The 106,060-nt window shown below is 43.5% G+C and overlaps 2 protein-coding genes across 3 annotated transcripts; one reads left to right on the forward strand and one right to left on the reverse strand.

Moving 5' to 3' along the window:
• The first annotated feature begins 6,498 nt into the window (after positions 1–6,498).
• On the forward strand, positions 6,499–89,867 carry LOC139375250 (formin-like). Of its 2 annotated transcripts, XM_071116861.1 has the most exons (19): positions 6,499–6,588; positions 9,058–10,790; positions 25,416–25,579; positions 33,156–33,276; positions 36,993–37,054; positions 38,574–39,259; positions 43,385–43,526; positions 50,903–50,990; positions 56,746–56,807; positions 57,459–57,547; positions 58,506–58,635; positions 58,831–58,977; positions 59,079–59,138; positions 59,248–59,368; positions 69,861–69,953; positions 82,228–82,279; positions 85,654–85,803; positions 87,307–87,388; positions 87,539–89,867. In XM_071116861.1, exons 2-19 carry the CDS (start codon positions 9,182–9,184, stop codon positions 87,581–87,583), a joined length of 3,903 nt encoding a protein of 1,300 aa, XP_070972962.1. In that variant the 5' UTR covers positions 6,499–6,588; positions 9,058–9,181; the 3' UTR covers positions 87,584–89,867. The 2 variants fall into 2 exon arrangements, with proteins under 2 accessions (XP_070972962.1, XP_070972961.1); XM_071116860.1 differs by lacking the exons at positions 6,499–6,588; positions 9,058–10,790; positions 25,416–25,579 and adding an exon at positions 30,121–32,819.
• A 1,026-nt stretch (positions 89,868–90,893) lies between these two features.
• Positions 90,894–93,434, reverse strand: LOC139374281 (gremlin-1-like). Its single transcript, XM_071115312.1, has 2 exons — positions 93,272–93,434; positions 90,894–92,716 (listed from the first exon to the last, which is right to left on the reverse strand). The coding sequence occupies exon 2, from the start codon at positions 92,713–92,715 to the stop codon at positions 92,164–92,166; it is 552 nt and encodes a 183-aa protein (XP_070971413.1). The 5' UTR covers position 92,716; positions 93,272–93,434; the 3' UTR covers positions 90,894–92,163.
• Between the last annotated feature and the right edge of the window lie 12,626 nt (positions 93,435–106,060).

Consider the following 106,060-nt stretch of genomic DNA (forward strand, 5'->3'; position numbering starts at 1 on the left):
TTATGGATCGATTGCCTTGACATAGGGAAGACAGGGCCCTGGAAGCCTCCTCCCCAAAAACAGATCGATCAAAAACCCGTATCATCTCCTCCTTAAAGTCCTGATACTGGTTAGTACACTCAGCCCTTGCCTCCCAGATTGCCGTGCCCCACTCACGAGCCCGTCCAATAAGGAGAGATATGACGTAGGCGACACGAGCAGTGCTCCTGGAGTAAGTGTTGGGCTGGAGAGAAAACACAATATCACACTGGGTGAGGAACGAGCGGCATTCAGTGGGCTCCCCAGAGTAACACGGCGGGTTATTGATTCTGGGCTCCGGAGATTCGAAAGCCCTGGAAGTGGCCGGTGGATCGAGGCGGAGATGGTGAACCTGTTCTGTGAGGTTGGAGACTTGGGTGGCCAGGGTCTCAACGGCATGTCGAGCAGCAGACACTTCCTGCTCGTGTCTGCCTAGCATCGCTCCCTGGATCCCGACGGCTGAGTGGAGAGGATCCGAAGTCGCTGGGTCCATTCTTGGTCGGATTCTTCTGTTACGGTGCGTGAATGAGGACCCAAAAGCGAATTAACTTAAACAGAGCTTCTTTAATTACCAAACATAGGTAGGCTCAGACGGACCGGCAGATTCCGACAGGACAAGACAAGGTTACAGCAAAACATGACGACAGTCTGGTTCAGGCATGAAACACAACAAACAAGAATCCGACAAGGACAGGAACAAAAACAGAGAGAGATATAGGGGACTAATCAGAGGGAAAAGGGGAACAGGTGGGAGAAGGGGTGACGAGGTAGTCAAGAGGAGACAAGGAACAGCTGGGGGAAAGCGGGGGAGAAAAGGTAACCTAACAACGACCAGCAGAGGGAGACAGGGTGAAGGGAAAGGACAGAGACAAGACACAACATGACAGTACATGACACGTATAGCATCCAACGTCTTGAATGCATCAGTATGCTTTGACCCATTTAGTATGATATATTATGTTTGACTGCTTTAGTAGGATATGTTACGTTAGGTTACATTACATTAGGTTACCAAAGCAATAGCACTTGTATAATTTAACACAAATTACATGACGTACAGTATCCTATTTCTCGAATGCTTTGACCGAATTTAATTTGTGACACTCCATTTACCTAAATTTACTGGGCTCCCAAGTGGCGCAGCGGTCTAAGGTACTGCATCACAGTGCTTTTTTTTGACACCTTTATTTAACCAGGTAGGCCAGTTGAGAACAAGTTCTCATTTACAACTGCGACCTGGCCAAGCAAAGCAGTGCAACACAAACATCAACACAGAGTTACACAAACAAACGTACAGTCAATTACACAATATAAAGAAGTCTATATACAGTGTGTGAAAATAGCGTGAGGAGGTAAGGCAATAAATAGGCTATAGTGAGCGAAGTAATTACAATTTAGTAAATTAACACTGGAGTGATAGATGTGCAGATGATGATGTGCAAGTAGAAATACTGGTGCGTAAAAGAGCAGAAAAGTAAATAAAAACAATATGGGGATGAGGTAGGTAGATTGGATGGGCTATTTATAGAAGGGCTGTGTACAGCTACAGCGATCAGTTAGCTGCTCAGATAGCTGACGGTTAAAGTTAGTGAGGAAAATATAAGTCTCCAACTTCAGCGATTTTTGCAATTCGTTCCAGTCAATGGCAGTAGAGAACCGGAAGGAAAGGCGGCCAAAGAGGTGTTGTCGGGCAGCGATCGGTTGAAAAGCTTGCATTTAAGAGCAGTTGGAGTCCACGGAAAGAGTGTTGTATGGCATTGAAGCTCGTTTGGAGGTTAGTTAACACAGTGTCCAAAGAAGGGTCAGATGTATACAGAATGGTGTCATCTGTGTAGAGGTGGATCAGGGAATCATAGTAGTTGTATGTAGTTGGTGAACCAGGCGAGGCAGTCATTTGAGGAACCAAGGCTGTAGAGTCTGCCGATAAGAATACAGTGATTGACAGAGTCGAAAGCCTTGGCCAGGTCGATGAAGACGGCTGCACAGTACTTTCTTTTATCGATGGCGGTTATGATGTCGTTTAATACCTTGAGCATGGCTGAGGTGCCCCAATGTCCTGGCTCGGAAACAGGATTGCAAAGCGGAGAAGGTACGGTGGGTATCTAAATGGTCAGTGATCTGTTTATTAACTTGGCTTTCGAAGACTTTAGAAAGTTAGGGCAGGATGGATATAGGTCTGTAACAGTTTGGGTCTAGAGTGTCACCCCCTTTGAAGAGAGGGATGACCGCGGCAACTTTCCAATCTTTAGGGATCTTGGGCAATATGAGAGAGGTTGAACAGACTGGTAATAGGGGTTGCAACAATGGCGGCGGATAATTTTAGAAAGTGAGGGTCCAGATTGTCTAGCCCAGATGATTTGTACGGGTTCATGTTTTGCAGCTCTTTCAGAATATCTGCTATCTGGATTTGGGTGAAGGAGACGCTGGTGAGGCTTGGGCAAGTAGCTGCTATTGGCCGGGGTAGGGGTAGCCAGGAGGAAAGCATGGCCAGCCGTAGAGAAATTCTTGTTGAAATTCTTGATTATCGTGGATTTATCGGTGGTGACAGTGTTTCCTAGCCTCGGTGCAGTGGGCAGCTGGGAGGAGGTGCTCTTATTCTCTATGGACTTTACAGTGTCACAAATTATTTTGGAGTTAGAGCTACAGGATGCAAATTTCTGTTTGAAAAAGCTAGCCTTTGCTTTCCTGACTGACTGCGTGTATTGGTTCCTGACTTCCCTGAAAAGTTGCATATCACAGGGATTATTCGATGCTAGTGCAGTCCGCCACAGGATGTTTTTGTGCTGGTCGAGGGCAGTCAGGTCTGGAGTGAACCAAGGGCTATATCTGTTCTTAGTTCTACATTTTTTGAAAGGGGCATGCTTATTTAAGATGGAGGTGTCACGCTTGAGGCGTCACTACAGACACCCTGGTTCAAATCCAGGCTGTTTCACAACCGGCCGTGATTGGGAGTCCCATAGGGTGGCGCACAATTGGGCCAGCATTGTCTAGGTTTGGCCGGTGTAGGCCATCATTGTAAATAAGAATTTGTTCTTAACTGACTTGCCTAGTTAAATAAAGGTTAAATAAAATAAAATAAAAAATAAACTATGATATGTTACGTTACGATACGGTAGATTCCATTGCATTAAGCTACCAATGGAATAGCGGCCGTACAATATAATATGAATTGCAGGACGTACAGTATCCTACGTCTTCATTTCGGCCATAAAAATGCTTAGAACAAATTAAATAAAGCAATGCAGGACGTGTATACTAGTTACACGACAATCCAGAGTAATTTCTGCGTACAGTGAGAGAACAGAATCCATAGTTTGATACTACAATTGACACAAGTTACATACTGTGGCTCTGACCAAATAAGTCAATAGTTGTGTTTGGGTTTGATTTCAACAGGATGTATACAGTACCTCAGAGCAATCTCAACAGTGCATACTGACAAGAGTGAATAGGCCATTTGAAATTATTCAGGACACAAACCAAAGTAATAGACTAAGTTTACTGTATAAAAAAATGTAAGGGTTGTAGCATTAACAAAATACAGAAAGATAAGCAGGTTGATCACAGTTCTATTGCAGGTTCAATTCAACTTGCCTCCAGATTCAAATAAAACTAGATTAATGCCAGGGTCACATTTAATCTGAAAACGTATCAAATGTATACACATGTTTGGAATGGAGATAGTGGTAGTAAATGCACTAAAAGCCTATGCTCTCTTGAAATGGTTATAAAGAAACGTCCCTTTTTCAGGACCCTGTCTTTTGAAGATAATTAGTAAAAATCGAAATAACTTTACAGATCTTAATTGTAAAGGGTTTAAACACTGTTTCCCATGCTTGTTCAATGAACCATAAACAATTAATGAACATGTTCCCATGGAACGGTCGTTAAGACACTAACAGCTTGCAGACGGTAGGCAATTAAGGTCACAGTTATGAAAACTTAGGACACTAAAGAGGCATTTCTACTGACTCGGAAAAACACCAAAAGACAGATGTCCTGGGTCCCTGCTCATCTGCGTGAACGTGCCTTAGGCATGCTGCAAGGTGGCATGAGGACTGCATATGTGGCCAGGGCAATAAATTGCAATGTCTGTACTGTGAGACACCTAAGACAGAGCTACAGGGAGACAGGACGGACAGCTGATCGTCCTCTCAGTGGCAGACCACATGTAACAACACCTGCACAGGATCGGTACATCCGAACATCACACCTGCGGGACAGGTACAGGATGGCAACAACAACTGTCCGAGTTACACCAGGAATGCACAATCCCTGCATCAGCACTCAGACTGTCCGCAATAGGCTGAGAGAGGCTGGACTGATGGCTTGTAGGCTTGTTGTAAAGCGGATCCTCACCAGACATCACCGCAACAACGTCGCCTATAGGCACAAACCCACCGTCGATGGACCAGACAGGACTGACAAAAAATTGCTCTTCACTGACGAGTCGCAGTTTTGTCTCACCAGGGGTGATGGTCGGATTCGTGTTTATCGTCAAAGGAATGAGCGTTACACCGAGACCTGTACTCTGGAGCGGGATCGATTTGGAGGTGGAGGGTCCGTCATGGTCTGGGGCGGTGTCACAGCATCATCGGACTGAGCTTGTTGTCATTGCAGGTAATCTCAATGTGGTGCGTTACAGGGAAGACATCCTCCTCCCTCATGTGGTACCCTTCCTGCAGGCTCATCCTGACATGACCCTCCAGCATGACAATGCCACCAGCCATTCTGCTCATTCTGTGAGTGATTTCCTGCAAGACAGGAATGTCAGTGTTCTGCAATGGCCAACAAAGAGCCCGGATCGCAATCCCATTGAGCACGTCTGGGACCTGTTGGATCGGAGGGTGAGGGCTAGGGCCATTCCCCCCAGAAATGTCTGGGAACTTGCAGGTGCCTTGGTGGAAGAGTGGGGTAACATCTCACAGCAAGAACTGGCAAATCTGGTGCAGTCCATGAGGAGATGCACTGCAGTACTTAATGCAGCTGGTGGCCACACCAGATACTGACTTTTACTTTTGATTTTGACCCCCCCTTTGTTCAGGGACACATTATTCCATGTCTGTTAGTTACATGTCTGTGGAACTTGTTCAGTTTATGTCTCAGCTGTTGAATCTTGTTATGTTCATACAAATATTTACACATGTTACATTTGCTGAAAATAAACGCAGTCGACAGTGAGGACGTTTCTTTGGGCACTCACAGCTGCTGTACATACTCAAGACTGAAATGCTTCCCACCTCTTCCAGACATCTCAAACTATATCTGTCGATTAAGAATGTCTATATGAATGGCAGTGGCTAGTCTAACCACCACAGGTGTAATTTAGGATTGAAATATGCTCTGACCTGCAGGAACTACTAGCAACAAGAGTTTTCAAATTTGTGAGATATTTAAATGATCTTTGCTAGCATCGTCATTAAGTTACACATAGACTGACTACTCGTCCAAAAATAAGAAGGAAATGACGAAAGGTAGCTAGGCGTGGCCAAGTAACATAACATATGGGGTGACACGGATTTATGTTGAGAATAATACATTTAGTGACAGGCAGGTTTTAGTAAAAGGCGGCCACGCTCCGGGACTGCAGTGAATGTATATTTCATTCTAGTTATTCCACGTTGCTATGGTAAACACATCGTTGCCATGTAGCTACGGTAGCAGAGGTTAAATGATGACAAGATACAAAAAATGGTTTCATAAATAATGTATAAATAGGCAACAAGGACTTCAGCAAATAATGATTTTAGAAATAATTTAGAAATATGCAACAACCAAATGATTGTGGAGTCAACCTTCTGTGTAGCCTAGCTACATATTTTGGATCCAGCTTTATTCACCAGCACCTGTAAATAAATCCCACCATTTTGCACCTGAATTCTGCTTGATTTGAAGCTTCGCACCCGTCTGACAAGACAATAAGGTCCACTACCTTACCCACTCATTGAAGTAGCCTACAGGTAGGCCTACAGCAATACACTTGGTATATTATGTTGTATAAGGGAATTGTTGCTGGTTAGATCCCAGCCAGAGCCAAGTCTCCCAAAATTGATTATTATTTGCCATTTTGTCATATTGCTGTTTGAGTTGCCTACTTTATGTGTATCAGAAGATAAAGCTGATCTATGCAGGGTCGAGGGAGAGAATCAAGTAATAAGCCTACAGTTTATTAATATTATTCAATCCACTTTCAACTCATTCTTAAAGCCACAATGTGACTCTTTACTATTTCACATAATATGACTCCTCCCCATACACCTACATAGTGACAGTGCATTGATGTAAAGCCCTTCTTGTCCTCTACCAGGTCCTCTCTAAATTCGGATGGTCTATTTTGTGAGTTTCTTATCGTTACCTGAGAGCTGCAGCTGCTCTGACTCAGTGTGCTGGGGGGGAGGGGGGACGACTGTCCCGGTGCACCAATAGGAGATTGTCAAAAATACACTGAGCTCTCCAGTTAGCCCACACGCTTGTCTGTCATGAAGGATTAACGCTACCCTCCAAGAAGCAGCGGTGGACGCTGGCTGCAGTGAGGATATAGATACATTATTTGTCACGCAACAAAAATTGGTAAATCGCAGCTTATCGTCCTCAAACAGCTAAATCATTTATCTGCAGGAGGTGCGTTGGATGTATCCATGCTTTTGATTATTGAATTGGGACACTGGAATCCTTCCTTTTAGAGAACATTTAAAGGAGACGTGCAACTTAAAGGTGCACCGTTTTCCGATGGAATTTAATAACGTAAGACATAATGGAATAGTTTATTTTGACGATATATCATGTGCATAGTTTGTGAAACAGGAAACAGAATAGAGACGCATGCATTAAATGGCTTGCTGCTGCAAGGTGAAACCCTACAGAGGCAGGTATGTAAACAGTTAAACTCAGAGATGTACGTTACAGTACAGATACATTATTTAAAGGGGAAATTATATCTCTTTTATATGTGGTACTAACATATTTGTTTGCTTGTGACTTCATCTTCACTTTTTGGGACATTGTTGACACAGCTTGTAAAATGTTGATGGAATGCCTTTTAGGTGAGTTGTTGGTGCTTCAATAAAGATGATAGTTTGTTTTGCTGATGATGACGATGATGTGGATGAAGACTGCAACAATTGACTAGAACAGTGATGAAAAATGTTGTCTGTCTTTCTTGGTATCCATCAAATAGCATGCCATTTTTTGTTGGTCGGTTAGGATTACTTACATTTGAAAGGATGACCCCGCAAGATTAGTATTACATTTATATACAATACATCGTCAATAGATCCAATGTCCATTAGTGACATCTTTCAATGCTGTTAATTCACTTCGATACTGCCTGCTTTGCATGAGCCCACTGTGATTTGACCAGCAGCATAGTCGTGCATGTCCCACTCCCAATGCTACAGTATGTTCTGGTTTTAGGTACAGTACAATAAATATCAAAATGACCTGTGTTACACCAGATAAAGACAGTAATCCATTAATTTGCTGTAAGGGCATATGTAGGGTATACACTGAGTGTACAAAACATTAGGAACACATTCCTAATTTTGAGTTGTACCCCCCTTTGCCCTCACAATAGCCTCAATTCGTCAGGCATGAACTCTACAAGGTGTCAAAAGCGTTCCAAAGGGATGCTGGCCCATGTTGACTCCAATGCTTCCCACAGTTGTGTCAAGTTGGCTGGATGTCTTTTGGGTGATGGACCATTCTTGATGCACACTGGAAACTGTTGAGCGTGAAAAACCCAGCAGGGTTTCAGTTGTTGACACACTGAAACCCGTGCACCTGACACCTATTACCATACCCCTTTCAAAGGCACTTAAATATTTTGGCTTTCCCATTCATCCTCTGAATGGCAAACATACACAATCCATGTCTCAATTGTGTCAAGGCTTAAATATTCATCATTAGCATGTCTCTTCATGTCCCTTCATCTACACTGATTGGAGTGGATTTAACAAGTGACATCAATAAGGGATCATACTGCAGTTTTCACCTGCATTCACCTGGTCAGTCTCTATGTCTGGTAAAGAGCAGGTGTTCCTAATGTTTTGTACACTCAGTGTATATCTGATAAGGCAATTTATCTCCTAAACCACTGGTTCCCAACCTCTTACTGTACCACCAACTGAAATTTGCTCTGCCCGGAGTACCCCTGAAGTACCCGCTTGAGCATTTTACCAGTAAGCCTATGTTCTCATGAATCTTTTCAAGTATCCCCTCCAGGGGTCCTTTTTTAAAATGTATTTATTTTTATTTAACCTTTATGTATCTAGGCAAGTCAGTTAAGAACTAATTCTTATTTACAATGACGGCCTACCGGGGCAGAACAACATATTTTTACCTTGTCAGCTCGGGGATTCGATTCAGCAACCTTTCGGTTACTGGCCCAACGCTCTAACCACTAGGCTACCTGCCACCCCAAAAAAGTACCTAGTATCCCTGGTTGGGAACCACTGTCCTAAACCGCTCATCTGTGCAAATGCATAGCCTAAATGTAAGTGAAATACATCCCTATTCAATGTTATATTCAGAACTGCTGCAGTGGGGTGCATTAAATAATGAAACTAAGACCCATTACTCTCTATTGCCAAAGATCTTCTGTCTAAAACAGTCTGGCTGGTGTTGCTTATATGTCAAACGCGGAGACTTCTGTTGTGCTAAGCATTTCCACTGGTGCACCTGTTATTTTCAATAGAATAACAGACAAATAACAAAGCCTTAAAGGTTTTGTTATTTCTTTTTATGGTTTTGCTCTACCTTTATGTTGAATTCCCTCAGAACAGTATCAATGTTTACTCTGTAAACACTGGCCCTGAATGACTTTTAAAAAAAATACTTTGTATTGCTGGACCTTTTAATAGTAATATTAGGCTTCTTGCATTGGTGGTAGTTTAGAAAAAATCTGTCTAAAGATAAAATACAACTTTTCATTTTAAATGTAAAAAAAAAATAAACATTGATTGACAGCTGTTACATGCTTTATATTTTCTCAGGCAGATAAATGGCTGTTTGTCTCAATGAAAGCATATTTCTCTCTGACAGGAGTTCAATCAACCAGATGATGAACAGCTAGAGCTCTACAGACTCTTCCTCTGAAGTCCAACGCCAAACACACCAGCGTCTGGGGACAACAGTCCATTTTTATTAAAGTGCTTAAGCAATTAACATGGCGCCCATAATGGAGGGCAGGCATACAGTCCTGTGTCTCTACGAGCCCATCCGGGAACTGTGCAGTATCAGCCTTTATCAACCCAAGGGGAGGGCCCCAGGGTTTATGTACAAGAGCCACGCCCCTCTGTGGGCCCAGCCCTGTAATGACCAAGACCAGGGAGATGTAGATCCCATGGCAGCCAAAAGAAGAAGCCAGTCTTCTGAGTCCGCAGGCGAACTCCTCAACTGCTGCCAGGCAACAAATGAGGCTGTAGCTGAGCTCTGCTGGCTAGCCGCGGAGCACCACCAGTTGCTGGCTGATCTCCTATCTCTGTGTGGAGACTGCGCTGACAGAGTCAGGATGGGTAATCAGGATGGGAAGCTCCAGGATCACAGGGAGGGTTGTGGGAGCTTCTCAGGACAGGTCCTCAGCAGCAATGCTCAACATGCTCTCTCTATGTCTCTGGGGCACGATAGAGCCTCCTCACTGGGCAGGAAGCTGAAGAAGCTGGGGGGAAAGAAAGTAAACAGTGCAGAGGAGTTCCTGCACAGCAAGATGAAGAAGAAAGTAGGGATAGGGAGCACTGCAGTAGAGTCTTTATTTTTTCAGTCCTCGACTCAGACCCGGGATCAATCCAACCTCGTCCCAGTGGCGGAGGAGAAAATTATTCCTGGGACCCCAGCCTTTCTCCAATCTTCGGACACTCCAATGTCAGGCTCCTATGTCAGTGTGGCCAGCAACCCCATCCTCAGTATGGAGGAGCACTTCCATATCGCTAGAGAGGGCTGGGACTTCATGGAGGAAGACTCTCGTGCCTCTGAGTCAGACCTGGACTTCTGCAACAACATGTCTGAGTACGACAGTGAACTCTGCTTGGGCTACGAAGCTTCGTCCTGTAGTTTATTGGAAGACGTGCAGGATCATGTTCAACTAGAGCATATGATGAGCGGGAACAACATTCGTCCCATGAGGTCTGAGGACAAGTCAGCCCACCAGCTGTATGATGAGGTCAACAGGAGGGACACGGGGGTTAGGGTGGTTGCCAAGGGGCAGGAGATGGAGGGCACAGTGCAACATGTTGGCCATATTAGCCCAGACTGGTCCAAAGAGTTCTATCCAGAGACTGAATCAGATGTACCTCAGCCGGGGATGAGCAGCTGTCAGCAGGGGTATGGGGAGTGGAGGAGTCTAAACAGGGACATTAAAGATACGGGAGGTACCAAACCTTCAGAGGGGCTGCAGCTGCATCTCTCACTTCCTGTTGAGGCCTCCTCTATCAAATTCCACAGGAAAAGCCCCTCTTCACCCTCTCTGTGTGGGGTGTTCAACACCTCCTACCCTGCCACCAACAGTCTGCAGAGCATGTCCCCAGTGCTGTCCCCCCTATCGCACAAGCTCCCCAGCCCCAAACTCAACCACCGCATCCTGCTCCTCTCTGACGTTGACATTGGCCAGGGGACGGACAGTGACAGCCCCATGACTGGATCCGAAGAGAAGCCCAAAGTCACCACAGAGGTCATAGATAAGAATGGCAACAAGCGGACCATCACACGGCTGGACCTGAACCTCAGCAGACTACCAGGGACTTCCAAATGGAATTTAAATGGCCTATCTACGGCAACAGGTGAGTTAGTGTTATTAACAATCAAAAGCACTCTGTGCACCGCTTGCATTCTTTCCTGTAATGTCCCCCCGTCTTGACACTAAGGTTGACATCAATGCTTTTCACTCCTTTGTGGGACATGCCTCTCAGAATTTGTCCTTAATCAGGCATCAATACAACACTGGAATGCAATGGCTGTTATGTTAACTTAGCTGTAAGAGAGATGACATATTGATTGACGTTTAGAATATAGCACCTGAGCACTATAGCTACATTTTTTACCCAGTCCATTCAGCCTGGAGATGTTTTGGAAATGCTTGGTTACTGCAGTGTGGTAGCTGTCAAACAACAAACTATAGTTTTCCCCACTGATTGAAGCTATTTTCTCTCTGTAGTTCCCTCCTCTAGGTGAGAGACAGAGTAAAGCATGTCCCAGTGCTAGCTGATGCACAGTCATCATTTGCCAATCTGTTTAAATTAAAATGGTTTCTGATCATCCTGTTTTGGTTGTGACTGGCCTGATATGCTTGCTTTGCCCTTGGCATGTGACTCCGTATTAAAAGCTACCCAACATACAGAGAGAGAGAGAGCAGAGCCTGAGACTGATTTAATTTCTAACCCATGCTGATGAGACACTCTTAACGGTTTCAGCACCGGGCAGGGAAGGAGGGGCTGTGATGGGGTCCCAGATCAAAGGCTCTGGTTTGACATGCAGTTTAAACCCACTACCGCTCTCACGAAAACAATGTTAACTGAAGCATTGCCAATTTGTCCTCTCGGTGCTCTGCACCTCCTCCTAAACCACTGCCCACTGAGTTCACAGACTGCCAGGTGTCAAAGACAGCCTCAATAGGCACACGGGTTACAGAACAAAAGGATTAGGATTTTGGGATTTAGTTTAAGAAGCAGAAGTGCTGCAGAACTTCCCGAATGGCCTGACGGCCTCTTAATCTGAAATTAATAAACTGCAGTATCTCCATGGTTACATCGACAGCATAAATGTGATACAAAGTATAGCTCCCCTGTATCCTCTTTCTAAATGCATGTAGAAGTGTCACAAGCCTCGGTCATTGAAAAATGTAACATTGACTGTCAGCCATTGTACCCCAAATGCCTTGCCCCTACAGCAAAGAGTAACCTGCTTTTACGTTGTGTCGGCAGGTTGTCTGGTACCTCCCAACCTTTGATCAGTGTAAGAGTGCTGTAGCGTGGCTTAGTGTTTGGGTACATCCCATCAGTCCAAATTGGTAAAGGAAGATACAAAGGTCATGAAGCAAGTTTATTGTATCAATGTTTGCCTGGTGCTTCCATTAGACAGGTACCTGTAATTACATTGTAACTACATTGATGACGTCTACCCAGGGGTGAAAGTAAGGCAGTACGGTCCGGTACAGCGTCCCAGCAAAATAAATAGTTGGGTTACGCGTACCGGTAAAACAAGAAAACTGTACGCTGTTACACCATTATCTATCAATACTGCAGAGGCAAGACAAATGGAGTTGAAAACGAGTAGGATAGCAGCCTACGCTGCAAAATGCGATGTGGTAGCATGGCCGAAACCGACAGGAGCGCAGACAGCAGTGGACACATACATTCTGGCCTATTGACATTTGCCAAATGTCATTACACTTTTTGATGTTTGGTGTAACAGATGTATCCTTCCATTCACCACTGTTTGGAAGGTGGAAATATGTTGTGAGTGGATGAACATGCGCTGGTTTCCTAGTAAAGGAGCTGTTTGAAGTGATTGTTTGTGAATCAGATGAAAACATAATGACTGGTTGTGTTTATGCAACAATATAAGTTAATGCATTTTAAAAGTTAAATGACAAATCTTTATGAATTAATAGGGATTCTATACGTGGTTCTATGATTAGGCCCATACATTGTTTAGGTGCGTGCACAAATAGAAGGTTCCGTACCGGGAAGAAAGTAAATCTACGTTCACCACTGCATCTACTCACCAATGTAGCTGATACTCTCTCTCTTTTCAACAGCTATTGCCCACAGTTTGCTTTTTCACTGTCCACGTACTTTGTTTATAGACTGTGAATAATGAACCTTTCTTAGTCTGTGATTTTGGACCAGTAAGTAAACATTGTGACTCCTATCCGGTCAGGATTCCTCTACAATGCTGAGGAACTATAAGGGACACAGGCTTGACAGCCAATGTTCAGCCTAGTAAAGTCATGGCTGGAGGAAGGCTGGGTATGCAGGCGGATAGAGAGTGTTACTCATGTGGGAATAATCTGAATCAATTCTCATCGTGGTAATGTCCCCCCATCCACCCATTCATACACACACACCACATACACACCATTTCCTGCAGAGCCGGCTTAAGTCTTCTCCGCTTCCATTTTTCATTCATCTTCTGAACCTAGATCGCCAGGCTTCCCAGAATGCAAGACTACCGTGACTAGATTCAAACAGAAAATCATATTTTATTTTAAAGGTCAACATGGGCTTCTACCTTTAAATGATAAGAGAAATATGATTCAAAGCAGTATAATTATTTGCCCCTGTTAGCCTGTCTGTGGCACTGTGTGCTTTTCAGGCTGTTGTGGCTCATGATTAATCAATACGAGTTCTATAAATAACTATTCTTGGCCTGAGTGAACAGGATACAGTTTCATCTGCAGGCATATAACATGAATACTGGCCGTTATTGAATTGCATGAACAGTGTCTGTATGTATAGTATAGTGTCTGTATGTATAGTTAGTAACATGATATTTCTCCATGCTGCATATTGTCCCCTCTAAATCTCCCCTTTGATAGAAATCTGAAAACAGTCTCACTGTTCATTTGGAAGGACCTCAGTGGGTTCTGAGCCATCCTTTCTCCACGTTCAATAATTCATTACACTTGAAATGTTAACAAGGACAAATGGACAACAGAGGGGCTAGAATTTATTTATTTATTTATTTTTTATTTTACCTTTATTTAGCCAGGCAAGTCAGTTAAGAACAAATTCTTATTTTCAATGACGGCCTGGGAACAGTGGGTTAACTGCCTGTTCAGGGGCAGAACGACAGATTTGTACCTTGTCAGCTCGGGGGTTTGAACTCGCAACCTTCCGGTTACTAGTCCAACGCTCTAACCACTAGGCTACCCTGCCGCCCCCTACTATGTAGGTCAGAATAAAGGCTGCTCTTCATGGTTGGTCCTGCCAATAATATTCTCATTTAAATACGATCTCTTTCATCTCTGTTGTCTGTGTGAGGTTCAGCTATCAATGTTTAATTGGTCAAAGGAAGCTGTACGGGAGAGTGTATAAAATATATGTAACATTTAGAAACCTATTGTCCTCTGCAAGGCAGTTAACCCACTGTTCCCCGGGCGCCCGAAGACGTGGATGTCGATTAAGGCAGCCCTCCGCACCTCTCTGATTCAGAGGGTTAAATGCAGAAGACACATTTCAGTTGAATGAATTCAGTTGTACAACTGATTAGGTATCACCTTTCCCCTTCCCCTTCTATACTAACACAAATATAAACGCAACATACAACAATTTACAGTTCATATAAAGTTACAGTTCATATAAGGAAATCAGTCAATTTAAATGTATTAATTAGTCCCTAATCTATGGATTTCACATGACTGGGCAGGGGCCCAGCATTGGAGGGCTTGGGAGGGCATAGGCCCACCCACTTGTGAGCAAGGCCTACCCACTGGGGACCCAGGCCCAGCCAATCAGATTTAATTTTCCCCCACAAAGGGCTTTAATACAGGCAGAAATACTCCTCAGTTTCATCAGCTGTCCGGGTGGCTGGTCTCAGACAACCCGGCCATGAAGAAGCCAGATGTGGAGGTCCAGGGCTGGCGTGGTTGGACGTACTGCCAAATTCTCTAACGACGTTGGAGGCAGCTTATGGTAAAGAAATTAACATTAAATTATCTGGCAACAGCTCTGGTAGACATTCCTGCAGTCAGCATGCCAGTTGCACATTCCCCCAAAACTTGAGACATCTGTGGCATTGTGTTGTGTGACAAAACTGCATATTTTAGAGTGGCCTTTTATTGTCCCCAGCACAAGGTGCACCTTTGTAATGATCAGGTGGATGGATTATCTTGGCAAGGAGACATGCTCATTAACAGGGATGTAAACAAATTTGTTAACAGAGAAATACACTTTTGTGAGTAGGAACATTTCTTGGATAATTTATTTCACCTCATGAAACATGGGACCAACACTACATGTTGCGTTTATATTTTTGTTCAGTATAAATGCTCTGCGCCCGCTATGTTTTAGACCTAAAGTCTGTTTATGGATGTACAATAGGGAATATATAACAATCACGTTATATTAGAGATTTCTGCTCGGATTATCTATGCTATGTTCATTGTCATTGCAATTACTCTGCTCTAAGCAGGAGAGCAAATGTAAATCCCATTTTTAAATTACTTTCTTAAAGGATTTTCACTCCCTCCCACTGTCTATAGCAGTGCTGGTGCTAGACAGGAGATGAGTGATGATGAATCTGTGACCATCACATCATGCTACATTATAGCTCTCCCCTTCAGGGCACGAGAGAGAGAGAGAGAATCTCCATTCTCAGCTACTGTATGTCCACCCTGCCTCTGTAGACCAGGCCTCAGACAACCAACCAATGGCCCACAGAGAGCAGCGGGAGCAGGGTTAAACCATGCAGGACAGACAGGAAATGAAGATGTATAAAGCCTGCCTCCAGCACAGAGATGATGGTGTTTCAAGTTAACCGAGCACATGGGCAGTCTTTAAATTGGAATAATGAGTTTATAGATGTTTGTATAGTATGGTAGGAGAGGGCACTGGACACCACTTTGAGGGTTAGTTGCTGTGGGTGAGAGGGAGGGAGAGAGAGAAGAGTGCACTGTTGATAATGTATGGCTTCAGCCTGTTCGATGGAGTGCATTAAGAAGAGGGTTGTTCCTGCTCACCTTGAGATTGTTGAGTGGTGAATTGCGTATTATCTCCAGTCATCAATCACCACTGACACCTCCAGGCACTCCACAATCAGCCAGAAGTTGCCTTCTCAGCACCATGTGACCTAACTAACACAGGCCCTGTTCCATTAGTCCTGCGCTGTCCCTACCCCACCTAGCCCAGTGCTCTCTTTTTCAGATTCAGTGTTTAATAGTCACATGTAAAGGGTTGCAGGTGTGATTGCAGGGCTTCGAGCGCCAACATGCAGGACTAAGTGAAATAAAATAAGGAAAATGGTTAAAAAAAAAAAATGAAAAAATATAAAACTTGAAAAAAAATACAATATTCTTTCTCACTGTCTGTTTGACAGCTGCTCAGTTCACAATCTCTGATTTATACACAGTCACATCACAGCCCTGTCAATGAACACCTACAGGACCACAGCATTCCCTGTCTGTCTGCCTGCCTGCCTGCCTGGCCTTGACTGAAGGAGGTGTGTAAACAGGAGTTATTATAAGTCTTATAAGTCAGAGTAGCAACTAGTAAAGTAGCAGGAGAAGAACAGTAGCACTATCCAGTAGGAATGAGTTTGGCAAGATGATAATGTTGTCTTAGGTTCAGTCCACTCTATAGCCTGGGAAAGGGTGTTATCAGATCCTATGTCATCAATGAAAAAGAGAAGTGTGTTTCTGGCTCTGTGTTCAGTGAACTACAGGCATCGATTCAGCCTACCTTGGCTTCTGTTTAAGAGAAGTTGGAGATTAAATAACAATTAGAGCAGAGTTTTCCCCAGTGCCAGTGAACTTTGCTTCACCCAGCATAGTTAGTGTGCGTGTGCGTGCGTGTGTGTGTGTGTGTGTGTGTGTGTGTGTGTGTGTAATCAAGCAACTGCCAAGTGTTCTCAGAGCACACGCTAATACATGTATTACCTAATGCAGCAGAGTGCTTTCTAAATCAGATTCTAGTCAACACTTTATGAGTTTAACTTTCTATTATTATAGTGGAATGGAGGCTCACTCTCATTTAATTGTTTGAGTGTATTATTTTTCAGTGCACCCGTATTGTGTTTTTCGATATGTGTAATAAACAAAAGTTGAATAGATTGAAGTCTATAATATGTTTTGGCACACATATCATTTCAGAAGAAGACACGAGATCCCCTGATGACGGTGTTAATTAATTGTGCACCTTTGTATTTAGGGTGGTCTTTCTGCTCAGAGCCAGTCAGAGCTGCACTGCACTGACTGTGTTGACAGGGACAACAAAGCCTCTCTACCTATTCCTGTCCAGATGGTGGCAGCGTGGCCCTCTTAATGCCGTTTTAACACTGCTGCCTGTGTCCTCAGCTCAGAATATGCCGTGTAGTCACAGCTATAAATGTGGACAAACTAGCCTCAAAAGCTCAATTATCAGTAAATGTTTAATATAGGGATGAAAAGATGGAAGAGTGCTATTCTCTACTCAATACGTTTTAGTTACAAACGATTTGGTGGGATTCTGTTTGATTAGAGGAACAACTTGATGCGATTCGGTTCGATACGATTCGATTTGTTGCATTAACATATTCATTTTCCATTCTAACATCTGCTGCTGATGGAGGTCATCAGCTGGCCCTCTGACCTGGATTCTCTAAAATGACTTATACAGTTGAAGTCGGAAGTTTACATACGCCTTAGCCAAATACATTTAAACTCAGTTTTTCACAAAACCTGACATTTAATCCTAGTAAAAATTCCCTGTCTTAAGTCAGTTAGGATCACACCTTTATTTTAAGAATGTGAAATGTCAGAATAATAGTAGAGTGATTTATTTCAGTTTTATTTATTTCATCACATACCCTCTGGGTCAGAAGTTTACATACACTCAATTAGTATTTAGTAGCATCGACTTTAAATTGTTTAACTTGGGTCAATCGTGTCGGGTAGCCTTCCACAAGCTTCCCACAATATGTTGGGTGAATTTTGGCCCATTCCTCCAGACAGAGCTGGTGTAACTGAGTCAGGTGTGTAGGCCTCCTTGCTCGCACACATGTTTTCAGTTCTGCCAACACATTTTCTATAGGATTGAGGTCAGAGCTTTGTGATGGCCACTCCAACACCTTGACTGTGTTGTCCTTAAGCCATTTTGCCACAACTTTGGAAGTATGCTTGGGGTCATTGTCCATTTGGAAGACCCATTTGCGATCAAACTTTAACTTGATGTCTTGAGATGTTGCTTCATTATATCCACATAATTATCCTGCCTCATGATGCCATCTATTTTGTGAAGTGCACCAGTCCATCCTGCAGCAAAGCACCCCCACAACATGATGCTGCCACCCCTGTGTTTCACAATTGGGATGGTGTTCTTCGGCTTGCAAGCCTCCCCCTTTTTCATCCAAACATAACGATAGTCATTATGACTAAACAGTTCCATTTTTGTTTCATCAGACCAGAGGACATTTCTCCAAAAAGTACAATCTTTGTCCCCATGTGCAGTTGCTGTTTTGGAGCAGTGGCCTCTTCCTTGCTGAGTGGCCTTTCAGGTTATGTCAATATAGGACTCGTTTTACTGTGGATATAGATATTTTTGTACCCATTTCCTCCAGCATCTTCACAAGGTCCTTTGCAGTTGTTCTGGGATTGTTCTGGGATTGATTTGTACTTTTCGCACCAAAGTACGTTCACCTCCAGGAGACAGAATGCGTCTCCTTCCTGAGCGGTAGGACGGCTGCGTGGTCCCATGGTGTTTATACTTACGTACTTGTCATGGTCGTTGAAATGAGCGGACCAAGGCACAGCGTGCGTAGAGTTCCACATATTTTAATAAATCGAAACTCACCAAACAAAAACAAGCACAAACAAAACGTGACGTTCTGGGCTGCTCACAGGCAGCTACACAAAAACAAGATCCCACAACTGAAGGTGGAAAAAAGGCTGCCTAAGTATGATCCCCAATCAGAGACAACAATAGACAGCTGCCTCTGATTGGGAACCATACAAAGCCATAAAAAGAAATAGAAAAACTAGAATGCCCACCCAAATCACACCCTGACCTTACCAAATAGAGAAATAAAAAGTCTCTCTAAGGTCAGGGCGTGACAGTACTATTGTTTGTACAGATGAACGTGGTACCTTCAGGCGTTTGGAAACTGCTCCCAAGGATGAACCAGACTTGTGGAGGTCTACAATTTTTTTTCTGAGTTCTTGGCTGATTTCTTTAGATTTTTCCATGATGTCAAGCAAAGAGGCACTGGGTTTGAAGGTATGCCTTGAAATACATCCACAGGTACACCTCCAATTGACTCAAATTATGTCAATTAGCCTATCAGAAGCTTCTAAAGCAATGACATAATTTTCTGGAATTTTCCAAGCTGTTTAAAGGCACAGTCAACTTAGTGTATGTTAACTTCTGACCCCCTGGAATTGTGAGACTGTGAATTATAGAAATAATCTGTCTGTAAACAATTGTTCGAAAAATGTCTTGTGTCATGCACACAGTAGATGTCCTAACCGAGTTGCCAAAACTATAGTTTGTTAACAAGAAATTTGTGGAGTGGTTGACAAAATAGTTTTAATGACTCCAACCTAAGGGTATGTAAACTTCCAACTTCAACTGTAAGTCTATGGCTATTGGCTCAGCGCCTGATCTGCGCCATGAGGTAAACTGAGCCCCCCACTGAAATCACCATCACCCGCTAATTAATTTGTCATTTTTGCACATTAAAAATGTTAGAGATAGTAAAATGTCAATATTTATCTTACAAATGTGCGACGACGCAACAGTGGTATGCCTGATCCTCAAAAGATCCTCAAAAGGTTTTACAGCTGCACCATCGAGAGCACCCTGACAGGTTTATCCCGTCTGTCTCCTGAGGGGGAATAGGTTTTGTCGTGCCCTTTTCACGACTGTCTTTGTGTGCTTGGACCATGTTAGTTTGTTGGTGATGTGGACACCAAGGAACTTGAAGCTCTCAACCTGCTCCACTAGAGCCCCGTCTACCTCAGGCGAGCAAAACCTTGAGACTTCCTTAGATATCGTGCACCAGCTGTTGTTTACATATATGCATAGGCCCCAGCCCCGTGTCTTACCAGAGGCTGCTGTTCTATCCTGCCGATAGAGTGTATAACCCGCCAGCTGTATGTTCTTAATGTCGTCTTTCAGCCACGACTCGGTGAAACATAAGATATTAAAGTTTTTAATGTCCCGTTTGTTGGATATACGTGCTTTCAGTTCGTCCCATTTATTTTCCAGCATTTGAACGCTAGCTAGCAGGACAGAAGGCAAAGGCAGATTAGCCACTTGTCGCCTGATCCTCACAAGGCATCCTGATATTTTTCTGCAAAATCTCAGTTTCCTTCTCCAGCAAATGACGGGGATCAGGGCCTGGTTGGGTGTCTGTATTATATCCCTCCCATCCGTCTCATTGAAGATAAACTCTTTGTCTAATCTGAGGTGAATAATCACAGTCCAAATGTCCAGAAGTTATTTTCGGTCATAAGAGACATTATGTACAAAACAAGATAAGAACAACACGAAAAAACAAACAAAATAGCATTGTTGGTTAAGAGCCGATAAGAGGATCAGCACTCCCCTCCTACGCCATAATGTGCCAACTTTAAAGTTTGGTGGAGGAAGGGTAATGGTCTGCGGCTGTATTTCATGGCCCTTTAGTTCCAGTGAAGGGAAATTTTAAGGCTACAGCATACAATGACATTCTAGATGATTCTGTGCTTCAAACATTGTGGTAACACTTTGTGGAAGGCACTTTCCTGTTTCAGCATGACAATGCTCCCATGCACAAAGCGAGGTCCATACAGAAGTGGTTTGTTGAGATTGGTGTGGAAAAACTTGACTGGCCTGCACAGAGCCTGACCTCAACCCCATCGAACACCTTTGGAATGAATTGGAACGCCGATTGCGAGTCAGGCATAATCGCCCCCAACATCAGTGCCCGACTTTACTAATGCTCTTGTGGCTGAATGGAAGTAAGTCCGCGCAGCAATGTTCCAACATCTAGTGGAAAGCCTTCCCAGAAGAGTGGAGGCTGTTATAGCAGTTAAAGGGGTACCAACTTCATATTAATGCCCATGGTTTTGGAATGAGATGTTCGACGAGCAGGTGTCCACATACCTATGGTCATGTACTCTAGTTGTAAAATTACACCTCATTGTTTGTTCCTTTCGTGCCCTTTTTTTATGCAAATTGAGGTTTGCTTTTTAGTTAATACTGCTGGAAAGCCTACTAGCTTTATGAGCTTCATCTATTGTTTGATGTGTGACCCACATGTTATATGCTACAGTAAATAGCCACTGCCAATTTAGCCAACCACACCACATGTTTTTGCATCCCACTTTGACATTCATTTTGTTATATTGTTCCTGTTTTGCATAGCTTAATCACGTATGCATATTGCTATTGATTTGTTTAATAATTGTATATTTTTATATTACAATGTATTAATATTATAGCATTAGATAACCTAATTGTGCATTCATGTACTATCATTATTGCTTGTTATTATTTGCTATTTATTTGTCTCCCTGCAGACATACTACGTTACCTACCGGCTGGACAGTCCTAACCAAAGCTAATCAAGACAAGAATTAGACAAATTCCAACTGAACTGTCAACAATCTAACTCAACTGTACTGTGATTCAATCCATCTGAACAACCTTACATGTAATGTACTATCATCTAAATATAAAGTCTCAGGTCATAGACATTAGCATAATGGATGAGCTGTAGATTACATTGAGCCATGGGCTGAAGTTTTGTACAAGTGCTACCGGCAACATTAGTAGTCAATGTCTGTGTTTTGTTTCCATGAATGTGAAATAAAATGCGATATTTCTTTTAAAATGTATAATTAAAATGATACATTTATTTATTATATATATATTTTGTTAATTTCACCTTTAATTAACCAGGTAGGCTAGTTGAGGACAAACAAACAAACATACAGTGAATAATACAGTAGAAAAAGTCTATATACAGTATGTGCAAATGAAGTAAGATAAGGGAGGTAAAGGCAATAAATAGGCCATGAGGGTGAAGTAATTACAATATAGCAATTAAACACTGGAATGGTAGATGTGCAGAAGATGAATGTGCAAGTAGAGATACAGGGGTACAAAGGAGCAAGATAAATAAATAAATACAGTATGGGGAAGAGGTAGTTTGATGGGCTATGTACAGGTGCAGTGATCTGTGAGCTGCTCTGACAGTTGGTGCTTAAAGCTAGTGAAGGAGATATGAGTCTCCAGCTTCAGTGATTTTTGCAGTTCGTTCCAGTCATCGGCAGCAGCAAACTGGAAGGAAAGGCAGCCAAAGGAAGAATTGGCTTTGGGGATGACCAGTGAGATATACCTGCTGGAGCGCGTGCTACGGGTGGGTGCTGCTTTGGTGACCAGTGAGCTGAGATAAGGCAGTGCTTCAACTATCAGAGACTTGTAGATGACCTGGAGCCAGTGAAATACCTTACAAATCTTTAAACTGTCTTACTTTATCAATACACAAATGATTGTTGTTTTGTCTTGTGATAATTTGCAATGAAAATATAAAGCATTTGAGGCTTCAAAATCATGTCTTGAAAATGTTGTACTCAATAATTATTATCCTGAACAAACGTATTAATTTGTATTTTCACAGAAGTATATTTTCTCGTGTCCTTTATTCAAGCATACTTTATTCAAGCGTACATTTGAACTTTTGGAATGACCAATGAGGAGTTTATAAACACCATATAAGAGCCAGGAATATACAATAAGAGGAGGGACTCCCATTTACAGTATTAGGATTTGAAACACCATCATAGTGTTTAGGAGCTTTATAGAGTGGAAACAACACCAAAAGAGAAGGGATCTAATAGTGTGTGAGAGTTGAGCATCTTATGCAGCATAGATACAGTGCCTTGCAAAAGTAATTATTCCCCTTGGAGTTTTTCCTATTTTGTTGCATTACGACCTGTAATTTAAATGGATTTTTATTTGGATTTCCTGTAATGGACATACACAAAATAGTTCAAATTGGTGAAGTGAAATGAAAAAAATAACTTGTTTCAAAAAATGTACAAAGATTTAAAAAGGAAAAGTGGTGCGTGTATTCACCCCCTTTACTATGAAGCCCCTAAATAATATCTGGTGCAACCAATTACCTTCAGAAGTCACATCATTCGTTTTTAAAAAGTCCACCTGTGCGCAATCTAAGTGTCACATGATCTGTCACATGATCTCAGTATATATACACCTGTTCTGAAAGGCTCCAGAATCTGCAACACCACTAAGCAAAGGGCGCCATGAAGACCAAGGAGCTCTCCAAACAGGTCAGGGTCAAAGTTGTGGAGAAGTACAGATCAGGGTTGGGTTATAAAAAAATATCAGAACATCCCATGGAGCACCATTAAATCCATTATTAAAAAAATGGAAAGAATATAGCACCACAACAAACCTGCCAAGAGAGGGCCGCCCACCAAAACTCACGGACCAGGCAAGGAGGGCATTAATCAGAGAGGCAACAAAGAGACCAAAGATAACCCTGAAGGAGCTGCAAAGCTCCACAGCAGAGATTGGCTTATCTGTCCATAGGACCACTTAAAGCCGTACACTCTTCATAGCTGGGCTTTACGGAAGAGTGGCCAGAAAAAACTATTGCTTAAACAAAAAAATAAGAAACATGTTTGTTGTTCACCAAAAGGCATGTGGGAGACTCCCAAAACATATGGAAGAAGGTACTCTGGTCAAATGAGACAATGAGAAAATGCTATGTCTGGCGCAAACCCAACACCTCCTATCGTCCCAAGAACATCATCCCCACAGTGAAGCGTGGTGGTGGCAGCATCATGCTGTGGGGATGTTTTTCATCGGCAGGGACTGGGAAACTGGTCAGAATTGAAGGAATGATGGATGAAGCTAAATACAGGGACATTTTTGAGGGAAGCGTGTTTCAGTCTTTCAGAGATTTGAGACTGGAATGGAGGTTCACCTTCCAGCAAGACAATGACCATAAGCATACTGCTAAAGCAACACTTGAGTGGTTTAAGGAGAAACATTTAAATGTCTTGGAATGGCCTAGTCAAATCCCAGACCTCAATCCAATTGAGAATCTGCGGTATGACTTAAAGTTTGCTGTACACCAGCGGAACCCATCCAACTTGAAGGAGCTGGAGCAGTTTTGCCTTGAAGAATAGGCAAAAATCCCAGTGGCTAGATGTGCCAAGCTTATAGAGACATACCCCAAGAGACTTGCAGCTGTAATTGCTGCAAAAGGTGGCTCTACAAAGTATTGACTTTGGGGGGGTGAATAGTTATGCACGCTCAAGTTTTCGGGGTTTCTGTCTTATTTCTTGTTTGTTTCACAATAAAGCATATTTTGCATCTTCAAAGTGGTGGGCATGTTGTGTAAATCAAATGATACAACCCCCCCAAAATCCATTTTAATTGCAGGTTGTAAGGCAACAAAATAGGAAAAATGCCAATGGAGTTGAATACTTTCGCAAACCACTGTACCTCTCAGTTTAACCTTATTATTTATCTAAACAACAGGTTGAAGTGATAGCAGTGTGACCCTCGTGGGAAGGTGTTGTATTACAGCATGAGAAAACCCTGAATTGAGGTTGTTGAGCATCAGTGTGTTCATTGTGAGCTGTTTCTCTATCTCTCTTTCTCCCCCACCTCTCTGTCTTTATCGTACTTCAGCGCTTCTCAAATCAAATTCTATTCATCACATGCTTTGTAAACAACAGGTGTAGACTAAAAGTGAAATGTTCACTCCCAAGGCGAAGAATGCAGGAAGTATTTCCGCTGTGTGTGAGAGTACCACGTGTGCATATGTGGATGTGTCAATGTGGATGTGACAGTATTATTTTGTGAGATGCACTGTTGTGTTATGTTTTTGGGGAGCGCACTATACTAGCCTATCCATGACATTATTTGTGATCATAGGCTGGAGAGGTGATGGACTATGGATGAGGTTGTCTCTGAGCTATGAATCACAAAGTCCAAATGAATCTGAATCCATCCTTCCCTGTAGGCTGAAGGGAGTGGAGGTGTTTGAGGATTATCTGGGAATAGGAATAGGGTATGGATGAAAGACTCTACTCACATCAGCCCTGTTCTTGCAGCTCTGTTCCACCATAGTTTAGCCAGAACATAGTGATCTAGTCAGATTTAGTCAGGTTTAGTCTCTCTCTGAGTGGGCTAGATGTCGGCTGCTCTGCTCTCCAATCCCTGACAACAGAATAGATGTGTTACAGTGAGTGAAAACAAACATAAACACGCTGTTGGTCTGGTTTCTTTAGCCAATTGTTTTAGAGAAGAGCGTATTACCATTCCGTAGGTAATGTACTCTGTTACAGTGCTGCGATGGCCAATGCATTGACTCGTATACAGAAATCCATATTGGTTATAGTGGCATTTGTTTTAGAGGGCATTGTTCTTTATCAGATCAGAGGGCGGTTGGTGGTCCTCAGGCTGAAGCAAGTCTAGCTATGTGCAGTATATAAAACACATCTGTACCCTGCAGCAGAGATGTGCTTGCTCTGTGTCTTTGATTTTTAAAAGCTACGATGCCTGCTTTCTACCTCCACCCACTCGATCCATTCAGGATACATGCTGGCTCTGTTGCTCTGTAAAATCCCTCCCTAACAGAGTGTGTGTTTCAGTCTATCCTAATACACCTGTTATTACAATTCATAACAACTCTTTATTGTGTGTTTACATGTGCACATGTGTGTTTGTGTGTGTTTGTGTGTGTGTGTGTAGAGGAGGCCGATATCTGGATGCTGGGCGGTGATGATGCCATCTCCCAGACCCAGGACTCCCTGAACCGTGTCTCCCGTCCCAATCACCTGGACTTCCTCAGGATCACGCCCCCAGAGGATGACATCATCGGAGATACCCCCTACTACCCTCAACTGGAGTGCACGGTGAGAGCTGCTGCACCCACACATTTAGCTAACAGCAATATGTCATACTTAGGGTTATGCGACCTAACCAGGAAAGAACTGGCCAAGGTGTAACTAGGCCCTAGAGTTTTTCCTGGTCAGGTGGGTCACATGGTCAGGAACACCTCTGCCCCTAATTGATAGCATTAGTCATCCTCCATTACGTATCCGCTTTCAGGGCAGTATAGCATGACAGTGCTGTTCCCTCAGGGCTCCAGGCCAGCGAGTACTCCAGTCTACTGAAGCGCTAAACCACCTGATTTCCGCCAGTTGCGTTAACATTAAGAGATCTGGGATGTGGTGCTGTGGTCCTTGGTGGTTCAGAGCCCAGGACTGACTCTAGCTACTGTACTAACCCCTTAGGTGCAGTGTGTCTCTAGGTGTTTTCACTACTGAAGCCAATCATCCATCCAAACATCAGCCATTTGTTGCAGGGTAGTGTCAGATGATGTTGAAGTAATATAGCTACAGGTTCACCTGCTTCACCTAAAGCCTATTCTCATAGGAAGTTGATTCATTCAGGACTCTCCGTAATCATGGTAGCATCCACATTAATGTAGAAGTGTTTACAAACATATACTATTCTTATTTACAATAAAAGTGACTCCAAATTACACAATACATAATTTACCATTCATTTCTATTGGGTGCAAAATGATCTGAAACACAACAGAAACAAACAACAAATGCATCGAACAAGTTTGTAGAGTCACAAGATTGATGTAATCTTTGCGTGCTAGGAATATGGGACCAAATACTAAACTTTTGACTACTTTAATACACTTATACACTACTGTTCAAAAGTTTGGGGTCACTTAGAAATGTCCTTATTTTTGAAAGAAAAGCAACTTTTTGTCCATTAAAATAACATCAAATTGATCAGAAATACAGTGTAGACATTGTTCATGTTGTAAATGACTATTGTAGCTGGAAATGGCAGATTTTTTATGGAATATCTACATAGGCGTACAGAGGTCCATTATCAGCAACCATCATTCCTGTGTTCCAATGGCACGTTGTGTTGGCTAATCCAAGTTTATCATTTTAAATGGCTAATTGAGCATTAGAAAACCCTTTTGCAATTTTGTTTGCACAGCTGAAAACTGGCCTTCTTTAGACTAGTTAGCCTTTGCTGTAAAATGGCGGTGGAAGAAATGGCAGCAGTTTTACAGGCGCCCAACCAATTGTGCTATTATGTGTTTTTATTATTTTGTACATAATGTTTCTGCAACAGTATCTTACGGCAAAAAATAGCTTCTGTATATCAGGACAGTGATCACTCACCTCGGGTTAGACAAAGATTTTTTTCTACAACAAAGTCGACGCACAAGACATTCTCCAAACACCCCACAGGACCGACATCCCCGTTATTTGCAAGAGGAAGCGATGCAGGTACAGAGGACAAAGAGCCGGATGCCTGGTCAGGACCCGGAGAAGGCGACTGGGAAAGCTGCCGTTACCGTCAATACTACTCACCAACATGCAATCATTGGACAATAAATTAGACGAGGTACATTCACAAATATCCTACCAACGGGACATCAAAAACTGTAATATCCAATGTTTCACAGAATAGTGGCTGAATGACGACATGAATATTCAGCTAGATATATGCTGCACCAGCAAGATAGAAGAGCACACTCCGGTAAGACGAGGGTGGGGAGCTCTGTGCATATTTGTAAACAAATCTCTAGATTTTGCTCTCCTGAAGTAGAGTATATTGTGATAAATTGCAGGCCACACTACTTGCCTAGAGAGTTTTCAGCTATACTTTTCGTGGCTGTTTATTTACCACCACAGACAGATGCTGGCACTAAGACCGCACTCAGTCAGCTGTATAAGGAAATAAGCAAACAGGAAACCACTCACCCAGAGATGGCGCTCCTAGTGGCTGGAGACTTTAATGCAGGGAAACTTAAATCAGTTCTACCAAATTTCTATCAACATGTTAAACGTGCAACCAGAGGGAAAACAATTCTAGATCACCTGTACTCCACACACAAAGCTCTCCCTCACCCTCCATTTGGTAAATCCGACCACAACTCTGTCCTCCTGATTCCTGATTCCTGCTCACTCAGAGTGACCATTGGGTTCTTTGTCACCTCCCTGACCAAGGCCCTTCTCCCCTGATTGCTCAGTTTGGCCACGGCCAGCCTTAGGAAGAGTTTTGGTGGTTCCAAACTTCTTCCATTTTAAAATGATGGAGGCCACTGTGTTCTTGGGGACCTTCAATGCAGCATAAATGTTTTGGTACCCTTCACCAGACCTGTGCCTCGACACAATCCTGTCTCGGAGCTCTACGGACAATTCCTAAGACCTCATGGCTTGGTTTTCGCTCTGACATGCACTGTCAACTGTGGGACCTTATATAGACAGGTGTGTGCCTTTCCAAATCTTGTCCAATCAATAGAATTTGTTGTAGAAACATCTCAGGGATGATCAATGGAAACAAGATGCACTGGAGCTCAATTTCGAGTCTCATAGCAAAGGGTTTGAATACTTATGTAAATAAGGTATTTCTGTTTTTGTTTTTTTATACATTTGCAAGAATTTCTAAAACCTATTTTCGATTTGTCATTATGGGGTATTGTGTGTAGATTGATGAGGGGAAAAATTATTTAATCAATTTTAGAATAAGTGTAATGTTTTTGTTTTTTTTTTAAGTCAAGGGGTATGAGTGCTTTCCAAATGAACTGTAAATTGTAACAACTTAACAATTCCTGTGTCTCTCTGTCGAGATTCCATCATGCCATTTGACTAGATTTGAAGGGTAGATTATTGTGTGGTTTGGGTGTGGTTGTGTGTCAGTTAGAGTGACATAGCATAGTGTAATCAAAAGACACTCTCTTTGTTGTAGCATATCATAACAAAAGTAACCTGTCTCTTGTTCTACCTCTAGACTAGTGGTAGACTGTCTCAACATGAAGATACCCACATACTCATGTGTGGTGTGGCCTACACTGGCATTGTAGTCATGGCATCCATTGGGGTGACTTGATTTACAAGTCACTTGTTACTTGATTGATATACTGCTTTTCAACCATTGTACAGTAGTTGTGGTTAGGGCTGGGAATTGCCAGCGACCTCATGATGCGATATTTTCACAATACTTAGGTCCTGATACGATATGTATTATGATTCTCACGATTCTATATGTATTGTGATTCGATGCTGTCCTAAAAACAGTAGTTGTAGTCAGTGGGAGATTTAAAGAAGAGCCTCCTTACTGTCACTGTTACTCAGCTCCTCTCAGCCCTTCAAGACAGGGTAAGTCGTGCTGAGGCCTGGCTATGCGGCTAGCTGATGGATTTACACTTAGTAAATGAAACACCAATGCTATTGATTTGATGACATAATGGGCCTCGCTCCAGGCTTGACAGCCTGTGGATTTGTTTTAAACCCCAGAAGATCAGAAATAATGTTTTAAGTACAATAATAGTATTTTCTAATACATTATAAATATGATTATCTAATATATTATTCATGTTTACAGAGCTTTGTTATTAATGGCATGTTTTTGTCTTTGAACACAAACTGCATGTCTGGTTTGGTATGGGGCTCTAAATCACATTGACAACCATTGGTAATTCTTAATATTCCTATGTCTGAAGGAATGCATTGAGCAGTGAACATTGGCTGCTAAGGCCAACTATGGCCTTAGTAGGGCTTTGAGCACCCTCTGAAAGTTAAATGACCAAGCAGCCCTAATTTCACCAAGTACTTTTCAGGCCTCTGTGCTCTGTTTTGTGCTAAAATCTGTCAAGTGGTAGTGCACATGGTGTTCAAATAAAAGTTGCTTGGTGCTAGATAGATTGTTGAACCCATCGTGCCTCTTTGAAGCAGCAGGTTTTGTAGACTATACATATTGTAGTGTTGCTTGTCTGTGTACACTCAATATAAACTCACTGTACTAGAAAACTTGTGTGATGATATGTATGTTTGCAGTTTATGATTTAGTGTCAAGACGAATCTTATCTAACGATATTCACACTCTGAGATGAGGGAATCAATACCTATTTTCCTCTCACCAAACTGTAGCACTATTAGCCACTTGACGTTAGCGGAGCTACTGACGGCACAAGATTGCAGTGTTGGTCAGGGCTGGTCAGGGCTGGGCAGCAGCAGCAGACTGACTAATCACTACAGCTTAAGCCCTATGCTGTAATAGTACAGAGAGCAAAGAGCAGAGTAACACAGGGCTGGATCTCCCCTGCGGTCCACCTGACCATCAGGAGATTAGCTAGCTAACTAGCTAGCAGCCCCACTCTTACACTTCACTCAGAGAGCACAGCGCTAATCAACAGAGAGCTCCAGCTACCCATGGTTGCCATTTTGCGGAAGTAAGAAGCAGTAACCGGACACCTGTGCTGCCTGCTGCCACAGTTCCCTCCCAGTCAGGGCGGGGGGAGGCGGGGCCAGACCGGATAGACCAGTGTGCCGCATTCTTTTCCAACCTGGAGGCTTTTCTCAGGAACACAGAGATCTTCTGTACACATATACACACAGGAAGAGAGGGGAAAGAACCATGCCAGGAGGGAAACTCGGACAGTAGCTCTGACTCAGGTCTCTGTATCTACACATATAGTAGGAGAGGAGTATTGGAACCTTCCGGGCCAAATTCAAATAACTTGTTCCGTTGTTTTCCTGAGAAAGTGAGAATTTGTTTCTCCTGGATTCCCAGGGAGATTATTCCGGGACATGCTTCCTGCCTCTGAACAGTTTGACTTGACCGGGCACGTCATTGGAATTCTGCTCTACAAAACTGGAAGTTCTGGAACTCTGGAAAATGTAGAGTAGAGGCTGTTTGTGATTGAAGAAAGTTGTCTATTCACAGCATAGCAAGGCTTTGTGTTGCCAAACGGGATTACAGGATAGCAGGGGTTATAGCTAGAGCCCTCCTGGAGAGGGTAAGAAGAGCTAGGGGATTTGTCCTCACAAAGGCCTTTTGTTCATTGGAACCAGTAGAAGTGGACACAGTTTGGCAGGTTAGACAGCTGGAGGTGTAGAGATGATCCTTTTGTGACACTGAATGGACAGACTGTACTGGGATAGCCTTTCTACCTGGCTGGCTGACTACATTTTAGTCATTTAGTAGACACTATTATCCAGAGCGACTTACAGGAGAAATTAGGGTTAAATACCTTGCTCAAGGGGCAAATCAACAGATTTTTCACCAAGTCGGCTCAGGGAATCGAACCAACCTTTTGGTTACTGGCCCAACACTCTTAACGCTAGGCTACCTGCCGACCCAGAGTTCACTGCTCGAAGTACATGCTACAGTGCATTTAAGGGCTCTGTGAAAATGGACAGTGTAAGTAATAGCTCTGAGGTTCAGGGGAAGCAGCAATCCAATTTGTTCCGCAATAAGATCTCCACTATGTTTACACGTGGGGACAAGACTGAGCCTCAGAGGCTAGCGGGGGAGACTGCGGTGCTGACGGCTTTCAGGACCCTGTCTGATGAAGAGAACGATCTCATAGGGGTCAGTGATCAAAGTACCCTGGATGTTATCAGTGATGTGAGGGGTATGAGTGTGGTACTTCATAAAAGAGAGGACAGGATTGAATCATGGGAGAATGAGTCCAGTAGCTTTGTGACCTCTCCTAACGCCGGCCAGGTGTCTGTTTCCACGGCCGACCCAGGTCTGGTCCAGGTTACAATGGTGGAGATCTGTAGCGACACAGAGATGGAAGATGAGGAGGGGATCAGCAGCCTCAGCCAATCGGACAAGCCTGACGCCCCTGGAATGTCCTTCCCACCTGACGTTGACCAGTGGACAGTGGCAGTGTTCGATGATAACAAGGGTCAGCTGCCACCCGTTGGCCCAGTGAGAGGTGCAATTGAGACAGACTTAAAGCTGCCTGTGTATAAGCCACATAGTCTTGTGGAGGGATCCCTCAAAGACACCTCTGTTCTGTACTCTGCGAGGTTTATGGGCAGATCTAACAGTGGGACAGACCTTGGACTGCTCTCCTCTGTCTCCAAAACACAAGTGCCTGGAGACGGCTGCAGCACTGACCTCTACACTGATCCCAGGCCTGTGGAGGTGGGTGTGGATGCAGCAGCCATGGGTGCCAAGGGGTCCAGTTATCATCACCACAAAGTAGCCAAAGGCTTCAGCACCAGCCAGGAGGTATTGGGCCTTACTGACATGTGTGCTGGAGACAACTCTGCAGTGGCTTCACTTCTTAACTTGTCTCTCACCTCTGAACCCCAGACATCAGAGGAAGCAGCAGACGACACTGCCTTGCAGTCAGGACAGCCAGAGGGCCAAGATTCTGGACAGAGGAAGGAGATTTTTGGGGAAAACACTGGAACTGAGGAGCATAAAGATCATGTCCACTGCCTGGACTCCCCCTCCACCCTCTCTGAGTCAAAGCCACCTGAAGCAGCAGAGACATCTTCTCCTAGCCTGGAGAAGCAGCCTGACACTGAAGTGAGAAAAGGTATTTTAAGGACTGGTCTGGCCGTGTCGCGTGTTCCTGGAGAGTCCCCAACTGACAGCCAGCCAAGTGCCACTCCTGTCTCTGTCTCACCCAGGGGCCAAGGCGACATGACTGTCAAAAGGAGGCCCGACACAGACTCACCCTCCGCCTCCCCCTCCAGTGGCACAGTCTCCTCCCATGCCCCCTCCTTCCAGCTGCCTGCCCTGTTCAGTGGACTGCGGGTTCTGAGGAAAGGGGCTGTGGGGGAGGAGAGGGAGACAGTGTCTGAGATCAAACAGAGAGACGCTGACCTGGCCCTTCTGAGCCTGAAGAAGACTGTCAACAAAGCCAATAACTTCCCTGAGCAGATCACCTCCAGTAGCCGCACCCCCAAGAAACGTCCTGAGCCCAAACATGTGTCTGAGACCAAGAGTAATCTCCTGGGGCAGCTCAGCCAGCTGCTCAACCTTGACGGGACCAAGGCCGAGGACAACCCGGACCCACTGCTAGAGCTCAGAGACAGGGAGCCTGAGAGGGGGGAGGAGGGGGCGACAGACCAGGGTCCAGAGCTGATCCCCACCACCCCACCAGCAGACAACAGGAGAGCCTCAGACACAACATTAAACACTTTTAAGAGTCTCTTCAGCTCCAAACCTGCTAAAAGGGATACAGCGGATCCTGTGGATTTAGAGGCTATCAAGAAAAAAAATAAAAGTGAGAAGGACCTGCTGAAATCCATCTTTGAGAGAACCTCCAAGTCTCCCAGCAGTGAGCAAAAAGGTCCAGCGGAGTCTAAAGTATGTACTGTTTGTGTCTAACTCAAAGGTTTATTCCTTCTGTATCTTATCTTATCTTAGAACCCTGTTGTTTGTTTGTTCTCAGATCATCAAGGTTTTGAAATGTAGGAATGTAGAGCCATTTGAAGTGTATGTTGTGTTTTGTTGTGACCTGCAAGGCAGGCAGGACAGTAGGGTATTAGTTTTGGTCATGATCTTGTTTTGAGATGTTCTCATGTCTCATCACATGTTGACTTTTCAGTCAGATTGCAGATATTCTTATCCTGGGCACCAACTGTTCTGTAAGTCTGTATGTTCTGTGTTAATTGAGTAATGATCTGCTGTCTTTCCTCCCAGTCTGAGGTCACCTCCCCTACAGACAGTGAGGACCGGACCCCCGGGCGGCTCCAGGCCATCTGGCCCCCGCCCAAGCCCAAGGATGAGGAGGAGAAGGTGGGGCTCAGGTACACCGAGGCAGGTAAGGACCTGCGCCATCCTGGAGCTCTCCACTTACTCAACACTGCGTCTAAAGTATCATACGATGTCCTGTTAAGAAATGCATGTATGCTGTTGTCTGCCTTAACTAATTCTCACAAGACAAGATAGTCTTAACAAAAATAAACTGAGTGCCTCCACTCTGGTTTATCCAGGGCAGACGCTCTCCTTACAGAATCGGTCTATTTAGTCTAATTGAGAGGTGACACAAATATGTAGTGCAACCCTGCTGGTATCTACAGAGCCAGCTAATCACAGTGACAGAGTGTAAGGTAACCCTTAAATCCATTTAAAGCAGGAACGCACTGAAACCTTCCCTCCACAGTAATGCTGCTGTCTGTTGAGACGTCTGGTAGAATCACACAGTATGGTGGAGCTTTGGGAGGTAGTTTGGGGATAGGCTGGGGGTGGGCAGCCTGCCATTCTCTCAGCCTGTCTCTCTTTGAAGAAGAATACTCACACAAATAGGGTAAAGGCACAGAAGACTCTAAATAGGCTGATCTAATAACATTACAGGGAGAAGTTCATTTAACTTAATGTGTTGGTTGCAGAAGACCTGCTGTACTGGAGCAGAGCTATGTGGCAGCTATATCAGGCCAGCTCATGGAGTTTGGAAGGTTGAGGAAAACATGTTTACGTGTGTGTGTGTGTGTGTGTGTGTGTGTGTGTGTGTGTGTGTGTGTGTGTGTGTGTGTGTGTGTGTGTGTGTGTGTGTGTGTGTGTGCGTGTGTGTGTGTGTGTGTGTGTGTGTGTGTGTGTGTGTGTGTGTGTGTGTGTGTGTGTGCACATCCATATACTGTAGGCACGTACCCACACACACACCATTACCATTAACTCTTTTGCTTTTACTCTCTCAGAATTTTAGCCTTGAAACAGCATTGTTGGTTTGTAGAAATTGCTTGTGTAACCCTAATTATTTTACTTAACTATCTATTGTTTACCCCTAAGGGCCCGATGATAAATCGTTACCATCAAGTTATTTTCTATAGTTGAATCATTCCAAGTAGCAGTAACACAAACTTTAGGGGCACAACAGGTTACATCTTCACTTATCTGTCACACATCATCTCTCATGTGAATTCCTCCTCACGTGCAGGTGAGTCTGGGAAGGGTATTTTCAGAAGTCCCAACATAAAATATATATTGCAATGGCATAATAAAAGTCTCAGATACACATGACATGTTTCTGAATATATACTGAACAAAAATAGAAATGCAACGTTAAACAAATTCAAAGATTTTACTGAGTTACAGTTCATATAAGGAAATCGGTCATTTGAAATAAATTCATTAAACCCTAATTTATGGATTTCACATAACTGGGAATACAGATATCTTTATTTTTTTTTAAGTAGGAGTGTGGATCAGAAAACTAGTCAGTATCTAGTGTGACCACCATTTTCCTCATGCAGCACAAGACATTTCCTTCTCATAGAGTTCAGAGCATGCCTAACATGCTCAATGGATGACATGTCTGGTGAGTATGCAGGCCATGGAAGAACTGGGACATTTTCAGCTTCCAGGAATTCCGTACAGATCTTTGCGACATTGGGTCATGCATTATGATGCTGAAACATGAGGGAATGACAGCAGATGAATGGCACAACAATGGGCCTCAGGATCTCGTCACGATATCTCTGTGCATTCAAATTGCCATCGATAGAATGCAATTGTGTTCATTGTCTGTAGCTTATGTCTGCCCATACCATAACCCCACCTCCACCATGGGGCACTCTGTTCACAACATTGACATCAGTAAACCGCTCGCCAACACAAAGCCATACACACGGTCTGCCATCTACCCGGTACAGTTGAAACCGGGATTCATCCATAATGAGCACACTTCTCCAGCGTGCCAGTGGCCATCGAAGGCGAGCATTTGCCCACTGAAGTCAGTTACGAAGCCATGGTGAGGACGACAAGCACGCAGATGAGCGTCCCTGAGACGCTTGCTGACAGTTTGTGCAGAAACTCTTCGTTTGTGCAATCCCACAGTTTCATCAACTGTCCGGGTGGCTGGTCTCAGACGATCGTGCAGGCGAAGAAGCCGGATGTGGACGTCCTGGGCTAGTGTTGTTACACATGGCCTGCGCTTGTGAGGCCGGTTGGACGTACGGCAGAATTCTCTAAAGCGACGTTGGTAGAGAAATTAACATTACATTCTCTGGCAACAGCTCTGGTGGACATTCCTGCAGTTAGCATTCCAATTTTGCACGCTCCCTCAGAACTTCAGACATCTGTGGCATTGTGCTGTGTGACAAAACTGCACATTTTAGAGTGGCCCTTCCCCAGCGGAAGGTGCACCTGTGTAATGATCATGTTGTTTAATCAGCTTATTGATATGCCACACCTGTCTGGTGGATGGATTATCTTGGCATGGAGACATGCTCACTAACAGTGATGTAAACAAATTTGTATAATTTTTTTAAACAAAATAATATTTTTGTGAGTATGGAACATTTCTGGGATCTTTTCTTTCAGCTCATGAAACATGGGACCAACACTTTACATGTTGCATTTATATATATTTTTCAGTATAAAATATATATTTCTTATTCTAAAACCATGGCTACATTTACATACTTTAAAACACCAAACAAGCATACTGTGATATCCCCTCTACAACAGATTGCTTAGTGCAAATAGCTTTACTGCTGAGTGTGCTAACTTGTTCATACTGCCAGAAGCTCTTTATATAGTTCACTGCACAATTAGAGGAAAAAAAAACTATTTTGACGTGATTGTCGAAGACATTCTTATTCTCACATACACTGAGTGTATAAATTTAAGTGCCTTTGAACGGTTTATGGCAGTAGGTGCCAGGTGTACCGGTTTGTGTCAAGAACTGCAACTCTGCTGGGTTTTTCACACTCAACAGTCTCCCATGTGTATCAAGAATGGTCCACCACCCAAAGGACATTCAGACAACTTGACACAACTGTGGGAAGCATTGGAGTCAACATGGGCCAGCATCCCTGTGGAATGCTTTTAACACCTTGTAAAGTCCATGCCCCAACGAACTGAGGCTGTTCTGAGGGCAAAAGGAGGGTTGCAACTCAATATTAGGAAGGTGTTCTTAATGTTTTTCACTCTCAGCGTCTGTTGGCCTTATAAACTATATATTACTATAGTTTACTGTGGGATAACGAGGCAACATAAATAAAGCAGTCTTTGAAAATTCAATATCTTTCACGGTACCAGCAAGGACATTAAAAACAGGTTGGTTTAGTTTCCTAAATAGGCGCTTTTACTGGCATAGCTGTAAGTGATCCACCCTACAGTAACTGTTGTCAGATGTTACTGTTGTCTTAAAAAAGAGATTCATGTCCTTTATTGTCCTTCAAGTGGTCCGTCGAGACAAAGGCATGTCTCTTTTGTCTCTCAACATCAGCCTAGTGTAATATGGAAGAGGAGAGGATGATGTTTTACTGCCATATTAGTTACCCCTGCAATGATAGGTTCATCTTGTGTGCATGTCACTGTTTTACTGGTTAATGTACGATCACAGAGTTAATTATCTCATGAATGGCCAGTAAATTTGATGGCTTTTGAAAGTGTCATCTCTGGCAGACATTAAAATAATGCTTCAAACTAGCGAGACATTTGAGATGGTCTTGCGCTGTGTAATTGTATTTATGTAGAAATATTTATTACATTATGGTGTCTTACAGTAAGTGTCTGTGCTCTTTTCCCTCACAGAGCACCAGGCTGCCCTCTTACAGCTGAAGAGAGAATGCAAAGAGGAGGTGGAGAAAGTACATGTAAGTTCATCTCCTTGTGCGAAGCAGTTCACTACATATAGTTCCTACTGGTTTCAGCGCTGGGGTTTGTTTCAATCAAGAGAGTGAGAGAGAAGTCTGCAACTATAGTCACCTCACCATGTCATGAATGTAATAACAAAGTAACTTATAGTGAACCCAGGAAACTGCAGTTTTCTTCAGAGACACTAGATGTCACCAATCAACCACAGAAGCAAAGCCAACCTGTGTCTTTAGTGAGTGGACTCTCCAAGCTGGATGTCTGAGCTTGTCCCATAGTGTGGTTAACACTTCTATTCATCACCATAGAACACTTACAGACTTTAGTGTCTATCTAAATGTTATTGGCCTCACCTGTTGGGCTTATTCAGAACTGTATGTCAAAGTGGGTCTGGTGTCATCTTTTGACTCCTTCAAATGGTCATTTCAACTAAAGCATCTCAGTAATTGACACACCTCTGTGGTATAACACTGTTGTCAGTCCCAAGGTTTTGTCAGCATAGAAATGGTCAAATGTGTTTGACTCTGTTGGAATGATAGTGCTCACCTCCAGTAGGACAGACCACATTCACATTTGATATGCGGTCAGCATTGATTCTGGAAGCTGTGATGTCCTCATATGAAATAATATCACCATTTACAACCTGGATGCTGGATGCACACAGATATCTAATTTACTGAACTGTCTCTCTCCAACTGGAAATGTCTCCATTACCCTATGAATTTAGTAGATTCCACTGAAGCACTATAATGCATTGTTTGTTCAACTGAGCCACCAGTGCTAAGGAGGTGCAACTGAAAACAGTATTTCAAATAGTTTCTCACAGGTCTCAGTGGAGTAGTCAAATGTTTTCTCTGTCTTCCAAGATCAGCCTGAGATTAATAAGAATGCATGTCAAAACATGCCAGGTGATAGAGAAAACTATTGACCTTATTTATGGAACAATTTTTTTGAAGATCAAGCTTATTGGAGCAAAGTGTCTGGAAAGTGTGTCTAAAAATTACTATTATTACAGCAGTGCTGATTCTGCAGATATAGGTTACTCTGTCTTCCTCTGTGTGTTACCCTGTCATTTGTCCCTGATCCCTTGCATTAGGCCATGATATTGACACTCCTAAATATGTAGTTAAACCATGAGAAAGGATAGAAACGTGCCTAACACATTTTCCCAGCTGACCACATGCTAACAAGGAACATGTGTCGGATACATAGCAAAATATTTTCCTTTACACTTTTCCTCAAGTTTGTCTGGATTGTGTTGATGTTTGAAACGTCTATCAACATCCAGCTTATTAGCTCTTCATTATGTTGTCAGTCATTGTACTTTTCGGTTGGCGATGAAAGATTGGAATGAAAATGAGTGGGCATTATGTTAGAAATTACTACATTTCATCTCATGAAGGTCATGATGAACATTTTGAGTCACCCTGGGGTCTTTTTGGAGCCCCACAGTATGTGATTCTGTTTCATATGGCTGAGTGGGATGTTTCTGATTTATCTCTGTGCTCCTGCTCCACACAGGCAGACTTTGAGCTACAGATCTTCCAGGTGCGAGGGGAGCATGCTGTCGCCATGTCCCATCTGGAGGGAGTCATCTGCATGATGCAGACAGACCGTCAACAAGCCTTCAGCCTGGGCCACGAGAGGGGCGAGCTCCGTGAGGCCTGCGTGTCTACCGAGGATGACCTGCCTCCCAAAACTTTTCGGAATGTCTGCATCCAGACAGACAGGGAGACCTTCCTCAGGACGCCCGAGGGTGAGGCCAGTCGGCCCAGTCTCGGCCCCAGTCAGAACGTGCCTAAGAAACTCAACCTGAGTCTGCATGGAGGAGCCTCAGGAATCCCCGGCCCACCTCCCCCTCCCCCTCCCCCCCTTCCTCCCTTCCCTGGCCAATCAGGACTGCCTCCACCTCCTCCTCCTCCTCCTCCACCTCCCCCGTTACCTGGCAACATGGGGCCACCGCCTCCACCCCCCCTCCCAGGTTTTGGTCCCCCACCTCCCCCTCCCCCTCCTCCGGGGTTACCTGGAGCTGGTCCTCCCCTTCCTCCCCCTCCACCTGGGTGTGCCCCACCCCCTCCTCCTGGGGGTGGATTATTTGGGTTTGGGTTCGGCCAGGTAGCAGAGAAGGCCCCAAGGAAACCTGCGTTGGAACCTGCTACTCCCATGAAGCCTCTATACTGGACGAGGATACAGATCCAAGACAATAAGTATGTACTACTTCTGTAGCCCATTCACAAGTTTTATTATCATCCTTGTCTCCCCAGTGTGTCACTGCCATCCGGTACAGAGACACTGTCATTCAGTAATGCATCAGGCTGGGTTGACCTCCCCTGCACCAGTACTCTGGATGAGTACAGGTGCCCCAGTGAGATGTAGTGGATTATTCAGCTAATTTCCAGTGGCTGTGGTTTGTACTGCTGGATACCAGGCTCCCAGCTTTATGGCCTTGTATTTCTATGGCTGGATTAGTAGAGGAAGTTGACTTGTGGTTCACACTCTCTGGTCCTGGCCAATGGTGGAGGGTTGAGTGGGCCACAGGGGTTTCATGTCTGCTATAAAGTTTACAGGAGAACAGAATTAAACAGGACTCTTAACTGTAACATGTTTTTGGGCTAATGGACATTATGAGGGGAAATATAGTACACTTTGAAATAAGGCCAGGTCAACAAACAAATGTGAAGATATACACAATTTGACTGTGTACACAGAGCAGGCTTTATGAGGCACCTGTAATAGGAAGGAATAGTTAACACTAGTGTTTACCCTAGGATTTCTTTCAGCAAATTTAGCAGGGGATTATTGGAGTCTTCCTGCAGTGTGGGGGGTACATCTTCTACATGCATATAGGGGAAGGGCATACATGATATACAAGGCATTCGGAAATTATTCAGACCCCTTAACTTTTCCCACATTTTGTTAGGTTATAACTTTATTCTAAAATGGATGAAGTAAATAAATTTTAAAAAACTCAGCAATCTACACACAATGCCCCATGATGACAAAGCGAAAACAGGTTTTTAGAAATGTTTGCAAATGTATTACAAATTAAAAAAAACTTATTTACATAAGTATTCAGACCCTTTGCTATGAGACTCAAAATGGAGCTCAGGTGCATTCTGTTTCCATTGATCATCCTTGAGATGTTTCTACAACTTGATTGGAGTCCATCTGTGGTAAATTCAATTGATTGGACATGATTTGGAAAGGCACCCACCTGTCAATATAAGGTCCTACAGTTGACAGTGCATGTCAGTGCAGAAGCCACTAAAGGCACAATACAACCAGCTTGGAATTTGCCAAAAGGTGAAAGATTCTCTGGTCTGATGAAAACAAGATTGAACTCTTTGACCTGAATGCCAAGCGTCACGTCTGGATGAAACCAGGCACAATCCCTACGGTGAAGCATGGTTGTGGCACCATCATGCTGTGAGGATGTTCTCCGTGGCAGGGACTGGGAGACTAGGCAGGATCGAGGCAAAGATTAACGTAGATAAGTCCAGAGCAATCCTCTTCGAAAAACTGCTCCAGAGCCCTCAGAACCTCAGACTGGTTCAAAGGTTCACCTTCCAACAGGACAACGACCCTAAGCACACAGCCAAGACAATGCAGGGGTGACTTCGGGACAAGTCTCTGAATGTCGTTGAGTGGCCCAGCCAGAGTCCAGACTTGAACATCTCTGGAGAGACCTGACATCAAACCTGACAGAGCTTGAGAGGATCTGCAGAGAAGAATAGGAGAAACTCACCAAATACAGGTGTGCCAAGCTTGTAACGTCATACCCAAGAAGAATCCATTCTGTAATCTACTGCCAAAGGCGCTTCAACGAAGTACTGAGTAAAAGGTCTGAATACTTATGTAAATGTGATATTTCAGTTTTGTAATTTAAAAAAAATAAATTAGCAAACATTTATAAAAACCTGTTTTTGCATTGTCATTATGTGGTATTGTGTGTAGATTGATGAGGGGGAAAAAACAATGTAATTCATTTTTGAATAAGGCTGTCACGTAACAAAATGTGGAAAAAGTCAAGGGGTCTGAATACTTTTCGAATGCACTATATAGGGGAATTGCATACATGACATATAGGGGAATTGCATACATGACATATAGGGGATTGAATACATGACTTATAGGGGAAATGCATAAATGATAATACAGGCATGATCCGGTCATTTATAAATGTTGTCTACCGTGGAATCACAAAGGCTTTGTGGAGTTTATGTAGATTTACTTTCCCAACATTTTCTGACATTGTTTCCTCCACTGCAGCGTGCTGGAGTCAGAGCCCATTGCATGGAGTTATTTGAGTTGGTCCCTGTGAAGGCAGTATGAAATGAAAGGGTGGATTTTCAGGAGTAACATTATGTTCTTGGTTAAAGCTTATTCTGGGCTGTCCCAGACAGTTACTTTCACCACCGCTGTGGGAAGCCAATAGCAAATAGGACCCAATTGGACTCACTTCACCCTAATTGAGTCTCTGGCTATGTGGTTGATTGCTGTGGTATTTCAGCCATGACTAGCTTGCCAACTTTTTGGAATGTTTGTTGAGTTCACTTTGTCTCCACAGTTGTAAAATGTCTCCTCTCGGGTGGAACAACCCGGGCCTGCCAAACCCTGACCTCATGACATGACTAGAGAGAACCCAAACACATTTAAGGTATATCTACTGTATATACAGTATGGATACAGTGCTTTAACCTACGTCTACAAAAGCAGTGTAAAAAGTGTCAACCAGTAGGCCTATTACATTTTACAAAGGGATCCTTTATAGAAAGTTGCTAAATCATGCAACATTACACGGTAGATTCAGTAGATTAGCTCTACTTTGAAAGTTAACATGACCTGTTATACACGGAGTGTACAAAACATTAAAAACACCAGGTGAATCCAGGTGAAAGCTATGATCCCTTATTCATGTCACTTGTTAAATCCACTTCAATCAGTATAGATGAAGGAGACAGGTTAAAGAAGGGTTTTTAAGTCTTGACAAAATGGAGACATTTTTTTAAACCTTTATTTAACTAGGTAAGTCAGTTAATAACAAATTATTATTTTCAATGACGACCTAGTGGGTTAACTGCCTGTTCAGGGGCAGAACGACAGATTTGTACCTTGGCAGCTCGGAGATTTGAACTTGCAACCTTCCGGTTACTAGTCCAACGCTCTAACCACTAGGCTACCCTGCCGCCCATGGATTGTGTATGTGTGTCATTCAGAGGATGAATGGGCAAGACAAAATATGTAAGTGCCTTTGAACGGGGTACGGTTGTAGGTGCCAGGCACACCGGTTTGTGTCAAGAACTGCAACGCTGCTGGGTTTTTCATGCTCAACCGTTTCCGGTGTATATCAAGAATGGTCCATCACCCAAAGGATATCCAGCCGACTTGACACAACTGTGGGAAGCATTGGAGTCAACATGGGCCAGCATCCCTGTGGAACTCTTTCAACACCTTGTAGAGTCCATGCCTCGACAAATTGAGACTGTTCTGAGGGCAAAAAATATTAGGAAGGTGTTCCTAATGTTTGGTATACTCAGTGTACATACAGTAACTCTGCTCACGTGGGTGGGTCCTGATGAAACTGTCTCAATAAACCTGCTGCCTGTGAAGCTGCCTGACCTGGGCTATAAACAGGCTGAGTTATGGCTGACTTCATCTTCCTCTCCCTGCATTATCAGAGACTAGGAGGCTGGATCACGTATCATGCCGAGTCTAAGGCTACCGCACTGTCTGACCCAAGGGGTAGTTGTCTTCTGTGAGTTAAAATAGGAATGGAAAGTAATGGTAGCAGAGCAGGGCTGAACTCTGGAAGACTCCTGTACAGAGACATCTTCAGACTCCCTCTCTGTTTGCTTTCAGCGTTACCCAGCAACAGAGGAAACAGAATACCTCCTATCTTCCTGGTAGTTTATTTGAAATGCTCCTTTAGTGCTGAAATCTCACATCTCAAACTCAGGGACACTTAACTCACATGATTTTCAGAAGCCTCAGTCATAAATGTCACTTTATTAAAAAGTGGAAATGCATTCTTCAAATTCTCACTACAGCAAACGTCTGCTATAAATCAAAAGATGGAAGTAAACACTGGACAGCCCGAGTAAACATCAAATAAACTGCTTCATATCTGTTTATCTCTGTCACAGGACAATTTGTACTGAGCAGTCCACTAGCTATTCTACTTCTCCCAAGAAGTCACCTCTGTAACGCACTCTTCTTTCATCACAGTAACACTGTCACTCAAGAGGGTTTTATGTTGAATTGGGGTGCTCCTCAGCATATAGAAGGGTATCGCTCCCCCAGCCCCAGACTAAAAGCCTGTCTCTTGTTTCCAGTAATAATACACTATGGGGTTCTCTGGAGGAGACAGACATCGTAGACACCAAGGAGTTTGAGGACCTGTTCTCGAAGGCCACTCTGCAGCCAAAGAAGAAGCCCCTCTCAGACACCTTTGAGAAGAAGGCCAAGACTAAGAAGGTTGGTTTAACTCATACATTCTCTTCTCTCCCCCATGCTGCTGCTATTATATTGTGTTGGCTCCTACTGTTTTTCCTCTCTCAGAAGGAGCATCTTAAATATCTTGGGCTTGGAAAGTGATGAGTGCTATTGGACTTTCCATGCAGGGACCCATATGCTGTGTAGTGTCTTAACACTTAGTACTTATAATACAACCAATTGAACTGGAGCTTCACATTTACTCAAACTAGTTAGTACCAGAATAACATAGAACAATACTGCGCATGACCAAGGGTGCTCCATCCTTAAAGGGGACATCAGTAATTAACAGAACATAACATGCTGTAACTCTAAAGCTGTTATCAGTAACCACGACACACTATATTTTGCATGGCACGTTGTAATTCTCAGACACCTGTCTTCTCGAAAGAAAATGCTTTGTCATCGTAATGGTGTTTAATTGCTACCACACGAGGGCGTTAGTGGCACATTTAAATTCATATTTCCTTTACTCGAGTTTCCTTGTCAATATTAGGAATGATTGAGATTAGGTAGTCAGAAAGAAAATATTGACATAAACACATTTTTGAGGACATTATTACTGTTACTCCAGTAAGAGCATCTGCTAAATGAGTACAATGGTGTCAGCAGATTATCCCATATTCTCCGACCCTAGACCACTTACCTCTGGAACATTCCATTAGGAGCTCTGCTGAATTAGCCCAAGTAAGGATCCCAGCCTTACATGGAGTCTAATCTAGAAAGAACACAAAGTGTGCAAGGAGTAAACTGCTCCCCTCCCTTTTCTCCTCTTACTCCCAACTGTCCAATTCCTGGTGATTGGTGTAGCCAGCTCTTGCGCTAGGTCAAAGCAAGCTATCAGGTGGCAGTGAGTTCAGTTCTCTTCTCCTCTCTCTGGCTCTGTGAATGGAAGCAGAGCTGAGTAGAATCCACCTTTCGAAGACCTTCTGCTTACACTTCACAATCAGCTGCAGACTAAACTGTTCTATGCCATGGCTTGGAATGTTCTTTGGATTGTACTTTCAACTAAGTCTGATAGTTATTTTCCTACTGAACCTGGTCATAGTTATCGTTTGAGAGAAATTATAGAACATGCACAATTACTAATGTTTTCCTGGGAAGCTGACTTAGGGGCCAGCCAGTCCTGCAGGCAGGGTCAGTGAGACAGAAGATAGTTGGCAGGACTGATTGACTTACAGAAGAATGACTTACAGGAGCAGTTAGAGTCAACCCAGCTAACAACAAACTTCCCACAACTTTAGAGAGCATTCCCTTAAGGGTCTCATTAGGTCATTAACTAACGTTTTCATAAGAATGTTCCTGTGATGTGCAAGGAATGTTTGCAAGAGACCATTCCCTTAATGTCAAATAGAACTTCCCCCTGAATGTGGTTACCATGTTATCAGAACTAAGATATGAATGTTATAGACACAATTCATGCAACGTGGCAAAAGCATTCGTGTCCAGTTTTCTGTGGGTTAGGAGACTATTCCATTAATGTCCTACCACACATACATTACCAATCAAAAGTTTGGGCACACCTACTCATTCAAGGGTTTTTCTTTATTTTAACTATTTTCTACATTGTAGAATAATAGTGAAGACATCAAAACTATGAAATAACACTACATAAATCATGTAGTAACCAAAAAAGTATTAAACAAATCAAAATATATTTGAGATTTGAGATTCTTCAAAGTTGCCTTGATGACATTCTCTCAACCAGCTTCATGAGGTAGTCACCTGGAATGCATTTCAATTAACAGGTGTGCCTTGTTAAAAGTTAATTTGTGGAATTTCTTTCCTTATTATTGTGTTTGAGCCAATCGGCTGTGTTGTGACAAGGTAGGGGTGGTATACAGAAGATAGCCCTATTTGGTAAAAGACCAAGTCCATATTATGGCAAGAACAGCTCAAACAAGCTAAGAGAAACGACAGTTCATCATTACTTTAAGACATGAAGGTCAGTCAATCTGGAAAATTTCAAGAACTTTGAAAGTTTCTTCAAGTGCAGTCACAAAAACCATCAAGCTCTATGATGAAACTGGCTCTCACGACGACCGCCACAGGAAAGGAAGCCCCAGAGTTACCTGCAGAGGATAAGTTCATTAGAGTTATTTATTTATTTAGCTCCTTTGCACCCCAGTATTTCTACTGTCAAATCTACCATTCCAGTGTTTTAATTGCTATATTGTAATTACTTCACCACCATGGCCTATTTATTGCCTTTACCTCCCGTATCTCACCTCATTTGCTCACATTGTATATATACTTATTTTTCTACTGTATTATTGACTGTATGTTTGTTTTACTCCATGTGTTGTTATATGTGTCGAACTGCTTTGCTTTATGTTGGCCAGGTCACAGTTGTAAACGAGAACTTGTTCTCAACTTGCCTACCTGGCTAAATAAAGTTGAAATAAAACATTTAAAAAAAGAGTTAACTGCACCTCAGATTACAGCCCAAATAAATGCTTCACAGAGTTCAATTAACAGACACATCTCAACATCAACTGTTCAGAGGAGACTGCGTAAATCAGGCCTTCATGGTCGAATTGCTGCGAATAAACACTTCTAAAAGACACCAATAAGAAGAGACTTGCTTGGGGCCAAGAAACACGAGCAATGGACATTAGACCGGTGGAAATCTGTCCTTTGGTCTGAGTCCAAATTTGAGATTTTTGTTTCCAACCGTGTGTCTTTGTGAGATGCAGAGTAGGTGAACGGATGATCACAGCATGTGTGGTTCCCACCGTGAAGCAGGGAGGAGGAGGTGTGATGGTGTGGGGGTGCTTTGCTGTTGACACTGTCTGTGATTTATTTAGAATTCAAGGCACACTTAACCATCATGGCTACCACATTCTGCATCGATATGCCATGCGATCTGGTTTGCGCTTAGTGGGACTATCATTTGTTTTCAACAGGACAATGACCCAAAAACACACGTTCAGGCTGTGTATAGTAAAAATAAAGAAAAACCCTTGAATGAGTAGGTGTGTCCAAACTTTTGACTGGTACTGTACACAGAACATGGTTGCCATGTTCTCAGAATGTAATATATTAGTGTTCTAGACACATTTCATGGGAACATTGCAAGAACATTCATGTGTCCAGTTTTCTGAGGGTTAGGAGAATATTCCACCAACGTCCCAACAGACATACGCCAAAACATGCTAAAAAGGTTTTCAGAAGGTTTTTGCTATCATAGATCGAATGTTCCCCTAACAATCGGAAAACAGGGCACTCAAACATTAGGGGAACATTACGATAATGTTCTCTTCCTAGAATTGATAGCTGTGAAGTGCCTTGCTCAAAGGCACAATGACAGATGTTTCACCTAGTTGGCTCGTGGATTTGAACCAGCGACCTTTGGTTTACTGGCCCAACGCTCTTAATCGCTAACTTAAGCCACCCTGGAGTCTCTCTGTGGCTATCTGAGTTGGATCAAATGTTTGTGGGTTCAGAGTGACCAGACTGGATGGATACACCCAGACTAAGGCCTCTACAGTGGACTGGAGCCTTGACAGATTGATGACGATGTGTATGGATTGGGAAGAGGACAGTCTGGGCTAGTGGCCGATTTTTAACTGCTTGGACGCCACATTCAGTGCCATGGGGTTAGTGGGAATGCTGACACACACGGCTGCAGGAGTGCAGAGTTGCAGCATTGGACTTGACAACAACATGGGGCCTGAGCATTGGCCTGAGCTGTGTGGGCACAAATGCACATACCCACTAGAAATGGGAATACTTTTCTTGGTAGTTCTTATTTGAGATAGTAGATACAGTATGTGGTATAGATATCCATGAGCAGTGAGCTGTACTAGGGGCCGTACTATACTCAGGCCAGAGACAGCAGCCTGTGTTCAGCTATGATTACTTGGAGACACTACCACAACTGTGGAAAGGGTTGGCTACAGCCCCTTGGCACTCAAACACATTTAGAAGGGTCAGCTAAACAAAAGTAACTTGTTTACTGCTTCATCTTTTATCCCTAAAAGTTTATCTTCCAACGTTCAAACTCTCTGAATCATCATCTGTTGATAGGTTCCCAGAAGTACTGGCTCTGACTAGACAAAGGAGGGGGGAGAGGGGGATGGAGAATGGGGAAGAGAGGAGAGTGTAGAGGAGGGTGGAAAGGTGGAGGAGATGAGGATGGAGAGGGGGGAGGGAAGGGAAGGGAAGGGAGAAGGAGAGGGGGTCTGGAATGAGGAGAGCTGGAGAGAGGTGGTGGGGGGAGCAGACTGTCATCCAGCTAGCTAACAGACAGAGCCAGACTGGGCCTGTGGAGACATGGGGTCAATCAAGAGCGCTGTCTTGCCTTACTCTGCAATATCTTACCCCGAGGAGATTTGACAAGCCAATAGTCCTGTCCTGGCCTCGCCACCACACCGATGCGGTTCTACACGACACAGAGACAAGTAATTCAATCTCTGCTCTGTAGTCGTCTCCATCAACTTTATGAAGAGCAGCTATACTCTGCACACATGATGGTTTTCACTGCATTAAGCATGTTCGCCGTAGGGCACACAGTGGTGTGTGTGATGACAGAACACCTATACATGCCTGACGCACTTGTAACTTGTTCAGAAAGTATTGCCAGATCAGATAACACCTGTGGGCCTAGTCGGGGGTGTGATGGGGGGGGGGGGGGGGGGGGGGGGTGGAATGTGTATGTGCATTATGGAGATTAGCCATTTTTCTCGCATCCCTCCTAATGCACAACTCTACATACAGGACCCTAAGTGGAAGTTGGGGCGGTAAGGGAATGGTAGAGGGGTGAGTCTGTACATGGAAGTGCTAATCTGTATCATGTGTCCAATACAACTGAAAGCTGCTGTTTTCTCTGGAGGCCTTTTTCTTTCCCGCCACTGATTATCATATCAAAGCAGCAGAGATGACATGCAGGGGAATGAGCTCTCTGTCAGCCTCCACAGTCCATGGCCGCCCAGGACACACCAGACCAGACTGGGGGTAATTGTAGCCATGTGGCTCCACTCGGCTCCACAGTGGGGCTGGAGGAGATGAGATGACACCTGTAGGGGCATTTGAAGTGGAAAGGAGAGGATGCGCGTGTCGCTGCATATTGGGTGTGAGGATAATGAGCTACAGGATCCGGGTGCTGCGCTGCGTTAAGGAGATGAGGAAACCCTGACAGCGCCCCACTCCCGCCCACTGCCCCCCAGCCCTGCGTATACACCAGTAATACAGCCTGCGTATACACCAGTAATACAGCCTGCGTATACACCAGTAATACAGCCTGCGTATACACCAGTAATACAGCCTGGGTATACACCAGTAATACAGCCTGGGTATACACCAGTAATACAGCCTGGGTATACACCAGTAATACAGCCTGCGTATACACCAGTAATACAGCCTGGGTATACACCAGTAATACAGCCTGCGTATACACCAGTAATACAGCCTGCGTATACACCAGTAATACAGCCTGGGTATACACCAGTAATACAGCCTGGGTATACACCAGTAATACAGCCTGCGTATACACCAGTAATACAGCCTGCGTATACACCAGTAATACAGCCTGGGTATACACCAGTAATACAGCCTGCGTATACACCAGTAATACAGCCTGCGTAAACATTGCACAGCAATTCCCACCACCCATGGATCTCTGTAAAACAAATAGTGGCTTTAATTTGTTCAGACCCTACGTCTTTAGGGATGACATAATCGTTCACACTGGGGTTTATCAAAGTCATATTTTGAGTGTTGAGTGGGAGAGGGGTTGTAAGATTTGCAGAACGTTGTGTGGGGATGTTGAGCATTCAGTGGAGGGTGTTATTGATGTGTTCTCTTGATCCATTTATTATTGTAACGTATCTCCAGGGTGGGTGAACTCTGACAGGGTTGGCTCCCAGGCACCTGTCTAGCTGCCTGCCCCCTCAGCCATGGCTGTGTAAACTATGAGCTCTCTGATGAACCTGGTGCCCTCTCCCCAACACCAGCCACCTGCTACTCCTCAAAGCACTCCCTCTTCCTTTTGTTATTTTAATCTTCATTTCAGTGTCAAACCAATGTCTCCTCTATATTTCAAGTGTTTTTTTGGTCTGCTGGAAGGACTTCACCTTGACTTGGACTGGTGGGTAGTTCTCCCAGTGTCCACTGGGTGTAGCTGTTTTATTCATCATGGGTTTCTAACAGAGCTCTCAGCATCAGCATCATAACGTTCCTTCCTTGCGTGTCTGAGAGTAAGCATCCAGGTTTGTTCCTCCAGATCAGTTGTAATTTCTCAGTAAGTCAACTAGACAGGCTAATTGGTGCTTCTGGGGCCACAGCGAGTGGCCAGGGTTCCTGGGAAGCTGTTAGTGTGGCCCGACCAGTGCAGTTCATTAAAGGTGTTAGGAAGGCCTTTCACTCTGCCTGCTTCCCCTCTCATGTCCCCATACAGGGTGATCCTCAGTGATAATGGTAATGACGTGGAAGCAGTATGCATCCTACCTTCTGTAATGCAATACTCACTTCTAAGGCTTCTGCTCCTTGGTTCCCACTGGATGGCCCAGTAGCTGAGATGCAGTAATAACGGCCAGTGCTTCCTAATGAAGAAGGCTGAGACATTAGGTTGTAGAGCTGGGCTTTACCTTGCCAAAACTGTTTCTAGCTTAATGGGTAATTCAGTAATAAGTCATTGTGACCATGTGTAGGCACAAATACAAATCCTGTGAATTTATAGTTTGTTATAAAAAACCTGTTCTTCCAGACTGAAAAGATGTCCTTTTATGGTTTCATTTTTTACTTTTTTACTTTCCTGTGGCTTTATGTTTCCGACTATATCATGCACTTTTAACGGGGGGACTTTTTCTCTATACTCTGTGCTCTGTATTTTTAGTGATGTCATTCAATAAGTCTTGCTGTCTGTGGCGTGTGGATTTCTATCCTCACTGTCTCTCAGCCTGTTATCATGGACCGTGAAGGATTATGACACTGTGTAGATTAGTGTGGCTTTAGGGTCAATCCAGACGCTCCACAGAGATGTTAGAATGGCTCTTCTCTAGAGCACTCCTTCTCTCCCCTCCCAGGGTCAATCTATCTTCAAGTGGTCTTGCTCTGGGAAGTGACTAACTGATATTTTCTTCTGGCCTCTCTGGGAAAAAGACTGTGGATGATGTTAACCTGTGTCCCTGTTTCATCTGAATATATCATATTAAATCATATTCTAGTATTCTAGTCAAATAAATCTTCTTAGTCGAATTTAAGATGAACTGTTGGTCTGCATCTTATCAACTGTATAAACTGTGCCACTTCAGTCTCATGGTAATGGTGATCCAATAGAGGATGTGTAATCCAATGGAATTCTCACTCTTCCATGTAATCACTGTGATTAAAATATGATATTTATGTCTTTTCTGCAGATTATCAAGCTGCTGGATGGGAAACGTTCCCAAGCAGTAGGCATCCTCATCTCAAGTCTTCACCTTGAAATGAAGGACATTCAGAAAGGTGAGAGCATACAAATAGGAACTCCTTAACTGTGTTAAAACCACGCTGTTTGGTGCATTATTTCTGGAGGATATTGTCTATATTACTGACAACCTGTCTTTTCCTCTCTGTCCAACAGTCATTTTTTCAATTAAATAGTGATAAACTTCAGTTACAATCCTATTTTCACCTGATTAGAAAATTAAATGCCATAAAAATGATGAAAGTAGTTATTTTAGAAAGAAGAAATGTTGAAGCCCGCTGCAAATTGTTTCCTGCCTCTTGACAGACCCTAATGTGTGAATAGTTCCACTTTTATAGATGAAGTTGTGTTTCATGTCAAATGTGGAAGATTTCCAAGTTTCCCAGACTAGTACATAATGTTGTGAATGAACAGCATTGGAATGAAATTAGCCATTTTTGCAATTCTGTCTCCCCAGATTCAATCGTTCATGCACTGGTCAAAATCACATCTATATTTTCCTTCTTGCACTAAAGAGGAGTGGAGTATTTGGTTGTGTATGTGTATTTGACTGCACATGTTTATGTATGTGAATGGGGCGGGAATGTCTGAGGCAGCGCTTAGGCGTGCATGGTTTAGGGCCGTTGGTGACAGCCAACTGGGTTGATACTGGGACTGGGACTGGGACTGGGACTGGGAGTGGAGCGCCTGGCAGTCTGAGCATGCGGCCAGCCTGGCAGATTTGTTTATTGTTGCCAGTGACGGTTTCCACCGCCTAATGGGAGCGACACCCTGCTAATGATCTGAGTGTGTATAAATCCACCTTCGCAGTCAGCAGACACAGCACCGCCACATAAAAACGCTTGCCCAATGCAAACCAAACAACACATTGGGCCAAGCTGCCGTTTTTGGTTGTGATCATTTTTTCTCTCTCCTTCTCCCTCTGTCAGTGTCGAGGTAAATAACCCCCAATAAAAGAGTCTGCTCTCTCCCAGCGTGAGCCTGCTTCCTACAGCCTTAATGGGAGGTGTAGGTGAAATGGACAATTTGAATCTGACAATGCAGCAGAGCAGCTTAACAAGCAGTTCTAAGGGCACTGGTCCCTGGTCCCTGGTCCCTGGTCCCTGGTCCCTGGCCTCGCCTGCTTGCCTGCCCTTTGTTGGTAAATTAAAAGGACATGGGACATGTAATGTAATTACAGCCACTTGGGAGGAGGGAGTGAGGGGAGGCAGGGGTTTGGTGGCCCAGGGCAGGGAGAGGGAAGAGTGGGGGCCAACGGAGGGCTTGAGCCTGGCTGTGGGACCTCCTGGGCCACCGCAGTTCAAGGCACACCACACACACCCTGAGCGATGGATGTGAAGTGAAGGGAAAGGGAGTGAGGTGGCAACAGGGTTCCTTTGATCTCCCGGTGTGGATAGATATCCGGACCTGGCCTCCTTTGGCTCAAAGCACTGTGCTGCACTGCGCTGCGGCCCCCCTTTGGTGTGTGATTGACGGGTGCATGGCGGGCGCGCTGAGGCCTTAGGTAATCCACTCTATTAAGAGGTAGGAAATGTCCCTCCACCTCCAGCCTGCTATCCAGCATGCTCTCCACTTTGATGCATCATTTTGGGCTGCCCTGCTGCCTCAGCTGGTCGTAGGGGCTTGGGGAAGCTCTGGATGTCATTGGAAGAATGCTTGGATTCTGGGATGCAGAACTATTTCTTCTTATTGTGGAGATAGAAGTTAACATGTCTTAATGACTCCAGGGGTGTCTCTGTATACAGTACAGTCATGTGCTTTTGGCTCGACTTCACTGGTGGTTCTTTGCTAGTCATGCGACTCTCAGACATGACACAGCCACAGTGGTGTAGAGAGGGGCTTGTTTCCACTCACATTGGGTCTGTTCTGGGTTGATCTGAGTGCAGGGGTCGCTCTGCAGTCTACAGCTAACAGCACACAGATCCATATCGCCATTGAGACCAGGAGCCATCCCTCCCAGTCTGCCCCCTCCTTTCCACTCTCCTCCCTGACCTGTACCCAGCCATAAAGCTGTGACTCCTCTTTCTGAGACACTGAGCAGAGCTCTCCCTCTCTTACTTTCTTTCTCTCTCGCACTGCTGACAAGCAGGGGTGAAAGTAGATCAAATGTCTTCCTGGAACGGGGACTTCCTACAGTATGTGTGAACGCACTTTGTCATTTTCATGGGCCTAATCACAGAATTACATATAGAATCATTTTTTATTTAAAAGGGTCTCTATGGGCCTAATAGGAAAGATTTGTTGTTTTACATTGACTTTTACACTTGTGCAGCAATCTAATCAACATGATAAAAGAATCCCCTCAAAATCTGTCAGTTTTTTTCATGGGCTGCATCTCAATCCACCACGTCCGTCTATGTGGGCTTTCCGCATCTGTAGCTGAGCTACAGCGCTGTTTGTCAGACCAGGACACATCACGAAAATTGGTATTCTCCCAAAAATGTCTGTAGTGTCTGAAGAGGTTAGCCTACCGACAATGGAAAGATGACACTCTTACGAACACAATGATGTACTCCGTTTTGTTCTGTGACTCCCCACAAGTGTCACAGGATTTGTAGGGTAACCCATACAAATTCATGGAAGTATGGAGATAGTTTTATGACATTTCAAAACGAGGACGTTTAGGGACCAGGGGTGTTACAAATGACGTCAGTTTGGCCGGTTTTAAAGAAGTTTGGCCGGTTTTAAGGAAGTTTGGCCGGTTTTAAAGAAGTTTGGCCGGTTTTAAGGAAGTTTGGCCGGTTTTAAGGAAGTTTGGCCGGTTTTAAGGAAGTTTGGTCAGTTTTAAGGAAGTTTGGCCGGTTTTAAGGAAGTTTGGCCGGTTTTAAGGAAGTTTGGCCGGTTTTAAGGAAGTTTGGTCACTTTTAAGGAAGTTTGGCCAGTTTTAAGGAAGTTAATAGCTGGGGAAAAGATTCAACATGTTTCTGGTAGTATTTCAGTTTGTCTTGGATGCATATTTTATGTGGATGAAAATGAAATATTGTCAGCTTTTATGTCGCTGAAATAAATTGCACATTACGATAAACAACAATGTAACTGTACATTTGCATTCTTTCAGGATGCTAAAAGAAAGAAATCATATTTCTCCACTCCTGTTCCCGAGACAAAATTAACATTTGGCCTATCATTTTAGTACGAGGAACACTTCATTCTGCAGGAGTTCATGTTATAATAGGCTAGGCTGTGTGTGAGGCCTACATTCAGTTACTATTCCAACTATTAGACTACTCCACTCTAAAATCACATAAAACACCAAAAAGTATTATGAATGACATTCAGTGATTATCATCATTCGGCCTAAACAAATATTGTAAGCTGAATTTATGTGTGGACTGCTGTCCCCGCACATCTCGTTCTCACCCACTCATCTCTTCCTTAGCAAGATTTCACTGTCTATTTTTCATATCAAATCAAAGTTTATTTGTCATGTGCGCCAGTGAAACAGTGAAATGCTTACTTACAGGCTCTAACCAATAGTGCGGAAAAGGTGTGTGTGTGTGTGTGTGTATGTACACCGCCTGGTGTAGAGGTCCTGGATGGTAGGAAGCTTGGCCCCGGTGTTATACTGGGCCGTACGCACTACCCTCTGTAGTGCCTTGTGGTCGGAGGCCGAGCAAATGCCGTACCAGGCAGTGATGCAACCGGTCAGGATGCTCTCGATGTTGCAGCTAAAAATGACAAATTTGACTGACATGCGGTCATGATAAATGACCCCCACTATTTATGAGTACCCCCACTATTTATTTGGCCGGTTATCCGTTCTGGACCGTTCCAGCTTACTTTCACCCCTTCTGATAAAAGGTTATTGTTATATCTCTCTCTCTCTCCTCTACACTCTGAGAAAAAAGGGTTCCAAATAAGTTATTTGGCTTCCCCCATAGGAGAACCATTTTTGGAGAACCATCAACCTGGAACAAAAATGTTTCTTCCTGGAATGTTTCTTCCTGGTTCTAGATAACACCTTTTTTCTAAGAGTGGAGCCCCCCCCCCCCCCCCTCTCTCTCTCTCTCACTCTCTCTCTCTCTCCCTCTCCTCTCCTCTCCTCTCCTCTCCTCTCCTTTCTCTCTGTGGCCCCACTTTAGAGATCATTACTGCAGACTGTGATCATTACTGGAGACTGTTTCTAAGAGTGGAGCCTTTTCTCTCTCTCTCTCTGTCTCTCTGTCTCTCTCTCTCTCTCTCTCTCTCTCTCTCTCTCTCTCTCTCTCTCTCTCTCTCTCTCTCTCTCTCTCTCTCTCTCTCTCTCTCTCTCTCTCTCTCTCTCTCTCTCTCTCTCTCTCCCCTCTTCTCCTCTTCTCTCTCCTCTCCTTTTGCTCTGCGGCTCCACTTTAGAGATCATTACTGCAGACTGTGATCATTACTGGAGACTGTTTCTAAGAGTGGAGCCTTTTCTCTCTCTCTCTCTCTCTCTCTCTCTCTCTCTCTCTCTCTCTCTCTCTCTCTCTCTCACTCCCTCTCTCCCCTTATCTCTCTCTTCTCTCCTCACCTCTCTCCCCTCCTCTCCTCTCCTCTCCTCTCCTCTCCTCTCCTCTCTCCCCTCCTCTCTCTCTGCGGCCCCATTTTAGAGATCATTACTGCAGACTGTGATCATTACTGGAGAATGTTTCTAAGAGTGGAGCCTCCTCTCTCTCTCTCTCTCTCTCTCTCTCTCTCTCTCTCTCTCTCTCTCTCTCTCTCTCTCTCTCTCTCTCGCTCTCTCTCTCTCTCTCACTCTCTCTCTCTCTCCCCTTCTCTCTCTCTCTCTCTCTCTCTCTCTCTCTCTCTCTCTCTCTCTCTCTCTCTCTCTCACTCTCTCTCTTCTCTCCCCTCCCCTCCCCTCTTCTCCTCTCCTCTCCTCTCCTCTCCTCTCCTCTCTCCTCTCCTTTCTCGCTGCGGCTCCACTTTAGAGATCATTACTGCAGACTGTGATCATTACTGGAGACTGTTTCTAAGAGTGGAGCCTTTTCTCTCTCTCTCTCTCTCTCTCTCTCTGTCTCTCTCTCTCTCTCTCTCTCTCTCTCTCTCTCCCCTTCTCTCTCTCCCCTTCTCTCTCTCCCCTCCCCTCCTCTTCCCTCCTCTCTCTCTGCGGCCCCACTTTAGAGATCATTACTGCAGACTGTGATCATTACTGGAGACTGTTTCTAAGAGTGGAGCCTCCTCTCTCTCTCTCTCTCTCTCTCTCTCTCTCTCTCTCTCTCTCTCTCTCTCTCTCTCTCCCCTTCTCTCTCTCCCCTTCTCTCTCTCCCCTCCCCTCTTCTTCCCTCCTCTCTCCCCTCCTCTCTCCCCTCCTCTTCCCTCCTCTCTCCCCTCCTCTCCCTCTGCGTCCCCACTTTAGAGATCATTACTGGAGACTGTGGTAGTTCTGGCTGCAGGTCCTGGGGTTAAGCAGTTATAGGCCCTCTCCTGTGACCCCTGGCCTGAGAGGAAAGCTCCCGTGTGGGGCTCTACTCTGGGCTCTGCTCTGACACAATGACTGCCCTGGCCTGCCTGACCACACGCCCCGATACCCACCACTCCCTAATACTCTCGTTCAGTCACTTTAAAGTGATAGTTCACTACATAATCTAAGTTTGTCAGATATTTCAGATCTCAAAAGGTGTTTAATGTTGAAATGAGTTAACAAATAATAGACATGGGTGTTATTTCTGTAAAGTATAGTTTTGTACATAGCATGCCTATATGAATGTAATCTCTCTCACAGGTTAACAGGCCTGGGCACCAAACCCAGGCAGCAGGGAATTTAAACAGCATGCCTGCCCAACATATTCCATCTTTACAAGAGATTGTCTCTAATAAATGAATGTATTGTTCCAGCTGTTTTGAGTGTAGATAACTCTGTGGTGGACTTGGAGACCATCGAGGCTTTATATGAAAATGTGAGTATTCCAAGGTGTGCTGTAAAGTCATTCAATAGCATGAGAGAAATGTGAGAATCTAAACTCCTTTTTAAGTGTTTTTCTCACTCAGTATGCTTTTGTTAACACTACACAGTGGTGGAAAAACACCGAATTGCCATACTTAAGTACAAGTCAAAAACATACTCCAACACTCAGACATCATTTACAAATGAAGCATTTGTGTTTAGTGAGTCTGCCAAATCAGAGGCAGTAGGGATGACCAGGGATGTTCTCTTAATAAGTGCATGAATTGGGCCATTTTCCTGTCCTGTTAAGCATTCAAAATGTAACAAGTACATTGGGTGTCAGGGAAAATGTATGGAGTAAAAGTACATTATTTTCTTTAGGAATGTAGTGGAGTAGAAGTTGTCAAAAATATAAATAGTAAAGTACAGATACCCCAACAAAAGTAGTAGTACTTTAAAGTAGTTTTACTTCAGAACTTTACACCACTGACACTACACCAGGGCTCTATAACATATGCTAGTCTACAGCTAATTTCTCAAGGATGTCACACTCAACATTTATCTATTGCTATTCTACCTCTTGTTTTGTAATGACTGTCTATATCATTCGTTGCTACAGCTTTATTGTTGTCTACTCAACTGTTTTGATTGTGTGTGATCACAGAGGGCCACGAATGACGAGCTGGAGAAGATAAAAACCCACTATGAGACGTCCAAGGAGGACGAGGTGAAGCTACTGGACAAGCCTGAACAGTAAGAGTGCTTCTCCAGCATCCAAGGGTTCAGGGAGAGGGCGGTAGAACACTGGACCCTGACTTCTACTGGAGTCAGAGAACTAGATGCTCATACACACAGAAAGCCATCCCCTCCCGTGAATTCACCATGCCACTTTCAGAGGGTACTTTGGTTTTGTCTTAGAGATTTTTTAGAAACACATCATGTGGTTTTTAATGTGTACAGACAGAGACAAACAGTTTGATTTTGAAACACTTTGGTCTTTGACAGCCTGAGCTCACTCATCACGTTGATGGTTCTTTACAGCCAAACCATTATAGGGAGATATTTTATATAAACATCACTTAGAAAAGGTGGCATCCCTTTTGTGTTTATTTATCATTTCAAGCAGTAAATAAACCAAGCTCCTTAGTCTTCCTCAGACAGTAAATATTTGTTCCTGGTCTGTTTTGCAACCTTCATGTCTTCCATACTGAGGGAATGGGTTTATGTGTGTATGTGTGCATGTGTGTGGGTGTACATACACGTGCACATGTGTGTGTGTGTGTGTGTGTCTCAGAGTGAATGGCAGAGATGGACGGCTGCTGGCTCTCAGCGCGGCATTCCTCCCATGGGGGTTAAACATAGCTGGCCTATTAATGACTTGTCACCGTGGGGCAGAGGGCCATGTTCATACCCACTCAGTGTCTGATCCATCAGCAGCCTAATCCCACAGGATATTACAGACATGTCCCTGTTTACATGAGTCGGCCTGACACTACATTTGACCAATCAGTGCTCCGGTCCTCCTTTAGTTGACCCTGGACCTATCAAACTATTAGAGCAGAAAGACTCATGACTATCAGCTGCTAGTTAAAAGCCATACTGACTCAGCCGTGTGTGTGTGTGGAAGCAGCGCAGCCAAGGATTAAAAATAGTTCTTCCTGTTGGACATTTTGTTTAATTTTGTCATAACACATTATTTCCTCTTGTGCAGGTTCTTGTATGAACTCTCCCAGATTCCAGACTTCTCTGGCCGGTCCCACTGCATCATATTCCAGTCTATCTTCCTTGACTGCATATCTTCCATCCACCGCAAAGTAGAAATAGTCTCCACCGTGAGCAAAGTAAGACATGACTGCAATCTTATTGATTTGTCAGTGTATGAGCTTTTATCATGCTGACCCTGTGTGTGTGTGTGTGTGTGTGTGTGTGTGTGTGTGTGTGTGTGTGTGTGTGTGTGTGTGTGTGTGTGTGTGTGTGTGTGTGTGTGTGTGTGTGTGTGTGTGTGTGTGTGTGTGTGTGTGTGTGTGTGTGGTCAGGATCTGCTGGACTGTAGCAGTGTGAAGGATGTGATGGGGCTGGTCCTAGCCTTTGGGAACTACATGAACGGAGGCAACAGGACACGGGGTCAGGCTGATGGCTTTGGCCTGGAGATCCTGCCCAAACTGAAGGATGTCAAGAGCAGGGTACACTCACCACACACACAGCCATATTACATTATATTCATCTACAGTATGTTACTGAGAAGTTGCACTGGCTTCTTTTGTCTGACCTTTTGTATCTTTAGGACAACTGTATCAGTCTGGTGGATTACGTAGTTGCATACTATCTGCGCAATTTTGACGAGGTACAGTATTTCAGATGAAGGGAACAAATATCCCAGGATGGACTAAAATATCAATTCTTCTGTTGTTTCCTGATGTTTTGTCATTGGTGGGTTGTCTGTTGGTTTGTAGCACGCAGGAACAGACAAGAGTATATTCCCACTGCCTGAGCCACAGGATTTCTTCTTGGCAGCTCAGGTCAAATTTGAAGACCTCACAAAGGACATGAGGAAGCTGGGGAGAGACCTGACTGGTGAGACACAGGTTATTTCACTTTTTTCTAAGCAACTCACGTAACGTCAGGCCTACATAGAGGCGTCCTGTTCTATATGTAGTATGATACTCATTGTATATTCTGTCTTATCCTGTAAGAACACTTTCCTCCATCATCCATCAGAGGTGTTTCAGGGTAGATTCAGGATCTCAGACTCTCTGAAGCACCTTTTCCTTTTTCCCAGGCATCGTGTCATGCCATAACAGGCATGTCATCACTCCCCCATTTCCCCCTGCCATGAACATGCTCTACTTATAGTATCCTATGTCAGAAGTGTCAGTGTCTTCATTTCAGCCAAAGCAAGTCTATCTGTCTGAAACGTTTGCAGATGATATGAAAGCTGGATGGAAATGCAATAAAGGAGCAACACTCACAGGAGAAACTTTACCACATGGCTGGTATCAGGAGCTCAGTGCTCACTGGCATGGTCCGCCCAGTTAGCCAGCCAGGTAGCCAGCCAGGTAGCCAGCCAGCCAGGTAGCCAGCCAGGTAGCCAGCCAGCCAGTTAGCCAGCCAGGTAGCCAGCCAGGTAGCCAGCCAGGTAGCCAGCCAGTTAGCCAGCCAGTTAGCCAGCCAGTGAGCCAGCCAGTTAGCCAGCAAGTTAGCCAGCCAGTTAGCCAGCCAGTTAGCCAGTGAGCCAGCCAGTTAACCAGCCAGTTAGCCAGTGAGTCAGTCAGCCAGCCAGGTAGCCAGTGAGTCAGTCAGCCAGTTAGCTAGCCAGTTAGCCAGCCAGCCAGCCAGTGGATTAGCCAGTGTCAGTCACCCAGCCAGCCTGTCAGTTAGCCAGTGAGTCAGTCAGCCAGTTAGCCAGCCAGCCTGGGAATTAGCCAGTGAGTCATTCACCCAGCCAGCCAGTCAGTTAGCCAGTGAGTCAGTCAGCAAGCGAGCCAGTCAGTTAGCCAATGAGTCAGTCAGCCAGCTAGTCAGTTAGTCAGTGAGTCAGCCAGCCAGCCAGTCAATGAGTTAGTCAGTGAGTCAGTCACCCAACACGTCAGTTAGTCAGTGAGTCAGTCTGTCAGCCAGCCAGCCAGCCAATCAGTTAGTTAGTCAATAAGTCAGTCAGCCAATCAGTTAGTCAGTCATCTAGTCAGTCAGTCCCCGGACAGGTCCGCTGGGCTGTCCGGGGATTAAAGGCGTTGCCCCCAGGCAGTCAGTTAGTCAGTGAGTCAGTCATCGAGCCAGTCAGTGGTCTGCTGGGCCGGCCGGGGGTTAAAGGCGTTGCCCCCCGGCAGTCAGTTAGTCAGTGAGTCAGTCATCGAGCCAGTCAGTGGTCAGCTGGGCCGGCCGGGGGTTAAAGGCGTTGCCCCCAGGCAGTCAGTTAGTCAGTGAGTCAGTCATCGAGCCAGTCAGTGGTCAGCTGGGCCGTCCGGGGGTTAAAGGCGTTGCCCCCAGGCAGTCAGTTAGTCAGTGAGTCAATCATCGAGCCAGTCAGTGGTCAGCTGGGCCGGGGGGCAACGGCGTTATTTCAGTCAACCAATAATACAGAATATGAAAGCAATTAGATATGCTCTCCACTCTCCCCTCCTCATTCAGATTGCTGCCCTCTGGGAAAATACAAAGAGTCTACAAAAGAGCCCCAGACCCAGCTGTCAGTCATTTATTAGGATAAATTGAACACTTAAAGACAATACATTTATTTTATATGTATTTTATATCTACTGCAGGAAAGAAATAGCAGTCTCGCCCGGAATCCTCTGGGTATTGGTAGGGAGCGGTGAGCCTGAATTCTCTGTGTTTGGTGAGGTCCACCTAGGACTCCCATTTTTATCCTCTTCGCCAGCCTCCAGGAATAAATATTTATGCTGCGCTATTATAAACCACCCTAAAGAAACCAACTGATCTTAATTATATCAGATCACTTCCATTCACATCTGAATTATGTCTAACTCTGTGTGGCTGGTGCTGACACAGGATCACACCCCCTTGGGTTCTGTAGCTACAAGGGCTCTCAACTGAGAGGAGGCTAGCAATATGAAAGCCGTTCTCCTTATCCATGCAGGAGCCACATGAGTCCTGTTTTGCCCCACTTTTTCATTCTTTCCTAAGGTTCAGTGGTGTTCCTCCATATCCCTCTTCCCGAGAGTGAGGCTCCAGTAAGTGGCCAGGTAGATGTATGTGTGTGTCTGGTCTGAGACAATGGAAAGGAGTAGGTCAGACTCCCTAGCCTGGCGGCTGCCCTCTCCTCCACTCTGTTGTGCAGAAACATGATCCTCATTTGATCTCCCTTCCTGTTTGGGCAGGAGTTGATGACCTCTCTCTGGGTTTTTCTCTGGGGATGGGGGGGGGGTCAGGATCCATCCCTTCTCTCCTGCAGAAGAAGCCTGGCAACTATAGAGTAAGACCAGGATATTGCACTGTGTTTTCCCTAGTGTCTTCTGAGGCTTTCAGTTCAAATCAAATTGTATTTGTCACATGCACCGTATACAACAGGTGTAGACCTTACAGTGAAATGCTTACTTACAAGCCCTTAACCAACAATGCTTTAAGAAGTTAAGAATAAAAATGTGTTAATTAAGTCAAAAATAGATAAGTAGAAAAAGTGAAAATAAAAGTAACAAATAATTAAAGAGCAGCAGTAAAATAACAATAGTGAGGCTATATACAGGGGAGTCAATGTGCGGGGGCACCGGTTAGTCAAGGTAATTGAGGTAATATGTACATGTAGGTAGAGTTAAAGTGACCATGCATAGATAATTAACAGAGAGTAGCAGCAGCGTAAAAGAGGGGTCTGGGTAGCCCTTTGATTTGCTGTTCAGAAGTCTAATGGCTTGGGGGTAAGAAGCCCTTTTGACCTAGACTTGGCGCTCCGGTACTGCTTGCCGTTCGGTGGCAGAGAGAACAGTCTATGACTAGGGTGGCTGGCGTCTTTGACTATTTTTAGGGCCTACCTCTGACACTGCCTGGTGTAGAGGTCCCGGATGGTAGGAAGCTTGGCCCCGGTGTTATACTGGGCCGTACGCACTACCCTCTGTAGTGCCTTGTGGTCGGAGGCCGAGCAGTTGCCATACCAGGCAGTGATGCAACCATGCTCTCGATGGTGCAGTTGTAGACCCTTTTGAGGATCTGAGGACCCATGCCAAATCTTTTCAGTGTCCTGAGGGAGAATAGGTTTTGTCGTGCCCTCTTCATGACTGTGTTGGTGTGCTTGGACCATGTTAGTTTGTTGGTGATGTAGACACCAAGGAACTTGAAGCTCCCTACCTGCTCCACTACAGCCCCGTCGATGAGAATGGGGGCGTGCTCAGTCCTCCTTTTCCTGTAGTCCACAATCATCTCCATTGTCTTGATCACGTTGAGGGAGAGGTTGTTGTCCTGGCACCATACCGCCAGGTCTCTGACCTTCTCCCTATAGGCTGTCTCGTCGTTGTTTGTTCTATCTGTCAGGAGGAGTGTCTGTCCGTTTGGGGGCTACGGTAGATGTACATGTTCCTGGAGAGTATCCTTGGTTCACCCAGTCCCTGGGCTCATGTGGGCACGGAGTTGACCTTTCATTCAATCAGGGTCAGCAGAGACCACGGCCACGTAAAGCTCTTTAACTGCTAGGTAATTGGGGCTGACAGCGAAGCAGAGACGCTACTGAATGAAATTGTATCAAATAAAAAAGAACCGTCAGAGCTCATTTGCTGCCCAGGGGGGTTTAGTGTTTCACAGAAGTCCTGTGCAGGGTTCGGCATTCATCACCATGGCAAATCAGACAGTGTCTTTATTAGAAATGCCCCCTAATGTCAAGTCAAGGCAAGGCCTTTACCCTGAAGTCCATTTTATGACAGAAGCTCCAGTTTGGGTTAGAGTACTGCTACCTCTCCTCCCCACATAACGGTTAAATATAGGCTACTCCTAATTTTGCTTAAATACAGGCACAAGATGCAGGGAACATGCCGAGTGTGGATAATACAGTCTTTGTCAACTCAAGACCCTCACATAAGAATTGTAAACCATGTACTATGATTTATATTATTTTGTCTTGGTAGCAGGCCATATATTAAATGATGACTGCCTTTTCAACAGATTTGTCCGTACATTTCCTCACCTTGTTTTCCTCTTAGATATGGAGCCAATTGAAGCTAAATCTATCAACTAGAATAGAATACAACTTTATTGTCCATCCAGGATGGACATTTTTCTTTGGCATCACCTTCATTAAAAGAATCACATACATTTTCACATCATACACATTTAAACCAGTCAGTCCATCATGTTGCGAACACTAACAACATAGAGGACATTAATACATTCACTAACAAATGACCAGTGTCCCAACTGCACTAGATAGATAAGTACATATGCCGATACAATTTACACTGGATTTAGTAGTCCAACAGCACAAGGAAGGAATGAATGTTTGATCCCGTTTTTCTTGGTCATGGGCATACTAAAGAGCCGGCCAGAGGGAAGCCTCTCCAACTGAGGGGTCGCCAGCGACAGCCGGTGCCTTCTTTTTGGTTGCCTTGGAACAGGATGCTTAAATGTGCCTGTGGTCGACCAATTACATTGTTGGCTGTGTTTACTTTTCTGGTCAGTTTGCTTTTGCTCCTCACACTCGGATTACCATACCAGACTGTCATATTGAACGTGAGGATGCTCTCCACCAAGCTGCTGTACACCCTCTCCAGAACATCCTGGCTGACCCCAAACCCCTTTCATTTCCTGAAGATCTATCATTTCTTTATGATTTCCTCAAACTATGACATCCCAAGCATTCCCTTACAGTAGAACAGCTGAAATCCTGAACATTGGAGGACCATGTCTTACAGCAGTTGTGTTCTCAGACAGGCTCTATGTAAGACGTGGGCCAGGTTTGGATGCTGGATAGGTACAGGCAGATAGAGAGTCCCATAGGGCGGTGCACAATTGGCCCAGCGTCATCCGGGTTAAGGTTTGGCCGGGGTAGGCCGTCATTGTACATAATCATTTGTTCTTAACTGATTTGCCTAGTTAAATAAAGGTTCAATAAAAATCAAATAAATAAATTAAGAGAGAGATTTATTTTAGAGGGAGGTGTGGTGGGTGTTTGACCTTTATCTCCTGGCTGGCCCAATGTAGCCTGGGCAATAGCAGGGCTCTAGCCTGGGTGGGAGGGAGGGGAGGGAGGAGGAAGCTGGGAGGCTGACAGTGCACTGGGGTGGGTTGTTTATAACTGTGGATTAGTGAGAGAATTCCTTGTGCTTTAGAGCTCATGGGAAATGATCCAGTGCCTGGTGTAAATAACACTGATCTGTCAGGCCAGACCACGGACAAGACTAACCTCTCTCTCTCTCTCTCTCTCTCTCTCTCTCTCTCTCTGATTAGAAAGGGTTTTCAAAACATTCATGCTTGACGGGTGAAAACATATGTAGTGTCAGTTTATCTGCGAGAGTTTTTTATAGTCACTGATGGTTAGAAATAAAGGAGGGCATAACAGAATCAACATGAATCTGGAATGAGTTCAAGCAGTAGAACATTTAGAACAGAAACCTTTCCTATATGGCAGTCAAATATGTAGAGCTCAATGATCATCCAAGTGTACAATGTTTTGTTTTCCGAACATCCCAGGGTCGGCAGAATATTGTGGCAAGCCGTCGGTTAATGTGGAGAATTCATGGTTCATTCATTACATCAAAGTGAGCTTGACTAAGCACGTTTGCCATGTCTCAGAGCAGAAGTCAGACTATCTTTTCATGTTAGCCCACTCCCCATGTTACAGTACAGTAACATACTTTATATGATGCAATCCTATACCTTATATGATGCATACCAGCAACCCCAGTATCCCTACAGACAGCATGTACTGGGCGAGCTTCCTGTTTACACACACTGTAGAGTTTATGAATCCAAGCCTTACTACAGTGTTAACCACATACTGTTTGGGCAACCCTTGAGAATATGGCCATCAAATCCTCCTACCATCATATTTGTCTTATATCTCCTCTCTAAACCCAAATAAACCATCACAAATAAACCATTACAAATGTTCCTCTACATGTATTTGTATACAGATAATCAATGTGTTGCTAACAGTTTATGATGAGTAACATCTGGAAATCAGTATTCTTCAGTGAAATAACCCTGTTCCACAATAATGCTGAATCCACTGTCTGTATGAAGGCTGGCCCTGCCTGAACGTGGTGGCGGGAGGGGAGACAGGTCCCTTTTGACCTGGTGACTGGACAGGAAGCCAGACAGGACAAACAGCGTTGACATTAACAGTATGGCCTGCTTCTGTCTAACCATCTTAACACAGGGTGCCAAATACAACAGGTGTAGACTTTACCATAAAAGGCTTGATTACGAGCCCTTCCCAACAATGCAGAGTTGGTGCAGCTGTAGAACTTTTTCAGGATCTGAGAGCCCAAGGCAAATCTTTTCAGCCTCCTGATCGGGAAGAGATGCTGTCGTGCCCTCTTGATGACTGTGTGGGAGTGTGTGGACCAAGATCCTGGTGTGCCTTAGCAGTTATCTGATTAACACAGATGATGGATAGGAAAGCACCTTTTGGTGGTAATTTGCAACAGAGTCTTTTCCTCTATGAAGGAAGAGCCTCAACTGCAGTCTGTCTCCCCTCCCCCTCCCCCTCCCCCTCCCCCTCCCCGCGTCCTCCCCCAACAGGACAGGTAGCCTATCCTCATCAGAGAGGTCTTTGAAAACTTGAATGAGGGTTTCAAATTTGGGGAAATGTTTTATATTTTTTTACATTTTGTCAGGAAATGCAGCTCCGTCTCAGGTTCTGCTGTTGTGCAGTGGTTGCACAGCCTTTCCTCGACAGGGAGCCAGGTTTTCCTGTGTCTACCCTTCTCAATGGCAAGGCTGTGCTCACTGAGCCTGTACTTTGTCAAGGTTTTTCTCAGGTTTTGATCAGTAACCATGGTCAAATAGTTAGCCACGGTGTACTGTCGATTTAGGGCCAGATAGCACTGCATTTTGCTTTATGCTTGCCAATAAGCAATGTAGTTTTGTTTTGACTGTGTTGTAATTTGTTTTATTCTGATTGATTGGATGTTCGGGTCCTGAGGCTTCTTCAGTGTGTTAGTAGAACAGGTTGGTGAACTCAGCCCCAGGACCAGCTGGATGAGAGTCCTGAGGTTTCAGTGTGTTAGTAGAATAGGTTGATGAACTCAGCCCCAGGACCAGCTGGATGAGGGGACTCTTTTCTTTGCTCAGCTCTTGGCATTGCAGGGCTGGATAATGATATGAGAGGGGGTCACTACATTTGAGATGTTTCCAAAACTGAATTGCTTTTTTGTTTTTTTATTATTATTGGATATTGGCCTAATTCTGCCCTGCGTGCATTGTTTGTAGTTTTCCTCTGGATATGTAGGAGAATCTTACAGAACTCTGCATGCAGGGTTTCAATTGGATGTTTGTCCCATTTGGTGAAATCTTGTTTTGCAAGTGGACCCCACACCTCGCTGCCATAAAGTGCAATTGGTTCAATGACACATTCAATTAGTTTTAGCCAAATTTTAATTTCAATTTCAATCTGAATTTATTTCAATCTGAATTTGTTTTTTAATGGCGTAGAATGCCCTGCTTTCTCTGCCTCATTAAGGTGTCCAGTTGAGCTTATTTTTAAACCTAAGTAATTGTAGTGTGTGCAGTACTCTATATATTTTGTACCAATTGAGAACTTTGGTCTAATTCCCTGAGATCTGGATCTTCTCTGGAAAATCATTATTTTTGTATTTTTGGGATGTTACTGCCAGGGCCCAGGTCTCTCTCTCTCTCTCTGTCACTCTCTCTCTCGCTCTCTCTCTCCTGCTGTAACCCCAGGGGAATTGACACGGCTGTTTGGGCACAGAGGACCCAGATTAACACTCACTGGCCAATTAGAGAACAGCATGGACATATTTACAGTAATGGGATTAGGTGGCTGTGGGGAGAGCAGGCCCCTGGGAGCAAAGTGGGCCTTCAGTTGACCTGTTTCACTGTAGTAATACTGTTTCACTGTAGTAATACTGTTTCACTGTAGTAATACTGTTTCACTGTGGTAATACTGTTTCACTGTGGTAATATGGTTTCACTGCAGCAATACTGTTTCACTGTGGTAATATGGTTTCACTGCAGCAATACTGTTTCACTGTGGTAATATGGTTTCACTGCAGCAATACTGTTTCACTGTAGTAAAACTGTTTCACTGTAGTAATACTGTTTCACTGTGGTAATACAGTTTCACTGTAGTAATACTGTTTCACTGTAGCAATACTTTTACACTGTAGCAATACTTTTACACTGTATTAATACTTTTACACTGTAGCAATACTTTTACACTGTAGTAATACTTTTACACTGTAGTAATACTTTTACACTGTAGAAATACTTTTACATTGTTGTAATACTTTTACACGGTAACTGTAGTAATACTTTTACACTGTAGAAATACGTTTACACTATAGTAATACTTTTACCCTGTAGCAAAACTTTTACACTGTATTAATACTTTTACACTGTAGTAATACTTTTACACTGTAGAAATACTTTTACATTGTAGTAATACTTTTACACGGTAACTGTAGTAATACTTTTACAGTGTAGAAATACGTTTACACTGTAGTAATACTTTTACACTGCAGCAAAACTTTTACACTGTATTAATACTTTTACACTGTAGCAATACTTTTACACTGTATTAATACTTTTACACTGTAGCAATACTTTTACACTGTAGTAATGCTGTTTCACTGTAGTAATACTTTTACACTGTAGTAATGCTGTTTCACTGTAGTAATACTTTTACACTGTAGCAATACTTTTACACTGTAGAAATACTTTTACACTGTATTAATACTTTTACACTGTAGTAATGCTGTTTCACTGTAGTAATGCTGTTTCACTGTAGCAATACTTTTACACTGTAGAAATACTTTTAGACTGTAGTAATACTTTTACACTGTAGAAATACTTTTACACTGTATTAATACTTTTACACTGTAGTAATGCTGTTTCACTGTAGTAATGCTGTTTCACTGTAGTAATACTTTTACACTGCAGAAATACTTTTAGACTGTAGTAATACTTTTACACTGTAGCCTGCATATCCCCAGGAGACTGCTTTAGAAAGGGCTCCCTTGATCCTCTTCCAGCTCCTCCTCCTCCTCCCTCTCCCCACACCCCTACCCCTCCTCTGTGCCTATGTATTGTCACTGTAGGACAATGTCCTAAACCAGAGCCCACTGGGTTTTTATTTCATGCAGCTGCTGATGTTTTGGGGGTTTCCTTCTTGTGGCCTACACTGTCTGGACCACATTTAGAGGAGATCCGCCTCTTAATTGTAGTCTTGCTGTTTTGAACACCCTTTAATGTGCCTGTTTGAGACAGGGGGATTTTAAGGAGCGAGGGATCTAAGACTTTTTTTTTAAAAGTACTAACTTTTCAGTGGTGTTTGAGCTGGCTCACCTGATTTGGGTCATGGTTGTCCCTCAGCTGTAGATTATGTATTTTCTTACTCAATTAGTGTGCAGTAGTTCAAGTTTAGTCCCTCACCTTTCAAGAGCAACTACTCCTGAGACCCTGGAAAAGGATTGTGGGTAGCTGGGCATATTCACCTGTTCTTAATACATCCCTCTTGGTTATTCTGGAAACCAGTGAAGCAGTCTCACACTCTGACCAGCCAAGTGTTCCTGTTGTGTTGTTAAGACATTTAGCTATGCAGTAATAACCAACACAAGGTATTTACTGCACTCATTAATGACTTGCAGGTTTGAGTGAAGTTGCAAAAGTTATTCCGGCAGGCCGCTCTGTATATAACGTCCCACGCTGATTGTTAGGAGAAAATGAAATAGTTTGGCTCATGTTTGCCCAAGTCATCATTGTTTCCTTTGAGCCTGTGTGAGCTAGGTGGTTTGGCAGGGCAACAAAGACCCATCCACAACAAACAAGGCTTCGACATTCAGCCGTCACCCACATGTACAGTTCCACTGGAGAGAGCCAGAACAGGACAGGCCCATCTACTGCCACCATGTCATATCTAGCTAGTGGGCCAAACGCTCATGGTGTTGGTTGGATGACTGTCTTACCCCAGTATCTGTGGCGTCAACATGTGTTATGTCCTCACATTCTTTGAGAGTAACAGATTGAACACCCTACTCACATTCAAAGAACAGTCTGTGTTTCTGAAGATTTATAATATATTTCTCATTTTGAATGCAGACCAAGCTCATTTAAGTGATTGCAAGGTCTTTTCAATAGCCATCTGGTTGGGATGTTTTGGAGGAGATTCACACACATTTCCCCTCAAATGTTTCCTCCCGGCAGGCTTTGGTTAACTCACTTATGAAAGTGCTGGAAATGTGCTACATTTGCTGTTTGGGCACGCTTGTTATTGTTTTACAGCTTAGCCCAATAATAAATGCCAAATTCACACAGTACACCGCAGCATACAGTCTACTCTCGCTCACACTTTCTCTCCCCCACCCAACCCAGGCCAGAGCTTTTTTAATCCATTCCTGCTGCGAAATGTCAGATATTTAACATTTCCCGCTCTCTCTCTCTCCCTCAGTGTGTGAAAAGGCTGTTCAGAAGGTGTGTGCTAGCTCCTCTGAGAAGGACCTCCAGCCCTTCAAGGAGAAAATGGAGGCCTTCGTCTCGACCGGTGAGTAAAACAAACCATAACCAGAGAGAGGGGAGGAGAAGAGACATGACATGGGTAAAATCACTGGGGAAGCCAGGGGGAAAAAGCCATATCACAACCTGCTGTATGTGTTGTCTTAATTGCGTTACTTGCTCTATAACCTATTAGTTCATATGCCTTGCCAGCGTGATATATAGGCATAAGGCTGAGACAATAAGAAGATACAGTGGCAGAATAAATTCAACAAAACCTTTGTTTCATCACAAAACTGGAGAGCAACCTCTGTCCACTGAAGTCCACAAAGCATATTGCATGTACAGTGCATTCAGAAAGTATGCAGACCCCATGACTTTATATCTACCTTAAATGCCTGATTGGTGGAGTGCTGCAGAGATGGTTGTGAGATGGTTGTCCTTCTGGAAGATTCTCCCATCTCCTCAGAAGAACTCCGGCGCTCTGTCAGAGGGACCATCGGATTCTTGGTCACCTCCCTGGCCAAGGACCTTCTCCACTGATTGCTCAGTATGGCTGGGCGGCCAGCTCTAGGAAGAGTCTTGGTGGTTCCAAACTTATTCAATTTAAGAATGATGGAGGCCACTGTGTTCTTGGGGACCTTCAATGCTGCAGAAATGTTTTGGTACCCTTCCCCAGATCTGTGCCTCGACACAATCCTGTCTCTGAGCTCTACTGACAATTCCTTCGACCTCATGACTTGGTTTTTGCTCTGATATGCACTGTCAACTGTGGGACCTTATATAGACAGGTGTGTGCCTTTCCAAATCATGTCCAATCAATTGAATTTACAACAGGTGGACTCCAATCAAGTTGTAGAAACATCTCAAGGATTATCAATGGAAACAGGATGCACCTGAGCTCAATTTCGAGTCTCATAGCAAAGGGTCTGAATACTTATGTAAATCATTTTAAATGCATTTTCAAACCTGTCTAGATACCTGTTTCCGCTTTGTCATTATGGGGTATTGTGTGTAGATTGATGAGTAATTTTTTTTTATTAAATCCATTTTAGAATAAGGCTTTAACGTAACAAAATGTGGAAAAAGGGAAGGACTCTGAATACTTTCCGAATGCACTGTATATATATTTATATTATTATTTACTTTTGACTAAATCAATATGTATTGGTTGTCAATGTTTTGGCGTCAAACTGATGGCAGTTGTGAAGAAAAGTCAATAGTTGGAAGAGTTGCAGAGTTGATTAGATTATACATTTTTACAGGAATTAGGCTATTTTCTCTTCAACCATTCAGTCCATCTACTAGAAACTTATGGACAATATCGAATATAGATATAAATCTATATGACTATATATGAATATATATTTTTTAAAGTTATTCAAGTATAAATTACCAAAGTTACAATAGATTGACATGTATTTTCTGTTAATTAACAAAATTACTAAAGATTCTGGTAACTTTGGTAAATCACCGGTAGCTTTGCAACCCTAGACATGACCCCATGTGTTGACCTCCAGGGGGTGCTATGTGTTGTTTTTATAGCGTATCACCTAACCCAGGCTGGGCAGGGCAGGCTGTTTGAGCCCCAGTGGAAGCTAATGAAGCCAGAGGCCAGAGTGGCTGCACTGTGTATGGCCTGATTGGGAGTTTAGATGTGTTTACACTCCCCTTGTTCTCCGTAAGCCACTTTTTCTCTACTGATTATAATGGCAGCTCTTGGAAATGAGGATCCTCGATTTTTTGATATCACTCACTGTATCTGAGGCAAGCAGAGGCCTGTGTCAGAGCCCATCCACTGGACTGAGTGATGAGACGACCATCCCCCTTCTCCTACCGCCAAATCATACTCTGTGACACACTCCCAAGTTCTACCAGTAGATAGTGATGATGTATATTCACCCCCTCTGTCATGTCTCTAAGCCAGCCTGTCATCTCTCTGAATGGAGAATGAACCCACTGTTCTCCAAATCTGTCTTCAGAGATGAAATATTCTCCACATAGACTATTTATTGCTGAGGATAATGTCATGTAAAGAAACCAAACTCAGAGAGAAACTAGAAAGATCCTGTTTTCCTTTCTCAAAAACACTGAGAGGAACCATTAAAGCCCAAAGCTGTAATTTAGCTCTTCACTATATTTTTTTGCCTTGTCAGGCCGTTAGTTGGGTGGTGGTGGAGCCCATGGCCAGCGTTAGTTAGAGACAGAGCTGCCTGTCAGGGACAGGAGTCTAAAGCCTAAGCCTGTAGAGAGGATCACGTTGCCCTTAACATGCTGCCTGTACTCATGGCTGCTATAAAGCTGGCAGGACATCCCTGGCTGAGGCCTCGTAAAGGCTGGTTGGACAGCTTGGGGACCACTGTGTTAGCCAGGGACACACTGCACCGAGGTGGAGAAGCTCTGATCCCTTCTACCTCTCCCCCCTCCACTAGACATCTTCACCCAGACGCTTCCTACAGCCCCCTCCAGTGCCTTGCAAAGGCAGCCAGTCAGCCAGTAGAGCTGCTGCCATTGAAAACAGAAAGCTTTTTCACGTCCATCATGCAGACACGGGCTCCTGTATGGTTTCTGTGGTATGCAGCATGAGGAAACACAGAGGTCATAGTGTTCCTAGAGAGAAAGTGGACATCCATCTCAGAGCGTTCCTCCAAAGGGTCAACGTGTTCAACTATGATTACTATTGATCATAGGGATGTGAGAGGCAGAGGGAAGGAGTTTACAGAGACGCGGTGTGATCACTGATTTACTGGAAATGACTGTGTAAATATTCCCAGGAGTTATTGTTCACATAGCAGAGACACATCTGATCCTAACTTGCATTACAATGTGTCTTGCAGACAGAGGGAGAGGCCTTGTGTCAGGCTTATGCAGAGTGGGTGCCAGGCTTGTGTCGCTAAAGCATCATAATACATACAGAAGCTCTTCCCCATTTGAATGAGTGCCAACTAGGACTCCCATACAGTGCGTAGGTGTGCTTCTGCCAATGTTCTCACACAGTTCACTGGTTTTAAATGATCAAGCTCTCATCAGTCTCGCAGTGGGTAAACATAAGTGCAACCAAACAGAATCCATCTCAAAGCAACTTGGCAAGCCAACAACCACCTGCATGCAATCTCGCCACCTTCACCATCTTCACATAGCTGCCACAGGCGAGGCGAGGGCCTTCACATTTCTGCATGCTCAAAGAGCCACAAAGAGCGGGCTATTAACAAAACACACTGACTCAGGTCTATAAACCTCTATAGGTCTGGTAGAGCATCAGAGTTGTCTTAAAGTGGACCACCTCTGAGGCCAACACCCACAACAACGTCTTTTATCTCTACAAAGTACTAGTGACAGACAAAAGTGTCAGCGTCACGCAAGGCGATCTAGATTTTACTACATTAAAGGGCAAATTGCACACATTACTTGTGGCGGACAGAGAATATTGTTAAACAATAGGCTCTTTCTATAAAAAATGCAAATAAGGTATCTCACAGAGAGATTGCATCCATATGTTGTTGGAGGTACAGAGTGAGAACTGGAGGCAGGGCAGTGTTTTCAGCATAGAAATGATTCATGTACTGTATGTGTTGCAGACAAAGTCTGCCTTGGTATGTTTGTCTCCTAGTTACACATTGCAAATGGAAATGTGTTCTAGAATGTTTACTCTTTTTAACATTCCAGTGTGTCAAACCTCTATCTGTATTATTGATCAATATCACAGAATATTTGAAAGGTCTTTTAACCATGATGGTTGCCACTGGCTACAAAATGGTATTGGTTAACAAAAACACATCTTAAACATAAACTTTCCAGTGGGAAACATATAAACCATTCTTAATAAACAGAGCTCCTCCAGCAGTTGCCCTTACTTGTGAAGCAGTGCGGTTTAGTGCTGGTGACAGGTCCCTTCCATTGCTCATCTCTTGAGGATGATTCTATGACTTTAATATACAGAACAAAGGAACAGTTCTCACACAAAAGAGTTGTGGAGGATCTAAATATTTAATTGACTGAACAGTATTAGTGTTGTCCTTGGCGTGCACGTGTGCCGGTGTGCTTCTGGTAGCAATCTCGTCATCGGTATTGATAGACAGTGATAACCATAAGCAAGCATGTGTAAGAAGGGAGACACTATTATCTCATACACACTGTGTGCTTTTTTATGGAGGAGGGAGAGTCTGTTGGTCATAGTGCACTCCATGCTTGCTCCTGTGCGAGGCAGGGGAGCAGAGCAGCTCATGTGACCGTGTCTGTGGAGCGCTGACCCAGAACTGCCTGGGAGACTGTCGGGAGGCTGTGACCCACCCCTGCTTCCAATCCATACATACAGTACTGCTCTTCCTCATGTTTCATCTGCTCAGATTTTGGACATTTTTGATAGAATGCTGAAATGTTAAGTCCCTAACTTCAAATCAAATCCAATCAAATGTTATTTGTCACATGCGCCGAATACAACAGGTGTAGGTAGACCTTACAGTGAAATGCATACTTACAAGCCCTTAACCAACAATGCAGTTTTAAGAAAATACCCCCCAAAAAAGTAAGGGATAAGTATAAAAAATAATTAAAGAGCAGCAGTCAATAACAATAGCGGGGCGATATACAGGGGTATTTTAGCCATTTGATTAGATGTTCAGGTGTCTTATGACTTGGGGGTAGAAGCTGTTTAGAAGCCTCTTGGACCTCGACTTGGTGCTCCGGTACCGCTTGCTATGTGGAAGCAAAGAGAACAGTCTATGACTAGGGTGGCTGGAGTCTTTGACAATGTCTTTGACAAGGTCTAGGGCCTTCCTCTGACACCGCCTGGTATAGAGGTCCTGGATGGCAGGAATCTTGGCCCCGGTGATGTACTGGGACGTACGTACTACCTTCCGTAGTCCCTTGCGGTAGGAGGCCGAGCAGTGATGCAACCAGGATGCTCTCAATGGTGCAGCTGTAAAACCTTTTGAGGATCTGAGGACCCATGCCAAATAGTTTCAGTCTCCTGAGGGGGAATAGGTTTTGTCGTGCCCTCTTCACGACTGTCTTGGTGTGCTTGGACCATGTTCGTTTGTTGGTGATGTGGACGCCAAGGAACTTGAAGCTCTCAACATGCTCCACTACAGCCCCGTCAATGAGAATGGGGGCGTGCTCTGTCCTCCTTTTCCTGTAGTCCACAATCATCTCCTTTGTCTTGATCACGTTGAGGGAGAGGTTGTTGTCCTTGCACCACACTGTCAGGTCTCTGAACTCCTCCCTATAAGCTGTCTCCTCGTTGTTGGTGATCAGACCTACCACTGTTGTGTCAATTCAAATCAAAGTTTAATTGTTACGTGCGCCGAATACAACAGGTGTAGAACTAACAGTGAAATGCTTACTTACAGGTCCTAACCAACAGTGCAATTTTTAAGTAAAAAATAGGTATTAGGTGAACAATAGATAAGTAAAGAAATTAAGAAGACACTGAAAAATAACAGTAGCAAGGCTATACACAGTAGCGAGGCTATATACAGGCACCGGTTAGTCGGGCTAATTGAGGTAGTATGTACATGAATGTATAGTTAAAGTGACTATGCATGTATGATAAACAGAGAGTAGCAGCAGTGTCAAAGAGGGGTTGGGTGGGAGGATGACACAATGCAAACAGTCCGAGTAGCCATTTGATTACTTGTTTAGGAGTCTTATGGCTTGGGGGTAAAAGCACCTATCAATATAATGCATTGTCAAGTTTTTAAAACAAGAAACTTGTGGCGTCTGGTTTGTTTCAATATAACGAATTTTATATGTATGGGCTCCCGAGTGGTGCAACGGTCTAAGGCACTGCATCTCAGTGCAAGAGGTGTCACTACAGTCTTTGGTTCGAATCCAAGCTCTTATCACGTCCGGCTGTGATTGGGAGTACGTTAGGGCAGAGCACAATTGGCCCAGTGTTGTCCGTGTTTGGCTGAAGTAGGCTGTCATTGTAAATAAGAATTTGCTCTTAACTGACTTGCCGAGTTAAATAAATACATATTTTTAAAATATATATATTTATATCATTTCGTTTAACTTTTAACTTTTACTCAAGTATGACAATTGAGTACTTTTCCACCACTCTACTTAAGTACTTTTAAAACCAGATACTATTAGATTTTTACTTTTAGTTTAGTCAGTTTCGATAAAGGGGTTTTTACTTTTACTCAAGTATGACAATTTATTACTTTTTCCACCACTGCCAGGGGCATACTCCAACAGCCAGACATCATTTACAAACGAAGCATGTGTGTTTAGTGAGTCCACCAGATCAGAGGCTGTAGGAATGACCAGCGATGTTCTCTTGAACCACGGACCCTCTGCACACATCAACAACAGTCACCCTCGAAGTATCGTTACCCATCGCTCCACAAAGCAGCGGCCCTTGCAGAGAAAGGGGAACTACTACTTCAAGGTCTCAGAGCAAGTGATGTCACCGATTGAAACGCTATTTAGCGCGCACCACCGTTAACTAAGCTAGCCGTTTCACATCCGTTACACAGACATAAGCTACTGACAACGAAAACAATTGCATTTGATCGATGCCAATTTGAATGCACAGAGATACCATGACGAGATTCTGAGGACCATTTCCGTGTCATTCATTCGCCACCATCACCTCATGTTCCAGCATGATAATGCACGGACCCATGTCGCAACGATCTGGAATTCCTGAAAGCTGAAAATGATCTTCCATGGCCTGCATACTCACCAGACACCAGACATGTCACCCATTGAGTTTGCGATGCTCTGGATCGACGTGTACGACAGCGTGTTCCAGTTCCTGCCAATATCCAGCAACTTCACACAGCCATTGAAGAGAAGAGGGACAACATTCCACAGGCCACAATCAACAGCCTCATCAACTCTATGTGAAGGAGATGCAGTGCAGCATGAGAAAAATGGTGGTCACAACAAATACTGACTGGTTTTCTGATCCAGGCCCCTACCTTTTTTAAAGTTATCTGTGACCAACAGATGCATATTTGTATTCCCTGTCATGTGAAATCCATAAATTAGGGTCTAATGAATTTATTTCAAATGACTAAATTGTTGCATGTTGCATTTATATTTTTGTTCAGTATAAATAGTAAAGTACAGATACCCCCCAAAACTACAAAGTATTTTTACTTAAGTACGTTACGCCACTGGTCGTGTACAGGGCCCGACAACGCCTCTTCCCCCTCAAGAGGCTGAAAAGGTTCGGCATGGGCCCTCAGATCCTCAAAAAGTTCCACAGTTGCACAGTTGGGAGCATCTTGACTGGCTGCATCACGCTTGGTATGGCAACTGCTTGTCATCTGACCGCAAGGCACTCAAATCTTAGTATTCTAGAATGATCTAGAATGTTTATTGCTTTTAACATTCCAGTGTGTCAAATCTCTATCTGTATTCTTGGTCAATATCATATACTGTCCTGCAAAGGGTAAGGTCAGTCCTTCACTAAAGATCCCATTGTACACTGTTTTCCACCAGGCCAAGTTCCCAGCCTTTCCCCACCAGACTATCATGGCCATAAACATCTAGTTCATATTTGCACAACCCTGACGTCTTCACTGTGTTGGCAATCAATTGTCTTGGGCAGAGGCTTTGAAAACCTGTATATTTGTTTGTGCCATGGTAATAAGAGGCTGTAGGCTCCCTCTTGATAGGACAACAATATGAACACCAGCACAGCTTAACAAAGTTCAAAGATTGAGGCTGGCAAGGAACAAGGTATATTTATCGTTTCCGAGAACGAGAGATTTATCGACACAGACACACACACTAATGTTCACACATACACCTTTTGATGTTTGATTGAGTATGTATGGAAATGAGATACAGTTGAAGTTTAAAGTTTACATACCCTTAGGTTGGAGTCATTAAACGATTTTGTCAACCACTCCACACATTTTTTGTTAACAAACTATAGTTTTGGCAACTCGGTTAGGACATCTACTTTGTGCATGACACAAGTCATTTTTCCAACAATTGTTTACAGACAGATTATTTAGTTTATAATTCACTGTGTCACAAGTCCAGTGGGTCAGAAGTTTATGTACACTAAGTTGACTGTGTCTTTAAACAGTTTGGAAAATTCCAGAAAATGATGTCATGGCTTTAGAAGGTTCTGATAGGCTAATTGACATCATTTGAGTCACTTGGAGGTGTACTTGTGGATATATTTCAAGGCCTACGTTAAAACTCAGTGCCTCTTTGCTTGACATAATGAGAAAATCAAAAGAAATCAGCCAAGACCTCAGAAAAACAATTGTAGACCTCCACAAGTCTGGTTCATCCTTGAGAGCAATTTCCAAATGCCTGAAGGTACCACGTTCATCTGTACAAACAATAGTACGCAAGTATAAACACCATGGGACGACACAGCCGTCATACCGCTCAGGAAGGAGACGAGTTCTGTCTCCTAGAGATGAACATACTTTGGTGCGAAAAGTGCAAATCAATCCCAGAACAACAGCAAAGGACCTTGTAAAGATGCTTGAGGAAACAGATACAAAAGTTTCTATATCCACAGTAAAATGATTCCTATATAACCTGAAAGGCCGCACCGCAGGGAAGAAGCCAGTGCTCCAAAACCGCCATAAAAAAGACAGACTACAGTTTGCAACTGCACACAGGGACAAAGATCATACTTTTTGGAGAAATGTCCTCTGGTCTGATGAAACAAAAATAGAACTGTTTGGCCATAATGACCATCGTTATGTTTGGAGGAAAAAGGGGGAGGCTTGCAAGCCGAAGAACACCATCCCAACCGTGAAGCACGGGGGTGGCAGCATCATGTTGTGGGGGTGCTTTGCTGCAGGAGGGACTAGTGCACTTCACAAAATAGATGGCATTATGAGGCAGGAAAATGATGTGGATATATTAAAGCAACATCTCAAGACATCAGTCAGGAAGTTAAAGCTTGGTTGCAAATTGTTTTTCCAAATGGACAATGACCCCAAGCATACTTCCAAAGTTGTGGCAAAATGGCTTAAGGACAACAAAGTCAAGGTATTGGAGTGGCCATTACAAAGCCCTGACCTCAATCCCATAGAACATTTGTGGGCAGAACAGAAAAAGTGTTTGCGAGCAAGGAGGCCTACAAACCTGACTCAGTTACACCAGCTCTGTCAGGAGGAATGGGCCAAAATTCACCCAACTTACTGTGGGAAGTTTGTGGAAGTCTACCCAAAACATTTGACCCAAGTTAAATTGTGAAAACTGAGTTTAAATGTATTTGGCTAAGGTGTATGTAAACTTCCGACTTCAGCTATACATACATAAAAATAATGTATAGCAGTGGAGCTGTAGTCACCGATGCAGTAAAGATTGTGTAATTTTCTTTCACAGAAAGCTTCCAGGTCCTTAACACAGCTTATACTGGATATGTATTTCCCTAGCCCTTCGTTATCTGAATGCTTGGTAAACCAGTGGTTTGGAAAAGTGTGTCAGAGTTTTAAAGGCCTAATTTATTGTCCCTCTCAACATGCGTGTCTCATAACCTTCTAGTTAGCCACTACTGGTTTCATGTTTACACAGGTAGCGGAGAAAGAGAAACTTCACACATCCTCTTTCTCACTCACTCACTCTCTCTCGCTCTCTCTCTCGCTCTCTCTCGCTCTCTCTCTCCCTGTCTCTCGCTCTCTTTCTTTCTCTCTCTCTCTCTCTCGCTATCTCTCTCTCTCTCTCTCCGTGGACCACTCTCTCTCAGAGCGCCGGCCAGCCTGGTGCCACCTCCACACAGAACCATACCAGAGAGGACCCCAGGCGCCAGCTCGACCCCCCCGCTGTGACTAACGCCATTGGTCATGACTCTCCCCCCTCCTCCCCCACCCCAGCCATGGCCACCCCTTCCTTTCATTAGGTTTATCTCAGACAATCAGCCTGCTAATGTAAAAAAAAATGGGGTGGTAGCAGCTTAAGCTCACCCTCTCCCAAAAGACCCGCAAACCTGCCTTTGAACAATTTTTGGGAGACTTCCCCCTCTTAAATCTTCACGTGGGAAAGGTCCCCCATCATTGTAAAAAGGATGAATCTGGAAAAATGCAATAAATCTGAGATCACAGGCACTCTCTGGCCCTAGATAAATTCTTGCACCTCGCCCTGGCCGGCCGCACACATCTGCCTTGCATTTAGACACTTTTACATGGCAGGAGTACACAGGAGCCTCCAGTTCCCGAGCCTCATACACTCACTCCTCAGCCCAGCTCTGTGCTGCCTGTGCCCCTGCTCCGCGTCTCTGCTCCTTTCCCCTCCTCAACACAGTCAACTGAGACCTCTTCTACTGCAACCACACTCCAGACATCACCAACTCACACTCCTCATCAACACATTGTATATATATATATATATATATATATATATATATACTGTACAGTATCAGTTAAAAGTCTGGACACCTACTCATTCAAGGGTTTTTCTTTATTTTTACTATTTTCTAGATTGTAGAATAATAGTGAAGACATAATTATGAAGTAACACATATGGAATCATGTAGTAACCAAAAAAGTGTTAAACAAATCTAAATATATTTCTATTTGAGATTCTTCAAATTAGCCACCCTTTTGCCTTGATGACAGCTTGGCGCACTCTTGGTATTCTCTCAACCAGCATAACCTGGAATGCTTTTCCAAAAGTCTTGAAGGAGTTCCCACACATGCTGAGCACTTGTTAACTGCTTTTCCTCTACTCTGCCATCCAACTTATCCCAAATCATCTCAATTGGGTTGAGGTCGGGTGATTTTTGAGGCCAGTTCATCTGATGCAGCACTCCATCAATATCCTTCTTGGTCAAATAGCCCTTACACAGCCTGGAGGTGTGTTGGGTCATTGTCCTGTTGAAAAACAAATGACAGTCCCACTAAGCGCAAACCAGATGCAGAATGCTGTGGTAGCCATGCTGGTTAAGTGTGCCTTGAATTCTAAATAAATCACCGACAGTGTCACTAGCAAAGCACCATCACACCTCCTCCTCCATGCTTCATGGTGGGAACCACATGTGCGGAGATCATCCGTTTACCTACTCTGCTACTCACAAAGACATGGCAGTTGGAACCAAAAATCTCAAATTTGGACTCATCAGACCAAAGGACAGATTTCCACCGGTCTAATGTCTATTGCTCGTGTTTCTTGGCCAAAGCAAGTGTCTTATTTTTATTGGTGTCCTTAAGTAGTGGTTTCTTTGCAACAATTCAACCATGAAGGCCTGATTCACGCAGTCTCCTCTGAACAGTTGATGTTGAGATGTCTATTACTTGAACTCTGTGAAGCATTTATTTGGGCTGCAATCTGAGGTGCAACTAACTCTAATGAACTTATCCTCTACAATAGAGGTAACTCTGGGTCTTCCTTTCCTGTGGCGGTCCTCATGAGAGTCAGTTTCATCATAGCGTTTGATCGTTTTTGCAACTGCACTTGAAGAAACTTTAAAAGTTAGAAAATTTTGGGAATTGACTGACCTTCGTGTCTTAAAGTAATGATGGACTGTTGTTTCTCTTTGCTTATATGTTCTTGACATAATATGAACTTGGTATTTTACCAAATAGGGCTATCTTCTGTATACCACCCCTAACTTGTCACAGCACAACTGATTGGCTCAAACGCATTAATAAGGAAAGAAATTCCACAAATGGACTTTTTACAAGGCATACCTGTTAATTAAAATGCATTCCAGCTGACTACCTCCTGCAGCGGTTTGAGAGAATGCCAAGAGTGTGTAAAGTTGTCATCAAGGCAAAGGGTGGCTACTTTGAAGAATCTAAAATATATTTTGATTTGTTTAACACTTTTGGTTACTACATGATTCCATATGTGTTATTTCATAGTTCTGATGTCTTCACTATTATTCTACAATGTAGAAAAAAAGTAAAAATAAAGAAAAACCCTTGAATGAGTAGGTGTGTCCACACTTTTGACTGGTACTATATATATATATACTGCGTGCATTTTATGTATGGGTGGTCCTGGGAATCAAACCCACTAACTATCCTGGCGTTGCAAGCGCCATGCTCTACCAACTGACACACAAATATCTTACCTCTTACAATCAATCTCAGTGAAATGCACAGACACCTCTATCACATGCTCTTTCACCATAGACATGTCAACCTGGTGACCCTCCACCCTGACACTCATTCCTCCCCCTGGGAGAGGAAAGGTCTGTTCCCACAGTGTCCCCACCTGGGCTCCACCCAGTGTGACCCTGTATCAGTGGAACTGTATGGAGTCTCATTGTTGTACCTCAGTTTCCCTCCCATTGGAAATATCTATTCCCACTACTGTATGTACTTTGACCTCAATGCCTCAACGAATACTGCCTCACATAGGTTTGTTTACTCCATGTTGTTTTTTGTCTTTTCCAGCTCAAAAGGACCACACTGCTGAGGATGACAGGCTCAATGCAGCACAGAAAAGGTATGAATCGTCTCTATCCATTCTAATATGATAACACAACACGATTTACCTAGAGGTCTTAGACCAAACAACATGTCATCTGTGTAACAGAGGAGTTCTTTATTTTCTGACCTGGCTGGTTGCATACCTCTGGAATACTCTAATGTTGGCTTTTATAAGACCTTTCGACATTCAGAAGGGAACCCAGCCAAGTATAATGGATGGTGGATTTCATGAGGGCATGATGGTTATTTAACATGTTTCACATAGCTAACATGGCTTACATCAGATAAAAGTAATGCAGGTAATTTGTAAAGCTGTCTGTAGTAATCAGATACGGATTGTGATAAGACAGAGGCTTCAGTACTGGGGCCTTGCGGTATCCAGGCTCTTCAGTCATGTAGCAGAAAACCCAGGTCATAACCTGGCCCACTGTAGACTGGCCCCGAGACAGGAATGGCTGCCTATGTAGACACACCAAACTCACATACACCTCCCTATACACACACTGCTCCCGCACCGATACTTTTACATACACACACTGTGCTCACTCCACTCCAGTTGTTGTCAAGCCTTATCTTCCGTGTGTGGTATTGCAAACTTCAAGAGTCACTGTAAGAAGCGGCCCATCTGATTTATGGAGATATGGTCAACTGGCAGACGTTTAACGAGTGTCAGAGCGAAACCATATCTGGAAAATGTCATATCGGAAAAACACACTAGAAAGAGCAAACAAAAAAATATTTTTACTTGTTTAGATAGAGACCAGAATTGTTTGCTTTAAATCATAACTCTCCCAATTCCAACATAAATCATGAAAAGCACATAAAGGAGAAAGTTTCCAAACGTCCCTGTTTCATGTTTCCATTTCAAGCCAAGAGAAGCACTCAGCTTGGGTATGCATGGGTCTCTCCATCTCTCTCTCTGTCTCCTTCACTCCTCTCACTCGCTCTGTCCCCTCTCCCTCTCTCTCTCTCTTTCCACTATCCCTCTCTCTCTCCCTTTCCCTCTCCCTCTCCTGGTGGTATTGTGATATCTCTGTCTGCGGCTGTGTGACTGACACCAATGTAATGAAGATGTTGAACTTGGGGATATTGATCAAAAGGGTCCCGCGGCTAACAGCCCCCAGCCTTTAATGAAGTTTTTCTTTAATTTCACCTAAACGAGGCCTAGGGCTGCCTGGCGCTGGGGGGGGGGGGCTCTCAGGTTCCCAGGGACGCACCTCATAAAAGTGACACGCTGGTGATGAATATGGGCAGTGGGCCGTGGTGTGTGTGTGCTGTGGTGTGTGTGCTATAGTGTGTGTGTGCTGTGTGTTCTTTGGGCCCTGGGTGGGCCCCGACCCTCACATTAGGGCCCCGTGTTAATAAGGCTCATAGACATCACCACAGCTAGCTACTGAAACGCTGGGCCAATCCTGGGCCAACCCTGGGCCAACACTGGGCCAACCCGTCAAGGAATGGGATTGCGGTTGTTTGTTATGGTCCATGTGGCCTCAAGACAACAACCATCATAGGACTAAATAGGTTGTAGTGAATTTGGATACTTGGTTGGTAAAATTACTTTATGGGAAGCTGATATGATACACAGTTTATGACATCAGTTTTGGGGGTTTGTTATAGTTTTCCTGGGCATCCTATGCAGTGAGTAATGAGGTCCTCTCCAGAACACGCAATACTAATTTGTTCTTTTTATTTCTCAGTTTCCCTGAGGTTTCCTGATACGTCCACAGTTAATGGACCATTACAGTTCCTCCTCCCTCATCATGCTCAATTTCATATGACACGACTGCAGCGTGTGTGCTGCCTACATGCGTATGTGGTTACGGGGTGATTCGCTGGAGGGATATTTGAACTGTCCCAACTTCCGCTATCCAAAGTATATTGAAGATGCCTTATCTCTGTTAAAGAAACAACAGATGAGCACAAAAGTGTGTTTACCGTTCTAATCTGTTTTTGTATGGAATGTTTTAGTGGTCCAAATATCCTCTTGATATACCGGTTTCCCAGGCTTTTTTAACTGGCCTATTTTACAGCCGTCAGTGAGGAATGCTGGACATAGGTACAGTAATAAACCGCCTCATGGTAGTTGCGTCGTAGCCCTCCAGAAGTACGTGATATGTGTTTGTAGGACTTGGAGTGGGCGGGTGTGTCCTGTGCATGTGCATGTGCGTGTGTGTGTGCGTGTGTGTGTGCGTGTGTGTGTGTGTGTGTGTGTGTGTGTGTGTGTGTGTGTGTGTGTGTGTGTGTGTGTGTGTGTGTCTTTGTGTTAATGTGTGTGTGTGTGTGAGAGAAAGAGGAAGAAAACGAAAGGGAAAGAGCTTAGCTCACCACACTACCGACTGTGTGTGATTTGTGTGAGCTCTGACACCTGACCCAGGGTCAGGGAAGGAGCCAATACAAAAGCGGCCTAGTTAATCACGCTGGACCGTGCTGGTCGGGTCTACAAAGGCTTCCAGAATTGATTCCCGGCTGTCCTCTCTCTGTTGTGTTCCTCCTGGGTTCTGCTGGCCTGGTCTGTTCTGGTTGTAGAGCGAGGCAAGGCGAGGATGATATACTGCACCATCGGAGGAGGAGCACATGACAGTTATCTGAGGAATTGGGAGCAGCCGTCTGCCGCGCACATTGCCCCGGCCCCCAACAATCCCCGCCCAACATGTCTTACATTAGCGTCGCAACAGCCACCTACCATCTGGAGGTCAAAACTTCTGTGTCAATCTGGGAACATCTCCTGAATCATGACTCCTCTATATCAAGCGTGTGACAGACAGGCCTAGAAAATGCCTTTAATGTTTGGGTTAGAGAAAACCCCGGAGCAGCAGGCTGCTTTTCAAGCCCTGTGAGCACTGCTGAGAGCCTTGTGAAGAATTTAGATTTGGTTACAATTGAATTAGTCTGAGGATCTGCCATACACAGGGTTGTGGATTCTCTTCTCATAAAGACTGAGAATCTTGAATCTCTTCAAGTAGTTCTCCCTTCTATTTGTGGATTTGAAGACCTAATCCACAACATATTTGCGTCAAGCATGTCTCAGAGTGCAGGATGATGAACGTTACAAACGTGTGTGTGTGTGTGTGTGTGTGTGTGTGTGTGTGTGTGTGTGTGTGCGTGCGTGCGTGCCAGCAACATGCTGTGTTTTGATGTAACATTTACACATTCCTGTGATCATCTTGCATATTGTCTGCCAATAACTATTGTTCCTGGATCGAAACAACGTGTGTGTGTGTGTCAGCCAGATATTGGCTAGATCCCCTGGCACTGTTCCCCTTCAGGCTGTAGTAGAGGTCAATGTGATAACGGGACCTCCGTTACCGGCTCTCCCCTGTGACCCAGCAGGATGTCCTCTCACTCTATCTCTCTTCCCTCTCTCTTCTTCCCTCTGTTTCTCCCACACAGCTTCCTGGACATGTTGGGCTACTTTGGGCTCAAGCCAAAGTCTGGGGAGAAGGAGGTGGCCCCTGGTTACGTCTTCATGCTCTGGTATGAGTTCTGCAGTGACTTCAAGAACACGTGGAAACGGGAGTGTAAGAACATCTCCAAGGAGAGGTGAGTGGAAGAATCCAGACCTGCATCAGAGATCATATTAAATCACACAGCTTGTGATGAAGGGGACAGTTCTACAGCTCCTTTCCAACTGTATCTATTTCTAGAAGCCTGAGTGTTCTTTTTTTGATGACATAAAAGGGGGATTTTTTTGTGACTGGGTCAAAGTTCATTCTGCACACTTTAAATATGTTGAACAGTACCTTTAGTCGCTCTTTTCTTACCCATCTTTATTAACACGTAGCAGATTGTTGATGTCCATCACATTTATGTGTGGTACAAAACACCCCAACAGGGCATTATAAATTCTGTAGAAAGTGTGTAGTGGAGATGCTTTTACCAGTTCTTATTAAAGCACAGGGGCATCAAAGAGAAGGTAGGCAGGCCGGGACCAGGGCCTGGTACAGAGTCAAAGCCTGGGGCTGGATTTACGGTGTTTCATCTGACCCGAGGCGTGGTGTCGGATGGGAGTCCAACTGCTGGACAGCAGCTCACCTGGAGTCCTCCTGGCTTTACTGGCAGGGGACAGAGGCTCGTTAAAGACTGTGTGTTCTGGGAGGACTGTTAAACATTGTCATGATCTGACCAGTCCACAGAGCTTCAGGCTTACTGCATATGGAGACATGCACACTTACAGTCACCATACTACATACAGTAAAGCAGAGCAGCTATCTTTGAACTGGTGAGTTATGGACAGAGGTAATGCTCTCCCAGCCATTCCATGGATCCATGTGCTCTCTTAATTGTTTACTAGGCAATTATGTCCCGTATTACACACAGCTGATTGTGCTTATGTACAATTAACTTTATTTGAAATACGGTTTGCACACCCATAAAACCCAAGTGTTTTTAAGTCTAGCTCATTATCTCATTGGCCCACTGTCATTCTCCCTGCTTTAAGTGGTGGGCTTCACTACCTGCTAACTCCAGAAGGCTCAACAGAACAGAGTGGGGCTGTGAGGGAGGATGAGGACTCTCTGTGCCATGCTTACATGCAGTGTTTGCGGTAAAATATAACATGTTGCGGCGGTGCTTCGCTGTGCCACATACAATAGTGCCCAGGGTGGATAGGGTAGGCAGGGTAGCCTAGTGGTTAGAGCGTTGGACTAGTAACCGGAAGGTTGCAAGTTCAAACCCCCGAGCTGACAAGGTACAAATCTGTCATTATGCCCCTGGACAGGCAGTTAACCCACTGCCCGTCATTGAAAATAAGAATTTGTTCTTAACTGACTTGCCTAGTTAAATAAAGGTAAAATAAATGCTGCTATTACAGTACAAATAACTTCTGGAGGGACTGAGGCCGCTGTTAGCAAACTAACTCATGTACGCCAATGTTATTAACAGACATCAAGAGGTTTTCTGTCTTACACATGACATGACAGTGTTGTGCCACATGGTCAGATATGTGACACAATGTACAAATTTGAGGGAGCTGTTATGGTTTATGTACTATTATCAAAGGTTATTTGAACCTAATGTTAGGTTGATGTTTTCTCTTTCTTCCAGGCTGAAGGAAGCGCAGGAGAACATGAAAAAGATCACTGCTGAGAAGAGGGTGGAAACCAAGAAGATCAATGCCAACAGTCTGGTAAGAACTGGACTTCAACCTCCCTCAAATATTTTGATCAGTAACATGGTTGCTATTACCTTGGCTACTAACACAGTCGATCATGGTGGATCATATCATATAACACAATGCTTTAAATCTCAGCTATCCCTTTTTCTCCTCTGTCAATAGAAAGAGAGACTGCGTCAGAAGGAAGCCAGCGTGTCCTCCAGCTGAAGAGGATGACCAATGAAGGACAGAGTGGAGGGAGGAAGTGGAGAGAGATGGCAGATGGGGAAAGTCTGCTGGCTTCACAACTTCTCGCCTTCACCACCTGCCTCTTACCCAACATCATACCTCATATAGCCCTCCGTGCCCCCCCGCTGTGGACCTCTCTACTACGGCCAATTCTCCCGTCCCTACTGACTGGACCATCTCCACCACTCTCCATGGGGCACCCCTCTTTCACCTCAACCTCGTTCCCAGATGAGAGGCACCTTGTGTGGCTTCCATCACTGTGTATCCCTAGGACTACCATCCAGACCACTTACACCATGGGAAATAGGAACCTGTCTGCCTGACACCCTGCTGTAGATATGCCGACTGCTAAGTCTAGGTAGGCCCCTGACCCCTGACCACTAGGCTTCCTAGGCCTGCTGAAGCTGTGGACCTACATTCATTCCCCAGTCTGGGTTTCTTTAAGGACAGCATCACACATCTTGATGACATAATCCAATGCATTGTAGCTAGGTTATACAAATACAATAAATACATCCAAAATAAAGAGGAGGCCTCATTGTTGTTGGGCTATGTCAGCAGATATGGCTACCAGGTGATGTTCACTCAGAGAAACTATTACGATTGAATGAGTAAGACATTCAGGAGTTGTTATTCTAACAATGATTCAGAATATGAAAGCAATATACAATGCTATCATGTGGAGAATAGCTATTCATCTGCTGTGGCCCATTTTTGAAGTGTGTCTTGTAAATGCCTTTCATATGGTGTTTGTTTTCATATGAGCAGAGACTGAAACGTTTGACCTGATGTTGTATTATGAAGAGAATCAGTGGTCTTTATTGGACTGAGAGTCCTGTTGAAGGCATAGCGGTGTGGGTCCTGGTCAGAAGGTAGAAACTGGATGTAACGGTGTTAACTTTCTCACTGCACCAGACTGACCCCTCCTGGGTGATAGCCAGAGAATGCCAGACCTTGGCAGCAATGCTTTGCTCTCATCCCCCGAGTCAGACATCACGCTCTGAGATGAACAAACAACCCTGCTATAAGCTACGCTGAGAAAAGCAACAGGTCTTCTGAGTATGGCTGCCCTGACACATTTTTTAAGTGTATATGATAGAATCGTTAGTTGTTCCCAATGAATGTCGTTCATGACATATGTATGTCACAATTCTAAGCACTTTCCTTATTGCATCAGCTGTATTTAGTAGCTAAGCTACATCCCCTGTTCTTCTCAGAATGGTACTTAATCAAATGTATTGCACTTTTTTTACACCTCAGTTTAAACTCCTATGCAATTCTATGGCTTGTGTGCTATGATAAGAACATTTATGAATTAATGTTGTAATGAAAATTGCATCATCCATTTCGAGTTTTTAGAGAAAACTATATTATATTTATTTAACAAAATATTTGTCATTTAACTCTGGAAGATTTAAACGTTGTTTTGGAAAACTCTAAATGTGAAAGATTTATTTTATGCCAAAACATTAACTGTTAAAAATACAGCCTCTTTGATGCTGTATTTTTGTGTATTATTTGTTTCCTACCCTTAGCTTGAGGAGGATACATGAATGGCTCAGTAGTCAGGTGAAAGATGTGTTTAGTTTCATTTGGATGTGACATATTAAGTAGAGCCTTATTCATTTACCCCAAATTATCTTGTGATCATTTGACCCAAACTGATTGGGAGAGTATCATTTGGCTAAATATATTGCCTTTTGATTTATTTAAATCAAGAACATATTTACTTTGTTTAAAAATAGAAACGATTACTCATATCAAGCCATGTGTATACTTCACCCCTGTCAGAACCTATTGAGTGTAAAAAATAACATCGTTGTTTCATAATCATTGAATGTGCCATTATTTTGCATGAAGAGTTTTCACAATCTTACAATTGCAAATTGTCTGTTTACTTTACACTTTTTTCAAAACCAAATTAGTAGGCTAGAAGTTAAATATTATGAAGGCCTATCTATAATGTAAATTGGTTCATTTAGTTACAGGCCGATATATGTTTCCACGTTTTTTTACATGTTTATCGTAAAATAAATCATTTGCGCTAGGTCAAAGAAATAGATGACAGACACGACAAAACATCACAACATTTCAGTCACCAAAGTCTTAACTGAAGTCTATAGATGAGGAACTTTGCAGCTATGGAAATGAACTTTTAAAGCATCCTTGTCAATTGTTTCTCTACTTTCAGCACTCCCTAGTAGGCTTAACATTCAGGCTCAGTAATGATGCAGTAACTAAATAAAGGTGAACATATGTTCATTACAATGACTCAAGTAGCCAAATTGTTTCATTAATACATATGATTAATTTATGCGCCATTATTTATTAAATTGCACCTGTTCCTCTCAAAATGCATATTTTCATTATGGATGAATAATTGAAACGTGTTAGAAAGCGCGATAATAATGGGAGGAAGTAGACCTAAGTTAAATGGATAGAAATGGATAGAAACAATCAATTTCCCTGAAAACATGACTTGTGTATTTGCCTACAATTGGCCGCAAACTTGATTATTCTGCAATACATTAAGTACAGTGAAGGCATGGCAAGGCTAAATCGAAGAAAAGCGAGGCAACTGATATGTTCTTAGCCTAAAACCTTGCATTTCCAAGCAGATGTATTTTTTACGCATGGGGTGGCAAATGACCATTTGCCAAATGCGCACGAGGCAACTGGACAATAAAGATTTGATGAAGAAAACTCGGCTCGGTATTACATTTTTAGCGAAGGGCTATTGATTGATGTATTTATTTTTAGAGAACCATCTACAGTACACTGTCTGAACAAAAAATAGTAATGCAGCAATGGTTTTACAAATTCGTCATAGCCCGGTTTAGCGTCAGATTGTCCACAGAAAGACATGGGCCTGTGGCTGTGAGCCGAGGTAGAGGCAATTGTAAACTCGGATAACATCGTTTCAATGGGGTTCTTGAGAAGGTTGTTGTGCCTGACATGTAATTGCGTTTCTTGTGGTCTTTCCTCATAAATTATATTAGTTTTACGACGAAATGTAAGCTGTCCACAGGTCTAAGGAACGTATAAAGGTCCCAGCAAGAGGGTGGCTCCAAGCAACAAGGAAATAACCCCATCGCTGGAGAGGATGCTTTTATTTGGTGTGTCGGGTTAACCTGATGCATAAAATGTTCTGTATGAAATCGGGAGTCTTTGCCGTTTGGGTGTGGGTTAATTTACTGCAACTTTCAGACAAAGAATGTGAACAAAAAACAAGCACGTTCAGTGAACACTGCATCAATGTCAATAACTGTTTATTTTGTTTTGTGGATCACTTGCTTTGATATAATTATCAAACCGGTTGCATATACAATTGGTGTATGAATAACATTTTAAATCTAAAAGAAACGCTTCCATCTATAGCATTATAAACAATTATGTACACGGAGTGTACAAAACTTTAAGAACACCTTCCTAATATTGAGTTGCACCCCATCCCCCTCAAATTCTTCCCACAGTTGTGTCAAGTTGGCTGGATGTCCTTTGGGTGGTGGACCATTCTTGATACACACGGGAAACTGTTGAGCGTGAAAACCCCAGCAGCTTTGCAGTTCTTGAAACAAACCGGTGCCCCTGTCACCTCCACACCCTGTTCAAAGGCACCCAAATAGTTTGTGAATGGCAAACAAACACAATTGTCTCAAGGCTTAAAAATCCTTCTTTAAACTGTCTCCTCCCCTTCATCTACACTGATTGTAGTTGATTTAACAAGTGACATCAATAAGGGATCATAGCTTTCACCTGGATTCACCTGGTCAGTATGTCATGGAAAGAGCATGTGTTCATAATGTTTTATACATTCAGTGAACATCGACCATTTTTATTTAAATGTCAAACTAATACAAACATTTTGTTTGTTTCGATTTATAGCGTGGAACATAGGTATAGGCCTAGCATACTTTACAAAAGCTATCTTTTCTCCACTAGGCTATATTGAACATTGGAGTCACAAATCGGTGGAGCATTCTTGCCACATTAAATAGTCGGCACTTATCTTCAAATTCCACATAGTGGAAACTAGTCTTCAACCATTATTTAAATGCATTGTCCGTCATATTCCCTTCCATTGACATTGGTTGTGATTGCCTAAGAATGTTTCTGTCCAAAAGAGTGTAAACATCCTCTGTGAAACGGTTCTGCAGTCCTATTTGCGGAGGTTGGAAAAGCCGTGCGCTTGGTTACAAGTCAATCGGCAGCTTGTTGTGTTCATTCCATGTTATTATACCATGAAACGTTGCTTGCCACAGGCTGCTATTGGAATTTGATTAATACAACATTTGACACATAAAAGTATATGGTACAGCAGGCTTTGTTTACAAAATAGTATGCCCACGTATAGGCCTATCTACACAAGCCTATATATAACATGGGATGCACATGTTTTTAATTTATTACTTTCCTTGCAGATTGAACATTTTCCCATATTTGGAAGAGGGAAATATGCTCCCAGTCAGTCATATGGGTTTTTTCGTTCATGTGAGCAATCCAATAGCGGTTTGATGAGCAGACTTATTGGCTGCATCCCGGTCAATCACACCACATGGCTAGTCCAATTCTATGGAGATGCAGCGGCACTGCTTTACGCGCTGGATGCGCTTCTTCTTGGTGGGCGGCTGCTGGTCCGGGCAGTTCAAAGTGTAGGTCATGGTTGTAAATCGTTTCGGCTTGCAGAATGAACAAGACTGGAAGGCTCCCTCTTCCCTGCGGACATGTCTGGGGATGTAAAAAGAATTACACTGTCCGTAGCAGAACCTGTTAATGATGGTGCGGCTGATGCAGCCCTCCTCGTGGATGGTCTGTTTGAGTGGCTGGGTCTTGCACCAGTCGCGTTTCAGATAGCGGCGCTCCGTGACATGCAACGCTTCTTGGCTGGACTCCAGCACCTCCTCAGCCGGTGCAGCAGAGCTCTTTCCCCGCCCTCGGGAACCAGAGCCCGCCTGCGGTGTCTGTGGTTGCTGCTCCGATTCGTTTGGGTTGTTTTTGTCAGGATGAGGGATGGCGCCTTGGGAGCCCCTGATCCGTTTGGAATCCACTGGAGATGACAGCAGCCCAAGGACGAAAACCATGCCACAGAGGATACGCGCCGATCTGGCCATCCTTGAACAGGGAAGATACGTGAAGGTTGAATCATCATCCATAGCCTAGCATTTTAATATTTGTTGTTAACAACAACCCAGATTTACGCTGCGTAATTAATGCATGGACTTTCTCGTCTGCCTCACGAAACATTACACATAACTTGCGATTTAAGAGGAATAGAAACATTAAACATTGCCTTTAATTAACATATTTATTTTCTTGTTTTTACATTCACAATATAGTCCACATTACCCAACTCAATCGTCAAACCAGAAAGAAGATAAGAGCTATCAGAATACAAATGTATATTTTATGGATTTTGCGGTATAGTTATAAGGCGAAAGCCACTGAGTAAAACCGAATAAAGAAAAACTATCTTTATGCATGAAAGTAATCATTTCATTTCACATGTATATTTACAATAGTCTACAACAATCATTGAGATATGTATTCTAACGACAGAATAGGTATACATACCACGTGTGACATGATAAGGAACCTAATTCGATAACATGCCCAAGTGTTACGCACATACTTTCTCAGATGTTACGCGTTGAACTTCACTTCACTCACCTGTCAAAAGCTCCAAGTAGCCGCAAATGAAATTATCTGTGGTGGGTGTTTTTATGAAATCTCCCGAGGCAATAGGCAGCTAATGGTGGAGACTGTAGTACTGCAGACGGGGCGCGCGTTGGTGGGAGTCTGGAGTCGTTAACGATTCCATAGAAAGCGGCTGGAGTTTCAATACAAAATGCTGCAGCGCCGGACTGTCTCCTTTTTAAATGTCTGCCAGCTGAGATGTGCACAACAGACCCCTCAACATTATTGGCTAAGCATGATGCAAGGAAAATCAAAACTATCCGCCCCCTCAACACTTCCCCGAATACACTTTAAGAAAACAGACAACCAAGGAATATCATGGGGGAGGGGGTGTAGGAGAACTTTGGCACGAAGTTCATGGAAACCATGCAGACTTCAGTGCTGAACTGGGCACACATTTGGGAATGTAATGCATGTCATAAATATAAAGTAAGTCTAGCCTATTGTACTCATCTGCATGTTATCTCTAATATCTCACATTTTCTATAGGCTATGTTTACAGAGGGGGAGAGAAGAGAGGGGGCAGTTATGGTTTATTTTACATTCTGCTTTTTACATTATAGAAATTACATGATAATGATAATTACATATTAGTCAAAGCTCATCTTTAAGCTCAGGGCCCTGGGTCTGAACCCTGCCCTGTGCAACTGGGTCCTATTCCTGACTGGCCGACCCCAGGTGTTGAAGGTAGGCAACAACACCTCAGCCACGCTGATCCTCAATACAGGGGCTCCACAGTGGTTCATGCTCAGCCCCCTCCTGTACTCCCTGTTCACTCATGACTGCGTTGTCACGCAGGTCTCCAACTCAATCATCAAGTTTGCTGATGACACAACATGGGTAGGCTTGATTACTAACAAAGACGAGACAGCCTACAGGGAGGAGGTGAGAGCCCTGGCGGAATGGTGCCAGGAAAATAAACTCTCCCTCAACGTCAACAAAACGAAGGAGCTGATCGTGAACTACATGACAGGAAAGAGAACACGCCCCATCCACATTGACGGGGCTGTGAAGAGGGTCAAAAGCTTCAAGTTCCTCAGCATGCACATCATTGAGGACCTGAAAATGTCCCTCCAAACTGACACACTTGGCCCCTAAGACCCTCACAAACCTCTACAGATGCACCATCAAGAGCATTCTGTTGAGCTGCATCACCGCCTGGTATGGAAATTGCACCGTCCTACAGCCCAAACAACCTAACGTATCACCGGGGGCACACTGCCTGCCCTCCAGGACATCTACAGTGCCCAGTGTTACAGGAAGGCCAAGAAGACCAACAAAGGCCTCAGCCACCAGAGCCATGGCCAGTTCACCCCACTACCATCTAGAAGGCAGAGACAGTACAGGTGCATCAAAGCTTGGGCCAAGAGATAAACAGCTTCTATCTCCAGGCCATACATTCACCATTAGCCGGTCTCTGCCCAGTTTCCTGCCTTGAACCTTAGTCATTGTTACTAGCCGGCAACCACCCAGTACTTTTACCCTGAACCTTAGAGACTGCTGCCCCATTGAACACTGGTCACTTCAATAATGTTTACATGCTGTTTCCCACTTTATATGTATATAGTAAATTCTAGTCATGTCTCATCCTATATAACTACTGCTGTATACACCTTTTCTTTTTATAAATTCGACTCAAATCAAGCTTTATTTATACATACTGTCCATACATACCAATATATATATATATATGTACCGTTCAAAAGTTTGGGGTCACTTAGAAATGTCCTTTCTTTTTAAAGAAAAACAATTTTTTTTGTGCATTAAAATAACATTAAATTGGTCAGAAATACAGTGTAGACATTGTTAATGTTGTAAATGACTATTGCAGCTGGAAACGGCAGATTTGTTATGGAATATCTACATAGGCGTACAGAGGCCCATTATCAGCAACCATCACTCCTGTGTGCCAATGGCACTTTGTGTTAGCTAATCCAAGTTTATCATTTTAAAAGGCTAAATGATCATTAGAAAACCCTTTTGCAATTATGTTAGCACAGCTGAAAACTGTTGTTCAGATTAAAGAAGCAATAAAACTGGCCTTCTTTAGACTAGTTGAGTATCTGGAGCATCAACATTTGTGGGTTCGATTACAGGCTCAAAATGGCCTTCTAGGCAGAGTTCCTCTGTGTTCTGGCAGCTTCATTAAATAGTACCCGCAAAACACCAGTCTCAATGTCAACAGTGAAGAGGCGACTCCGGGATGCTGGCCTTGTAGGCAGAGTTCCTCTATCCAGTGTGTGTTCTTTTGCCCATCTTAATCTTTTCTTTTTATTGGCCATTCTGAGATATGGCTTTTTCTTTGCAACTTTGCCTAGAAGGCCAGCATCTTGGAGTCACCTCTTCACTGTTGATGTTGAGACTGGTGTTTTGTGGGTACTATTTAATGAAGCTGCCAGTTGAGGACTTGTGAGGCGTCGGATTCTCCAGCTAGACAATGTAAATGCTGATGCTCCAGATACTCAACTACATTGTAAAATAATAGTGAAGACATCAAAACTATGAAATCATGTAGTAAAGAAAAAAGTGTTAAACAAATCAAAATATATTTTATATTTGAAATTCTTCAAAATAGCCATCCTTTGCCTTGATGACAGCTTTGCACATTCTTGGCATTCTCTCAACCAGCTTCAACTGAAATGCTTTCCCAACAGTCTTGAAGGAGTTCCCACATATGCTGAGTACGTACTTGTTGGCTGCTTTTCCTTCATTGCGGTCCAACTCATCCCAAACCATCTCAATTGGGTTGAGGTGGGGTATTGTGGAGGCCAGGTCATCTAATGCAGCACTCTATCACTCTCCTTATTGGTCAAATAGCCCTTACACAAAGTGTTTTGAAGTGTGTTTTGGGTCATTTTTCTGTTGAAAAACAAATGAAAGTCCCACTAAGCGCAAACCAGATGGGTTGGTGTTTCACTGCAGAATGCTGTGGTAGCCATGCTGGTTCAGTGTGCCTTGAATTATAAATCACAGACAGTGTCACCAGAAAAGCACCCCCACACCATCACACCTCCTCCTCCACGTTTCATGGTGGGAACCACACATGCGTAGATCATCCGTTCACCTACTCTGCGACTCACAAAGACACGGCAGTTGGAACCAAAAATCTCAAATTTGGACTCATCAAGGACAGATTTCCACTGGTCTAATGTCCATTGCTTGTGTTTCTTGGCCCAAGCAAGTGTCTTCTTCTTATTGGTGTCCTTTGGTAGTGCTTTATTTGCAACAATTCAACCATGAAGGCCTGATTCACACAGTCTCCTCTGAACAGTTGATGTTGAGATGTGTCTATTACTTGAACTCTGTGAAGCATTTATTTGGCCTGCAATTTCTGAGGCTGGTAACTCTAATGAATTTATCCTCTGCAGCATAGGTAACTCTGGGTCTTCCTTTCCTGTGGTGGTCCTCATGAGAGCAAGTTTCATCCTAGCGCTTGATGATTTTTGCAACGGCACTTGAAAAAACGTTCAAAGTTCTTGAAATGTTCCAGATTGACTGACATTCATGTCTTAACGTAATGATGGACTGTCGTTTCTCTTTGCTTATTTGAGCTGTTCTTGCAATAATATGGACTTGGTATTTTTGGTATACCAAATAGGGCTATATTCTGTTTACCACTCCTACCTTGTCATAACACAACTGATTGGCTCAAACGCATTAAGAAGGAAAGAAATTACACAAATGAACTTTTAACAAGGCACACCTGCTAATTGAAATGTATTCCAGGTGACTACCTCATGCAGCTGGTTGAGAGAATGCCAAGAGTGTGCAAAGCTGTCACCAAGGCGAAGGGTGACTACTGTCAAGAATCTAAAATAAATGTTGATTTGTTTAACACATTTTTGTTGACTACATGATTCCATATGGGTTACTTCATAGTTTGATGTCTTTACTACTAGAAAAAAGTATAAATAAAGAAAAAGTCTTGAATGAGTAGGTGTGTCCACACTTTTGACTGGTACTATATATATATATATATATATATTGCCAAAACAGGTTTTCAGGAATGTTTGCAAATGTATTAAAATAAAAAACAGAAATACCTTATTTACATAAGTATTCAGACCCTTTGCTATTAGACTCGAAAATGAGCTCAGGTGCATCCTGTTTCCATTGATCATCCTTGAGATATTTCTACAACTTGATTGGAGTCTACCTGTGCTAAATTAAATTGATTGGACATGATTTGGCAAGGTACACACGTCTATATAAGGTTCCACAGCTGACAGTGCATGTCAGAGCAAAAACCAAGCCATGAGGTTGAAGGAATTGTCCAAAGAGCTCAGAGACAGGATTATGTCGAGGCACAGATCTGGGGAAGGGTACCAAAACATTTCTGCAACATTGAAGGTCCCCAAGTGGCCTCCATCATTCTTAAATGGAAGAAGCTTGGAACCACTAAGACTCTTCCTAGAGCTGGCTGCACGGCCAAACTGAGCAGCCGAGGGAGAAGGGCCTTGGTCAGGAAATTGACCAAGAACCTGATGGTCACTCTGACAGAGCTCCAGAGTTTCACTATGGAGATGGGAGAACCTCCACCATTCGGGCCTTTATGGCCAGACCGAAGCCACTCCTCAGTAAAAGGCACATGACAGCCCGCTTGGAGTTTGCCAAAAGGCACCTAAAGGATTCTCAGACCATGAGAAACAACATTCTCAGGTCTGATGAAACCAAGATTGAACACTTTGGCCTCAATGCCAAGTGTCACGTCTGGAGGACCTGGCACAATCCTTATGGTGGTGGCAGCATCATGCTATAGGGTTGCTTTTCAGCAGCAGGGACTGGGAGACTTGTCAGAATCGTGGGAAAGATAAATAGAGCATAGTACAGACAGATCCTTGATGAAAACTTGCTCAAGAGCGCTCAGTACCTCAGACTGGGGCGAAGCTTCACCTTCCAACAGGACAACGACCAAAAGCAAGACAACGCAGGAGTGGCCTCGGGACAAGTCTCTGAATGTCCTTGAGTTACCCAGTCAGAGCCCGGACTTGAACGCAATCGAACATCTCTGGAGAAACCTGAAAGTTGCTGTCCAGCGACGCTCCCCATCCAACCTGACAGAGCTTGAGAGGATCTGCAGAGAAGAATGTGAGAAACTCCCCAAATACAGGCGTGCCAAACTTGTAGCATCATACCCAAGAAGACTTGAGGCTCTAATCGCTGCTCAAGGTGCCTCAACAAAGTACTTGAGTAAAGGGTCTGAATACTTATGTAAATGAAATATTTATTTATTTTTTTCATTTTTAATACATTTGCAAACATTTCTAAAACCTGCTTTCTCATTATGGGGTATTGTGTGTAGATTAATTAGGGGGAAAAAACATTTATTCCATTCTAGAATAGAAACCTGCTCCTTTAACTCTCTGTTCCGAACATGCTAGACGGCCAGTTCGTATAGCATTTAGCCGTACGCTTATCCTACTTCTCCTCTGTTCCTCTGGTGAGGTAGAGGTTAATCCAGGTCCTGCAGTGTCTAGCTCCACTCCTACTCCCCAGGTGCTCTCATTTGTTGACTTCTGGAACCGTAAAAGCCTTGGTTTCATGCATGTTAACATTAGAAGCCTACTCACTAAGTTTGTTTTACTGCCAACCTTGGTGTCTTAGCCGTGTCTGAATCCTGGCTTAGGAAAACCACCAAAACCCCTGAAATCTCCATCCCTAACTATAACATTTCCCGCCAAGATAGAACTGCCAAAGGGGGCGGTGTTGCAATCTACTGCAAAGATAGCCTGCAAAGTTATGTCTTACTATCCAGGTCTGTACCCAAACAATTCAAGCTTCTACTTCGAAAAATTCACCTTTCCAGAAACAAGTCTCTCACTGTTGCCGCTTGCTATAGACCACCCTCTGCCCCCAGCTGTGCCCTCGACACCATATGTGAATTGATTGCCCCCCATCTATCTTCTGAGCTCGTGCTACTAGGTGACCTAAACTGGGACATGCTTAATACCCCGGCAAACCTACAATCTAAGCTTGATGCCCTCAATCTCACACAAATTATCAATGAACCCACCAGGTACAACCCCAAATCCGTAAACACGGGCACCCTTATAGATATCATCCTAACTCGCCCTTCAAATACACCTCTGCTGTTTTCAATCAAGATCTCAGCGAGCACTGCCTCATTGCCTGCATCCGTAATGGGTCTGTGACCAAACGATCACCCCTCATCACTGTCAAACGCTCCCTAAAACACTTCTGTGAGCAGGCCTTTCTAATCGACCTGGCCGGGGTATCCTGGAATGACATATCCTGATCCCGTCAGTAGAGGATGCCTGGTTATTCTTTAAAAGTGCCTTCCTCACCATCTTAAATAAGCATGCCCCATTCACAAAATGTAGAACCAGGAACAGATATATCCCTTGGTTCACTCCAGACCTGACTGCCTTTGACCAGCACAAAAACATCCTGTGGCATTCTGCAACAGCATCGACCAGCCCCCGTGATGTGCAACTTTTCAGGGAAGTTAGGAACAAATATACACAGGCAGTTAGGAAAGCTAAGACTAGCTTTTTCAAACACAAATTTGCATCCTGTAGTACAAACTCAAAAAAGTTGTGGGACACTGTAAAGTCCATGGAGAATAAGAGCACCTCCTCCCAGCTTCCCATTGCTCTGAGGCTAGGAAACACTGTTACCAGCGATAAATCCACTATAATTGAGAATTTCAATAAGCATTTCTCGACGGCTGACCATGCTTTCCACCTGGCTACCCCTACCCTGGTCAACTGCACGGCACCCTCCACAGCAACCCACCAAAGCCCCTATTACTAGCCTGTTCAACTTCTCTTTCGTAACGTCTGAGATTGCCAAAGATTGGAAAGCTGCCGCAGTCATCCCCCTCTTCAAAGGGGGTGTCACTCTAGAGTCAAACTGCTACAGACCTATATCTATCCTACCCTGTCTTTCTAAGGTCCTTGAAAGCCAAGTTAACAAACAGATTACCGACCATTTCGAATCCCACCGTACATTCTCCACTACGCAATCTGGTTTCAGAGCTGGTCATGGGTGCACCTCAGCCATGCTCAAGGTCCTAAACGACATCATAACCGCCATCGATAAGAGACATTACTGTGCAGCCGTATTCATCAACCTGGCCAAGGCTTTCGACTCTGTCAATCACCACATTCTTATTGGCAGACTCGACAGCCTTGGTTTCTCAAATGATTGCCTCGCCTGGTTTACCAACTACTTCTCTGATAGAGTTCAGTGTGTCAAATCGGAGGGCCTGTTGTCCGGACCTCTGGCAGTCTCTATGGGGGTGCCACAGGGTTCAATTCTAGGGCCCACTCTCTTCTCTGTATATATCAATGATGCAGCTCTTGCTGCTGGTAATTCTCTGATCCACCTCTACGCAGACGACACCATTCTGTATACTTCTGGCCCCTCTTTTGACACTGTGTTAACTAACCTCCAGACGAGCTTCAATGCCATACAACTCTCCTTCCGTGGCCACCAACTGCTCTTAAAAGCAAGTAAAACGAAATGCATGCTATTCAATCGATCACTGCCCGCACCTAACCGCCCGTCCAGCATCACTACTCTGGACGGCTCTGACTTAGAGTACGTGAACAACTACAAATACCTAGGTGTCTGGATAGACTGTAAACTCTCCTTCCAGACTCACATTAAGCATCTTCAATCCAAAATTAAATCTAGAATCGAATCTTCCTACATTGCAACAAAGCATCCTTCACTCATGCTGCCAAACATACCCTCGTAAAACTGACCATCCTACCGATCCTCGACTTCAGCGATGTCATTTATAAAATAGCCTCCAACACTCTACTCAACAAATTGGGTGCAGTCTATCACAGTGCCATCAGTTTGGTCACCAAAGCCCCATACACTACCCACCACTGCGACCTGTACGCTCTCGTTGGTTGGCCCTCACTTCATACTCACCATAGCAGCACCCACTCGTAGCACGCACTCCAGCAGGTATAACTCACTGGTCACCCCCAAAGCCAATTCCTCCTTTGGTCGCCTTTCCATCCAGTTCTCTGCTGCCAATGACTGGAACGAACTGCAAAAATCACTGAAGTTGGAGACTCATATCTCCACCACTAGCTTTAAGCACCAGCTGTCAGAGCAGCTCACAGATCACTGCACCTGTACATAACCCATCAGTAAACAGCCCATCTATCTACCTCATCCCCATACTGTATTTATTTATTTTGCTCCTTTGCACCCCAGTATCTTTACTTGCACATGCATCATCTGCACATCTACCATCCCAGTGTTTAATTGCTATATTGTAATTACTTCGCCATTATGGCCTATTTATTGCCTTAACTCCCTTACCTTACCTCATTTGCACTCACTGTATATAGACTTTTTGGTTTCTTTTTTTCTATTGTATTATTGACTGTATGTTTTGTTTATTCCATGTGTAACTCTGTGTTGTTGTGTGTGTCAAATTTCTATGCTTTATCTTGGCCAGGTCGCAGTTGCAAATGAGAACTTGTTCTCAACTAGCCTACCTGGTTAAATAAAGGTGAAATAAAAATAAAATGAATTAAAATAAGACTAAGGTTGCCAAATGTGGAAAAAGTCAATGGGTCCGAATATTTTGTTAATGCACTATTCCGGACTTTTTGATTATGTGTTTATTGTTTTGTATTTATTGGCATTACTGCACTGTTGGAGCTGGAAACACAAGCATTTCGGTGCATCTGTATGAGACCAATACACTTTGATTTGATTCATCCCTTTTGGGGATGCCAATTGATACAGTGCCATGTGATAGGACTGTAGGCTATAAGAAAGTTTACCACAAATAGGCTAACAATGCATGTGTCCCAACTGGATTGCACACTACCATTTATTGATTCAATTTATAATGACAGAGCTAGTTTTGGCAATATATTCATTCATGAGAAGTAAATGGTAGACTCGGAATAAATTGATCACATTTCATAGCATAGGCATAGTTCCACAAGACTAAATTGCAGTTAAATTCATTTTTCAATAGAATAAACGTATTTACTGAATTATTCAAACGTTCCCCTATCCAATCATGATATTAGCATTTTAGGCTAGGTAGTATGGGGTGTGTTAATGCGAAATGTATCCTGTTCTGTATCCTGAAATTATAATTTCCGTGACCTGTTCCCGATTTGGAGAAATACAAAATAAAAAAATATTTGTATTTATTTGGATGCATTACTTTGCCAAAGACCCAAATTGTTACTTACGATTGCGAAACGAATAAGCCACAAAACATTAGGTTAAATTAAATCACAAAATGTTCTGACCGAAGTGTTTGTCACCTGTCTCGCCAAATTGAGAAATGTTTGATTTCAATTAGACGTATGTTTAGCCTTATAGAAAACAGACAAAAGTTGTGAAAATCTTTCATTGATTTTTTTAGCTCTTGCTTAGTGCGTTGGAAACTGTCATGTGTGCTGTAAAGAAATGCTGAGAAATGAGTTTGAATATCTATTAGAGAAAAGCCCGACACACCCCACGGCAAAAATGGATTGTTTCGAAATGAAAACATAAGACAAGACAAGTCTCATTTTATTCCTGACATTTCCGCCTATAGACTCCTTTGTCTCACTTGATTCCCGTCCATTTACACCTTTTAAGACCGTTTCATAAACAGTACTTTTAATGATTATGGGGCAAAGACAGTGCGTCAATATGTGTTATGTTTAAGCTTTAGTAGGCCTATAGTTTATAGCCTACACGTTGTTGAGGACAGGAACGATCCATACTTCACCTTGGCAAATAAACTGCTAGCTATGCATCTTAGAATATAAAAATAAAACAAATATGTTTTTCTATCGGATAAACCAGTCACAGTAATCTACACCTTTGATTATTTTAGGCAACTTTACTTCATATTCGGTAGTCAGGCGATTTTCCTGAGGCATATATATCCACACCCGTGTGCCAAATGACTGGCACAGCGCCTATGCTGAAGGTCTGCACAGGATATGTTGAGTTCTGAAAGAAGTGGATTTGTTGATTAGGCCATGTTTGCAGTTATAACCGTAATCCTGAGTATTTCCACTCTGTTGCTCGTCAGAGTAGTGCATTATTTGTAGGTCTACTGGCCCCATCTGCGCAACACATGGTTGGCGGCCAATATTCGCAGCAACGTCAACATAATGCAAAGCCATGATAATATAAAGGGCTTTCAAACAAAAAGACATGCAGCGCACATTACGATTGTGCACAGGACTGTGGTGAATGTGGTGTGAAAGCAATTAATTGACGTGCCAGCAATGCGATGGTATTCCTATTGCTGAATCAATTCAATTAGTTGACAAGACCTCGTCAGGATGCATTGTGTGCAATTATTATTTTCAGATTTAACACGCCATCATGGCTTGATAGCCTACTGATAATCTAAACTAGTGAAACATGGTCTCCCCTTTTAACCCAAATTAGTCTCAAATAATAAAACAATCTACAAATGTATATTTTTAATAGGATAACAGACCACATAGCTGATGTGTGTAGTGGGTCGTTAGGGACATCGTATACACTACATATGCACTTTATCCAGGATTTTTATTCCAGATAGTGACCATTGCGCAATCATATCCACATATCCCCTCCCCTCTGTCTATAATGTTTGAGGTCTAAACACCTCAATAACAACTATAGTTTATTTATTGATGTCCTCATGAATATTCCATGACCAGTGCTAAAGGTGTGCAGTGGTAAGGTCATTTGCCTGAGGTTATCAGACACGCTTTTGATTCAACTGAGAGGAATAGTGATATCATGTTGATCAAATTTTGTTATCCAAATTCCGTTACATTCCTATGGATCAATAGTGATATGCCTTCACAAGCTTCTCTTTCCCTTGTAGGTGAGAGTAGTGTCAGCCTGTGGCACAGACATTCTCAAAAAGACAGACAGGGCACCATCTGCTGGATTAAGCAGTCACATAAATCACAGCCAAATCTCATATGAAATACAGTAGTGCTGCTACACTGAACAAAAATATAAACACAACATGTAAAGTGTTGGTCCCATGTTTCATGAGCTGAAATAAAAAATCCCAGAAATATGCACAAAAATCACATTTCTCTCTAATTTTGTGCACAAATTTGTTTACATCCCTGTTAGTGAGCATTTCTCATTTGCCAAGATAATCCAGCCACCTGACAGGTGTGGCATATCAAGAAGCTGATTAAGCAGCATGATCGTTACACAGGTGCACCTTGTGCTTGGAACAATAAAAGGCCACTAAATAAAATGTGCAGTTTTGTCACAAAACAGATGTCTAGTTTTGTTTAAATCTTATGAACTTGAATATACTCTTTTTTTTCCTAAGCAATTTATGATGGCTAACAAACTAGAGACGGCAATGCGTCTCTTGCAGCTCTTCACTGTCTATCGCTCAGTAATGTTCATTCTACCTTTCTTAGGGTAAGGGTCAATGCTCCAATTGTTTTCTTTGTCTATATGTCTATTTAGAAAGCAATACACTATGATAGGGACTGGTCATTGAGTTTGATTTTCTACTGCACTGTGCAGTTTGGGTTTTGCATTATATTGTTAATGTTTACTCAGTTCTAGCACCAGGGAATTTTTTTCTACATGTGCACATAGCAATATAGCAGGGATAACCAATGCAGAACTGCCAAATGAACAGATGTTTTACCAATGGCATTATCAAATGTCTGGAATGATCACCTGATGCCACCACATAGTCACTTTCATAACATATTGTGGTCCAAATTGTTGTTCCACCATTTTTATATACTCCAAAATGTATACTGAACAAAAATATAAAACGCAACATGAAAAGTCTTGGTCCCATGTGTCATGAGCTGAAATAAAAAGATCCCAGAAATGTTCCATATGCACAAAAAGCTTTTGTCAATTTTGTTTACATCCGTTAGTGATTATGTCTCCTCTGCCAGATAATCCATCCACCTGACAGGTGTGGCATATGAAGAAGCTGATTAAACAGCATTTAAAGGTATCCTGACCAACAGATGCATATCTGTATTCCCAGTAATGTGAGATCGATAGATTAGGGTCTAATTCATTTATTTCAATTGACCAATTTCCTTATATGAACATTAAAAAATATATATTGCATGTTGCATTTATATTTTTGTTCAGTATACATTGCAGCTGCCCCAACAAGTGATTTTAGTACACCCCCTTCTGGAAGAAGTTGCAATTACCAGAGGTGATTGGCTCGATTCAGCCTCTGGACAATTTCTTCATGAAGGATGGTCAGGTGGCCAAACAGTTATAACATTTGACTAAAACAATCATGTCAAACCTTTCATTATTTACATGATCACATCTCTATATTATGCATGGGAATAGTTTGGAACAGATTTCCAAAACTTCTAATCACGTGGAATGGATTTACTGTTTTCTTTAAATCCGTCTTTTAAAATCCACCAGTTTGGGAACTCTGCCCTATATGATATGTCCTAAACAGCATGTGTGCAGACAGTATTATGAATTGTTCCCAAGTTAAGAAAAACATATTTTTCTACACTGCTCAAAAAAATAAAGGGAACACTAAAATGACACATCCTAAATCTGAATGAATGAAATATTCTTATTAAATACTTTTTTCTTTACATAGTTGAATATGGTGACAACAAAATCACACAAAAATTATCAATGGAAATCAAATTTATCAACCCATGGAGGTCTGGATTTGGAGTCACACTCAAAATTAAAGTGGAAAACCACACTACGGGCAGATCCAACTTTGATGTAATGTCCTTAAAACAAGTCAAAATGAGGCTCAGTAGTGTGTGGCCTCCACGTGCC

This window comes from Oncorhynchus clarkii, chromosome 19 (genome assembly GCF_045791955.1).
Source record: "Oncorhynchus clarkii lewisi isolate Uvic-CL-2024 chromosome 19, UVic_Ocla_1.0, whole genome shotgun sequence".
Lineage (NCBI taxonomy): Eukaryota > Metazoa > Chordata > Actinopteri > Salmoniformes > Salmonidae > Oncorhynchus > Oncorhynchus clarkii.

Bases quoted from the DNA above. Each gene is read 5' to 3' on its own strand.
- LOC139375250 (XM_071116860.1), top strand. From the start codon at position 30,900: ATGGACAGTGTAAGTAATAGCTCTGAGGTTCAGGGGAAGCAGCAATCC. The intron at 69,954-82,227 runs GTGAGTAAAACA...TGTCTTTTCCAG, and splicing joins GGAGGCCTTCGTCTCGACCG to CTCAAAAGGACCACACTGCT. The intron at 82,280-85,653 runs GTATGAATCGTC...TCTCCCACACAG, and splicing joins CTCAATGCAGCACAGAAAAG to CTTCCTGGACATGTTGGGCT.
- LOC139374281 (XM_071115312.1), bottom strand. From the start codon at position 92,715: ATGGCCAGATCGGCGCGTATCCTCTGTGGCATGGTTTTCGTCCTTGGG.